General features: G+C 43.9%; 3 protein-coding genes across 8 annotated transcripts; 1 reads left to right on the top strand and 2 right to left on the bottom strand.

The window, feature by feature from the left end:
• Nucleotides 1-32,486: 32,486 nt before the first annotated feature.
• FAS (Fas cell surface death receptor) lies at nt 32,487-51,760 on the bottom strand. Of its 2 annotated transcripts, XM_050959631.1 has the most exons (9): nt 51,595-51,759; nt 43,978-44,140; nt 42,947-43,078; nt 39,465-39,576; nt 37,132-37,190; nt 36,516-36,590; nt 36,291-36,364; nt 34,606-34,630; nt 32,487-33,610 (listed from the first exon to the last, which is right to left on the bottom strand). In XM_050959631.1, the coding sequence occupies exons 1-9, from the start codon at nt 51,628-51,630 to the stop codon at nt 33,252-33,254; spliced, it is 1,035 nt and encodes a 344-aa protein (XP_050815588.1). In that variant the 5' UTR covers nt 51,631-51,759; the 3' UTR covers nt 32,487-33,251. The 2 variants fall into 2 exon arrangements, with proteins under 2 accessions (XP_050815588.1, XP_050815589.1); XM_050959632.1 differs by lacking the exon at nt 36,516-36,590 and having other exon boundaries at nt 51,595-51,760.
• A 19,827-nt stretch (nt 51,761-71,587) lies between these two features.
• On the top strand, nt 71,588-86,270 carry ACTA2 (actin alpha 2, smooth muscle). Its single transcript, XM_050959600.1, has 9 exons — nt 71,588-71,669; nt 74,330-74,500; nt 76,246-76,374; nt 78,106-78,216; nt 79,471-79,555; nt 79,658-79,819; nt 80,076-80,267; nt 83,643-83,824; nt 85,975-86,270. Exons 2-9 carry the CDS (start codon nt 74,372-74,374, stop codon nt 86,116-86,118), a joined length of 1,134 nt encoding a protein of 377 aa, XP_050815557.1. The 5' UTR covers nt 71,588-71,669; nt 74,330-74,371; the 3' UTR covers nt 86,119-86,270.
• A 3,404-nt stretch (nt 86,271-89,674) lies between these two features.
• On the bottom strand, nt 89,675-130,603 carry STAMBPL1 (STAM binding protein like 1). 5 transcript variants are annotated; one of them, XM_050959538.1, is made up of 12 exons: nt 130,493-130,601; nt 112,474-112,557; nt 111,010-111,227; nt 109,761-109,836; nt 108,092-108,187; nt 101,798-102,152; nt 101,115-101,239; nt 99,803-99,940; nt 97,572-97,684; nt 94,443-94,542; nt 92,721-92,800; nt 89,675-89,971 (listed from the first exon to the last, which is right to left on the bottom strand). In XM_050959538.1, the coding sequence occupies exons 2-11, from the start codon at nt 112,555-112,557 to the stop codon at nt 92,753-92,755; spliced, it is 1,353 nt and encodes a 450-aa protein (XP_050815495.1). In that variant the 5' UTR covers nt 130,493-130,601; the 3' UTR covers nt 89,675-89,971; nt 92,721-92,752. The 5 variants fall into 5 exon arrangements, 3 of the variants coding, with proteins under 3 accessions (XP_050815495.1, XP_050815496.1, XP_050815493.1); XM_050959539.1 differs by lacking the exon at nt 92,721-92,800 and having other exon boundaries at nt 101,157-101,239; nt 130,493-130,600; XM_050959536.1 differs by lacking the exon at nt 92,721-92,800 and having other exon boundaries at nt 130,493-130,599.
• Nucleotides 130,604-144,179: the final 13,576 nt, after the last annotated feature.

Here is a 144,179-nt window from a genome sequence, read left to right as displayed (position 1 = left end):
CATTATTTGTAAAACCTGAAAAATAAAACAAAACAAAGAAATAAAAACCAACCAAATAAACAAAAACCTGAATCCACAAAGGTCATCAGTTATTAAAGTGACTAGATAGATAAATAAGTGAGAACAGAAGAGTATCGGGGACTAATATATACTAAACTTTATGCAATAGTTTCATGTGTTACCAGACTTCCTCATGTTTTTTCCAAGAGTTTCTATTAAACAGTCATTTTTTCCATTAATGCAGTAGTAGAGAGCTCACTAAGCCAGTCTGTATATGAGGCAACAGTTGAAGATTTCCATTTTCTCAATATAACTCATTTGGTCACTAAAATAAGTACTCCAAATTTCTTAATGCTAACTCAATGCATCTGGCACCCCTAAAATGTACACATTTGGCAAAGGAAAAATAGCAACACAAAGTTTTTGAGAGAGCACCGAATATGATGATCCAGAACATGTGCATTTTTGACAGGTATAGAGGATGTGTGAAAGGCTGGAAGGGGCTGTTTGCATGTCCAACAGTCACTGTGTGTTGCTAATCTAGCTTTAAAGTTAAACAAACTTTCTGGAGTCTAGTAATAGCTGTTTAATAGCTTGTTCTGGTAGAATCACAATATTAAGCCACAAAAACAACAAGTCCAGTGTTGCTTTAAGACTAACAGATTTATTTGGGCATGAAAGCTTATGCCCAAATAAATTTGTTAGTCTTTAAGATGCCACTGGACTCCTTGTTGTTTTTGAGAAGAGAATTAGTAAGATCAGATGCTGTAATCATCTTAAAGTGTTGGAGGACCCCCATGTAGATGCAAAGATTGGATTTTTCCTTAAGGGTGTGGACAGCCTTTTAGGGTACATAAAAGAAGAAAGGGAACCAAATGGCATAGCGATGACTCCAACTAGGGGTGGTGTGTATATAGATCCATTAAATCATGATTTAAAGACTTTAGTAGCAGAGCCAGAGGTTATGGGTCTATTACAGGAGTGGGTGGGCACTATTTTTATCCCAATTGAATTATAAGTCTATTTATTTGAGCAAAGGAGAAACCTTGAAATGCAATAGGCCAATGATATATACATCATTCCTGGGCAGATATTCATTTGGTTCTCCCCAGTAAGGACAGAGGGAAGAGATGCCACCTCTCTATAACTTTGGGAATTTTTTTTAAATATATAGTCCGTATTTATAGAAACAATTTCGAATGTATTAGGACAAACCTTAAGACCTACATAAGTTATTCCCTTGCATATTTGAAATGGAAAATGCTGAAACTGAACAGCATCTGGTCTTTTGGATACATTCATTGCTCGTGATTATTCCAATTAATGCGAAAACCAGAGATCTTTCCAAAAATATCAACTTCATTCAATAATGATAGGATTGATGAGGATGGATTCTTCAATAGTTCAAAAATAGTAGCATATAAATAAATTTGCATTCCTTCCTGTTTATAGTCACACCTTCAATGGCTGAATGCTAATGCATGTGCATTGCTAGTGGTTCAAGAGTGAATTAAAAAGGAGAGGTGAGATGGGACAGCAAGATGGGTTTTCTGTGTAATGTTTCTGTTCAAAAGAAATGATACTTTGTTTTAAGGGGTCAGTCTGGTCACTGATTACCATTGTTTTTGGTCCAGAGGGAACAAAATTGTAGAGTCTGGATGGACATAAGTCAGATTTGCTCAGAGATCCTGGTTGATACACAAGAGACTACCAGCACCTCACCTGACAGTGGGAGAATTGCGTGATTCCATCATGAAACAGGTGATGGCTTGAGAGCTAGAGGTGGTCACCAGGAGATACCAAGAGGCGGTGTCTGAGGTGCAATCAGTTAACTGTGACACTATTTGTTTTTCTTTATTGTTTTTTAACTGCAAAATACATGACCGAATGCCTGCAGCTGCTCCTAGGCTGAGACCTAGTTAAATTGTTTATCACAGAGATTTTATCTCCAATCTTGTGAGGCCAGTGGCTGCAGCTGTCTAAATAGAATGTAGAAAATCCTGAATTCAGTTTTTTAATCAGCTATCAACTGAAATGTAAGTAAAATATTTCAGACATCAGGAAAGCTGAATATTGGAATTTGTTCCATATAAACCACTGTGTTGACTTAAAACGCTTTCCATGAAATTATGCAAGTTCAATATGACTAAGTATTGCTATAATTACTGCATATTTATAATATTGCTACTACACTTCTGCCTGTATACTAGTTCCCAGACAGTTTCTCTGCTCTGACTTAGCTTGACTCAATGTCCCCTCATCCGCAGTGCTTCCTATTTCCCACACATCCCAACTCCAATTTTTTATTACAGTCGGTATTTTTATTTTTTTTTTCACAGATTTGAAAACCAAGGTCCCAATCCTGAAAAAAACTGACAAATGCCATTGAAGTCAATGGACACTATGGGCCTGATCCAAATCCAATGGAAAGACTAACTTCCAAGTTTATGGTCAGAAGGGTATAAACAGGTTTGCCAAGATTCTCCTCTCACCCTGACATAAATCAGAAGTAATTCTGTTAGTCAATGGAGATACATCAGTGTAAAACCGATCTAAGTGAGAGGGGATTCAGGCCCATTGATTTCCATGGGAGTGGTCACATTGGTAAGCATTATATGTCTGATCCAGCACCTGTTGAAAACAACGTGAGTTCCATAGGTTCTATGCCCAGCATAATGTGTCTGACAAATCTAGGCTTATTTTGGATGATGATAGACATAGTCCACCATAATTCTAATGTGCCAGTTCTCTGTACGTTTATCAAACTTCATATATGTTTGTGAACAAATGTTGGCTGTCCTCTGGCATCCGTCCCACCTCCATCTTTTCCACTGCTGAAGCACATGCCATATTCTTTAATTAGGGCTGTGTTTTGGAATCAGTTATATACTTTCCTGAGTTTCTCCCACCCTCCAACTTCACTCTAAAACAGTGCGGTTGAATGAGACTATAAGATGGAATGTCAAAGGAACCACAGCCCAAAGTTAATCACAACACTTTCTTCATTGTTGGTCAGCTTAGTATTGACAGGGTCTTAGAAGTCAAGTTGCCTAAGTGAGGAATTTTTCCTTGCTGACTAGGTCCAATCCCTGAGGTCAGCAAGGAAACGTGAATAAAGTGTTATGCAGAACCCAAAGACTTACCAGAAACAAGTGGTCATTAAGAACATTTGACAGCAGCTGCTAGTTCTCCTCCACTTTAACTTTCCAGGGGAGTGATTGTGAATTCAAAAACAAATTAAGTATTTTAGTTCTGGAGGATATTGTCTATTTGATCTGATTAGCCTTTGGTTTTGATAAAAATCTAGAGCGTCTGATAGTATTGCTAAAATTCTTAATGCATTTCTCTGGATTTTCTATAGTGTTATAGAATGCAAACTGGTTACATGGGATGATGCCTCTCTAAGCCTGACAGCAAACTATAGATTCCTAAAACTCAACGGGTATAATGTATTAACTTTTGAAGTGTTGCTTCATGTGCCTGGTATATGGTGCAAAGCACATCAGGTGCTACCCCATGAATCATCAGGAAGGCACCTTTCTTCTTCGAGGGCTGTCCCTATAGGTCTCCACTTCAGATGACAGTGCATTCTGGTGCTGTTGATCAGAATTTTTGAAAGCAGTGCCTGGTTGGGCTATGCGTGCACTGTAGCTGTCTTGTGGCACCATTGGATTCTTGTTCAGCATGCGCATGGCCCGATCCCATCAGTTCCTTCTCAAGGGTCCTTGGCTGAAGATGGAGCTTGGGTCAGTGCGACAACTTCTCCCCTTAGAAATAACAAAAATAGATGGTTGATAGTTAGTTTGTAGGTGTTTATTTTAAAAAAGAGCATTTTAGTTTCTTCCTTCCCCGCGTCCTGGCTCCCTTCAGAGCACTAACTGCAAAAGTTCTCTGTCCACCTGAGACATTAGCTTGATCATGCCAGGCTCTCTGGCTTCAAAAGATGAGGCTCCTGCAGGGAGGCCATCCCACAGTATGACAGGCACTCTCTCTGCATGAGATACCTCAGAGAGATGCACGTACCATCCAAGTGTGGCCATTGCAACAACTTGAAGGCAAGAGCCAGGCGTAACTGGGATCTCTGCCTCAAAATTATCCTTATGGAAAAACTGCTCCAACTAGGATCAGAAAAGGACACCCCAAAGCTTTCTCCCAAGTGCTCACCAATTCGGTCTGAACCAACCAAGAGCACGGATCCATCCTCTCAAGAAAAAAGGAAGTGAGCCTCAACCACTCTGCAAAGGGAACCACACAGAAAGAAACAGTGCCCTGTAAGGTCATTACCATTGGTGCCAATGACCCTGAGAGTCAGTACGTATGAATTCCCCAGCACCAGCCACGTCATACATAAGAGCAAGGAGTCGAGACACGAACTATGCCATGTCTCCTCCTCGGCACCAACCATACTGACAACTGCATCGGATAGAGCACTGAGCATGCAACCTCCGCTGGTGCCAATTATGACTGTGACACCTCTGCCGTGCTTAGCGCCAACAGACAGCACTGCAATGGGCCCACCGACCCCAACAACAATGAAAAAGAAGCTGACTAAACACCTGACTGACACAGATAAAACATCACGTCACATCCACCAACATCACAACAATTTTTAACTCAGAAAGACATCACTGTTGCATCTGTGCCCCAATCACCTCTCCTCGACACAAAAGGACCACCAGTCCTCACACAACCGACATCACCTACAGCACCATCAGTGCTGAGTGACAGTGACAAAGGACCAAGAGGATGGAGTTGCTCTCCCACACCTCAACATAAATCTACTGGGGAGACACTGCGACCTAAAGACTATCAGGCACAACCTCACTACTCATGGTACAGCCCATCATGGATGGGTCTTCCCATGGCATTCCCCATACAGTGGCCACCATGGGACCCATGGGCAGCATACAAAACCCGTTACAATCAAACATTCTTGCCACCTAGAGGAGAGCTCTGATCCCCTCCTGTATCTCCAGTTCCTATGACATTAGTAGCCATGGAGGAGATGGTCAAGAAACCAGAGGAAAAAACGGGTCCTGAGGAAGTGTGCACTGCACACAATTCTTCTTCCTCTCCTGATGAAGCCATCATGTCACTTCCATCCATACTGGCTGATTACTTTAGACAATTCCAGGAGTTATTCAAATGCGTAGCAATTAGTCAGGACATTCCCCTAGAAGAGGTCCAAGAAAATCAGCACAAGCTGTTAAAAATCTTGCAACTATTCTCTTAATCGAAAATTGCTCTACTCATAAATGATTCCATCCTTGACCCTGCAGAAATAGTTGGGCAGACTCCCACCACCACCCTTCCAACATGAGCAGATGGAAAATATTATGTGACAGCCAAAGGAATGGACTTCCTGTTTTCCCACTCTCAACCGAATTCTCTAGTGGTTGAAGCAGCTAACCACTGAGCCAAACAAACTCAACACCGCTCTACACCTCGAGACAAAGACCACAAGTGCCTGAACCTCTTGTGTGGCAAAGTCTATACATCCTCAATGTTACAATTCTGGATTGCCAACTATAGTGCTCTCCTAGCTAAATATGATTGCAACAATTATGGAAAACTCTTTTTGAGTTTACCTTGGATCTCCTTGAGGACAAGAGACTACAAATCAAATCTGTGCTCATCAAAGGACAATTTGTCACCAGGGTGGCCCTACAGGCCTCCCTGGAAGTTGCTGATACTGTTTTGAAGGCTTGGTCAAGGCCTCCCCTTTACACCAGCACCTCCCTGCCCATTTGGTCACCGCCTGCATCACTTTTAACAGGCATGACAGCGCATTACACAAGACCACTGGGTCTTAGAAATACTACGATCAGGCTATCCCCTCCTCTTCACTTCTTGACCCCCTACCCTACCTCACCCCTCCCCTGTCCCTCTTCAGGTACCCTTCTCATGAGCACCTTTAAAGACTCAAAATAGATCACATGTGGCACCAGTACCAACACAATACAGAGGGAAGGGTTTTTATTCCCATTATTTCCTGATCCAGAAGAAAAGTGGTGGATGGTGCCCGATACAAGACCTACAAAAACGTAAGTTCATATGCTCCCAAAAATTCAAGTTTGTCACTTTAGGCACAATTATCCCCATGCTGGAATGAGGGGGCTGGTTTTCAGCCCTTGATTTACAAGATGCATATTTCTGCATTACTATACATCCTGCTCACAGACGATTCCTCAGATTCACAGTGGGACACTGCCATTTTCAATTTAAAGTACTTCCATTCGGTCTGTCTACTGCACTGAGAGTATTCTCCAAAACCCTTGCAGTAATTGCAGCTCACCTGCGCAAACAAGGGGTCATATTTTTTCGATACCTAGAGGATTGCCTTCTCAAAGGACACACACATACAGAGACAGAAACAATCACACAACTGACCATCTCCAAAAACTGTGGTTGCAACTGAACATCTAGAAGTCAACATTGGTACCCACACAACAACTAGACTTTGTTGGAGCACACGTGGACTCAGTTCAAGCCAGAGCATTTCTACCTCAGGCCAGTTCAGGCCATAAAACGTCTCATAGATACCATCTCCATCTGCCCACAAATCTTGGCAAGGACCTGTCTACAACTACTGGGACACATGGCCATCACTGCATTTGTGGTAAAGCGTGCCAAATTACACATGCAGTGTCTACAGGGCTGGCTGAATTCAGTATACAAGCCAACCAAACACAGCCTCCACATAATGGTAACACCAAAGGTTCTAGCATCCCTACAGTGGTGAGCAAGACCCAAAAAAACTCTGTGAAGGGATCACCTTTCACCAAAGACCACTCTCAATCATGATCACATCAGATGCCTCCCTACTGGGCTGGGGGCACGCCTAGATCTCCACACAATATAAGGCAGGTGGTCACCATCAGAGAGAGACCTCCACATGCTAGAATTCAGAGCAGTAAGGAATGCCTGCCTCCACTTCCTACCACTCATAAGGAACGAATCAATAGGGGTGCTGACAGACAATGTCATGTGCATGTTTTATATCAACAGACAAGGAAGTGCCTGATCCCACTCCCTATATACAGAGGCCATGAGGCTATAGAATTTGTATACCCATCACCACATTAACATTTCAGCTTCCTACCTTCCAGGATGCCAAAACACCACTGCCGACACACGAAGTAGAAGGTTCTCACAGGAGCATGAGTGGGAAATGAATCCTGCTGTGCTACAACAGATATTCCATCAATGGGGGTTTCCCTCAATTGATTTATTCGCCACAGCGCAGAACCACCCTGTTCTGTTCCAGGGTGGGATTAGGACCCTGATCTTTGGGGGATGCCTTCCTAATCACATGGGAGAGGACACTCATGTATATATTTCCCCAAATCCCACTACTACACAGGATTCTATGCAAGATCCAGGAAGACAAGGCCAAGATCATCATGATTGCTCCAGCATGGCCCAGACAGACCTAGTACCACTACCTGCTGCATATGTCTGTTCACGCCTCATGAACTCTCCCAATGAGAGCAGATCTTCTTTCATAAGCCAACAGTCAGATCCTACACCCGACTTGGAGAAACTCCACCTGAAAATGTGGCTCCTCCATGGTTCCATTTACACGAGTTAACCTGTTCAGAACAAGTCAAACGTGTTATTGAACAGCAGGCGTGAATTCACACGCAATACTTACCTGCAAAAATGGAAACGGATTTCCACATGGAGCCTACCCAAACAGCGTCACCCCCAGCTCACACCTCTACCTATGGTGTTAGAGTACCTTTTAGAGCTGAAGAACTCAGGTCTGTCCTTAAGCTCTATCAAGGTACATCTCGTGGTGATCAACACTTTCCATGAGAAGATCGGCAGATTCTCAGTATTGACACATCCAACTACAAAACACTTTCTAGCTGGCCTACAGAATCTCCACCCTGATGTACACTTACCCATTCCCACGTGGGACCTAAACCTTGTCCTCAAGGAACTCATGAGACCTCTTTTTTAGCCTCTGGGTACCTGCTCCTTACTACACATGTCCATGAAGCTAGCATTCCTGTGGCTATCACATCTGCGAGAAGGGTTAGCGAGATAAACGCACTAATGGCAAATCCCCATACATGATCTTCAGAGAAAAGGTCACACTGTGACCTCACCTGAAATTCCTTCCCAAAGTGGCAACCTTCCACATTAACCAACTTATTCATCTCCCTACATTCCATCCTAAACCTCACAAAAATTCACAGGAAGCAGCATTACGCACCCTGGACATTAGGCAAGTAATAGCCTTCTACCTAGACAGAATGAACCCTTTCCGTAAATCCCCCAGGCTCTTTACACCTAGATGACGGAATGGTCCAAAGGGGCTGCCATATCCAAACAGAGGCTTTTTAAGTGGATATTGAGCTGCATTCGTGTTACCAAACAAAGAAGATGGAACCCCCGATAGGCATAGGTGGCAAGTTATATGGGCCCATGGTGCCCATGCTCCACCAATATTCAGGAACATGGGCCCAGCTCCACCAATGTTTGGGGCTCTATTGCCAGCCAGGCCCGGTCCCCTGCCCGCACACATCCCCAGCTCTGGCCCCAGCCTCAGCCCCCTTACCTCTGTCCACCTAGCCCCTCCTAGAGACATGGCCTTGCTCCCATGTGTGGGGTGAGTCTTGGACCCGTTCTGGGCACCAGCAAAAATTATAGAAACCTGGCACCCATGCCGATAGGGATCAGATCCCACTCTACACAGGCCATGGCAACATCCATTGCATTCCTGTACAATGTATCTATTTAGGAAATTTAAAGGCTGCCACATGGGTATCAGAACATACTTTCACCAATCACTATGCGATCACACAGGATTCCACAGCTGATGCCGTACTAGGCCTTAGGGCCCTCTCCTCTTCCACTATGCATACAACTCCAAAGTCCCCCCAGCTGTAAAGGGCACTGCTCTACATTCACCTGAACTGGAGCACCCACAGGGACAGCACTTGAAGATAGGGCTACTCACCTTATGCAGTAACTGTGGTTCTTCGAGATATGTGGCCATATGGGTGCTCCACTACCCACCCTCCTCCCCCTACTTTGGAGTTCGATACTAGGACTCTATGGTAGAGAAGGAACTGAGGGGGTCGGGCTCTGTGCATGCTGAACAAGACTCCAACAGCGCTGTGAGACTGCTTTGGTGCATGTGCAGCCCGACCAGCAGGGCCGGCTCTACAGTTTTCGACGCCCCAACCAGCGTGCAGAATTTCTGTGGCAGGCGGGTGGTGGAGGCAGTCCATGTGCCCTTAGGGTGGCAGGCGCGTTTCCACGGCGGCCGCAATTCGGCAGCAGCTTCTATGTTTAGCTGAAGCCGCCCTGGACAGCCAATCATAGAAGCTGCCGCCGAATTGCCCTCACCACGGAAACGCACCTGCCGCCCTAAGGGCACACGGACTGCCCCCGCTGTCCACAGCAGCAATTCGGCGCGCTGCTTGAGGGCAAAACAACAGGGACTGCTGCCCCTTTCAGATTGCCGCCCCAAGCAGCAGCTTGGAATGCTGGTGCCTGGAGCCGGCCCTGCTGACCAGGCACTACTACCAAAAATCTCCGATCAACAGCGCTGGGACGCACTGTCACCTGATCACCACAAGGACACTCATCTCAAAGAACCTCAGTTACTGCCCAAGGTGAGTAACCCTCTCTTATGTTCCACCAGAATGTACAAACTGCAGCGAAGCATTGCTGCAACCCACTGCAATACAGAAGCTACAATAAACACAGAAGTAAAGGGCCCTGGTGGAAAAGAAGCACAAGTTCAAGGACACTTCCAGGAAAAATGTTTGGTTTGGGCAAAAGATTCCAGCCAGGGCACTCAACTTGAATAACTCTTCTGGTTATATGCTCTGAGTATATTTGATAGCTAAATGCCATGAAACTAATTGAGAATGTCAAATCTTTCAGTGGTGGGGTCAGAAGGAAATTGTTGCTAATTTAATTACAAGAATTGCAGACAATATTTTTCTTTATGTAATTACAAAACTTTTCAGTAGCAGAATGAGTAAGGCCACTTAACAAGACAGTAAATCTGCTCAGTGCAAAAATAATGAGGGTTTTTTTTCCTCCAAAAGGGACCTAAAATGTTAGTGTTAGTAGTGCAGTAACAGAGCAGCAGTCAGTAGGGGAAAAAAATAGAACTCAAACAAATTGTGGTGGGTTTACCCTGCTCCTGCCCTGAAGGGCTTAAAACAGCTCAGGAGAGGGCTGTGGCTGGGGCAAGGCGCCTGGGCTGATTGGGGAAAGTAGGTTCAGCTGTGGCCATGCCCCAGTCAGGCCCAGCTGGCCCCTGTAAGAGGCTGTGAGCCAGAAGCCCAGACAGTCTCTCTCTAGTTGTAGATGGACCTGGCTGCAGGGACCCAACCAGGTATCTGGAGTGGAGCAGGGCTGGGGAAAGGCCAAGGGAGCCAGGGAGCTCTGGCCTAGGAAAGTCCCAGGCTGCAGGCCTTGTAAGGCCTATTCGATACTGGGTTGCAGGGGCAGCCAGTGGGTAGCCAGAGACAGCAGGTCCAAACCGCTTTGTCTGTGATGAGTGGCTTATACTGCAGTCTGCCCCAGTGAACAGGGGCTAGATGGAGACTGGGCAGTAGCCAAGACTGAGGTGAAGTGGGGACAGTGGGTGGGGGTTACCCTGGGAAGGGAGACTCAGAACTGTGGGGGTACTACCGGGGGCAGCACCCAGTTAAAGGGGCACCAGGGGTCCTGGGAGGGACATGGGGGGCCAAGCTGTGGCAGATCACCAGCCTGCAGAAGGTGCTCTGGGCTGGACATTGAGCTAATTCCCTGAGAGACTAGCAGGCATCACCGCAGGGGTGAGTCTGCCCCCTTACACAAATCATTAGGGTGACTGCAAATTAAAGGGGAAAAGTACAAGCAATTATTTAAGATCACAAATCTATACAACACAAATGCAGCTACTACCTCTGGATACAGAAACTTCCCCAGAAATGGAGCAACTACAGCATGTTATTTGATTCATTGGTACATTGCTTGACCCAAAAGGGCCTATGTCACTTTTGAAAGTGGGACTTGGACTCCTAAGTCACTTCTGTTTTTGAAAATGTTATTTCTAATCCTCAGTGAACTTCTTTTGAAGTCACCTGCCAAGGACTGTATTGCTTTTAAATAAGAAGGAACCGAAGCTGTAGCTATGCAGTCCAAAATCAGATTAAGTAAGCCTTTGCATGCACCTGAGTTGAATTCAACATAACAGATTTATTAGAAAAAAATAAAGGTGTGGAGGTGAAATGTGGAAAAAGCTTCCTGAATTGGAAAGGATGCGAAAAAGAATGTCACATATGCTTAAGCTCCCTTATCTCTTGGTATGTTATTGAACATGACTTGGACTAATTAGCAAGCTTCAGAAATATACAGCTAAAGAACAAAATAGAATTTACTGGAAGGATAGCAGGATTAGCACATTCAAGCTAACTGATAACTTTTTGAGGAAGAGACTGTCTGCCTGTGCCTTAAAGAAGACAGACTTTACAACTCTTTCCTCTTGTCTAGATGCTATCTTTAGCATTCTTTGTTCCTAGACTTTCTACTCTTTGTTATCATATAGAAATCTCTGATTTCCCTTTAATCAGAAGGCCTTATTTCCTATTTGATATCATACACAATGTTGCACTGCAAAGAAAGAACAGTTAGTTCATTAGGAACGAAACAGGGTTTGGTGAGCTAGGAAATTCAAAATCCCTATGGTGTAATAACTACTTTACAGTAAGTAATTTGTTTTTGCTGCCCTCTGCAACCCCACTTAAGTCAATTAGGCTCAGATCATTCGATGGGAGATTGGCACCCAAATACCTTTGAGGATCTGGGCCTTACTCCTTCTGTGACAGATGGCTTGGTGGTTAAGAGGCAAGACCTAAATTCTGGCCTTGGCCTTCTGCTAGGCCACAGCCCGGGGCTTTCCAGGCTAGAGCTCTCCAGCCCTGCTTCACTCAGGTACTTTGTCTCTAGCTCTCTGCAGCCAGGCTCATCTCCCTCTACAAACAAAGAGAGACTTGTGAGCTCCTGGCTCCCTGCCTCTTTATGCAGGCCAGCTGTGGCCTGATTGGGGCGTGGCCCAGCTGCAGCCACTTCCCAATCAGCCCAGCTTAGTAGCTCCCAGCCACAACTTTCCCCTAGGGCTGTTTTAAGCCCTTCAGGGCAGGAGCAGGGTAAGCATTCCGCTACACCGGCTTTTCAATGAAGAATGATCCTATCAAGCTTTTTGCCAAGTGAACTGCTTCATGGTGAAGGGAGTACAGCCATATTTTGGTGAATCTCTGTTGTGAGGCCATTAAGACTGTGGACTTCAGCAAAAGCACCAGAAATGACATATAGCTAAAAAGCTGGCAGCTCTGTGTGAGATTTTTCCAGACAGATGACCAGTGCAGGGAGGATATTAAAAAGTTGAAGAGTTGAGTGCTGGAAGACTAGGGACAAGAACCATATCTCAGGCAACTTGCCAATACCAGGCCCATTTTATGTTGGCTTTGACCAGGTTCTGGGCACTGCACCCAGCACAGAGCCAATTATGCTTCATGACATCCTGGTCAGCCGGGATGGTGCTGTGTTGGCCCCTGAATCCAGTATGGGGACTGGTGGGAGCCAGCAGCAGGCTCCTAGAGCGAAGTTTGAAGTGTCTTTTTAACCAGTCCCAGAGTAGGCTGTAGATCAGGATCAACAGCAAATTCTCCGTCCCTATTTGGAGGAGTGTTTGATTTTTCTCCTCTTTCCTCCCCTCCCCTGGAACATCTTGTTACCGAGCCAGCAGCACACCCACTGGAGCCAGAAGCTTCCCCAAAGTCTGGTAAGTGTATGACTCAAATGTACAGTTTATTATCACAGGAACGGGAAGGATTTCTGCTCTAAGAAAACTGATGAGCCTCAGCTACCAGTATGTGGCCACTAATGGCAGATTGCATCACAGTACCTTGACCTCCCCCATTCCCCTCCCCATCACCACATGGAGTTCAAAATGGTGACCGGGAATTTCAAACAACCCTTACAGCTGTTTATGAATATCTTAACTGTTAAATCACAGAAGTCCTTTCAGTAATAAGAAATTTGAATTCTGGCTCTATGGTGCTGCCTGTAAACAGTGAACTGAGTGGGAAGCAGTATTCTGTTTCCAAATCTAGTCCATTTCAGCTAGCAGGGCTGGTGCAACCATTTAGGCAACCTAGGCAGTCGCCTAAGGCGCTAGGATTTGGGGGGGTGGCATTTTCTTCGGCAGCGACCGTGGCGGCTGGATCTTCGGTTGCCCTGGTCGCTGCAGGCATTTAGGCGGAGGGAGCTGGGGCAGGGGAGCGCAGGGAGGGCTGCCTGCAGCAAGTAAGGGGGGGAGGGCAAGCAGGGGAACTCCCCCCCACAGCTCATCCCTGCCCCACCTCCTCCCCAAGCGTGCCATGGCTGCTTCACTTCTCCCATCTGACTGGCGCCGCAAGCCAGGGAGGCGGGAGAAGTGAAGCAGCAACAGCGTGCTCGGGGTGGGGGCAGAGCAGAGATGAGTTGGGGTGGGGGGGTGCCTCAGGGCACAGTGTGGGTGGGTGGGGAGCTGCCACAAGGGAGTGCCCCAGGGCGGAGGGCGTGAGCTGCCGCAGGGGGGTGCCCCACCGCGGGGGCTCGGGGACTGGGGAGGGCGCAAGGTGGAAGTTTCACCTAGGGCATGAAACATCCTTGTGCCCGTCCTGTCAGCTAGCGAGAGTCCATGCGGTCTGTGGGGCACAAAATCATTTCTCCAAAGTATAAGTGGGGTCTCAGTTTTTCCCCAGACCTGTGCTGGATGTGGGGTGGAGAAAAGCTGTAGATTTCAGCATGTTTGCATACAGCAATAACTGGGCAAGCCATCTGTGAGCTAATACAGCATTATGTTGATTTTCCCCATGGATTCTGACTCAATCCTGGCAGCTGATAGCTGCAAGCATTTCCTGAAGCAGGAGCTCCAAATAGCTAGTTATACAGTGTGAGGAAAGGTGTATTTTCCAGGCCCCTTCTATAGCTGACTAATCCACTCCACTCACAAATGTGCTGTCTAAATGTGTTAGTTGCATACGCTGCAGGTTTCCTTCCAACAGCTTGGAATAACATTCCTCTCTGGCAATAGGGCATCAGAACAGTTATGCCTTCTGTAAGCAAGACTCGCCGGGGCTTGACCCTCCCGGATGAGGAGGAGAGCCACACCGGCCTCGACTTGTCGTCTGCGGGTCTCGGTTCTCGGGACTGTTGCCCACCGCCTGGGTAGTCGGTCCCTGTGGATAGGACCGGGCTGTGGCACAGTCAACAGGGGCCGAGCCCTTGGTTCGGGTGGGCACCAACACACAGTCAATCAGGAGCTCAGGCCGCCTGCTGCAAGGATGAGCAACAATATACAGTCAGTTCGGGGCTCAGACCCTCTGCTGCGGGGCTGAGTAACAATACACAGTTATCCTAGCTCCAGCCCTTTGGTTCAGGGCAGGCTGGCAGGAGTGCGGGTGGCTCGGGCCCTTTGGGACAGGGCCGAGCAGTGGCACAGGCAAAGGGGGCCCAGCCCTTGGTTCGGGCAGGGCACCAGTTACACAGTTGTAACAGCTCTGGCCCTTTGGAGCAGGGCAGAGCAGTGGCAAAGTCAGAGGGGGCCCAGCCCTTGGTTTGGGCGGGCACCAAACACAGTTATCCCAGCTCCGGCCCTTTGGTTCAGGGGTGGGCTGGCAGGAGTGTGGGTTGCTCGGGCCCTTTGGGACAGGGCCGAGCAGTGGCACAGTCAAAGGGGGCCCAGCCCTTGGTTCGGGCGGGGCACCAGTTACACAGTTATAGGGGCTCAGATCCTCTTGAGTCAGGGTTGAGCAAACACACGGTAGGCCTAATGGCCTCCCCAAGGCCAGGGGGAGGGGGATTCTGCCACCCGGCTATGGGTGGCAGGGGGAACGCAGGCCCACCCACGCCTCTGCATTCCAGCCCGGGGCCCTAGTAGCGGTGATCACCGCTGCAGGTGGTCAGTGGGGATCCTGACCGCAACACACTGCCATGGGTATCGGGAGGTCTGCAGCCTGACTCGGGTCGGCTGCCCCCGAGCTACTTCCAGTATCCCCCTCCAAGCTTACCTGGTTCGTGGGATCAGCTTCAGGGACGTCCCACCACATCGGCTCCTCCTGGCCAGGGCTGGGCAGCAAGTCCGGCAGCTCTTCTGGGAAGTCCAGCCAGGCCTGTTCCGGGGGGCCCTCGGGGCTGCAACAGGGGCGGGGCGGCTCCGGCAGCTCCTTGTCGTAGCGGGCGCGGGGCAGCTCCTCGTCGTAGCGGGCGCGGGGCAGCTCCTCGTCGTAGCGGGCGCGGGGCAGCTCCTCGTCGTAGCGGGCGCGGGGCAGCTCCTCGTCGTAGCGGGCGCGGGGCGGCTCCGGCAGCTCCTCGTCGTAGCGGGCGCGGGGCGGCTCCGGCAGCTCCTCGTCGTAGCGGGCGCGGGGCGGCTCCGGCAGCTCCTCGTCGTAGCGGGGAGGTTCTGGCCAGTCCGGACACCGGCCTGCGGCCTCAGCAGCTTCCCAGTCAGGAGCTCCCGCGGACAGGTCTGCTCCTGACAGTGGCTGGGCTCCAACTGAGGGCCGAGGGCCGGCTTTTATTCTTCTGGGTCGCCGCTTGACCCTCTGGGGGACGGGACTTCTGCTTGGAGGCCCTGCCCCTAGGGATGATTGACAGGGCTTGACCCTCCCGGATGAGGAGGGGAGCCACACCGCCTCGTTACACCTTCCAAAATGTGAAAGACCTAAAATAACAGAAAAACCTTTTGCAGACAGGACACTACACACGTCTCCCTCACCCTCCATCCCCCATATGGCAATTAGTTATGAAATTTCTATGAAACAGAACAAAGGTTATAATTTTAAATGTGCCATTGTCTCTACATTTCTGTAGCTACAATTAACAAGGCCATATCCAGAGATAGTATGAGGTGTGAAACGCCCCTTCACAATATATGTTGGTTCACTTTGGAAACGTTACATTTTATGTCCTTGAGATTCCACAATAGTTAGTTCTGTGCTCCTCCTATGGGCTAGTTTAGACAGTAGCCTTCTGTTTCTTGGCCTGTTTCAGGCCCCTCAGCCTGCTGTTCTTCAGGAACTCAATCTCTATGCCAACGTACCGTCACCGAATGTTCCAAAATGAAGCGTTTCTGTGATGAAGTTCTGAGAGGGCAGACCAGCAAGTCCAGTACCAGAAGAAGAGGGACAACAGACTGCAATAACAGCATGCTGACAGACAGGAGGAAAGACTAAGGCACGCTGCCGCGGTGGAGGACAGGGTTTCAACGAGGGAGCAGGCACTTGCAAAGCAGTTCCTAAGTGGCTAAGGAAGGAGAACAGATTTCAACAGAGAGAACTGTTCCAGCAGCTCCGGTCCGTAGTGGCTCCTGCTGCCCCCTGAACACCATGATATGATGATCACCCTGCAATGTACCCTCAGTCCAGCAGTAGCTTGGACAACTCCATTTCAGGGCAGCCCATGCATTCATGACTCATGAGCAGCTGGGCCAAGGTAACTAAACCCCACGCAGCCTTCCCACTTCACCCCCTCTGGTGGAACCTCTGCTGCCAAGTGAGGGGAAAATGTGTAAAGCAGGGAAAGGAGAATGTGGGGCCAGGAGACATGCAGCTGTAAGGGGATTGTGTCATTATTTACTATTTCCTGCCCTTTTTTGTGTCTGGTTTTGTAATGGCAGCTGGACTGGTTTACTATTTTAAGACATATTTATAAATAACGCTTATGTTTTCAGGAAAGTTTATTGCTATCATTGCATCACGTCATACAATCATGATTTGAGATGATAAAGCTACAAACATGTTCAGGAGCAATTAAGCATTAGTAAGCAAACAGTATTCCTCCATTTAGCTAGGTACAGCAATTCACATTTCTATGCATTGTCAATACACTCATTCTACCCCTCCTACCCCCTATCCCGCACACATTCACTATTCATCATGTTATTCAGTCTTGCATTGCATGGCAATCAAGCCCACCCGCCTCCCAAGCACAGCCCTCCCACTCCCAAAAAATGGACCCACTTTTCCCCACAAGCAGATTTGTATAGATATTATTCCTCCCTCTTCTACTGGGCCAGGCAAGTCCATAAGTTGAGAACACAAAGGTGCCTTGGTGAAACCAGCTCCCGCAGAGGTAGGTGCACTTTCTGGCTGAGCATACCAACCCAGCATCCCCTCACTGTCATAGGTCTATTCAGGAAGGTTGTGAAGAGTACAGCAAGCCACAGTAATGTTCACAGCATTGGTGACTGGAGTCCAAACAGGCCTGTAGACACCTCCAAGGGGATTTTAATCTGCCAAAAGCGCATTCAACAACCATTCTGCACCTGCTGAAAGTGGAATGAAACCTTCTTTTGCCAGGGCATCTGAGATAAGGGTATGGTTTCATAAGCCAAGGCAAAAGTGGGTACTCAGGGGTCCCTCAGAATAACAGTGAGGACAGTAACCTTATTTATGTCAATTGGTAGGAGTAGCCTCCCAGCCTGTCCATGGATATAAACTTCTGAGCAGCTGAAAACTGTGGCATCATGAACTTTTCCAGTACAGCCCACATTAACATGCATAAATGTGCTTCTCTGGTCCACTAGTGCCTGTATAATAATAGAATAGTATTCTTTGTGGTTTTTGTATTTGTGCTCCTTGAGGAGGGCAAACTATGGGAGTGTGAGTCCCATCAATGGCCCTGGCACAGGCAGGAATCTCCATTCTCTCAAAGCCAGAAATTACCACTGAAATATCTTTAATGTCTGCCACCTTTGGGGTAAGCCACATGCCTGATTGCCTCAATTACTGTGCCACAACTTTACCCACAGTCGACTTTCCAACCCCAAACTGGTTGGCAACGGATCTGTGGCAATCTGGTGTACCCAGCTACCAGACGTCTATAGTAACTCACTTCTGGATTGGCAAGGGTGGCCTGAGTTGTCTCATTATGCTGGGGTGAGGTGGGGGCAAGCTGTTCACAAAACTCCAGAAATGTGGCTTTCTTCATGCAAAAGTGCTGGATTCACTGCTGGCCATCCCAGGGATGTGGATGATGTGGTCTATGTAGAGGGCTGCAGTCGCTATGCCAATTATACTGAGTAGCATCTGCCAGTGTGAGTCTGCGATGCCAGGGAACTCCTCCTCCTCCTACAGTTCCATCAGAGTGGGACAGAAAATGCCACCAACCTGTTCACCAGTGCCTTGCAGATGCTCTGCCAGTTTCCTGACACAGGAGTGAAAGTGCAAGCAAGAGAAGTCCATCAAAAGGCTCCTCTTCCATGTTGCTGATTCCTGTGGCTAGAAGCACACAGACCCAAAGGACTGCTTGGCAGGCTGTGTTGACAGGCTGGTCAAACTTCCTGTAACATGCAGAGCCGGCAGTCAAGCTTTCCTGCAGTGCACCACTGTCCTAGGTTTAGAGCAGCCACATTTCAGGGGCGAGGGATTCTGGAATAGAGTTACTTTGACTCAGGTCTCTGTGTTGCAGTGTGAATGCCAAAGCCCCAGGTTTCAAGCACAGACTAGAAAGTCTTAACGGAGGGTTAGTGAGACAAGGTAGCTGAGGTAATACCTTTTTTTTGAACCCGCTTCTGTTGGTGAGAGAGACAAGCTTTCAAGCTTATTCAGAGATCTTCAGGTCTGGGAAACTTAGGAAGTAGATGTTGCTCTTGAGTTTTACTTCCTTTTTCTTCATATTATGGCTTAAAAAACAATGTAGATGCTCAAGACCAGGGTTCCCTTACATGGCTCAACTGTCAAGTCCCACTAACCTAGGGCTTATACTGCAGTGTAGACATGCCCTCAAGGAGCAGCATGGCACATTGTAAACAGTTAGAAGCTGTTGGAAAATACAGAACTGACAGTAACTTTTAATCACAGTGAAACTTTTGGAAGGAAAAATGGCATAATGTGGACAGTGTTGCACTGTCTGAAGTGGTTCCAGCTCCTTATAATCCACTTTTTCCTTCCTTGAACAATCTGGATTCTAAAGCCCTTGGCGCTATGGAGCCTATAATCATGTCCACAGTCCAAAACAATCAGGGTGGCGGTACCTGGGCAGATGTGAAGGTTAAAAACTTTTGCCCAGAGGAGAGCTCAGCCATAATGAAAGAAATAGGTCATTGGCTCCAAAGCAGGGGCATAGAGGAAGTTCTAAAGTGGCTTGTGAAAACTGGGGAGCAGTTGAATTTTGTGATCTTATTAGAGGAGATTGAGAGAGAATTTTGCAAAGGGGCATCAGCTCTGGGGTTGGGCAGCGTATTCCACAGGGCTATGGAGCTTAGAGACAGTGGCAGTTCCTGTGGTCAGAGCTTATCTGACTTTTATTCAGGTCTGTTGTGGCAATCATCATTGTTGGTGCAGTTAAGCAGAAACGGAACAAGCCCTGGGTAGAATATGAAGAGTGACTTTTTTTTTTTTTTTTGCTTATTCTCTGATCGTGAATAATTCAGTTTGTGATGGTCCAAGCTACCCACAAGTTGTTATAGATGGGCAACTTCCAGAGGTGAGAGAGGCAGCTAAAATGGAGTTTGACAGGGGTTGTACTTACATTCAGATGTTGGTTGAAAAAGTGCATAATGTGCTTGTCGATGTACCGAAGAGGGTAAGGCTCAGGACCCAGGGGGTGAGAGGAATCCAATTCTGAGGGGGACACAGGAACACCTGGGTATTGGAAAGGATGTGGCCAAGGAAAAGAAGTGGCCATGAGATCCCTTGGATCACCTTTTATGAGGTGCAGAGGCATAGTTAGGAACTGGAGGAAGAGGTGAAGAAGCTTTAGGAGCTGACCTTGGGGACAGGGCACAGTCCACCAGTTGGAACTGTTTCCTCCACCCCCCACTAGGGATACTGCACCTCCTCCCAGTCATCGAGGATTTACTCACATTGTTTTGGATGAGTGAGGATGCCTCAATGTGTTATCAGTTATGTGAAGCATTTGTAGGCAAACTGTATTTGATAGTGGAAGGCCTGTCTCTTTAACATCTAGAATTCAGGCAGGAGATGTCTCATAACAGAGTATTACCACGACCAGAGTGCCAGGGCAAGGAGCCACTGTCTGGCTTACTGAACCCTTAGATGTCACTGTTTTCTGTTACTCATAGCTGTGTGGATGATTATTCTACAGAGATATTAGGAGCAGATTGGATGAACGCTGGGGGTTGTATGATGCATTTGCTGTGGAATATCTCTAAGGACAAAGAGAACATATCAATAGCTATGGCTCACACAGTCTTTACAGTTAAGGAGGTTCATTCTTTAAATTGGCAGAAGCATGTGAGGGATGCTGAGGTTTTGGAGCTGTGCATGCCACTTGTTGAATTTTTTGCTGAAGAGGACTGTGGGAGGATAGATATATGTTCCAGGTTTGGGGACAGGATTTTCCCTCCCCAGAAATAGTATCGGTACCTTAGAGAGGCAGTGGACTCTATCCATGTGATTATTTACAGCCTGAGACAACAGAAAACAGCCATCCTTAAAGGACTGTGTGTGGGAGTACAGTTTTGCAGACAGAGATGCAAAGTGTGCTAAGTTGTAAAATGAATACAGAAGGCACAGAGGTAAGCTTGAATCTGCCAGAAACACTGGCTGAAAACTGGATCATGCTGGGTGAAAAGATAGAAAGTTTACAATCCCAGATTCAGTAGCCAACAAGGCCTTGGGAAACGTTTTACTTGACAATGAAAAACTGATGCTGACAGGACCGGCTCTACAGTTTTCGCCGCCCCAAGTAGCGCACCGAATTGCCGTCGCCGACAGCGGGGGCCGTCCGTGTGCCCTTAGGGTGGCAGGCGCGTTTCTGCAGCGGGGGCAATTCGGCGGCAGCTTCTATGTTTAGCTGAAGCCGCTGTGGACAGCTAAACATAGAAGCTGCCGCCGAATTGCCCTCACCGTGGAAACGTGCCTGCCGCCCTAAGGGCACACGGATGGCCCCCGCTGTTGGCGGCGGCAATTCGGTGCGCTGCTTGGGGGCAAAACAACAGGGACTGCTGCCCTTGCAGAATGCCGCCCCAAGCACCAATTTGGAATGCTGGTGCCTGGAACCGGCCCTGGATGCTGAGTGATTTCAGGAAATGTGAAGTTAAAAGATGTTTTGCACAGACTCTCAGAACACTGCAGAGCTCAGAGGAGAATAGACAGCCGGGGCAGTGCAAGTGTGAAAGTGTTAGAAGGGAAGTGCAAGTCTTTAAAAGGATGTCTATAATTCAACAACAACAATAAAAACAAAGAGAAGGGGGAAATACCTAGTAAGTGAAGAAGAAAAAATGAATAACACAACAGCTACCATCGCCTGTCAGAGAAAGAATAGTCAAAAATGTAGCAGCAGAACTACTGAAATCTATGTTGGCTGAGCCTCAGAAAAGAACAGAGAAATCAAAGTGTCAGCAAAATGTAATGTTGCTAAAATATAGCAATTAACAGAGCCCATAAAGGATGAAAAGGGGTGGTGAATCAATGAGTTGCATGTAACGCAGATGAAACCATACAAGGGGAAGGATAGGAGGGAAGGTACTGATGTAAAAAAGAGGGAAGTGAGAATAGTTGTTTTCTCTCGGGTTTTGATCATCTTGTGAGGCATAATATGCACTACGTTAGAGTCTGTGCAATTTGGGATACAGCACAGAAACAAAGCCGTGACAATGCATGAGAGGTAGAATGCCACTCTAGCCTTACGGTTCCCAAGTAATCGTGCAGGAAAGCCTACAGTGTTCCGGTACAGACTGGACTGCAGCCAACATGAAGGATCCTGCAGCCCAAGCAAATCTCAGGATCAGGGACTTGGACTGGGGGACCTACAAAGGGTGATGTGTTAAGGGCCGACTCCAGGCTTTTTGCCACCCCAAGCGGCAGAAGAGGAAAAAAAGAAGTCGCGATCGGCGGTACTTCGGAGGCAGCTCCACCGCGCTGCTTTCTTCTTCAGCGGCAGGTCCTTCCCTCTGAGAAGGACCGAAGGCTCTTCTGCCGAATTGCCACCGAAGAGCCCGACGTGCCACCCCTTCCCTTTGGTGCCCCAAGCACCTGCTTGCTGAGCTGGTGCCTGGAGCCGGCCCTGGATGTGTTTAAATGGAATGATAATGACTAAGGTGGCTATTCACAGCATGCAGTTAGTACACTCAGGAAATATTACAGTTACTTGAGCAGATCACTGAACTATTGCCCAGGAATCCACCCACTATGCAAAGAAAGTGAAAGTGACTGAGACTTTGACTGGCTCTGGGAATGTCACTAAGGACTGGCAGAGTACCACTACCCCTCCTGAATATACTGGAGTAAGAACATCTCCTAGTCCAGAACTGAACCAAGATGATGAACCATGCCCCAAAAGAGAGGCAGGACCTGACAATGGACTAGTGATAAATTGTGAACATCAGATTATGTGTAATGTACAGTACCAAATGAGCCTGTAGTACTGAATATAACCAATTTTATATTACCACAGCAGCTCAATCATGCAAGATATGAACACTTCTGTATGCAAATGATAGCAAAAATGGTACAAAATTTTAGACAATCTGTGAATAGGGTAGCATTGTAGGAAATTTGGTGGCCTGAAAAGGGAAAGAGACGGGGAGAAAGATGTAAAAAAGATATAGGAACAGTACTAGGAGTTGGGGCATTGGCAACATCACCATGGAATCATATGTATATCACAATGTTGTGGGAGGAAAATCAGAAAGTGAGAGTTCAATTGCAAAACTTGTTAAAGTTAAATAAATGACAGAATCAGGATATAAGGAGGATTTAAAGGATGTTCAGTGTGCTAGAATAACAGGACAGCTGTTCTAGGGAAGTGGAAGCAGTCATCCATTAAATGGGAAAAATCATGAACTAATGTATTGAAGGCAATCACCTGTTTTTGGTATGGCAGCTTCCTAATACAGAACTACAGGTAAGACTAAAGGAAACTCAAGGTGTGGAAGTGCCAGGTTCATAACAAATAAGATGTTGGAATAATGGACAGAAATAAAAGAAGTGTATAGTATCCCATCCATAAGGATGTTGGAACCTACTATAGCAGGTAACACATCAAAGGAATATGTCACTTGTCCTCAGGTACAGCTAAGGATGGGAGGGGCATATGGGAAGCCCCAGATACCTTATGTTGTTTCAAGAGGCATGGTACTTGGCTACGTCATTGTGATGTACTGCAAAGTGCATTGCCGGTGTTTGAGTTCATCTTGGATAAAGAAACCCAAAATTGCACAATATGGTTGACACAATAGGGAGAAGGTCAAGCCAAGGTTCCAAAGGCTGGAGAAGGCAAATATTGTGCAATCTCATGTGTCAGACACTTTCAATATGGGACACAAGTTTGGTGTTATGATTGGTCAATTGTCAGCTTAGGTCCAAGGAAGGTTACCCGAATAGGGGACAAGGTAATTTTTCCAATTCCCCAACATGAGATCCACAGTCTGTCAGTTGATGCTCTTCTGATTGGTGTTGCCCAGGTACTGTTAAGTCAAATGAAACCACCATTACATTTAATGTGCAGGCCTTAATGAGTCAACTTTCAGAACATTTGTTGGGAGAGCCAAAATATTCAGAGACATAGATATGCTGGGAAATGGTCCATTGTGGAGGTTAGTATACAGCATTGGGGAACATTCAAGGCTATGCATTATATAAATCGGCTTTGTAACTGCAAGCCATAATACTAGTGGTGATAATTGCATTGATTTGGAAGGTTAGGAGCGTGGTGAGGCTGTTAGGAAAGAGAAGAGATGTATATGAAAGATAGGCTTGATGAAGCCATAGAATGGATTCTATGGCTTCACAATAGGGAGTGTTGGAAGTGAAGCCATATTTAGGTGTGATTAGAAGCCTCCTGTTATTTAAGAGTCTGTTCTGATAATGTTTAACAGCATATGCATAAGTGAACTGTATGTATAACAAATTGTAGAGTAATCATGTATAGTGTTGCACAGGTGTAAGAAAGATGCAGAGTAATCATGTTTGTAAGGAAAATAAAAGAGAAAGCTACAAGAAACTGGCTTGAACTAACACTAAACCTGTATTGACAGGGGAGGAGGGTTAACCTGCAAATGAGAGACTAATACGTGTATATGCAATAACTCCTCACTTAACGTCATCTCAGCTAACATTTGTTTCGTTGTTACATTGCTGATCAATTAGGGAATATGCTCACTTAAAGTTGCCCAATGCTCCCTTATAACATTGTTTGGCAGCCGCCTGCTTTGTCCACTGCTTGCAGGAAGAGCAGCCCATTGGAGCTAGATGGTGGGGGCTTGGAACCAGGGTGGACCGGCAGCCCCCCATCAGTTCCCCGCTCCCCTAAATTTCCCTGTACATCAGCCGCCCAGCAGGCTATCAGTTGTCGGCAGTTCAGCTGTCCCTCTCCCCACTGCCATGTTCTGTGCCTGCTCTCTGCTTGTAGCTGCTCTTGGGAGCCTTCTGCTTGCTGTGCAGGGGAGGGGGGAAGAGGAGGGCTAATGTCAGAGTGTCCCCCTCCCCACTACTCCTGCCCCCTGCTTACACCTTCTCCATATAGAGCAGAGTGGGGACAGGACAGGGCTCAGGATGGGGAGAGCTTGCTGGCCGCAACTGCTATCTCAACTTCCTGATCTTTTTAAAGGCAATGTACTTAGAATGGTGTCCGCATACTTTAAGGGGCAATGCGCGTCTCTCTCTCTCTCCGACACACACAGGGTGTGTGTCTCTGTCTGCCATGCTGTCTCCCCTCCCTCCATTCATGCTGCCTTGTAGAGTGAGGCTACATTAACAACAATCTGTTAACCCTTGAGGGCTCAGCCGAGTGCTAGTTCATCATTTAGCAGCAAGGCATTCCCTGGGAAATATCCCTCCCTCTTCCACCCTCTAACTTCACCACCTCAATGACGCTTCGCAATCATCATTGCTGTGAACAGTACTAACTTGTTTGTTTAAAACTTATACTGTGTGTGTGTATATATATAAAAATAAAATATAGTTTTTTATCTGGTGAAAAAAATGTTCCCTGGAACCTAACCCCCTCATTTACATTAATTCTTTTGGGGAAATTGGATTCGCTTAACATCATTTCGCTTAAAGTTGCATTTTTCAGCAACATAACTACAACGTTAAGTGGGGAGTTACTGTACAAGAAAAGATAACAGAAAGTTATCAATAAGTCTGTGCAACAAACGGAGATTGAAGCTGTATTGTCCATTGCTGGAGGTGACTGTGATGTGGTTTCCACTTGTATCTGATCATTACTTTCTGAGTGGTTTGCCTTAATCAAGGTTTGCTAGACTCGCCTGCTGAGTAAGTGAATCTCAGTCCAGCAGTTTTAATACTGGTGTGTATAAAGGTGTGCGCTCAAGGAAATTGAGCTTTGCAAGAGTCTCCTGCACTGAGTCCTCATTGTCTTCCTCCTTTGCGTAGGACAGAACCTTCCAACCCTGATGTCTAACCAAATAATTCCTGATTATAGTACTTTGCTTCTATCTGGTTTCATTGAAAAACAGGAGAACCTAGGAAACTATATCTTAAAAAACAGTAGTTGAGACCATTACATTTACATGGTTAATCAATGAAGAGATGAGAAATAACACAACTAAGTGAGCATACACAAACTTAAATGCTGCCTTGTTACATGGGTTAAGACCACAATTCAGTAAAATATTTCAGCACTTGTTTGTGCTATCACAAAAGCACACAGGCATATACTGAAATGCTTTCCAGGATAATACCTAGCTGTTCTATAGCACTTTTCATCAGCAGATCTCAAAGCACTTCACAAAGGAAGTCAGTAGTATCATTATCTCCATTTTACAGATGGGGAAACTGAGGCACAGTGACTTGCCCAAAGTCACCCAGCAGGGCAGTGGCCAATCTAGGAACAGAACCAAAGTAAGTCTCCTGAGTCCTAGTTCTGACCATATCAACTAGGCCATGCTGCCTCCCCTGAATTGCTTTCCTGAATTTGGGCCTAAGAGTGTCTAATTACATGCTTTTATACTAATTCTTAAGTAATATAACTAATTTCCTCCCTTCCCCAACAGTCCTGTAGGATGCTCACTCCAGCTTCCCTGAAGTGAATTTTGTTGCCTACAGTGGGAGTTGGATTAGGCCCCAATCAAGGGACAGTTGTTCAGTAAAGGCTAGTTTGATAAACTTCTTGGGTAGTGTAAGGCCTTGTCTACACTACAAAGTTCTGTCGGCAAAAGCTGCTTTTTGCCAACAAAAGGGGGGAGGTGTCCATGCCACAAAGCTACTTTTGGTGGCAAAACTCTGCTGTTCTGCCGACAAAACCAAACCACCTCAACAAGAGGCATGCAGCTTTTTGCGGCTAAGTTAAGTGACAAAGCGTCAGGGTAGAGACTGCTGTTTGTTTTGTCGACGTAACTGGCTTGGCTCCCTTGGTACCTTTGAGGAGCAGTGGGCGCTGTCTGGGATTCTCTGCTTGGTGTCCCTGTCAGGTTCCCTTCATTTAGCCCTGTGATCTCACTCCCGTTCCTGTTATATCTTTAGTTGTACCCTGCAATCATTTGGAATCCCGGACCTGTGGATCCTTCCCTTAGGCTGGGGGGAGGTCCTTTAGCTTCCACCCATCCCACTTCCTGGATCCCAACAGGACCAGTATCCTGCAATGCTTGCCATGACATCTCTGCTCACTGTTTTAATCTCTGCTGCCCTGCAGCATGTGCCCCTCTCCTTTCAAAGCTTCGGGAAGTATCTGACAGCTGAGCATGCTGCTCTGCTCCAGGAACTAACCATTAACGTGGAATGCGCCTGTTCTGCCCTGCACAAAGAATAGCCAGAAGCAGCCTGCTGTCACAAGGAGCAGGGATGGGTGGGGAACTGCTGTGCTGCTTTGACATTCCTCAGCAGGGAGAGCTCACAGAGCTGCTGCTCCCAGCAACTGAGACAGGCAGTGGAAGGGGAGAACTCAAGGGAATCACAGAACCATAGGCAGGCTGGCAGGCACAGCAGGCTGCTTCGGGAGAGACCAATGTGCAGAGCAGAGCTGGGGGCTGATGATGGGGTGGGGGGTTGGGGAGAGGGGATGTTTCCTTCCCCCACTTCAGGATAGGTTGGTCAGCCTGCTGTCTTCCCAACCCCAGACACACTGCTCTCCTCTCCCCCACCCTACTTCAGTTGAAAAGTGGCTGACAATCTACTCGGATGCCCCTGGAATGATGGAATTGAGAAACTTGCATCATGTGATGCTATACCTGCCCTATGAGGCATTGCAAACCCTTCCCAAAGCACGTATGGCCAGTTGCACAGTGGGATAGCTACCCATAGTGCACTGCTCTCTCCATCGATGCAAGGACTGTTAGTGTGGATGCACTCTGCTGACACAAGGAGCTAGTGTAGACATGCAACAGCGGTTTTAATTAACGCACTTTGATTAAAGCAGCATAACTTTTGCCAACAAAACTTTGTAGTGTAGACAAAGCTTAATCTGTGCATGAAATTGGCTATTAACCAGCTGCTTGCTGAGGCTACATGAATGGAGAACATGACAGGAGCCAGGTGCACTGGTTAAGTTGTAAAATTTGACTTTTTCTGTCAAGTACCAAATATCCTCAAATACGCTTGATTTGTTTTAATTTTCTAGTGGACACACCAGTGCAATGTTTTATTCTTTTGTTTACAAAAAAGAACTGTTGCCAACAAGCAACCCGCACTGTGGTTATTATTACAAATATTTCTACAACTGTACCAGAAGTAATATGTTTAACAATGTTTGAAGTTCTATACTTCGAGATAATATGTAAGCAGAATCAAGACTCAGCTGTTAATACAAGGATGTTGTGGAAATTGATGTATTTATTCACCCGCCAAGTCAGTTGGAGCTGTCACATTTCCAAGAAAATAAGGGATTATTTATTAACTAAACACATTTACTGTGCCTTCCACTTCATTCAATCCCCAGTAAATTTAATTTTTGTTTCAATTTGATAACCTCTGGCACCTCACTACTGTGTATTTAAAATTGTAACAATAACAAAATCTCCATCCTTTCCAGATACATTTGGATCATTTTAAGCACACACTGTTGGGTAATTCAACCCTAGAGAGATGTACTTATTTAAGAAGGCCAAAATTCTGGATTGCCTACAGATTTTACCTGGACTTAATCTGAGTGGTGTTATTCAGACATCATGAAGCTCTGCTCTTTGCGAGGCACCTGGACTTGATTTTTTTTTATTTTCTTTTTTTAAAGAGGAAAATACTGCATTCTCCTTTCCGCTGGAGAGAGTCCAAACTATTTTTTTTAATGTAAGCACAGATGTTTTTATTGCTTATGTAAATGTGTATCAGGAGTCTATTATAATGCATGCATACAAGCAGGTACCCACTGCTCTGAGGTGAGGGCTGAGAAGGGTTGGTGTAGAGATGGCTATGTGCTCATGTGCATCAATGCAGTTGCGCCGATATAGCGTGGTAGTGAAGACAAGCCCTGAGGTTCTCAAACTGGAATGGAATGAAATTAAAAAGAAAACAAGCTGAATATCAGGAAAACTTCCTGACGGGGACTAATCCTTTCCTCTGAAGAAAAACTTGCAGGAAAAGTTCTACCATAATACCAGCATTGTGTGCTTGTGGAATTTCGCATGTCAGGAGCGAAAAGAGGCAAACAGTCTGAAGTCTTGTAATTGCAATGTCAGAGGATCAGGGGGAAATCTAGTATCAGTGGTATGGAAAATCTTGGTACACATTGCCATCTGGTGGGCAATTACATTTAAGAATAAAACAGTTAAGGAGACAAACCTAGCTGTCTGTGGGAAAAGATGGCATTTTGTTTCCACTGAACAAAAAAAACAAACAGAAAATTGCCTTTTTTCTGATGATATTTTAACTCAGTTTGATTTGGAAATCAAAATAGTTTGCAGAGTGGTACGAACAACTACAAAAACTGGAAGAAAAACAAGCATAAGAGACTTGATTGAGACAGAGAAAATAATTGGTTAGTGAAAACTGATCCTTTTTACCTAGTCTTCCTTCAGAATATTGCACACCACTGTTGCGCTGTAGGGTACATCTCCACTGCATGCTTCTTTCGGCAGCATATAGTGCAGTGGTTCTCATCCAGTGATCTGGAGCTCACTAGGGGGCCGTGAGCAGGTTTCAGGGGAAACATCAAAATAAACCAGAGTGTAGGGCAGGTGTTAGACTCACTGGGGCTGAAGCTGAAGCCTGAGCTCCACTGCCTTGGGCTGAAGCCGAAGCTCAAACAACTTAGCTTTGCAGGTCCCCTGTGGCATGGGGCCCCAGGCAATTGCCCTGCTTGCTACCCCCTAATGCCAGCTGTGGCTTTTATTCTACTGGATATGCAGAAAAAGAGTTGTGGAACAGTTGGGCTGTGGAGCTTTGATAGCATGTTGGGGCTGCCTCAGAAAGAAAAACGTTGAGAACCCCTGATGCAGTGTACATACACGTAGACCTCCCTAGGGGTAACTAGCAGCATAGACTGAGAGACATGGGTTAGGCAAGTACAGACATGCCTGAAGGGTGTGACTATGTACCCAAGTACATACCCTACACGCCTCTCTATTCCCCACACATTGCCTTCCTGTCTCCACTGCTGTTTTTAGCACTGTAGTGTCCTGCTGCCTCCCCACTGCTGAACACCAGCAGCAGGGACAGGTTCTGGCAGGGTGTGGACAGTGGGGAGAGGCTGAACCTTCCTTTGCTGCCTACCCCCTGCCAGAGTCTTTCATTCCCACAGTGAAAGGCTCCAGCAGTGGGGAGGATTTTGGAAATACTGATTTCTCCAGGAAAGCATTTGAACAAGATTCAACCCTGATTTTTTTTTAAAATAAGGGTTTGCAGAGTTTGTCTCCTCACAACAGTTTCCTTTCATAATTTGTCTGCACACGTTGAGTCACTTTATGCATGTACAGTTTCAGTTTCTCCTTCCTATCTGCTTTCCTTTAGCTTGAACACATTCGGTTCTCTAAGCTTTCCATACATAGTAGGTTTCATTTCCCAAACATTCTGTGCTTCCTGTTGCTCTCCTTTAACTCTTTCCAGTCTGGTTCTAACTGAGGCTTACCCAATGCTCAGAAGAGAGGCATTTTGAATGTCTGTCTTTGTGCATGATATAGCCATTATCCTTTGGAGTGAAAGGTGTCTTAAGGTGTAACTAGAATTGTTACAAACCCCACCACCGCTCTGCTAGTATAGTCACTCTATCTGTGGCAGCATCATGTTGCAGTTTGAAAAGTGAAAGAGTAATGACTACCAGGCTTAACAGTATTCTGGGTTCAGATCTGCAGAGGGAAAATATGACTCACTCCTCGGGGGCTTTTTGTTTTAAACAGTCCTTCTGACAGTGCTTTTTTTGGGAAATTCCAATGTATCTATACACAATTTCACACTAGAGTTCACTATTACAAATGTAAGAAGTTCATTAAGGACCCTTTGTTCCAAACTGGACAAGCTGTGTGACCCACTTGGTCCTTAAGAAATGAGCACTCATAACTTGCATTGGTCAATAAAAAGGAGCATAGCCTGTGCTGCACCTCTTCATAAGCGAAGCCAGAATGAGCGCCCAGGAGGAGATGAGATATAGATGTGCCTTTAAGCCACTTCCTTTACTTCTCTAATTCTGGCCTGCTCTAGGAGTTGGCATGGCAGATAATAGAATGTTCCGGCCACACTCACTCCCTCCTCCTTGTCCTCCACCTACACTGGGACTACACAGGAATGTAGCATAGCACAGTCCATACTAGCCCTATGCTACCCCTGCATTGGGGAATTCCCAGGCGGTATTCCATCTCTTTTATGGCAGTGGAGTGTGAGATCTGTAAACAGACAAAGGCAAACAATCTTATTACTTATTATTCATATACTATCAGGGTGCTAGCACTATTGTTCAGCTCTAGCAACTCTTCTGATCATGTGCAACATACAGAACGCAGAAGTTAGATCACTTGTCTCTGAGCTATCATTGCAATTAGTACAAGCCTACTTGAGGTTCCTATAAAGGGAGGAAGATTGTGAGCATTTTGGCACTCTGTCTCGGACATCAGCTTGCTGATTGGCATTAATACATATGGGTTGGTCATTTTGAATGTATAAGCCTGTACTAGGTGTGAAGTCTTGCTTCACACATGTCAAGAGATGTTTCCAAAAGTGCAGCATGCATGTTCCATGTAAGAATTGAGGTGTAGTTTTGGATCCTAAACTAGGTGCAGGCTCTATAGCCATAAAAACTTCATGGGCAGAAGCATGAATAGCTCAACTTTCTCAAATCTACCTTATTGAGAGGATTGTCTCTCATTTTAAACTCAAATTTATCTGTTTCACAAAAACATTCAGGTCAATCTTTCCTTCACAGCCCTCCCAGGTCATGTAATCCTGGAAGATTTACTGTATTTCACTAGTAGCGTGATCATTAGCAGCAGACACCTAATACTGGTCTCAGCATTACACAGCTGCTCAAGCCTGCCCTGTAGTTGATTCACAGCACCTGATGCTCCTTTGCCATGCACTCTTGTAGTCGTTTACACTTAGGAAAAGTGCTACATTTCTGTTTACAACCACTTACTGTAGGTGTAAATGATTGCATGGGTGCAAAGGCACGAGGTGCAGACTGGGGAGAAACAGGCCCATACTCCTTGAGTAGCCAAAGAGCTGTTCGTAGCAATGTGGGTCATGGAAGCAGTCTTAGGCGGTGCACTGAGTGTGACTAATGGAGTTACTGCTGGAGGACTGAGAGGCAGTGAGTCAAAGAAAAAATAGTAAATGCATCATGTGACCGGAAAATCTCAGTCAGGAAGAAGAACAGCGTTCATCAGCCTAAAAATTCTAATGAGACTACCAATGAGCTGCACGGAATCAGTGAGTGGAGGAGAAAAGACAGTCCCCAGACTTCAGTGATGAGGTGGAGCTCTTCACAGGAGTCATGAGAGGTGGGAGACTTCCCTCCACAAACAGCCCAGGTAACTACTTTTCTTTTTAGCCAGCTGCACCTGGATGCAAGAAAATTAACATGATTGACAAATGATGTGATACAGTGTAGCAAATATTTTCACTTCACTTTCTTGTGGAGCTTTATAAGGGACCTAGGAAAGGGAGGGAGAAAAGGAAATAGGTCCAGCACAAGAAATTTTGGTTCATAGGAAGGACACTAACATAGGCTTACAGATTAATCTTTCCTTCCAGAGAGCAGCCCTGCAGTTCCCTAGACTCTTTTGGAGGCTGATAAACTATGTGGCAGCCCAGTCATGCTGAATAGATTGGTCTGGTGCACAGCTTTCTGGGCTTCATATGGTCCTGAGATGAATGGAGTTCTCAGTTTTCATTCCTGTGGTTTACTGATATAAGGAATCTGAAATCTTGAAACCGAGGTTATTATAGGCCAATTTATACAAATTAAAGGAAAGAACCATACACTTTTTCAAGCTTCTTTTATTGCTGCTTGTGTCTTACTTTAAATCTTTGCATTAGAAAAGCAAGTATCAAACATTTAGGCCTTGGATCACAGCTGGCATGACAGACCTTTAAAAATTGAGGACCCAGTTTTGTACTTCAGATATACAGGCACAGAACCCATTTCATTTCATGGATTTATTTTAAGACCAGAAAGGACCATCATGATTATTGTAGTAGGCAATATGAGGTTAGTTTGGGGCTCTTCATGAAATATGTATATTTCCATATGCTTTCACAACTGAAAGTACCATTCAAAGTAAACTATAAAAACAAGTATATTCATCTTGCAAATACTTACACAACTGAATAGCCCAACTGACTTTAAATGGGATTTCTCATGTGAGTAAATCTTTAACATGTTTACAGATTACATTAAAGTTAGTCTTTAAATATAAAATAAGAATTGAAATCCTTTTTTCCCTAAGTGCGTTTGCTGAAAATATTGTGAACATAACAGCAGAGTTTTCATTCTTTTACATAAGGAAATTAGTTATAAACCATAATTTCAGCATAACTAAATGCAAAGATCATCCATTGTCTCGGACCATAAATCCTTAAACTAAAGTTTCAATCCAAAACGTTGGCTGACTATTTTTGTGTGACACAGAAGCATTGTGAGTCCTCTGCATGAACTGCTATATTGTTGCTTTTTTAGTGACTGCTTCCCAGAGTCTCTGTTCCCAGTCCTTTTACAAAGAATAGGAAAATCTCAATCTTTGAAGTGCGCATCGATGCATTTCCAGAAGTTAGCCATGCTGTCTGTGCTTGTTCACTCGCCTCTTCTTTAATCATGTAGAAATGCTGAAGGGAACGGTCTTTGAAAACTTTGTTATTTACAATATAAAAATAATACTTACCAGTTTAGAAATATTTTCCTGCTGACTACACCTTATGTCCATCAGAAAGGGCACTGCTTTGCTCAGCAGTATTGACATTTGATCTTCCATTTTCCTGACTGCTGGAAGTAACCACGTTCAGTTTTTTCTCAATTTTATCAGCAACAGTACGCATACTAAATTTTCTAAGGCTGACGATCAAATTTCCATAAGCCCCCTTCATTCCATGATGTTGATACCAGATATGGAACAATTTGATTTTCTGCTCAGTTGAATCATTTAAATGGTCCTGGATTGTCTGCTCTATGGCAGGTTCTGGGATTTCATGCTTCCGAACAAAATTCTTGACCTGTGGTAGTGTCATCTCCTCCACAATAGCAGGAATGTGGGTGCTGAGGTCAATATCTGACAATACAAATAACATTTGAAAACACAAACTCATGGCAATAGTATTTTACTGATCTTTTTCATGTTTTAAATAGATGACACTTTTCCTATTCAAAACAGATGAGGTTTCAAGCCAAATGAGAGAGCAAGAGACAGTTTTTTACAGGCAAATTTATAGTAAGAATGGGTCGACATGCTAAACTCTCCTTTATGTTAGAAAATTCAAGCGTTCAGGCACGGACCCATATCCCCTTCTTGTGACTTCAAATAAGCCCTCAGATCTTTCTATAGGACCCTTTTTTCTTCCCTTCCTCCCATCACCAAATGTATGAACAGCATGTTAAGCAGGCAAGCACCTCTGGCATCCTCTTAGCTTGACCCTGAACCTCTCCATGATGATACTTCCATTGCTTGACTCATGCACTTGACAGTTCAGGGTCTAGAAACTTATCTTCTGGGCTTTGCACAGGACTACATTCCAATACTACATTATCTGTAATACAGTGTGAATGCCTTTGGCTTTGGAAGCTGCGGCATCCAGGAGATTAGAATATATGAATACCTGAGATCTGGCAACAAGCTTGCCAGTGGATCTACTGAACCAGTAGAGGGTTTCCTAGTTAGAGAGTCCTGTGGGACAAAGTCTTCAAAAATTTGCATATACTCACATTTTTTTAACAAGCAGGAAAACAGTTGGGTGCATTTTGCATTTTGGGTTTTTCAATAACTAATTCCTGCTAACATGTATCAAGTAACATAGGGTCTGCAGCCCTTACCAAGGCAAAACTTTCTTTGATTTAAAAACAATGAGAGTTGTCTTAGTCAGGACTGCAGGGCTGTTTCCATAACAGACATTTATTTAAGATGGAAAGTTATAAATCAGTGAGGAGTGACAGCTCTTCAAAACAGAGACTGACCTGGCATTAAACTGAAGAAAACATATATTCTTGCATATGGTTTCGAAACCATATTTCTCACCATTCCTACAGAGAAAGTAAAATGTTATTTCATACCTGGGTACATGAGACGTTCCATTTCCTGGAAACAGATAAAGAAAAAAGTGTAAAGGACGCCCTGCAGATTGTAGAGTCTCTGCCCTTCCCCCAAGTTTTTCTTTACTGTCAATTTTTATTTTTTGTTTTCTCATTTATTCCCATCTTCCCTTCTTCTTTCAGTGGCAAAGTCCCTTTTGTACCTTATTGGGGGGTGGGGTCGGACTCCCACTACAAATTATTTTTAAAACATCAAATTATGCAAAATGCTAAATTTCATGAAATTTGGAGTTTTCTCCCAGCTTTATCCACGACCCCTCTCTTTAATAGCCAGGCCATGTTTAGAACACAGTGCACTAGCCAATTTTAAACTGAGTAATAGAAATGAAGGTGGCCTCTATTTGGATCACCGGACTAGTACAAGAACTTCAGGTTCTTAGCTATTTGGAATGCTTAAGCAATGTATGGAGTATTCTTTAGGAGAGAAATGATCCTTTGTCTAAGTGAGGAGCGCCGTACTAGGCTGGAGAGAGATGCTGCTGCAAGAAGGGAGCTTCCCCCAGCACCACACCCTTCCTGTCTACACAGGGGCGGCTCTAGCCATTTCGCCGCCCCAAGCATGGCGGCACGCTGCGGGGGGCGCTCTGCCGGTCATCGGTCCCGCGGCTCCAGTGGACCTCCCGCAGATGTCCCTGCGGAGGGTCTGCTGGTCTGCGGCTCCTGTGGACCTCCCGCAGGCGTGCCTGCGGATGCTCCACCGAAGCCGCGGGACCAGCAGACCCTCTGCAGGGATGCCTGCGGGAGGTCCCCCGGAGCCACCTGCCACCCTCCCGGCGACCGGCAGAGCGCCCCCGCCCCCATGCCACCCCAAGCACGTGCTTGGCGTGCTGGGGCCTGGAGCCGCCCCTGTGTCTACAGCCCACAGATAAGCATGGGGGAGGGGGAGGGAGAAGAAATGATGCTCAACTCCTCCTCCTCCAGCAAACTTTGGGCCACTTTTTGCCTGTTTCTGTAACGATCTGACCCTAATGAGTCAGGCCAGCAAATATTTTACATTTCCCCCCAGGGTCCTCTGTAGAAAACTCTCACTCTGCTTCCTCATGGTCCCCTCAGTGTTGCAACTGTCCTTTGGCCACAGAGAACTGGATGAACTGAGCCCCTCAGTGCTGCTCACACATGGGCTGAGAGAATAGAGAGGGTCACAGCAGAATAACACAGTGTCCTCTCTTGTCCTCAGCTGCTGGGCACTCACTGCTAGCCCCTTCCATTCTAAGGAACAATGCATGTTTAAACATGGGACTATTTAGGGGATAAAATCTTCAACTTTATCTCAGGCAGAGAGAGAGTGGAACGATCCGAATAAAATCCCTGACTTCCTTCCTAGCTTGTGTGTGTAGCTGGTACAGGAGGGTTTGAAAACTTCCTCTTGTTCTCCATATATACATTGTACTATTAAAAACACTCTTTTTCAGAACAGCTTGTAGGAAGCACATGGACAAATCCTGTTATTTGCTTGACAAAAATAGTCTGGAACTCTCCTGCAAGTGTCTCTCTCTCTGTGGTGAAGTTTACTTCCCTCACATAAAGTCAGAGGGCAAAGGGAGGACAGGCCTCCACAATCTACACAGCCCCAGCGTGGATTTAAGTGGTGCAGAGGGCTTCATGCACCAAGCTGAATTTCAGCCATGCTAAGCAATGATACTTACAGGAGTGGGTGGTTTGTGGACAACCCAATGCCGCATCTGATTGTTCAAATCAAAATCCTTCCGTTTCTTCTTGTCTGAAACAAACCATGCCAAAGAATTTTAAAAACCAGCAGAGTATGTATCAGTGCTAAAATGGAGCACCTAAGAGAGGAGAATTACGATTAATTAAGCAGTAGAGTAGTCAATTCAGTATACAGTATAGATGAAGAAAAGAGACTAACTTACAATAGTATGCTGCTATGGCTAGTGATGCGATAGCAATTGCGATTCCAACCACTAGATAGATCCACCAGAAGTTCCCTGAAAATTTAGAGCATTGTAAAATGTACATAAAAGCAAAGCACAGAAAAACAGTGCAATACAACAACACACGTGGAACCCTTCACAGGATTATAAAGGCCAGACTGTGGAAGGCCCTTGTATAGATGTGTGCAGTGTGAGGAGACGACCAGTGAGGTGCAAGGAGTCTTCTCTCTTTGCTCCTTGCATCCCTGTGCCAGGGCAAGACACACAAATTATTCCTGTTCTCTCCTGCCAACAGGGACTGCTCCCCGTTACTGTTCCCAATGGAACAAGCCACTCTACAAGGGGCAAGCCCACCACACCAACCAGCAGAACTGACCAGTCATGGACTGAAGGCCATATTCCACCCTTGTGCAGCCGTGTGTACTCTCCCTGCATACCAGGTCTCCCCAGGAAGCATTTTATGTGGAGGTGCAGCACCACACTGCCTCAACCTGGGACTTAACACACGCAATCTGGCCTACACTGCATAGCTGATTCCACTGTATCCGACTGACTCTGCCAGTGGAGGTACCAAGATTAAGTAATTCACTCTCACTTTTGCATACGGTATTTGTGGTCGGGGTGCATTCTTTTTCAATTGCGCCATTTTCACACCTAGAGAAAATAGGAAAAATATGTATATATTTAATAGTAATTTAACGATAGAATAACAACACAATCTGTCATGGAAAGAAGACAAAGTTATCCATGCCCCCCCACCCTGTTACCAGTTGGCTTTTAATATAGTAAGAAAGTGGAGTTTTGAATTTAGTAGGCAGGAAGAAGTGTCTCTCTGGTCCTCCAAGGTTATATTTAGTCTCTAGGGATTCTTGTCCAGTTCCCTGTAAGTCATGAGTCATAATGTAAATGATGTTAATACCACTATTTACAGAGTGAATCCACACAGCCTTGTGAGCAGCTCAGGGTGCTGTACACCATGATAAAACCCAAAGAAACACAATAAAAACATAAAATATCCACAGGATAAAACAAAGGAAGGAGCCTAATAGAGAAAAAGGAAGTGAAGAGAAAGGCAATAAAGAAAGGACCAACAGCGCTCCTTCTAAAAGAACCCAAACACCTTTGGAATAAAGTTTTTACTTGCTTTTTAAATGTAAGGAGAGATTAGGACAGAGATGATTTTGGGGAGGCAGAAACAGTTCCACCCAATCCATCATTCCACAACCTCCTGACATGGAATAATTTTCTATCCACTCCAACAGAACACACAAAGACAAAGCTCAAAAAACGTGGAGTGGGAATTATTAAAAGTGGCCTCTAAATGAGTGTGTAGATTTGTGCATTCAAATGCATATTTGGACACAACTGTGGTAACTGTCCATGCAAATAGGGATCTATAAAATTTTAGGCCTTGTCCATTACAGTGCCCAATAACAAAAGCACAATTGCCTACACTCACTAATAGCTGAGGGGGGAGGGCACCCTTTGATAGAACTGAAAAGCATGCTGGCCTTATTCATAACAGAGCTGGTAATCAAACACCCATGCAGCAGGAAACAGAGGGTATGCCTACAGTACAATTAGACACTTGTGGCTGGCCTATGCCAGCTGACTCGGGCTAAAATAATCTGGCTAAGAGGTTATTGAACTGTGGTGTACACAGCAGAGCTGGAGCCTGGGTCTAGGACCCTGCAAGATGGGATGATCCCAGAAACTTAGCTGCAGCCTGAGCCCAAACTTCTACACTGCAATCAAACCTCTTTAGCCTCTTAGCCTGAATCAGCTGGCACAGGCCAGCTGTGGGTGTCTAACTGCAGTGTAGACATACAGAGAATTGCCTGCTGCACCAGGGTTACATGACTGTTTATGAACAGGAAACAAACACATCTCTCAGTCTGCCAAGGCCCCAGTGTGGGATGCAGTCAGTGTGACAAAAACCCAAAATCAGAGATTTAAAAAACTCATACCAGAAAACTAAAATGCTGAGGGATTCATTCCTTCAGCCAAAATTGATCTAAAATCTGTTTCATAATTTTAGATTTCTGATGAAAATTAATTTGTGCAGTAAATGAAGGAATACCAAATCTGTATGCACTATACTTGCTTTGTGACTAAAATGAGATGTATGCAGTGTTGTTGTAGCTGTGTTGGTCCCAGAATATTCAGTAGACAAGATGGGTTATGCAATATCCTTTATTGGACAAATATATTACCTCACCCATCTTGTCTCTCTAAAATGAGTGATGTCACTTCCTGGGGGGATTAGAGACGTATGGGTCCAAGGGAATTTGGCAGAAGATCCTATAAAAGGCACCTGCTGCTTTCCCTGAAGTTCTCTTCCTCTACAGACTGTCACCCTCTGGTATTCCCAGACCTTCCAACTCTTAATTCCTCTCCCATCCAATCCATCATTCCATAACCTCCTGACATGGAATAATTTTCTATCCACCCCAACAGAACACACAAAGACAAAGCTCAAAAAAACGTGGAGTGGGAATTATTAAAAGTGGCCTCTAAATGTGTGTGTAGATTTGTGCATTCAAATGCATATTTGGACACAACTGTGGTAACTGTCCATGCAAATAGGGATCTATAAAATTTTAGGCCTTGTCCAGACTAGGAAAAAATGTGCTTTTTTCCTCTAAATGAATGAGTTCAATAGAACTAGCTTAATTGAACTGAAAACCTCATTATGCTATAACTTGACCGCTAAAATGCAGCTAACAGGTGTTTAAGCGTGTCTACATTGATGTGGGATTTTCAATTGAGTTAAGTGAGTTAAATTGACTGAAAAATTAGTATCTTTCTTTCCTAATCTAAACAATGCCTTACAGGCCACATTGATATTGAAAAACTGGCTGAGTCTGGCTAATTCACATTAAATAACAAACCATTCGAATAGTTAAATAATAAAGACCTCAAACTTACTTGCTGCATGGGTCGCAATGATGACATGGGCCAGAAGAATTGCAAAAGTAGTGTTGTTTACACCTGCATTTTGTGTTCTGAGTGACGGTACAATGTTCTGCAACTTCCAAATCTAAAATAAATCCCAAGAGTTTTCTTCAATTCGAAGAAGAAGGTGGTATACTATTTTAGTGCACATTTAGCAAATGCTATGCTCAGGCCTAGTGCTGTAGCTCTATTAGCTCTATTGCTGTATGCATCAATGTGAGCTGGTCATAACAACAAGAATCACCATATTGTTTTCTACAAGCACCTTCTGATTGTGTAATACTGGGAAGAGGAGGGAAGGAAGGAGTCCTCTGCAATCAAACGTTGCAAAAAAAGAGCTGACAATAAGCACTTGCTTTGCTGGAAGGGGACTAGTATATAACATTACAAAATACTGGCAGTTTTTTTCTCATTCATCATTCTATGATACTTTATATAATGAATGGTCTAGTCTCCTGCATATTCAGTTGCCATTTCTGTAATGGTTCCCTGTGCATCTCCTGCATCATCCCCTGGTGCAGTTCCCTGATGTCCATCTACTTATTTGGACTGGACATTGGGTAAAACAGACAAGTTGGGCAGTGCCAAGTCACTCTGTTTGGCCTGGTTTGAACTAGTTTAGTTTTCTTCTAGTAAGATCTTGCTTTTTAAAGTCAGATTTTATCCACCATTGGCTAGTAAGATTGACATGACTGCAGGATCTTATAACAGCATGAGATACCCATACAGTACCAGTGACACACCTAGATCTGAAGGTGACTTTTAAAAAATATTTTCTGTAGCTGAATGAGTCCCAGGTGACGCAGGACTCAGATAGCGAGTGGGGACATTTGTCAGTACCTCCAGAGATATTAAAGGAAAGGACATGCTGCTGGAACTGAACCCCAGCCCACCCCTAAAAATGCCAATTTCAGCAGCCACCGAGGGTTGGGATGTGGCTGTAAGAGAAGGCTCCTTGTGCCCCATCCCACACTCTTGCACAGCCAGAGGGCCAGACACAATCAAGCACAAAACCCTGTAGGATGCTCAGGGTCCTGAGCCTCTAATAACTTTAAAATGAAGTTTAAATTTATTTAAAATTAATACAACAATTCCTTATTGGAAACTTTTTGTAAGCTAAGGATTTTCAACTCTTTGATGTGACTTGTGACCCCGCTCTCAGCCACCTGCAAACGGGTTTCCTCAAATGTCTCTTATAATACTATGCATAAATTTCTACTATGTCTTGCTTATGCAGCACCTCTGAGTTTGAGAAGCAGCTGCAAACCTGCTTCAGTGAGGACTAGAGTGGGAGCAGGTTTATGTTCTCCCAGATAGTTGCTTTGTGTCATGGGTGTGTGTGTCCATTGTAAAACACTCAAAACTGTGTCTGGGAAAATCAAGTTGTATCTCACATTGTCTAGTATGTGTGTGGATTTTTTATAATAAGGAACGATTCCAGGTAACTTCTGTAAGCAAGGTATTAAACAGAAACATTGGTTTTCGTGTACCTTTTGTTAACACCCTAAATGTTTGAATATATCTAAAATGTTTTCACTGTGGACCAGATTGTGAGCCAAGGTAAATGCTAAGACAAGGAACTCCAGGGGCATAAGGTGAGCGTGACCGACCGCACCCCTGTATTCTGACTCTACACATTATTGTAATAATCTTTCTACAAAATATGGCTTGTGAGGTATCATTTGAAAACTAATAACTCACTAGTCAATCATATCATAGTGAATGCATGAAATGACATTATATGTACAGTTATGAACATAAGATGAAGTTACAACTGAAATGTGTTTACCAGACAAGTTTGGGAAGTGGGTAACCAGTTTCCCAAAGACAAGCTGATGACTCTAACCAACTGTCATCAAAGTTGACTGGCCATCACCTGTCAAGTGGCCATACTTTGGCCACAAGGTGGGTGTCAGGAACAGATTGATTCACATTTTAACAAACAACATGGAACCTCTTTCACCACGTGACCCCAAGCCTCCACCATCACAGCTGGAAGGTAGTTGATCTAAGAGTAACCCTGAGGAAAATGCATTTCAAAGAATGGCTGGACTATAAAAGATCGGGGGCAAAAACACCCCAGGCAGTATCTCTCTCTCTCTCTCTCTCTCACTTTTTCATCTTAGAAGACAAAAGAATCAGTCTTTGGACTTTGGGGGGGGGGGGTTCTGACCTGAGACCTTGGTCATTTATGTTGCTAGAAACATTTGGTAAGAACCTTGAACCAAGTCTAGTTTGTTAACTTTTAGTTACTAGAAAGCATTTTATCTTTATTTCTCTTGTAGCCATTTCTGACTTTAATGCTTTATACTTGTACTCACTTAAGAATCTATCTCTTGGTAGTAAGTAAACTTGTTTTATTCTTTAATCACAATTAATCCAGTGTTGTGTTTAAACTGAATTGTTTGGTGACTCCAATTAAAGTAGCAAACTGTTGTAATAGTTTTCAAGTACGTAAAAGTTTGTTACAAGGAGGAGGGAGAAAAATGTTTTTTCTTAACCTCTGAGGATAGGACAAGAAGCAATGGGATTAAATTGCAGCAAGGGAGGTTTAGGTTGGACATTAGGAAAAACTTCCTGTCAGAGTGTTAAGCACTGGAATAAATTGCCTAGGGAAATTGTGGAATTTCCCATCACTGGAGATTTTTAAGAGCAGGTTAGACAAACACCTGTCACGGATGGTGTAGAAGATAATACTTAGTCCTGCCATGAGTGCAGGGGACTGGACTAGATGACCTCTCAAGGTCCCTTCCAGTCCTATGATTTGACTCCTTACAGAGGAAACAGATCTATAATACCTGAACTGTCCAGGAGAGGGCTGGACAGAGTAGAACACACATTTTGGGGGGGAAAATGTAGGACTGGGAATGTGTTGGGCCCATGCTGCAAGTGGTAACCAAGGCGAGTGGGAGCTGGAGTTTGACTGGAGTGTTGCTGGCAGGCTGCAGCTATAGACAGATATTCAGGATGTGACCTGCACACTGTTTGTGAGGGGCCCAGGTTGGGAGCTACAGCACCACAGCATTGTGAGGCACCCAACGTTGGGATGGCAGGTGGTGACACAACCCCTCACTAGTCTAGATTTCACCTTGGAATGTCATAGTGAACTACCCATATCACATGTCACACTGTGGGTGAAAGAGCCATCTTGAGGGACTTCTACTTGCCCTCCAACACAGGTGGGTGGGGAGTGGACAGAGCCTTAACTCTGTTCCCTCTCAAAGTGCCAACCAATGCACCTGAACAACTGCTCAGGAAAAGCACTGCCATGGCATGCTCCCTGCAGAGAAAAGGGGATCCAGGGACCAAACTGTAACTTTGTCACCATTTCCTCCCTGGTCTATTCCTGGGACATCATAACTATATGCTACCCTTTACTCAAAGCTTGTGGTAACTCCCCAGTTTTGTCCCACGGGAAGTTTTTTGTTGCTTGAGTTGCTATTTTACAGACCTACCAAGTTCAGAGTCACATGACTTGCACCTCATACACTCATCGAGAGAATTGTAATGATTCATGAATGATCCTTCTCTGCATCGTTCACAAGTTGTGTTTTTGTCCTTTGTGCAATCAACACTTTTAACTGAACCTGCAAAAAAAAATGCAAAAAGAAAAATGAAAGTTGTAGTATCTGTACCCAGAAGATGTCAGCTGGAAGATCTGCTTTAGATTTTCTATTTCTCTTCATCTCTTAAACTTTCTAATTTATGAATAATGACAAGATCAACATTTTCTAAATGCTACAGATAAATTATATGGGTTTCTATCCATACATGTATTTTGGTAATGTAGCGTATGTAGGGTTGGATTTAAGATTCTAATTATTAAGAACAAGAAGGAAAATTTACTAAACAAATGATCTGTTCAATGAAAATACCTATTCACAGGTATAAATGGGGAGCTGTGTGGGCAAAAGAGCATGAACGCATTTTTTACCTCCTTCAAAATTGTGCATGTAAATATCCCAGTGCTTTTGTATGAATGCCAAGTAGCTTACACAGACTTGTCTGAAATCCATGGGAAGTTATTGGCACAAACTTAGTAAATATTTGTGTGTTTTCTATGATTCTGCATTCTAGCTAGGCTTGGAACAGGTCATGTGAAAGTATTCGCATAGCATGGAATAATCATATACATCTTTAGGGAAACAGCTTAAAGACAAGAAGGTTAGAGACCAATCCATAGAATACAGTTTTCAGTGCCCAAGGGATTTCTAAAAATATGAAGCCAATGTAGTCCTGCCACTTGGGGGCCAGAGGAAGGCCCTATAACACTGTGTCCCAGTAGAAGCTACAGCATGTAGAGCAGGGGTAGTCAATTATTTTTATTTTCGGGGTCCATTCAAAAATGTCTGGCAGTCCAGATTTGGCCGACAGTCCACCTATTGACGCCCTCTGATGTAGAGTATTTATCAAGCAGTATGCAGTTCTGCCTGTGGCCATTTCCACTCACCTCTTTTTCAATAAATTATTTTAAAATGATACCTACCAGGTGGACACTTCTTACAGCAGATATTTTCTGCAGCATATTCTCCCTCTTTACATTTAAGTTCCCTTTTAGAAATATTCCTCTTTATAGACAGCTTATCATATACAGTGTGTGCAGCAGGTACATCACTGTCACACTGTGATCCAATAGTCCAAACACACACCTAGGAGAGAACAGGAAAATTATAGGTGTGGGAAAATTGCTCAAACTCTTCCTCCTACCCCAGCCTCCTGTTATTTGTAGAGTGGGCTACAGTAGCACTAGACCCTGAGAGAGGAGTGGATGAAGGCGTGGGAGCAGTACCCCACAGCAAGGGTTGGAGGAGAGGTGGGGAGGGAAAGCGGGGAAACAATGTCTCACGGTGTGTTCCATATCTCAGGGGGTCACCCTACACAAAGATGCCGTAGTGACAGCATCATTGCCTCCTTCCAGACCTGGGTGGAGATTGGCTCTGGGAGCCAAAAGTGCTCTGAGTGCTGTAAGAGCACTGCAGGGTGTGGGGCTGTGTCCATGTCCCCCAGCGCTTGCAGCAGCTCTGACTGACTGCTTTGCTAGGACCTACAGAAGGGTCTGGAAACCCACAGTCCATGGGGAAACCTGTAGGTTAACAGGTCTGACATTGTGAAGTGGACTACACACAGGCTCAAAGAAGTAAAATGGAGGCAGAATGCCCTTAATCCACCTACTTGGGCTATCCTGACCACAGGTGCAGTGCACAGGTGTAAATGGGACTACACTGTGAGTAGGCCTGAAGGAAATTATGATGCTGTCCACAAACAGGAGGGCTGTGACTCAGAGGGGTTTCTGAGTCAGTGCATCTCAGAGCAGCTCTTTGGGCATGTAGTCTAGCCATCATTCCTTGCTCAGGGCTGTGCCTAAAGTCACATTCTTGCTCTGAGAAACTGTTCATGTTCCAGAAATATTTATTCTCAGACACACTGGGCCGGATTTTCCTCTCCTTCACTCTTTTATACCAGTAACAGGTGCAGTTCCAGCAATTCAGAGGAGGTAATACTGATTGATACGAATGTGAGAGAGAGAGGGGAGAATCAGCGCCAGAATATCAAGTCAGCAGTTGTCATTTTGAAAAGGAGAATACAGTGTGGAACAGAAAGATAAACACAGGGAGAGTGTACGGTGGAGCAAGAATCAGTAGCCAAATGTAACGTGTTACTACAAATTCCATCTAGTGCTAGGGACAGAAGGTGAAGGAGCAAATACAAGATAAGCATGAAAAGAAAAAGGTGTAAAGAATTGGATAGAATGAGTTATTATAATAACTTTCTAAATGACAGACACGTGCAAAGCAAGTAACTGATAACTATGCAGAAACCACACTAACAAACCCTTCTAGCTTCTACTATGTGCATGCATGAACTCAGAACTCTCCTCCAAACCACCAAAACCACCCCACCTCTCCCCCTTGTTGACACAATAGGGAAAGACAGAAACATAATGCATAGTAACATATACAGAATCAATTTATTACCACAGATAATTCTGTACTTCCTAATACAATAAGTGTGGACTACTTCTCAGGAGCTTTCTTTCAAGTAGCATCACATAGGCACTGCACGCAGAAACTTTATACATTGCCCTACATTTGATAGTCTTCCTTTTTTGCTTCCCCTCATCCCCAAAGTGACATTCTAATTTTTCTTTTTTTTTTTTCATTCTTTTTCTTTTGATTCTCCTTGGAATTGCCACTCCCACATGATATGCAGTCCTCTGAAATTAAAATGTAATTACTAATAACAAAAGGAACACTAATGTTAACACAATTTGATGGTATGCTTGGGAAACCACTCGTGTCCTCAGTAGTACCCATATCACTCAGTGGCAATAACTGAAGGTACACGCATGCATTAAGGGGATGATAGGTGCTTTTTTATCTGTTTTCATACAAACAGATGTATACAATGTACATTTTTAGCCTAGAATGACGCATGGAGGCTTGTCTTTGTTCTTTTCCTAATCTAAAACAAATGCCATTTTTAAACTAAAAGTCTAAACATCCAGTAGGATCAAAATAAGTAGGGGCAACTAACCCCAGAAAAACCCTAAGAAATCACAGTTTGGGCCAGATTGTCAGTTCCAATTCCAATTGATCTGCTCAGGCATTAACCTTCTTTCAGAGCCCCTCTCTATATTGGGGAACCCATAGAAGTGCGTTCCAATGGCAGGCCCCAGTTGGGGAATCCTTGGCAGTGTGGCAATTGAGCCAAGCTACCTACAGAGCCACAACAGAGCCATTGAGGGCCTAGTGGCTCCTCCAGGATCCATGTGATTTGTGGACAATACCTCAGGTCTCTTATACAGGCAGAACACTTCCCACCAATGGAAGACTTCAGAGGAAACACTATGTAGCGGCATAACGATCTAACCCTACCATAGTCATAATACATACAATATTTGTACGTGAGACCCAGATAGTGGATGGGCAATTGCTTAAATAGTAAGTTTAAAAGAAATTATCTGCTTCCTCTCTGTCACCCATTCTCTTCTTTCATTGATTTCCCATCCCCACATGGAAGCGTGCTCCTGCATCTATTAATTTGGGGCCATAATTTTCAACCATTCAAAACCTCTCATCTGTTCTTGCATCAGTCACACAGCAGCAAGTGCATATAGCTCATTAGGGGTTCTTAAGAAATTTAAAAAGGGGGAGAGGAGATTTCCTTGCTTTGGCGTTGGATAGCAAGATGTGGGAAGCTTTGTTTATGTTCTGATGTTTGTCTGCTCTTGGTAGTTCTTTCACTAATGATGACTTTATGAACAGTTTAGCCCCCTTTTGCTATTTTAATGATTTTTTTTCTTTTGAAAATTCAAAAGCTTACATTAATCCTAGCAAGATAGAACTATCAAACAGGTGGTAATTTTATATTGTTTGGCAAATGGATCCTTTCCTTGTACTCTTTTAGATGAAGCAGACTTCTTACTATAGCAGTTGCTCTCTAGTCCAGACACGCCAAACCCACGGGAAAAAATTCAGAAATTGGGCTTGTTTTTGGCTTAATTGGCTTGTGAGTTGCTTGTTGGCTAGTTTTGGGCTTTTTGCTTCTGTTTTTTTATCAGCTCCCAGCAAGCAGGGGAAAGGAGGGAACAGAGTCAGGGGCGCACAGTGGGCCCACCACAGTCCTAGACCGCATGCCGAGGGGATCTAGTCACATAGAGTGTTGGGGTTCTTAGGGATTGGCTTGTTTTAGCCTTGTTTTTAAATAGGATTAGATTAATTTTTGGCTTACCGTGAAAGTCAGAGTGCTTATTTACCATGTGAAAGTTGGCAACTGTGCTCTGGTCCAGTTTCCAGTAGCACATTTTTCTCTTTCCACTCCCTACTCTTTTTGCTCTATTTCACCTATCCTTTTCTTTTTTCACATTAAGATGAAATGTACAGTTATCAGTGAACTGCACAGAAGCAACCACTCAAAGTGACAGTTCCTCATGTTCCAAAGTTTTCAGCGCACTTGAGACATGAGAACCAGTGGGCAAGAAAGAGGAATTGAGTTTAATTTTGTGAAGTCAACAGAGTTACAGTGGTGTAAAACCCCTAGAATTTGTGTATCTTTGGTGCTGAGGTTAATAGGATCTGGGTGTGTTCAGTGCCTCTGGAAATTAGACTTATTGGGGTCTAAACCCCCGTTTCCCCCAAACAAGATCAAATTTGAAAATGTTGGCATTAATGTCTTGTCTCAGTTTCCCCACCTGTACAGTGGGGGTAATAACACATCCTTGTACTGTATCACAGGAGTGTTCTGTGGATTTTTTGGAGTTCTTTCTCAATGCACATTTATTAATGATTACTGTCTATTGTTAAGACTTGCAGCAACACTAACAGCTTCTATCTCATTGTTGCTACTCTGTGGCCGGATGTCAAAATGGAAGATTCAAGGTAAGCTTATGATCTGTTTTTTTTCTTGTATACAACATATTGCAGTTCACTCTTCAGCGTTTCCTGGTTGTTCAGTGTCTTGCATCAAAGTAGAAGAAAACAGAAATTCATCTCAGCAGTAGAGTAGGTAAACATATTGTGCAAATACAGACCCAGTTATGCAAACACTTATGACAAGATTCACTTTACACGTGAATCATCCATTCGACTTGAATCTGACTATTTATGTGCATTCATTTTAAGCACATGTACAAATCTTTGCACTATCAGAGTCATAAGGGTGGAACAAACACTTTAGTGTGAGGGCCTTAACTTCTAAGAGGTCTTTTCTAAATTCTCAGAAATTGGCCACTTATTATATACACAACCTTACTATATGAACTAGAAAATTATTAGCTAGTATTTAGTTTGCTGTTTTCAAGGTACCCAAATGTGTTCCTATTAAATTTAGTTTTATATAGGTTCTGGTACCACATTCATCATTGCGCGAGTGTCCTCCAGCTGTTTTTCTCAAATGGTCTGTGTTTTGCTTTTTATATGAGGGCAGGTCTATGATTAATCTTTTGGTAAAATAGAAATAGTAAGAGCCTAAGGAGGGTCACCTGATCAAACATCACCTATGAAATTAACAGAAAGCAGAGGAAGTACTTTTTCATGCAACACACAACTAAGTGGTGGAACTCATTGTCATGGGATGTTGTGATAGCTAAAGTATCACTGGGTTCACAAAAGGACTGGATAACTTGAAGGAGAATAGGTCCATCAGTGGCTATTAGCCAAGATGCTGAGGGACACAGCCCCGTGCTTGGGACGACCCTAAACCTCCAACTACCAAAAGATGGGAGTGGAAAATAGGGGTGGATCACTCCATAATTACCCTGTTCTGTATGATCCCTCAGAAGCTCTGTTACAGGCCACTGGGTAAGATGGACCATGATCTTACATGCTTAAGGATCTGCTTCTGCAACTGATGTGCCATGAGTGCAAGGGTTTGCTTCTGTGAAATCATCTGCAGGATCAGGGCCTAATAAACCCAACTACTCTCATGTTCTGGTGTAACTAAATTAACCGACCAGACACATACTGCAGGGCTTTTTTGTTGTTGTTGTTGTTGTTGTTGTTAAGTGTGGTAAAATCATATGCTAGAAAAATCAGGGAAGAGGGAATAAAAGATTTGTGGGATAGCTACTTCCTCTCTGGCTAACGGGACTGGGATTTGACAGAGAGCCTGGTTTAGATGGAAACATCAGCATACTGTGTATATTAAAGGGACGAATGATGGGAAGAAGTTTTGTTTACACCACTATCAGTTTGACGTAAATTCAGAATATAGATGCATTTCTATTTTTGACTGTGATTATGTCTATGTAAGTGTGATATATTTGGAGTACGTCTCTGCAACTGGTGTGCTGTAGGCGTTTCTTCCCTTTTGACACACACGACCTATACTTCTGCTGTTTGGATGTTAAGCATCCTCTATACTATTTAATTTATATTTTGGTGTTTTGTGGAGTGGAACAGTTGTAAGGCTCCATAATATAAACTGAGTCACATAACTGCAATACCAAAATTAATATTGTACCCCTCAAGTGATGAATAAAATCTATTGTTAAAATTTTGCTACCAATCATCTCAATACTAGCCTCTGCTCCGCAAACAATCATTCAGTGCCAAACATAACCATGCTGCAGGGAGATCTTATGTGTGAAATTCAATACCATATCTCAGAGGGTTGACAGCAGTAACTGAGGGAGGATTCATATAGTTATGGTCCTCAGACAAAATGCTAGAAAACATCAGAAGGAGCAGGGGTTCTCAAACTGGGGGCTGGGACCCTGCAGGGTGTTGCAAGCTTATTCCATGGGGAGTCTCAAGGTGTCAGTCTCCACCCCAAACCCTGCCAGCATTTATAATGGTGTTATATATATTTTAAAGTGTTTTTAATTTATCGAGGGGAGGAGGTGTCACACTCAGAGGCTTGCTATGTGAAAGGGGTCACCAGTACAAAAGTTTGAGATCCACTGAGAAAGAGTCTTAGGTCCAGTGTATCTCCCTGGAGTGGAAGAAGGGAATGAAAAATCCCAGTCCTGCAAATACTTAAGCACATGATTAACTTTACTACCTTGAGCAGTCCCACTGATTTCAATAGGACTACTCATGGTAACAAAGTCAAGAATGCATTTGCAGGCTTGGGGCCATAATAAGTAAGTTTTTATAAACTGAGGATATCACATTTTCAGGGCCCAATCCTGCTCCCAACTGATATCAAGAGTAGTTTGTCCATTAATAATTTCATCTCAAATCTGCAGTTTGCATGGATCACCATTAAAGGATCAGTAATTGCCAATTGCTGGGACAGTTTTCTTACACTAGGAAATGGATGTGATAACTGTGCAGGGCCGGTGCAAGGATGTTTTGTGCCTAGGCAAAACTTTCACCTTGCGCCCTCCCCCGTCCCCAAGCCCCTGCCCTGAGGCGCTCCCCTGCCCCCGCAGCAGCTCCCCCCTTTGCCCTGAGGTGCCCCCTCGCAGCAGCTCCCCACACCCCACCCTCTGCCCTGAGGCGCCCCTCCCCAGCTCACCAATCAGCTTAGGCGCCGCAAGCCTGGGAGGTGGGAGAAGTGAAGCAGCCACAGCATGTTCGGGGAGGAGGCGGGGCAGGAGTGAGCTGGGGCGGGGAGTTCCCCTATGTGCCGCCCCCCACTTACTTGCTGCAGGTGGCCCTCCCCGTGCTCCCCTGCCCCAGCTCCCTCTGCCTAAATGCTGGCAGCGACCGGGGCGGCCGAAGATCCGGCCGCCATAGTCGCTGCCGAAGAAAATGCTGACCCCCCAAATCCTAGTGCCTTAGTCTACTGCCTAGGTCGCCTAAATGGTTGCACCAGCCCTGTAACTGTGTCATGTTGGCAAATGTCAATTTTCAAAAATAGAACAGCTCTCCAAAATTAGGAATTCACTTGTAAGCCAGCCAAAGGAGGGCCCTATACCAACTCTGCAGAACATTCAGTTTGTCCTTTATTGCATCACAGTTCTTTATAACTTAAGTACAAGTGAGGGATCGAAAGACTTTAGTTTTACTGCATCGCTTCACTCCACAGAAAGACCCAAAGTGACATACCTAGGGGTGAAAGGGGGAGTTCCCTTTACAGGCTACCTGGAGTCTCCCTTCACTAGTCTTTTTAAAACAGTCCCCAAATCAAAGCGCTTCTAGGAAAGAATATTTCCGAGCCACGTCTCCTTCACATGGGCTCCGAGTCAACTGGCCCCGATCTCAAGGAAGCAGGAATAGTTTCTGTTTAGTGCGGCTGTGTCACGCAGCAGGCAGGACTTTATCTCTACCTGATCTCACTTCTCAGAAACGAGTATTTGTTTATGGTCGAAGTCGAGCGAGGGATCGACCTTTCCCTGCGTTCCCTACGTGGGCAGCCCAGCCAAGCCCCCGGCTCCCGCTCGCTGAGGGCTGGGAGCTGGTTTGTGCCCCGCGCCGTGCACCCCAGCAGAGGGAGGGAAGTGACAAGTCCTGGCCATTGCCCCCCGAGCCCGGCAGCCGTCTGCGCCCCTGCCCCAGCACTGACTGAGAGCGACACCGGCTCAAACAGGCGGCAGGAGATTCCCCGTGAGGTTGGCTCCGCTAGAGGCGCAGCCCTGGGGAGACGGACAAGCGGCCGCCCGGCCTCGGCCCCCTCCCCGGACAGCCCGGCGGCGAGGCACGGGCGAGACGGGACTTACTAGGACGAGGCGGAGGAAGAGGAGCCCTGCGCTCATGCTGCTGCCGGCCGGCGCGCTGCCCGGGCAAGCCCTCCAAAGCGAAAGTGAGTCGCGCCGCCAGGGAACTGCCCTCGCCGCCGTCACCCCGGGTGTGCATCGAGCTCTGGTGCCCAGCGGCAGCACCTGCCCCGCCCCGAGCTGTGCCGGCCAGGGGCAGGCTCCTCCCCCGGGGCTGGCCGGAGCCCGTTCCGCTCCCGTGCCCAGCGCAGGGCAGGGGGCCGGGATCCCCGCAAAGGGCGTAGTGTAGGGAGCGCCTGGAGCACCAGGGGGGCGCGTGGCGCGAAGAAGCTGCGTGGAGCCGCAGCTGGGACTGGGAGGCTCCTTCTCCCAACAGACACCAAGTGTTGTTGCTACAGTTTTGCATGGTGCAATGTGGGCTCACGCCAGCAGCAGCCTCGTGGACAAGCGGCAAAACAATTGTATTGATCTCAACGTTAGGCGTGAGATTCCGCTGGATTCCTTTCATCCTGCTCCTGGACAGGGCCCGGCTGTGGGTGTATCTGGCCGCCTTATTTGGGAAAGAGTCCCAGGTGTCTCTTGCCACATGCTTAGGGTTGCCAACCCTCTAGGATTGGCCTGGGGTTTCCTGGAATCCCCACTGATCTCCCCAGGTGGCCATTGAAAGCAGTCTAGGAGATTTTAATAGGAAATTTTAAGAAAATGACATTACCTCATTGGGAGGGGTATCTCCTGGAATTGCATCAGAGTTGGCACCCCATGGACTTTGAGATGCCTGAGTCCAGAACAGTCTTGTGCTCAGGTGTATCTGAGTGGCAGTTCTGTGGTGACCTATGGGGTGGTAATAAATTGTACTCCTATAGCACCTTTTCTACAATGATTTAGGTGTTTTAAAATGAATCCATTAAAGCTAACAATACTCCTGTGATGTAGATTTACAGAGGAAGGGCGTTGCAGTGGCTAGTCTGCTAGGCTGGGCTTCAAGAGCTGGGTCAGTTTTGTTCTCTACTGCAGACTTCCTGTGTGACCCTTGGAAAGTGACTTAAAGCTGGGTTATTACACATAGGTACTAGGTACGTAATGATTGCAGATAGCTGCCTAGTGGGATTTTCAAAATGCCTAGGTGTCTAACTCCCATTGCTTTCAGTAGGCATTTTCAAAAATCCCATGAGGTGCCTGTGTGTATCTTTAGGTGTCTAAATACCTTTAAAATCTGTTCTTTGTCTGTCTCAATCCCCATCTGCAAAATGGGGAATAGTATTTTCCAGCCTTGCAGGGGTGTTATGAGGATAAATAAATATTTAAAGGCTCTGTGGTGTTCAGATATTATGGTAATGGGAGCTGCAAACGTACCTAAGATAGATAGTATTAAGCCGCTTGTTAAAGTTTACACAGCAAATAGAGATGTATCCAGGAATAGCTCTCGTGTCTCCCCACTTCAACCACTATCTGAGTCTCTCATCTTGGGGGGTGACTGCACTGCCTTTGTTTTGTGTGTGGGTGTAGGGGCAAGGGAACCCCGATAGCATAGAAGTGAGTGGAAATATGAAAAAGGCTGAGAGACACTGAAATAAACAAGGCTGCCTTCCACTGTCTTGCCTGAAGGGGCGCTGACAAGGCCGGTAATGTAACCTATCATCTGTGGTGTTTCAGTCTTTCACATTCACATAATGTAACAGTTGTCTCTCTTGTGCTTGCGTTCAATGAATCCTTGGTCTTCCAAGCTCTACCTACAGTGTCTGTTGAAGGTAATATGACAGTCTCAATCAGGTATCAGTTACTGAAATAGTTAACCATGTTCCAGTTTATGCCATGATAGTATTGTGTTTGTGAGACTGTGGTTGCATTTGAGCTGGTATTTCCATTTTAAAGCCCATTTTTCAGGGGTTTATGACTCACCCTTGTATTTGCAAGCACAGAAGCAGCTGTGCTTTGAGAAATGTTGCTAAACCAGTTAAGCTATGTTCAGAAACATTAAAAAATAACTTCTCTTTCAGACATTTTAACCACTTCCGCCTAAAACAAAACTCTTCATCTAGAACTGCTGATGCTTTGAGATGCTCCATCTTTGGGGTAGATATTAATGGCAAACTCCCCTATCTCCCAAAATGAATTGAGATGGCTAAGAAGTATGTGAAATGTGGGCACTGTATATACACCATAGTTTCAGTTCACAACGGGCCCAAATCCCAAAGTGCTTACTCAGTTCACACTCCGGGCTATTGATTTTAATAGGAGCTAGTCTGAGTAAACACTGAGTACAAATTAAGTGCTAGATTGTCCTCACTTGCTGGACGGGCTCTGCAAGATTACAGAGCTATTGCCAAATTCATCAATCAAGGGAGCAGGGTTCACCTTAAAAACAACACACACACACCCCAAAAACCCGATCCAATAGGATTGGTCCCTTGATATGCATCATTAAAAAAAAAATCCAGATTCTGTTCTATACCCCCCCATCACCACAGTCTCTGAGTGCCTTCCAGCAGTGCATTACTAAATGACATGACTAACATCTCTCACATGTCAGTTGGTCTTTCTGTCGTCATCTCCCCAGGAGAAGAGTTGTGCGTGCAGTGTAGTGTGTTTTGTTTTGGTAGGTGTAGTGTATACAAACTGGATAGGACCCCTTTTCAATAGCTTGAGACTTCTAGTGATTCTTACTGGCTTCTAGGTTTCTGAAGCCTCCAGAAGCCTGCAGAGCAGCCATTTATTTATGTAGCTAGGCCTTGCATGTGGTATATAGTTAGTAAACATGGTTGTTATTTAGACCTCACTGTGTATGTATAGTTCCTTTAATTACCTTTGTAGTATAAAGAGCAAAAGACACAACAGTAGGATTTTTTGGAAGGGAGAGGGGAGTATTGTTTTTGTTTTTTAAAAATGACAGTCCAATAACATTTCTAATCTACTCTGGTGAAAGTGTTTGGTTTGTACACTGCTACCGGGACTGTAGCAGCTTCTTTGATTGGAGGGCATGGCCGCTGTGACTCTGAATTTCTTTTCTTCCCCATTCCCCCTCTGTTTAAAGACTTGTCTACACTTAAAATACTACACTGGCACAACTATGCCACTGCAGCAATGCCATTGCAGCACTTCAGTATAGACACTAGCTATGTACCCCTATACTAGCTTTAGCATTTATTTTATTTAGCAGTAATGCAAGAATCCTACAGGCCTTTATCCTGTATGACATTGGCTTCAGCAGTTAGCATGCGGGCTGAGGCCTATGAACTTTGGCACAGATAATGGCCCAATGGTCACCCCTAAGTTTTGGGGAACTGGGAACAGAGTGTTTAAGGGGGAAGTTTGTCCATAATGACACCAGCCAACCACAGGAATATGAGCTAACAGCAACTTTTGGATATTTTAGGATGGGAACATCTGCAGATGTCTGACCACAAGAGTACCATGGCTGCAAATTGACATATATAATAATAAGTTGAGGTCGTTAATATACTAACCAATAGGAGAATGGCACCCTAACGTTAATAGAGTGAGGAAATACAAATAAGAAAGAAAGGAGAAACCCCTACTGAATATGCATTAGACGGAATAGTGTCACTGTAACATATTATAAAAGTTGTATCCCAGCCTGTGTGCAGGAGGAGGGAAAGATGTAGCCTTGGGAGATGCCAGGATGACGGCCATTGGCTATAGAGATGAGGAAGATAATGGCTAACATTTCAGGCTGTTCTGTAAGGGGTGGTGTAAGCATATGGATGTTCAAATGTACATTCTGCATTATCTCTCTCCGCCTTGCTGTGATAGAGTTTTTGTGACTTTGCGAAGTGTATTAATATAACTATTACAAATACAGATAGGTTGCTAAAGTGTGAGTGTTGCACCCATGCACATCAGGGCTACCAACTGAGCAGTAATTTTAATAATACAATCCATATATCAGGCAACACATATGCTGACAGGAGGTGTTCTCCCATCGGGGTAGATAATCCATCTCTCTGAGAAGTGGTAGCTAGGTTGATGGAAGAATTCTGCAGTCGACTTAGTGCTGTCTACACAGGGACTTATGTTCTTATGACTTAGATCATCTCAACAGCGCCGCTCAGGGATGTGGATTTTTCGCACCTCTGACCGACATTGTTAAACCAACCTAATTTTCTAGTATAGACCAGGCCTAATTCTTAATGTGAACCTGGATTGTACTGTTTCAAGTTAGAAAAATGTAACCTCTGGCCTTGACTATACTCTTTTGCCACTAGATGTCCTCATAGCTCTCACCACAGAATAGTTATAAAACATTGGGAGTTGTGCCTCCTGCTACAGTTAATGCACAGGATCCTGAACTTTTCATCAGGTCATTCAGTCTTTGAAAATGTATGCTGTTACAGTGAACACATCCGTTCATAGCTGAATCTTCTCTCCACACTAGTTTGATTGACAGTAGCCTTTATTTTGCACCCATGATGATGGCCTAATCATCACAGAGTAGACTGGAGAGTCAACAGAAAATCAAAGGAGTAAAACTTCAGCTTTAAAACACATGACTGTAGTGCTCTGCTAATAAGAATCATGATGTTTTAATTTATATTTATGCTTGAGTTGGTGTCAAGCATATTTATGCTTGAGTTGGTCTCTTTTCCCTAAAGGTGATCTGGCACTTGGGAAAATGGTACCCAACAGGCACTATTGCTTCTTGGACTGACTATTAGTATAGTCTTCTCAAAAACTGCCTCTATAGGGGAAGAGAATCAGGACATGGTGGGATAAATCAAGACCATAAGCCTGTGATCAATAAGAGGGATACAGCATAGAGCCTAGGGCCCCCAAACCATAGTGAGTTGTTTTCTACATTTTGAATAGTTTTACCTTTTAGAAGAGAGAGAACCAGATAAAGAAAGAATGAATCTTGGCTATTATAATGCAGTTTTTTTATTTTTTAAAACATACTGAATGTCTGAAAATGTTAGGTTTACTTTTGAGATGCTTTCACGTGTGTGTGTGTGTGTCTTTCACCAACAGAAGATGGTCCAATAAAAGATATTACGTCACCCACCTTGTCTTTCTCATATCCTGGAACCAACACAGCTACAACAACACTTCACACAATATTACAGTGACAGTCATTCTGCATTAATATATGCTGTTATTAGGTTAAATTGTACTACACTAACTCACACAAATAGTCCCATTGACTTAAATTAGGCCTTGGCCCAGGGTTCATTTTAGGATTGTTGCCCAAAGGAATGATGGTTGTCTTGATGCTAAATTATTAAGACAAGATTGGTATTTTGTACCTGAATAGCAGCTGTTAGGTTGAGTGGCTGATAAGAGATGTAGGCTAGAGGCTAGGTTCCTTTTCAAGTTGGAAGAATTAACTAGGTACCTAGCTGGCTTTTACTGCATCTTAATTTTTCTTTGTTCATATGCCTTAATCTATAACTTTATTTTTTACACAAATATTCGATTTTTTTTCAAAGTTGCTAACGAATCAGAATAATGTATGGATCAGACAATCGTTACTTCAATGTGATATGGCTTAGTTCTAACAGACTTTATATTTCCACTTATCTATTTCAGTTTCTAAGTTTGTATTTTTATTTCTAATCATACAGGCAGGAAAATGAATGCAAGGATCTCAATATATCACATCATCCAGTCATAAAAGATTACAGAGGCCCAAATGTACCTCTTCCTTTGTGAGTGGAGGAGAGCTGACATAGAAGTATGTGGGCAGAAAGGTAATGCATGGGTGGAGAGCTGTGGCAATGGCACATGTTCCACCCTTGCCTCTGATCACCCTTTGCATGATCACCAAATGGTGGCGGAACCATAAGTTTTGGCTAGCGGGGGTGTATCAGATCCGAAGGGGATGCATGTGGGGAACATCAGTTGTATGCAACATGCTCCCATTGGAAGAAGGCTTAAAGTCTGCAGCAATTTGATGGTCAGGCTGTAAAATTAACTTTATGGAAGATATTGTAATGTGCATCCATGGGGGAAGTATTGCCCAAAAGCCAGCCATGCTGCCAGAGACAGGATCTTGGAGGACACATGAAAGATAGGTTTTTTTTCTTCATGAGTCCAGTCAGGGTCTGAGGGTTGGGACTACATTTAACAACAGATCTCTAGGCTGTACAACCCCACAATCGCACCTACTTTCCCTTTTCTGAGGCCACTGTCCTTGGTATCTGTGGGGCTGATATGATTGAGGTATTGCAGCAGGAACCTCTCCATCCATAGTAAGTAAGCTTCCCCTCCTGCAGTTTTTTCATTGGAGGGGATGGTTCATCCATAAAGATCAGTGATTTGGAATAGTCTCCGTCATTCTTGAGGGAAGCTAAATTATATGTATGTCCTATCTATTACAATCCAGCTTGTTGTTACAGCCATAAGCCCCATGTTTTTATTAAACAGAACCAAGTTTGACAAGGTCAATGAATTTTTCGCAGCAGAAAAAAAAATTCAAACCAACTGAGCATTTTCTTAGACTGGAAGAGTGAACTGGCTGGGTGCCTGGTGACTCTCACAGCCAATCACTGTAACGTTACCATAAATGTAGATATGTTCCATTTCAGAGTTGACTATCTCACTTTGTTATTTTAACCATGTGTTATAACACTCTAATGTATGTTCTATCAATGAATGCTGAGTTTTGTACTGATCCCTTCTGACACTGTATCATTAAGCAGTCATTTCTCATCTCTAGGTACTCTTTATAAAATGTTACTTTGGTTGCTTGATTAAGGGAACTGTAAATGCAGCTACTTATTGTAAGCATTGAGATCTCTATATCTCTTCAGATTTTTAGCAGCATCAGACAGTTTCAATACCTGGCCTGCTGTCCATTTTTAAAGTTTAGCTCCCATCAGTCATTCCCCTGGAAGTAATAGTACTAAGATTATGCTTTACACATGTAAAGCTTGGTACAAACATGGAACAGCTGTGAAAGCTGCACAGGAAGTGTGATGGGAATCAAGATCCCATCCAGAGATTGTCAAGGAAAAGTTTAATTCTTTCCCTCCAACTAGAGAAAGCGCACACATGTCTGTATAGGATAGCAAGGCTGAGTCAGTCTGAAGAATTTATTAATCCTCTCCAGCATGTGCCGCATTGAATGCGGGTCTGAAGCTGGCAGTGAAACTAGGGAGAAAAGACCTGTAAAGGGGAATGGGAAATATGGCTGAAGTGAGCCACATTTTAGACTTTTGCTTTGGATGTGGCTGTACCAGGCCAAAACATATACCTTTTATTTAGGCTTTGGTTAAGGGAAGCCCTATCTTTCACTCAACTAGGCACAAGGTTACTTTTCTCCATACTCTGTCTAAGCAGCAGAATCCTTTCTTGCTCTGTCTGACCAGCTAGTCACAAAAAAATTAGGAAAGTGCGGCACTAACTTTTTGATAAGCTTTACTAGCCTTAGGAACTATGGGCAAGTTAGTGTAAAATGTAGTGTAAAGTCTGGGTAAAATGTTTCATTATCCATTTATTTTTAAAGAGCTATTTTAGAGCACCAAATGTGTGAAAAGGTATTAAAACGTTTGTGGTTTTTGGATTGGTTTTGGACTTATTGGTTTGATGAATCTCAAAGCCCATTTGTCATCATCCCATCTCTGGGTGCTTTACTGAAGTGAAAATAACATACCTAGAAAAAATGTTGCTTAGGGGGTGAGTCTCCCCTCCAAGTTCTCCTCCCTCTTACTCTTTCTACCTACCTCATGCATCCTGACTTTAAAAAAAAGAATGTAACAGAGCTACTCCCTCAGTCTCTCTGTGTCAGTCTCCTGTGACGTCTAACTGTCTCTTTCAGAACGAGAACAGGATGCAGTGATCTCCATCTGAATGTTAGCTTAGAGGTTAGCAGCATCATTCCTTCTCTAGTATCAGAGGGGTAGCCATGTTAGTGTGTATCCACAAAAATAATGAGGAGTGGTGTGGCACCTTTAAGGTGCCACCGGACTCCTCATTATTCCTTCTCTATTAGCCAAAGGTTAAAATTCCTACTCAGTCAGTGGCATGCATTTTAACTAGGGTTGCCATATTAGGTGTATAATGAAGAACACGGCTCTTAGACAAATAGCTGTTAACACCGGAGATAATGCTTGTGTGGTTTGATGTCTAAAGCTGAATTTGGCCTGCTTTATGCCAGCTCAGATGTGCCAGCTGGTGCTTTGGGGATGGGGAGAGTGGTGTGGCTTTGCCCATATCCCGCTTTTCCTCCCTTCCCTCGTCCCCCGCATACTTGCTTCCTCCTGCACACCCAGACCCAGACTCAAAGTCTAGGCAGGGCATGTGCATGGTGAAAGGGGGTCTTACTCCCCCATGTCACCTCTTCAGAGCATGGCCCAATGGGTGATTAAGCTGTATGTAATTATAAATAAAATGAAATTACTAGAAAATGAGAACTAATTATTTTTGCCTTGAATAACTTACCAGGGAACTATTATTGTCTACCTACGGTTCTTATCACCGGAGCATCTGTTCTGGAGATGGGGGGACTGGATTTCTCTAGGGACTGATGCTGATGAGTAGGGATGCAGTGAAGTTTAGTTTTAAAAAAGTATATCACTACATTCCAGCCAAAATGTTGATATTCAAATTCAGCCAATAATTTTTCAAATACCTCTTTGAAGCCAAATATTTCAGAAGAGGCATCCTTCCCTCTCTGTGGTATGAACAGCAGTTTGGCTGCTGCATCTCACCTCTTCTTTATAGCCAGTTCTGATGGTGTCTCACCAAGGCTCAAAGTGTCTGTGTTGGAGATAAGGTGAAAGAGTTAGAAGGGGGTGAGTAGAATGCTGCTTCTGATTCCTTCTAGCAGCATCATATGCATCTCCCATTATACTTCTGACTAGTTCAATCTATTGCTTAAATTATCCTTTGTGCCAGAAGACTGAAGAATAGCTAATGTAACACTGATTTTTCAAAGAAGACTCCAGAGGTGATCCAGGCAATTACAGATAAGTAAGCCTAACTTCAGTACCAGGCAAACTGGGTGAAACTATAGTAAAGAACAGAATTATCAGACACATAGACTAATAAGATTTGTTGGGGAACAGTCAACAAGCCGGAAATCATGTCTCACCAATATATTCAAAATTTTTGAGAGGGATTAACAAGCATGTAGATAATGGTGATCCAATGGATATAGTATATGTGAACTTTGAGAAATCCTTTGACAAGGTTTTACACCAAAGACTCTTAAGCAAAGTAAGCAATCATGGGATAAGAGGGAAGGTCCTCTCCTGGATCAGTAACTGATTAAAAAAATAGGAAACAAAGGACAGGAATAAATGGTCAGTTTTCACAATGAAGAGAGGTAGATAGCTCAGTCCCCTAAGGATCTATACTGGGACCTGTGCTCTTCAACATATTCATAAATGATCTGGAAAAAGGGGTAGGCAGTGAGGTGGCAAAGTTTGTAAATGATGCAAAATTACTCAAAATAATTAGGTCCAATGCTGACTGAAGAGTTCTAAAGGGATCTCACAAAACTGGGTGACTGGCCAACAAAATGGCAGGTGAAATTCAATGTTGATAAGTGCAAAACACACTGGAAAACATAATCCCATCATAATCCCCCAAAATTATGGGGTCTAAAATTAGCTGTTACCACTGAAGAAAGTGATCTTGAAGTCACTATAGATCTCTAAAACGTCTGTTCAATGTGCAGAAGCAGTTAAAAAAGAACACCACCACAATGTTAGGAATCATTAGGAAAGATGTAGATAAGAAGATAGAAAAGATCATAATGCCACTCTATAAATCCATGGTACATCCACACCTTGAATACTGCATGCAGTTCTGGTTGCCCCATCTCAAAAAAAGATATATTAGAATTCGAAAAGGTACGGAAAAGGGCAACTCAAAGGATTAGGGGTATGGAATGGTAAGGGGGGATATGATAAAGATCTATAAAATCATGAATGGTGTGTAAAAAGTGAATAAGGATGTGTTATTTACCCCTCCACATAACACAAGAACCAGGGTTCACCCAATAAAATTAATAGGCATCAGATTTAAAACAAAAGGAAGTACTACTTCTCACAATACACAGTCAACCTGTAGAACTTGTTGCCAGGAGATATTGTGAAGGCCAAAACTATACTGGGGTTCAAAAAAACTAGATAAGTTCATGGAAGATAGGTCCATCAATGGCAACTACTGAAGATGGTCAGGTATGCAATCCATAGTCCAGGTGTTCCTAATCCTCTGACTCTCAGAAGCTGGGACTGGATGACAGGCAGTGGATCACTAGATAAATTGCCCTGTTCTATTCATTCTCTCTGAAGTATCTGGGACTGGGCACTGTCAGAAGACTGGATGCTGGGCTAGATGGACCATTGGTCTGACCCACTATGGCTGTTCTTATCCTCTTACATCCTTAATTTGTCATTCATTTTCTCTATATCACCCCATGTCAGAGTCCTCCCCTGCTCATGAGGATGCTCAGGAACACCGCAGATTTTAAGTAGTCAAGGGGTTCATTGCTTCATTACTCACTTTTGTGTGAGAACCAAGATGGGGCTCTCATCCTTTAACTATAATGACAGGTGCAGTGAAAGTCTCTTACCCCTATAAGAGTTCTCAGCCCTTCTTAGCTCACATTGTACCACTCCAGTGGGGCTGGGATTTCACCCCTGAAATCAGTGGGAATTTTGCCATTGAATGTAGCCAGGATTTTGCCCTAGGTGCACAAAGGAGACATAAAGCTGCTTTAAGGCAGTAACTGGGGAATTCTTCTATTGTTTTGGAATTGTTCTGGGGTGCAGGGCTGGTGGCCATCCCCTGTTAGCCCTCACTGTAGGGGCATTAAATGCTGCTATAAATTATGCAGGGGGCCAAATTTGCCCTTGGAACATCCCAGAGTTTTGGTGGTAGAAAAGGTGTCCCAAAGCCACCTCTGTTGGCTATAACCTGAGAGGCCCAGAGGTGAATCTGACCCCACTGATTTTTGTTCTGAAGTACCTAGGTGAAGAATAGGATCTGACAGAAAGCTCTATACACAAGTAGCTCCACTGCAGGGCTACACATCATTAAAATATTTTCTCATGGGGGCAAATCAACCTAAGAAGGAAAATATAGCTCTAGTAGAAACAGTAGCTTGTATTGGATACTTGTTAAGCCTTAAAAAGCCTATCACCACCACACAAATATTAGACTATTTCCTTGAATGTGATTCCTTTCCAGTGTTTTATGAGATGTCCAAAACTGTTTACAATCTCAGCGGCACTGAACTGCTTTAGGATGCCTATAATAAGCCTAAACTGTTTTAAATACACACTCTTCAGCAAGAGGGAAGTGTTTATACTTGAGCTGCTAATTGCATAATTTTCTCGTTTATTAAACAATGTGTTCACCCTGTAGAACACAGACTGATGAGTGCACAGCAAAGGTTTATGTTATACTAGAGAGGCTTGAGCATCTGACATCATAAATGGATTCCCAGAAACTGCTGAATTCCAGCATATAAATAACAGCGCTAACTGTGAGGATGAAAGTGAGAGACGGGCAAGGCTCTTGTAAGTACTATGGAAACTGAATTTAAGAAACTCAAACCTGACAGGAAGTTGGTTAGGCTGCTGTGTATTGTGCCAGAGAAACTAATGGATACCTGGTAGAGTATTTTCCTAAGCTGAATTTGCTAAATCAGAATCTTCAAAGGAAACCTGGACTATGTTCTTATAAATACTAAGAGAGAGCACACTGGACATGCCTACGTGTGATCACAGAAGCCATAGTCCCAAGACTGAAGGTATGTAGAAAGCATCGGATGCATTTTATTGTAATCTATTCTCTTATTTGTAAGAACAAGAAATAATTTTTAAACAGGGAGCCTTACAACTTCCTCTCTCCATATACCAGAGACCAGTGCTTAATTTGTAATGCAAGAGATGCCGGGGATCAAACAATTTTTTTTTACTTTCATAACCGATGTTGCAAGCCTGGAGGTGCTGGGGCTATGAACTGCCAAGCCTGGAGGTGCTGGGGCTAAGAACTGGCAAGCCTAGAGGTGTCATGGCTCAACCCTGGCAAGCCCTGTAATGAATTAAGCACTGCTTGAGACCCTCTCCAAACACTGAGACTGTCCCAGTGATGCCTGGTAATATATTTTCTCCTTACTCAAGTAGATGCATGAGAATGAGGTTTGTGTTTAGCAACAGACACTGCCAATCAACATAGACTATATATTTATATGTAAAATCACACAGACTAATATAAGTATTTGCAATTCAGACAAATGGAGAGACTCATGTTGACCTCAGTCGGCTTTGGCTCTAGCCCTGTGGGCAAATCCTGCTCTCCTTGATTTCAATGGGAGTTTTACCAATGTCTTCAATGGAAGAATAATTTAGCCATAAATGGCACCAAATGAAATAATTAAGAGCTTTGCAGAATCTTTCTCCTAAGATGAGAAAAAAATAATTTAACATCTCTCTGAAATTAGTGAGTGTAAGACTTTTCTTGTGTTAGTAGATGGAAAACTGAGCAAAACAATATTCTTTGGTCTAGATATATGAGAGGAAGTCCGAGCAAACAAACATCTGTGGGCATGAAAAATCTATCTTGGGGGAAGAGAAGGAACATTATTTGGCCATAAAACATGGACAAATGCTCAGAAAACCAAACCAGAAAAAGAGAACACATTTCTCCTATTACACACAGTTGTAATATAGCATTATGTACTGTACATTTCTAATCTATCTACAATTATCGGTTTGGGCCTGATCCAAAGCCTATTGCTATAAGAGTTTCTCCATTGACTTCATTGGGCTTTGGATCAGGCCCATTATGAGGATCTGAAAAAGTGAGATCACAAATGTTGTGTGTATATTGATTCCTAGACAGAGCATTTCTCTAAATCCATTATGCAGTCACAACTGATAATGGTATTTCAAACATAGACTATCAATTTGACTCCCCAGATCTTGCAAAAGAGGCTGTCGACACCAGATAGGACTGTTTGTGGAACTAGAATTGTCACTTCACTGGACGCAGAAAGAGTGTGTGTGTGTGTATTTAAACCAATAGGGAAAAATCATTACATAGGTCAAATCAATAAGGTTCATTTCAGAAGTTCTTCTTGGCCATCTCCCTAATCATTATGCATTGGCAGTTTCCTGTATGTGGGTCAGTAGAAACAGGCCTTAAAGGTTAATTTACGGAGAGTGTTCCATGAATAATGGGCAGCATAGAAGAAAGCATGAAGGTACTTTTGGCAGAAGCAGGCGAACGGAGTACGGAGTCTGGTGTCGCTGGGAGAGTGGAGGAGGCTGCGCATTACGTTTTCATTCCTTGCTGCACTCTCGTGAATAATACAAACTCTGAGCTTGTATGTTTCTATGCACATTCTTATCAACAACCAAAATAATTTTGGACAGGGTGAGGATGAGGAGTCTTTTTAACACATATTCAAGCTTCAAAGAGGCCATATGTCATGGCCAGCATCCTAATGAGAGGGCTCCCTTCTGCACTAGACAGTGGCTGGCAGTGGCAAGGTCACGGTTATGCAACACAAAGCAATTGCTTCCCCTCAGCGCAGTGGTTCAACCACATCAAAAATCTGGGAGATTAGGAGTGAGAATGTTAGTCTAATGGTTGCACTGGGGTGGGGCGTAAGGAGGACAGTAAAGAATTCCAGTAAGAAGATGCTTCCCTTGTCATCTCCAGCAGTGGTACCTATGCTTCAAGGGTTTTGTGCCCTGCTGGTGGAACCCTCCAAGCCCAAACAGCTAGAGAAGGGGACTGGAAATTGGTCTTCTGTACGGGAATGCCCACGTAGACACTGTAAATTCTGTTGAGGGGGACTGTCTGACTCGGCAGTTTTTACTGTCCAATTTACATATGCAAATAAGGCATATATAGCACCAGGGAGATCAGAAAGCAAGGTTTCACTCTTCCGCTTTCATAAAGGAACATGGTGACCTGCAGAAGGACTCTTCTTTCACTTCTGCATTTAAACAAGGAGATCAGAATGAGGTGAATATGTAACCATGACTCTTAAAGAGGAAACAGAAGTTAGAACTCTTTTGAAATGCAAAAAGCTGCTGGAACCCCGATGCCAAGAGTTTCTGAAACCCAGAATAAGACTATATAAAAACAGTAGAAATAAATGTTGGGCAATTCCCATACACTCACCCATGTATTATTATCAACCAAACAACAAATTGACAGTTGGCACAAGTGTAGGGATCATTAGAGCTGCTAAACCATTGATAGTGACCACCTAGAACAGTACAGTAAGTGAAGCAGTTCTGTGTAAACATTTAAATGGTCAAAGTTATGATTTATAAACAAACTTTTCTTCTTTGAAATTTTCATGACACTGAAATTGAAATTCAATTGAAAATGAAATTAATCTTCAGTGGTTCTGAAAATTTCCCCATCTTCAACTCTTGCCTAAAGTTTGATAAACAAAAACTGTACTTCATATGCCACCAACCAATAAATCTCAAGCAGAGAAGGGTGTAATACTGGTCATAGTGAGGTCATGAGGTACCCAACCCTGTGTGTATGTATATCATTTTTAAAAAGATTTTAAAAAAATATTCTCTAAGGACTGTTTTCCACAGCTGAATGACTTAGATAGGGAACTGTAATAGCTTGAAATAAGCACCAGGTTAATGCAGCTGTGCACAGAAGTAGACATATTGCACCTATATACATGCATCTTTGATTGACTACTATATAATGGAAAAATGAGTGGAGAGTGAATGGCTCTGGAGCTGCTGATGCCTACTTGTAAATGTTAAATGGATATCAGATGGGAAGACTAATGTCCAGGCAAGTACAAACAAATGAAAACTTTGCGGAATCAGTCCTGATCAAATGGGCCTGATCATATTCTCACACTAGTGTGAATTAGGAGGGACTTCATTGAAGTTAATGGAATTATACCAAGGTAACATCAGTGTAAGTCAGAGTGTATAAATTGGAGCAGAAAAGAACTATTTACACATTTCAGCTGTGAATATGCCTCTTGGGTTTGGGACTAGAAGGATCTTTATTAGAGAGATCACAGAGCAATATGCCCTGACAGGAAGGTGGAAAGACAGGAGTGAATTAATAAACTAGAGTCTCCCTCATCCCCTACATGGCATGGCGCAGAGGGGAATAAATATTTCCTTAAAGCTCCCAGAGCTGTAAGGAGGGAGCAGAGCCACTAGGCCTTGGTTTAGATTTTCAAAAGTAACTTATGGTTTGAGGGGTGTCTCAGCTTTTGAGTGTCCAACGTGAGCCACCTCAAAGGCGACTTTAGAAAGAGTCGAGTACTTGTCCTCTGAAAACCAGGACCTTTTCAAATGTCTCAAGTTGGGTTCCAAAATGGGGAGGCACCCAAAATCACTAGTCACTTTTGAGAATTTAGGCCACAGTATCTCTCCCATTGCCCTGCTCCCAGTGCAAAGAGCCTCGTGAGGCTACTCAAACTTGTGTAAGTTGATTGCAGCTCCAACAGAGCCACTCCACCAATCAAAACTGCACTCTGGCCTCACCCTTTCCTGCCCCAAAATGCTCCCGTTACCGAGGCAGGGCTGGCATAGTGCTGGCTACATGGAACCTACAGCTATTGAGGAGTTGCCTACAATGAGATAATCCTCAAGTGCTGTCTTCAGGTAGCCTTTAAGTCCCCTTCAGGCAGCTGCAGCAGTGCAAACAGCACTTACAAGGGACTGAGGATCTGACCCAAAATATTTAGCTAGTATGCAGTACTGAACAGCCAACAATGGTTTATGGAAAATCCTAAGCAAGAAAGAAAGTCTATTCTTCCCCCACCCCATCCCATGTTCTGGACTTGCTTGAGGTCTTTGGGAAGCAGCCAGTGCCTCCTCAGAGAGGCCAATGTCAGTCTGAGAACACTGTATTAGAAAGTCTGTATACCTGACAGTTTATACTGGGTCTGACACTTCACAGATACATCAAACTGTATGACAGCGGCAGTAACTCAAGTTCTTAAAAGATCATTCTACTCCCTAAAGTTGTTTCTCTCTTTACTGAGAAGTGGAGAGAAATGCTTGAAGCCTATCAATGAGATACAGGACAGCACCTGCAGAAAGATTAACAAAAACATTTAGAGATTCTGCTATTACTAGCAACATGAAAGAAATCCCTAAATCAAAGGGAGTCAGAGACATTTTTAGCTGAGCCTTATTCCTGAGCAGCCAATTAAAACTAAGCAGAAAGATCTTTACAGAAACCAAAGAAGCTGCCTTCCCTTATAAAGTAAAGGCATGTAAGTATTTGGTCTACTATGTGTAGAGGGGTTACTTTATTCCCAGTTTTCTGCAGAAGTCAGGATAACTCTGCCGTTCCAGGCCTCCTTTATCAGAATACTATGACATCTACTAGTTAGTCCATGGAGTTCTGAGACAACATTCTCTAGGGAAGAACTGTACCAGCAGCCCAGTTCCCAGGCATATAAGCTGTACAATTACTGCTAGCATGGATTCCCAAGCACATTTTCTGTAAGTGTCACATCTCAAAAGCCACATGATAAATTAAGTCAATAACTTTAAAAAATAAAAGGAATCGGTAATTAACTTTGCCGTGGATGTCTTGAAAAATGCTTGAAGACAGTGAACCAGATCCTCGGTATACCAGAGCTTTGCTTGGTCCCATTGAGAAGAGATGGAAGGGGAGCAGGAAGAAGGGACCAGAGTGGCTTTAAGCCTCAAGTCTCATCATGCCCTTTCTCCTGACCATGCTTCTGTCATGCCACCTACGCTGAGAACTGCAATGGGGAATGGTATGGGCAAAAATGCAAAGTTTTGGACACACTCACACACTTTGCACACACATGTGGAGTTCTAGAGGCAGAGTTAGAAATTTGGCCTCTCACATGCTGTATTTAGATTCTGGTTCTCAGTAGCCTCATTCTTCTTTGCTATTCTGCTCTGTTCTATTTGGGGCCTCCTACTTGTCTGGCATCAAATAATAATAATAAAAATACTAAGTTGCCAAGATAGAATCCACTTGACTAGGTTGTTTTTTCTCCCATGCTAAGAGTATGTCTCCAATGTCCCTGTGACAACAATTCACAGTGAGATCCCTGAAAAGGACAAATATCCAAGATCTACTCTACCTTTCCTCTTCCTCAAGCTAGAGTGATGTTATTGCCTTGCTTCCCTGGCACCTAGCTTGAAGCAGGGATGTTAATGAGAGCGAGTTGTTTGAGCCTCAGTCTGGATACAACAGTCATGTTACTGATTGGCCATGACAGCAACTAGAGGATTTAGCAAGGATTTGGAACTGCTTTCTATTGGTAGAGTATGCTCATCCTAGGAGGTTCACTACCTTTGGCTACTTTGGGACCTGGTCTGATCTTGGATTCCCAGATAGCAGTGGTAGCTTGCAATATGTTTTAAAATCTGCTGTTACCTAACAGGTGACAGGCTTTCTTTAGTGCAGGACTCCCCTCCAGCCATTAATATCTGATGCCTCCAGATTCGACTCTTTCAATGCATTCCAATTGTGACTAATCTTGAAGACCACAAAGGAGCATCAGGTGGCATAAGGACTCACCTGCTTAGTGGACAAGATCAGCACGAACAAGTTACATCTGTCATTGCATGCATTGCACTGACTTGACTGCGCCCTGATCCAATTCAATGCATAAACCCACATGTATACACTGGGATTTGGTTGCCTTCAAAATTTCCTCCCTCTCTCTATATACCATTGCCACAGCTAAGATCAGTTGTAGTGCTGTGGCTGACGGTCTCTAGTTGGGCATAGTTGAGGATGGGAGGAAGGGGCCCTGATTTCCTTTTCATTTGCAGCAGTGTGAATCAGCATGTCAATGGAGTTACGCTGATGTAAAACTGGTGTGTATCAAAATCAGGCCCAGCTATCTTCAGGGGCAGCTCCTGGGATGTAAAACTCTCATGCTGTTGGTTTGAACATACTAATTTATAGAGAATCCTATAAAATACATCATTTTGGGCAATGATTTATTTGACTATTATTCTTTCCTGGGAAGATTTTATTTTTTTGATGGTGATGAGCTGGAGCAATACAAGGAAAAGTCTATTTATACTGACTATTGTGGGAAGTTCACGTTTTTATTTTATACCACATGCCCAGACACCCTTGTGATGGGTAAATGGAAATCGTTACATAAATAATTCTGCAGCCCATGCTCCAAAATTTCTGTTAGTTTCCTTCTCTGACCTTCAAAAGAAAATAAATTCCTTAAAAGTTCCTTTTGGTCCTCTATCCGTAATTCTTTCCATCTACTACCAATACTACTTGTCTAATACTTAAGTCTAGACTGAGCAAGGAGGTATGGCAAAACAACAAACTGACAGAACACACAGAGATCTGTGTGCATGTGTTATCAGCACACTTTTATATGAGAGTGAAACATGGACCTTATACTCTCATCAGGAAAAGAGACTCGACAGCTTTCATATGCATTACCTTTGTCAAATCTTTAGAATCTCCTGGAGTGACAGAGTCACCAACAGTGAGGTGCTCAAGCCTGCCAGTATACCCAATATTCCTCAAACAGAGATACCTCTGCTGGCTTTTGGTAACAAGAGCTTACTGGACATGGATGTGGACAAATGGGAAGATCACACTCAAGACCGTAGCCTTTGGAAACAAGAGCTTAACAAAGGTCTTTGGAGTTACGAGAGGATGCCATCCAACTTAGCAGAGGAGAAAAGAGCTTGTAGAAAGCAGAGCCCAAAGGGTCAAAACATCACCTTTAAATGTGACAGATGCTGCAGAGATTGTCCCTCTCAAGTGGATCTCTTCAGCCACATGCACAGCTGCCATAAAACCAATCCAGTAAATTCCTTACCTCTCAGGGACACATACCCATGGTCTCTTGAGACCGCACAATGCCTACTAATCCTTAAATCTTTCCACTGGGAAAACTCCTATTCAAGTCTTATGGAAATTTTCTTGCATTAGGGCTACAGGATTAGACACCAAACATCTTGTGGGCATGTGCAAACAGCCACACACATCCAGTTAAGAAAAAGCTCATAAAGCAGTGATCTCATCTGGAATGCTTGGGGCAGTTTGATTTTCATAATGGCTCAGCGATGCAAATGTTAGAATGTGGTTTTTGGTCTCTGGTTTTTACTACAAGCCTAATGGCAAAACAGTGTTATCCCATCCAAGAACTTCTCTACTAGAGTCTGCCTGTGTAGAGAACAGCTGGCTACAGCTGTAAAATCCTGCCATTCCCTGGGAATAACTTTTCAATATGTAAGTAGAAACCCTCATTTTGATCACTAAATGTAGCTGTAGGGTTAGCTGTGGGACATAATGCAGCAAACTATATCAGAAAACATGTCTAAGATGTAAATTTAATGGACCAAGTTTGTCCAGTGAGTTACACAAGGGAAGAATTGGACCTGGAATTTCCAGTGATTTAAAACTCACTTATGAGAAGAAAAAGAATTCCAGCCCATCAAGACTGTCTGTCTACAAGGGATTGTTGTTACAGTGCAGCTTTACAACCAGTGCAGAATTAAAGCATTTCTACTGTGCCTTTACATAACTATGTGCCCCAGAGAGCCAAATGAGAATGCCCTTCAGAACTCCTATTCCCATTAGCGCTATTGATCTACTGGAGTCATCTATTTATATGCCACTTTCAATAGCATTTGTGGCAAAGTACAGCAACTCGTGTGTTTATCACAATCATTGTTATTGCTTTTGCCAAATAATCTTTAGCTAATGTGAACATGAAGGCAAGGGTTTTCTAGAAACCTCCTTTCTATAACTGGCTGCTGCCTCCTTAGCTTTTTATGCTACTTTGTATGTTGCAGATGAGTGTCTCTGTCACTGGTACAGTGTCTCAGTGCATTTTAGCAGTTATCCTGAAGTTTTACCGTGTTTATCTTACACAGCTGAATTCTCCTCCTGTTTCAGGAGTAGTGCAGTGGAATGCAGTGGAAAAGACCCGTGGCCACCCAGATCAGAGGTTTTTGTGCTGAGGTCCCTATATGGTTCTGCTAGACTGAGAGATGGATTTGAAGTTTGTCTCTGCTCCTTGTTTGGGAAGCTAGTGGGAGGGGAACAGGCCAAGGGGCTATATAACCAGCAGTTTTCAGCTTCACAGTGTACTGTCCCAGAGCAGCTATCCCCAGCCAAGCACTCTCAGGGTAAGTGGCACTGAACCAACAGTTTGACAGATTGCAGGAGAACTTTTATAAACAAAGAAAAAGCAGAAAGTGTTCAGGAGGTTGTATTATTCTTCTGTAACTTGTCATGTATTTCATACTAAAATTGCACCAATAAACATTCCAATCATTTTATATTTTAGTGCCTTTTTTTTAAGATATTTTATAGTCTTGGAAAAAGTTTAGTTCTACCAAGTCATTTCACCTGTCTCATCAGCAGTAAAATAATATTAAGAGGTATATTTAAAATATTTACATGATTGGAATTATGACAGCATTCCTATTTAAGCACACTGGGCCAAATTCACCCCTGGTATATCTGCTTTGGATTCAGTGGATTAAATTAGCCCATTGGATGTAGCTATAGGATGGGATTCAGTTTATGATTTCTCATGGATGTGTCTTAGTGCTGTAGACTTACTGTACGTTGGTATGCCGGGTTAGAAAAGGTTATTGGAAACATGTTTTTAAATTAGATAAATATGTGAAAGATGGTGATATTGGTATCTAGCATGATATGATGATGGTGATGTCTATTTACACAGAAAACTACCCACAATGTAAAACACCAAGCATTCTATATAAGGAATGAATTACAGATAGAATGTTTCTTATGAGTTTGAAATCTTTTGTCAGTCTTGTGTGGGAGGGTTCTGGGATCAGGTTTTTCTCTCTCTCTCTCTCTCTCTGAACAGAAAGCATGCAGCAACAAGATGGGTAACAACTAAATCCATGTTTTAATCACCTGAGATGTATAGCGCATATTTACCTTATTCCACAATGTTGTGTTGATTGCTACTGTAGAATGTTACTGCCGCACTCGATGGCAGTCCTGAGCTGAAAATCAGTGTTTGGCAGCAGAGAGTACTGCCTGAAATCATTCAGTTTTGATTTCTTCAACTTTGGTGCTTTATTACTAAATATGGTTTTCATTTTGAGTTCACTAAGCTCAGAAATGTAGCATTTCCTTCTCCCTTCCCCCAAGTGATTTTTGGCACAGTACTAGTTTGCATTGGTCTGAGCAAACCCCTGACCTCGAACTCTGTTCCAAAAGCAGACTTTTGAGAATCTATTTCCTAATTAGGAAATGATTAGTTCTAAACCGGGCTGTTCATGCATGGTAGATAAGTCGTACTCCATTAAGTGAATGTTTAAACATAAATAGCTCTTGCCCCTAAGAAATGCATAATTGTGTACAACTGTAAAATTACTCCTTTTTTCCCCAATACATAAAACCTAGAACATTTCAAGTTAGCATTTATGTATCAACTTTTCTTCTGGCAGCCAGCATCTATGCAGCATTCAGTAGCTGAACTGGGCAGTGTCTCCTGGATTCCTTTTCTGCACAGTGGCAGCACAAATCGCATTTTGGGGAAATTTTCCATTGTTCGCTCTTTAGTCTGTTCTGCTATTGAGGGCCACCCAACTTAGACTCCACTTCACCTCAGCAATGCATCACTTCAACCGGACTCCACCCTTTCCTACATTTCTAACACTCCCGTTTCAGAATTTCTTAATGAACATGTGCAGTCAGCTGTGTCTCTTCCTGTCCCTGTCTCACTTAGCCCTCAACACATTTTTGAAACATTTAATTCCACATGTAGGCCTTTGCAAGCCAAACAGTGGGTCCAGAGCTATTCAGAGGATTCTCCCTAACAATATGAATTGCTGACAAACGTGTCTCTGCAGCTCTGCACAATGCTTGTTTCTCTCATTGATTTCATTCAAAATACTTCAAAGCATTTTATGTGTCACTTTCCTGACAACATGATGTTAGAAAGGGAACTAATTTCAGTGGTATTTACTCCATCTGGGAACCATGGCAAAATAAACATGGATAGTAGCAGAGAGTGATCTTCTGCACAACTTTGAAATGAGGCTGCAGTGTGTTTTGTGGCTGTTTTAAATGAAGATGCTGTCTATGATTTCCAATTTTAATTTCAAGGAAGGACATCTTCACTGAAGCACTAGAATACTGTTAGGAAAGTTAGGAAAGTATAATCACTTTCTCTTTTTAAACAAACAATTGTGTGTATGAAATGAGTTGTCCATCTTAGCCCTGTTTCTAGTCTCCACAACAAAAATGCCACTATTATAATGGTTCTCATCTGACAACATTGTTGGCAAACTCAAGGAAGCCCATGGCAAGCTACCCTCTCACCCTTAGAAGTGTTCATCCACAGCAGGGGGTTGACCTGGCGATGAGTAGCACTGGGAAACTTGCACTGCCCCTTCCTGTACTGTACCTTTTATCTCTAAAGCTGTCAGTCAAGCACCTTTTTTGAACACTGAATGTATACACTAAAATATAAATATATGAACCATCCTCAAGCCATTAAAACTCCATCTCTCCTAGATCAGACTTCCTGTCCTTCAGGGGGAATTCCATTGAATAACATTGAATTCCTGGGGGTTGTTTTGTTTTTGTTTTAAACACCTCCCCTTCCTGCAGGGCAGGTGGAATATGAGGCTCCTGCACTCTGAGATTAACACTCTCTTTTGAATCCTTACATTGTGTATTAATAATGTTCTTGTTCCTACTGGATGTCATGTGTATCCTGACTGTGGCAGGTCCACTTCATGCAGCAGCCCCTGCATTTTGCCTGCAGAATTGTTTCATTGTCTGTGTGTTGTTTTTGTAGAGCTCTTTTTGTCTGAAAGGCCTGCAGACATTGACACAGAAGATGTGTGAGGAAGAGGACAGCACTGCCCTGGTTTGTGACAATGGATCAGGACTTTGTAAGGCTGGCTTTGCTGGGGATGATGCTCCAAGAGCAGTTTTCCCTTCCATTGTGGGTCGTCCCAGGCACCAGGTGAATTATCAGTTCAATTATTCAAGCACAGCATGGGGGTTAAACAGAATGTATTAGAGATAGTAGTGACTCAGTTCCTTTTCCTGGAGCACCCAGCTCTTCCCTGAAAATACTCACCAGCCCCAGTCCTGATTAGTTTGATCTGTTGAGCCCACAGAGTCAGATATTGTAGCTGCAAGTCATTAATTTGTATGATATTTCCAGATATTTCCAGATAAAATAAGACCATGCAGGCCCTGTAGGTGTACATGCCTGAGTTAGCTCTGATCTTTTGTCTGGTGGAGAAGTCCTTTTCCCAAAAGTTTTCAATATCCCTTCCTTTTCTCATTAGCTCTGGATCATGTAGCCCATGATCTGACCTTGTAGCTGAAAGTGTTCACACTCTTCCGGGTCTCCTTTTGTTACTATGAAAGAAGCTAACAGCACATGGCATTTGAGATACGGCTGGTCTGTGTCTGAGACAGATTAGCTAGAGTAAAACGAAGTGGCATCTACTACCCGTTTTGACTCTTTTTGTGCTTATTATACTGGACAATTCATTGCATGTGTTGTTGGGTACCTTGTAATGGTTTAAGTGCCCAGTATCATGGAGAGGATGGGTGAGAAGCTCCAAAACGAAGTGCCGGAGACTTCCACAGCATGAGCAAGAGGATGCTGCTGTGCCATCCCTGGGAATTCCTTTTTTCCATTTTCTTTTTCTTTTCATTTTTAAGTCGAGGCTGCCTAGCGATCATGCAAATAGCGCATGGCATTGTAAGCTCTTTGTGAAAAGGACCCGATATACCTCTACATTTGCACAGCACTTAGAACAACAAGGCCCAGATCCTGCTTGAGACCTCTGGGCACTAGCATACTGCAAATAATAAATAGTAATTCAAATGCCATTTTCTTATCAGTGTACTGATCATATTCATTGCTCAAAAACAGATTAGTCATAATGAAAATAAGTGCTTGCATGCAATTGAATGCAGCTATTTAGAATCATCCACGTCCTGGATCAGCTCTCAGACTGTCTCACGGAGCTACAGACATCATAGAACACAAGATCAAAGTAATCAGTCTCCAAGATGGATCAGTCTGAAAAACAGAGGGGTTGGAGTATGTAATTATCAGGCTCTGACAAGAACACATTATAGTAAAGGCAGCCAACTGTGTTTACATTTTCAAAATTGCCAACATTTTTAATAGCTAGTGATAGCTGTTCTTCCACTCTGGAAAATACAGACAGGCCCTTGGGTAAATTTGAAAGATATACTGTTCATTATTTACCACTAAATGGCACTATGCAGAGTTTTTTCCCTCCAGATGTTGTATTTGGTTGAGTGATAGTTTCTTCCATGACTACTACTTATGAATTGAATTATTATTTAAAAGCCCATCTTTAATTTCTCTACATTGTATTGATGATTTTTATATTAGGCTAGTGTTGCTTACTCTACATACTTAATTATAATAAGAACATGAACTCCAGAGCTTTATAATATTGAAAGGCTATTTTAAAAAAGAGTAATAGCTTTTTTTCCATTCAAAATTCTGATCTCAGATATTTGAGGAAAATAAAATACTATTACAAGATGTAATTTTTGCATTAACGATAAAAGTAATACTCCCAAGATTAGTAGTCAATGAATGTTTTGTAAACTTGCCAGCAGTTAAAATAGCATACGTTTATTTCACAGTTAGTATTCTAATTGCTTCTTAGCATCTCTCACTGAGAGAGTCACATTCTTTATGTAATTTATTAGGGCGTGATGGTGGGTATGGGTCAAAAAGACAGCTACGTAGGGGATGAAGCTCAAAGCAAGAGAGGTATCCTGACCTTGAAATACCCCATAGAACATGGTATCATCACAAACTGGGACGACATGGAGAAGGTATTTAAACATTTTGTTTACTTATATCACCTGTAGATATAATTACCTGGGTGCAATAGCAAAAGATTACAAAGTAATTTGAAGGTTGAAGTGTCATGCTATCCATTAATATTGTATTTTATTTTTGAATATTGGAGCTGATCTAGTAATAATTGACATCTATGCACCACCCCAGAGCTAATCAGTGTTAGTTATTATTTTACTCTCCAAGATGATGTGTACACCTGGCTAGTTATTGCAAGGTATGTGAATATTATACCCATTTTGTAGATGGGGAAGCTGAGTCAGAGAGGTTGACTTGGGTAAAGCCATGTGTGTCCCAATCCTGCAAAGCATTTAAACTCACTCATGACTTTGAAGTCAGTAGGACTACTTATATGAGCAATGTTATGCATATGCTTAGCAGGACTGGGGCCCTAATGAGTCAATTGCAGAGCCACCATTCCAATCCAAGACTTAGTGCCTCTAGAACCAGATCTGTTGCCACAGACTGTTGAAACTTATCTATAAGATGTTGATGATGTAGCTATTTAAAGTAGTTCTACAGAACTAGAGCAGTTTAGAACTCTGCAAGCAGTACAACACATCATAAAAGTGCTCTGGCCTAGACAGAAGTTTTCCTATTGGCTTTAACAGCAGAAGGATCAGCGCTTTAGCAAGATAATGACACTTCCCCAATCCAAAGGCCCAAAGTGTAAACTGATCTGTGATCACCAATGCTTTGAAAACAATTTATATATATATTTAAAAAAAATCCTGTTAACTGAATCTGCTTGGAATAAAAGCAAATCGCTTGTGGGGCTAGTCACAAATTCTTAGGAAACAACTGATCTCAGAGAAATTCTACAAACAAGAACAGGATGTATTCACCCATGAAATCTAGTCTTCTCCATCTGGGAAATAGTTTTCAGTAGCCCTATTATCTACTGAACGGTATTACAGAGCCATGCAGATGTTATAGATAGAGGCCAACGCCAAAGACTCATTGAGGAATATTGGGAAACTGGATTTAATTGCAAGGCTATTTTAACTCCAATCTTTGCTGAAGGGCCAAATTCATTGGATCCTAAGGTGTGTCCTATTTTACCAATGTTGCTCATTAGAAAGAATCACGAAATTACTGGAACAAAGAACAGTGTGTAAACACAAAAACTGATCATTGTCTGTATGGATACCACTTTTATTATAGTTTATTCCTCCTACAAAGAGTCACATTGCAATCTCTAAGTTGCTCATGTAAATCTATTTTCATGGACCTTTTCCCTTGCCATCTGGAAGGAGAGGTTTTCTTTCCTTCTCTAAATGGACAGATGGCTAGTGTGAAAAAAATAATTAAGCCAAACAGAACTGTGATCCACATTGTTTCAGTGGATGCTGTTTCACTGTGTATTTTTCTCCAAACCAAAAACAATATAAAGGTCTTTATCTGCTTTTTGAAGCACAATGTATTTATTTTGTATTAACTTAGGAGTCCCAAAACTGATTTACAATAAGCAAAACATTATTAGTGGTAAAACTTGAAGTAGGTTGCAGGTGCTGCTCACTTAGTTTTCCACTATGAATTCAGTCATGTCCATCCAGGATAACTGAATGTCAGATATTGTTGGCCAATTTCTGGTGCTGGAAGCACTTGTAGCTGTGGGGCATGGTATGTGGCTGGAAGGAACTGTGATGCTTATGGATTGTTGGTTGCTGATGTTTCTTCATGTTGCCTTTTCTTACTGTCTCCAGATCTGGCATCATTCTTTCTACAATGAGCTGCGTGTTGCCCCTGAAGAGCACCCTACTCTACTTACTGAGGCTCCATTGAATCCAAAAGCTAACCGAGAGAAAATGACCCAGGTAAGCATACCAGTATCTGAATACAATATGATCATTACCGGCTATTTAGAAAGGTCAGTGCTTCTCTTCTATGCAAAGCAGGTGACAAATGGGGGTGCCAGGTAAATTAAGAGACAAGTAACAAAGGATACATTTTCATACCTAGAGAATCACATGAACAGAGATCACTTGCATCAAAACTTCCCAGTAAGTCAATTAAATTAATGAAATAATGTTTAACCTTATAGGAGCAAGAGCATTCAGAATGAAGGTATTACTGTGCTCATTATCTGCTGTGCTAAAACTCCAGTAAAACCTAGTCACTTTTGGGTTACTATGTACCACCGGTCATATAAATTTAGAAATTGTAGTTAGGTACTGAATATAAAGTAGCAGCCAGGGCTCTGAATTTCTATCCTTTGCCCTGGTTAGGTTAGATTTCCTAACCATATTTTTTTAAAGCTATAATATGGTGAAAGGACCAAAACCCAAACCCCTTTCTGACACTGTAATGGCATTGAGAAGCTTCCTCTGAAATCATTTCAATCTCTGTGGATTCTGTATGATTTTTATATGATCATTACAATTACTCACAACAATTGTACATCATATGTTATTGATATTCATTTTAATAAAATAGTTACGGAAGGGAGGGCACACAGAGTGATTAGTTGTCAAATTGTTGTTTGTACTATTGTTGAAACTGTGTTGGTCCCAGAATATTAGAGAGACGAGGTGGGTGAGGTAATGTCTTTTATTGGACCAGCTTCTGTTTGTAAAAGAACAAGCTTTTCAAACGCTTTCAAAAGCTTGTCTCTTTCACCAACGGAAGTTGGTCCAAAGAAAGTTGTCAAATTTACGTTTCTGTAGTTTAAACTTTTTTTATTAGGTCATTGAACTAGTGTATGCAAGTTGCTACATTTCAGCTTTTAAATCTTTTTTTTAATATGAAAGGCTATTTTAAAGAAGAGTAATGGCTTTTTTCCATTCAAAATTCTGATCTCAGCTACTTGATGAAAATAAAATACTGTAAGTGATGCTGTGTGTGTGTTTGTGTGTGTGAGAGAGAAAATGCACACATGAACAAATCCAGAATAGTTGGTGTTCTAGCCTACATGTATAGAATTTAGAGAGAATACTCCTTGATTTTCTCCCTACCACTGCTTGCCAATAATCTGTACTAAACTCCCTTTTCCCTTTTCTAACAAGTTACTTACTGTTTGTAATTTTAAAAAATGCCTATAGCTACAGTGATTTGCTATTGTTACATTTCAGATAATGTTTGAGACCTTCAATGTACCAGCCATGTATGTAGCTATTCAGGCTGTTCTGTCCCTCTATGCTTCTGGACGTACCACAGGTTTGTGACTTTGGGATTTTGGGGAAGGGAAAATGTGAAATTTAAACAGTTTTTAAAAAATGGAATCTGAGGTTAACTGACATCTGTACTCCTTTCTCAAAGGAATTGTACTAGACTCTGGTGATGGTGTCACCCACAATGTGCCAATCTATGAAGGCTACGCCCTGCCCCATGCCATCATGCGTCTGGACCTGGCTGGCCGAGACTTAACCGACTACCTCATGAAAATTCTCACTGAACGTGGCTATTCCTTTGTGACTACTGGTAAGGACAATAATAAATGAGAAGATTTGCTTAATGTGTAAAATTCCTGATAGCTTTAAAAGATCAGTGGTTGTTCTTAGAGCTGCAGCAGAAGCATAAAGAAATTGAGCAGAATATAAAATACCCACCCAGCATTACTGAGAGAGGATTTATTTTCACAAGTTGTTTGGAAGAGCTGGTAGGGTAAAGTGATGGACAATCTGTTAAAATGCATGACTCTTTAACTCCCATTCTAAAGTCTGAGTCCTGCCAACAGCTGAACGTGAAATTGTCCGTGACATCAAGGAGAAGCTGTGTTATGTGGCCCTGGACTTTGAAAATGAGATGGCCACTGCTGCTTCTTCCTCCTCTCTGGAGAAGAGCTATGAGTTGCCTGATGGGCAGGTGATCACCATAGGTAATGAGCGTTTCCGCTGCCCTGAGACCCTGTTCCAACCTTCCTTCATTGGTAAGTTAATTGATTTCTTCTCTTGGTAAATTATGTTAATAGCTCATCCCTGTGCGCCTTTAATTCCTATCCATACCCTGCTCCACATTCATTTACTTAGAGTATAGCATACGGTGCCTATAGATGCATATGTTCTACTATATATTTTGAGTTAATATGTGTCTAAGACTCTATATTATAACAGCACTATTCATGTAAAGGAGTTTAAGTAAAGGCACAGTTCATCAGCTAAGTAATAAACACTTTCAAAATAAAAACAAAAAATACTCATTCCTGTTCTCCTAGATAGAGATGAACATCATTTCATATATTGCACAGTCAGCTACTGTGCTTTAATAGCCTTGGACCAACAAGTCACTCCCCAGCCCATTAGTAACTAATGCTTTTAAAAAAACATTGAAGGGTCTAATTCAGATCTGGCTTAAGTGGGTGAAACTATCACTGGGGTCCTAGCCACCACAGCAGCTCAGAACTTGGCCTGAAGATTTTATTTCTGCTTTGTCAGGATCACTGTTCATTGATCATTGCTTCCCTGGGACCCCTGCCACTTCCTATAAAACCATAGACACAACTGGAAATTCAAATTTCACTTCTGTTTTCCTTCTGAATCATAGGACTATTACATGGAAGCTGTCAATACCTGCACTTCTGACCCTTCCTGGTCTCTCCAAATGTCAGGTTTAAATCTCTCTTGGGGTGGAATCATGGGATTCTTCCACTCTCAGAACAGGCTCTGGGCTGTGCTCCCCAGTGGTCAGCTGTGATTACCTTAGCAGATGTGAGTTATGTTCAGCACTGCTAGTCTGCTTTCTCCAGGAGCAATGACCATGGTACCCAGTAACCAAGCAGCCCCCTTAAAGCAAAGTAGTATTTATTTAGAACAAAACCATTTAAGAAAAACTAGTCTTTCAGCAGTAGTCAGACTTGATGAATATCTTGCTTACCAGGTGTCTATCCATCTTCCAAATGGGGATCCTGGTCTTAGCTTGCTATAAACCCCCTAAGGCCCATAGGAGCTGGATTACATAGTCTGTTCCCTTTACTCACAAAAAAAATTTCACTCCCCTTTGCTTCAAGGAGAATCTATCTAAAAGCTATTCATTCTTTTGATTACCCTCCTTCCCAGAGAACAAGCTATTTAATTGTTTGTAGAGCTTTGATATATATGTTCCTCCACACTGGCAAAATTGGTGTGTAACTTTGGGTTGGAGACAGGAGGCAGGTCCATTGCATTGTAATTTCCCTCCAAGTGTTTGCTAGGAAATGGTAAGTTGTGTATATTGTGTTGCTTCCCTGCTTCTTTTTCTCAGAGCCCTCTATTAAGGTAGATCAATACATTAATGCAGGAAAGTCTTATAATCCAATATACAATAACTTCACCTCACTGATCAGGTCATACAGTGTTAAGAAAATTATTACATCTCCATATTCTTTCATCATCTTAGATTGTAAACTCTTTGGGCAGGGACCGTCTTGCACCTATTTTTACAGCACCTTGCACAATGGGTCCTGATCCTTACCATGGCCTCTAGATGCTACTGTAATATAAATACTGACCGATCATAATTTGCTTTGACTGTATTTGCCCCTTTTTGTGTTTGCTTTCCATAACTACCATAGGACAATTAGTTTATTGGCAAGAGGTTTATGCACAGAGCAGATTTTAAGCAAAATTGGAGACTGCTCTTGGAAAGTGAGTATTGGATTTGTAAATACAAGGTTTTACACAGGAAACCTGGTGCTAAGAATTACTCATCCCATCAGGAAACAGAAACAGTAAAGTAATATAACCATGTATTTAAAAAATAGCCAAGGAAGGCTGTACTTCCTCTCAGAGGTGTTCTTTAACTAGGAAGTGTCGCTATTGTACTTTCAATGTGCTAATAGATGAAAGAAAATATCACTTTAATTCTTATGTACACTGTCTAAACTGGAGTATATTTGGTGTTGTGCCTTAGAAAAGAGGCATTAGCACAATGTCATGCTAGTGAACAGACTTGAGTATAGGTTGCCACAAAACCAAATGGAATCACCTGTAAGTCTTGTGAGAGGGCAGGATTCCCAACCAGCAATAATAGTGTTACACATCTAATGTTCCTAGGACATACATAGAGTTTTTTTAAAACAAACAATTCTGGTAAAGCTGTAAGGAATTCTTATAGTCTGTTTGAAATTGGATGGAAAACTCTAATGGAGACTCTACTCTTCTTTCATTGCATACCCTTTGGTTTCTTGTTTGAAACAATTATACAAGCAGCCTGTGCTCCAAATAACTTCTGACTTATGGCCTGGTCTATACCTAAAAATTAGATCAGCCTATCTACATCACTCAGGGCTGTGAAAAATTTCACACTCTGTGTGACCTAGGCAGGTTGACCTAACCCCAACTGTAGATGCAGCTGGCTTAACAGAAGAATTCTTCTGTCAACCTAGCTACCACCTCAGAAAGGTGGATTAACTACATCAGTGGACAAATCCCTTCCATTCACATGAGAAGTGTCTACATTACGGCACCAGAGCTTCAACACTGTAGCTGTGCTGCTATAGCATAGCCATATTCTAAGGGCTTGGCTACACTTGCAAGTTACAGCACAATAAAGGAGCCCTGGGTGCCGTAGCTCACTACCCGTCCACACTGGCAAGGCATATAGAGCACTCTGACTCCACGGCTACAGCACTCCTGGTACTCCACCTTGGTGAGTGGAATAACGTTTGCTGCGCCCCCGCTGGAGCGCCGTGGCACCACTGTGGATGAGGTGTTGCATTACTGCGCTCTGATCGGCCTCTGGAAACGTCCCATAATCCCCTTAAATCAAGTGGCCATTCTTGTCATTGTTTTGAATCACTGTAGGAATGCAGATATGCCCTTTGAAGGTTCCATTTCTGACAGCCGTGAATGCTGTGTGAGAGAGAGAGACTTACAAGACAGCATGCTGGCATACTCTCAGCCCCACAAAAACCCACTCTCTTCCCCCCCTACACACACAACACACTCCCTGTCACATTCCACCCCCACCCCTGCATTTGAAAAGCACATTGCAGTCACTTGCATGCTGGGATAGCTGCCCATAATGCACCACTCCCAATGCCGCTGTAAGTGCCGCAAATGCGGCCACACCAGTGTGCAAGCAGCTGTCAGTGTGGACAGACTGCAGCGCTTTCCCTACTGAGCTCTCCGAAGGCAGGTTTAACTCACAGCGCTCTACATCTGCAAGTGTAGCCATGCCTTGTAGTTTAGCTAGCAGCAGAATGTCTCTGCACAAGCCTTGGAGACTGGTGCCTTCTAAACAGCAGCTTCTATTCATTTTACTTAATAGTTTTAAGACTATTTACTTACTTATTGCTTATTCTAAACCTTCTGCTATTTTTTCACAGGCATGGAGTCTGCTGGCATTCATGAAACTACTTACAACAGCATCATGAAGTGTGATATTGATATCAGAAAGGACCTTTATGCAAATAACGTCCTGTCTGGTGGTACTACAATGTACCCGGGTATTGCTGACCGGATGCAAAAGGAAATCACTGCTCTAGCTCCCAGCACTATGAAAATCAAGGTACAGCACAATTATCTGTGGGCAGATTTTTGCAAAGATGTGCGGGGGCGGGGGGCAGAGGAGTTCAGCTCTTTCATGTGCATATTTTCTCACGTAATCACTAATACATACCCTGCTTGCTAGCAAAAGGCGAGTTTTGCCACCCTGATTCATGATGAGCTGTACCTTACTCTGGGCTAGACTGTAACTGTATAATCTGCCCTGAATAAGGGGTGGGAGGTAACTGCATTGCCCCAGAAGAAGAGCAGAGAATGAATTGTGACTGAATCCCAGTTCCTCCCTTATTCCCAGCATGGAGTAAGTTACAACAGCCCTTTGTGTGTAGGAGCTTACTCCCCCTGTGTGCCTGGCCAGTGACTGTCACATACCAGATTGGGCTCTGCACAAAGTACAGCCTGAGGATGTGGAGCTGCCCTTTAAAGCCAATAAATAACCTGGTGGTTAGAACACTTCCTCAGGATGTGGGAGATCTAGGTTCAAATCCTCCTGCCTGATGTAGAGTCAGGATTTGAAGCCAGGTCTTCCACCTCTCAAGTGAGAACCCCAACCACTGCACGATGGGATGTTCTGGGGTGAGTCTCTCTATCTCACCAGTTGAAGACATTCCAATGGCTAGTTAAGGATTTTATACCCAGTGGAGAAGGGGCTGGAGCTGGGGTCTCCCACATCCCAGTGAGTGCTCTAAGCACCAGACTATCGAATCAATCTTGCTCTCTCGTCCAGTGGATATTTAAGTATTTTATACAAAGTGGGGCAGCTTCCACGGTGGGATTGAGACCTACCCAGCACACTCAATAGACCAGTAGGTAGAGCACTCATCCAGGTGCAAGCCCCTGCTCTACAGAGTGGGGATTTAAAGCCAAGCCGCCCACATCCTAGGTGACTGCTCTAACCACAGGGCTAGTGGGAGGAGGGGCGAAAGCACCAGCTTTTTTATCCTCCTCTGTTTTTCTTACAAAAGGACTGGCCTGGCTCAGGCACCTGACTCCAGAAAGGGGTTCACAGCTGAGAATCCTGACTGGAGGGAGGTGCTGCCCTCCTGTACAGAGTTAGGCACCTAATCCTTTTGAGAGGCAGGGCTTAGGCGACACCCAGCTCGCAGCATTTCTCACTGGCTAGCCTAGGCTGTTCATTTTTCACATGCTGGATTCTATGAATCTCTTTGTTAGGGGACGAACGCGCCCGCTGCAATGTACAGGGAGCCTGGGTGCCTAAGCCAGGGTTGTGAATTCCCATGGCGGCAGGGCACCTAACAGTTAGGTGCTGAAGTGATGAGCCTAAGTCCTCCTTATGAATCCCACTCTCAGGAACTTTAGGAAATTTTACCCTAAGTTAACATATTTCCCACTGATGCCAGGAGTCTAAAGACTCAAAGACACAGCTATTGCTTTTCCTGCGCTTTGATCAGGCCCCTACTCAGGAGTGCCGGAAGTGTTCTAGAAGTGTGGGCCAAGGCCACTGGTGCCCCAACTGTGGCCCTGCCCCCATTTCTTCCCTTCCCCCCAAGGCTCCACTCCACACTATCTCTTCCCTGAGGCCCTGCCCCCTGCTCATGCCTCTCCACCTCCTCCCCCCGTCGCTCGCCCTTAAGGCAGGTAAAAAGTGATGGGACCATGGCCTCCTTTTCCCCCTCTCCTCCCATTCTGGTGCCCCTGTCCCTACCAACCTTTTCTTTCAACTGATCACTTTCTTTACAAAAAAAAAAAAAAAAAAAAAAAAAAAGAGTTTCTCTCCTGGCACCACAATCCCTCCATTCCTTGGCTCTTGAAATATCATATTCTCCATGGCATCAGGAAAGAGCTCCACAGACCACAGTGTGAGATCCACTGTCCATCCCTCTACACTTTCAGGATTGTCCCTTGATATATTTCCAATCCATTAACCAGTTTGGTGTTAAATGTTTCAAGGGTTGTAGCTTCCCCTGCTTTGCTTGCAGTCACTGGCACTGCTTTGACTGGGAGGGCGCTCAAATTCTCAGTCTCAGCTAGGGTCAGACTATATACTGAGTGACTATGAAATATTGGCCCATAACTCACGTCAGGGACGCCCCTTTTCCAGAGGGGTTCCATCAACATCAGTATCACTGCTTAAGTCGCTTTGTCACCAAATATGTTTACCCCATAACACAAGGTGGTGTTTTTCCTTAACAGATCATTGCTCCTCCTGAGCGTAAGTACTCCGTCTGGATTGGTGGCTCTATTCTTGCCTCCCTGTCCACCTTCCAACAGATGTGGATCAGCAAACAGGAGTATGATGAAGCTGGCCCATCCATTGTTCACCGCAAATGCTTTTAATCTGCTTATCTGTATATGTATTTTTCAGCACATTGCTGTGAATGTATTCAGGAATAAATACATTCTTATAATTTCATTCCAAAATCTTTCATAATAATGGTTCTGATTGGATATGATGTATTTTTTTTGAATAAATAGTAAATATGTGTCTAGTAACTTATTTTATTTTACAAAAGGGTGTGGGCTCTCTTGGAGGCTTCTGAATGGGTTTCGTCTTCATTCAAGTGGTAATGTCACAATACACTTAAGTACCTGTTCCAGGCTTTTTCACATTTAGGCACCTAAACAGAAGACCTGATTTGCAGAGATATTGAGTAGCCCCAAGTAGAGCCATCAATTTGATGTCACCACAACAAGTTGTAGTCTCCTTCTGGTCCCCCACCACACTGTAGCTGTTAGTATTATTGATTAATACACACAGGCTTTGTATGGGGCTGACCTATTCTTTTAGCATCTTTGGTGCGTGTGTGTGTCAGCCAAAGCAGGGGCATTGCTCAGAAAGGTACTGTCAAGGTACTGCCTTCTCTACAGGAACTAAGCAGCTTATTTCTGAAGTGTCTAAGCCAGGGGTCGGCAACCTTTCAGAAGTGCTGTGCTAAGTCTTCATTTATTCACTTTAATTAAGGTTTTGTGAGCCAAAAATATATTTTAACCTTTTTAGAAGATCTCATTCTATAAGGCTATAATATATAACTAAACTATTGTTGTATGTAAAGTAAATAAGATTTCAGAATGTTTAAGAAGCTTCATTTAAAATTAAATTAAAATGCAGAGTCCCTGGACCAGTGGCCAGGACCCAGGCAATGTGAGTGCCACTAAAAGTCAGCTCGCCTGCTGCCTTCGGCACCCGTGCCATAGGTTGCCTACCTGTGGTCTAAGCTGTGGCAATCAGGGTGAACTGGGGCTTCAATTCAGACCAGGTCACTAGGTGGCTGGACTGACTACAGCAATATTATTTTAGTGCTGTGATTTTTTTGTCTATCTCTAGAACAAGCAATATAGGTTAATCACATAACATTTCCTTGGAATCACAATCTGAACAGCTAAAATGATTGATAGTTCTCGGTTTCCTTTTGGTGAATTTTATTTGCAGCTGATTTTTGACTATTGGTTTAGATGAAATAAATGTTGAAAAATTTTATGCTCACTGGATCTGAGAAAGCTCAAGCCTGAGTCAATGACGCTGTCAGGAAAGTGCATATGCAGTGGTATTACAGCTCTGTCGGTCCCAGGCTATTAGTAAGATAAGGTGGGTGAAGTGTGGCTTTTATTGGCCCACCTTCTGTTGGGGAGCGAGAGAACCTTCTAAACTTACGCAGAGCTTGTCTGCAGGTCAGTCCTCTGTAAGCTCAAAAGCATCTCACCAACACAAGTTGGGCCAATAAAAGACAGTACCGCCACAACCTTGTCTCTGGAGAGTACATACAGAGTTTGTCAGCTATTGGTGAATACATTTCTCAGCAATTTCCAGGGAGCCGCTATAACTGTGCCTTACAACGAAGTTGGGAATAATAACTACATAACACACATCCCATCAAGGGCACGTCTTTTTTTTTTTTTTTTTTTTGTGTGCGAAGACCATCATTAGCTGAACAGATCTGAGGCATGCACTGAGTGACTAACTCTCTCTCTCTCTCTTTCATGGATTCAGATTACATTTTATTTTTGCTACCCTGCATGCCCCCTCCCTCACCCGACCCACTTGTTAGTCTCTGCCAGCTGTTAGGCTACAATCTCAAAATCAAGCCCTAGCTGGGACAGGGGCTGTCACTATGTCTGTACAGCACTTAGCACAATGGGCTCTATCATAAGGCAGGCCATGCTGGATTCCCCCTTGGTGGTTAGGTGTGACACCACAGACAAGCACTGCCTTGATTTCTCCGCACACGGGGTAGAAAGACCTTTAAATAACATGAATGCCCTTTTGTAGGGTCTCACTGATTAATAGCGAGTCTACTTTACACCGTTGCTGGGAGACTGTGGCTGTCTTAATTCTGTCTGTCACATGAGTCCATTGCACTCCTCTCTCCAGGTGCCTCTTGACTCAAGCCTTTTCCCCAGGAGGAAGGTCTGCACATGGGTAGAGGCCTTCTTTGGAGTCAGGCATCTGCGGTGGACTGTCAATATCTGCTGTTCCCTGCGGCAGCATCTCTAAGCTTCCTGACCCTGTCTAGGGGATGTCCCTGGGCTGACAACTTCAGCTCTGCCTCTAGGAGACTCCCTTCTCTACAAGCAGCTTTTCCAGTTGCCCCAGGCCAGGGATGGCTAAGCTGCAAAAATACCACCCACAGCTGGCCATATCAGCTGATGTGATTTCATGGGGCTGGGTGTGCAGGGCTGTAACCGGAGTGTACGTTTTTCAGGCTCAGGGTGGAGCCTGGGTTCTGAGACCCTACAATGGGGGAGAGCCCCAGAGCCAAGTCTCCAGCATGAGCCCATCTACCTTGAAATTTTACACTCCCAGCACAAATCAGCTGCAATGGGTCAGCCCCAGGTTGTTTATGGCAGTGTAGCCACATCCTCCGCCAACAGGAACTCACTCTCTATGCTCCCGGCTCTGCCCTCATAAGAGCTCCTCTTCACAGGAGGCTCTTGTTTCCTTGAGAATCGCCTTCTAACGGAGCTTAGGTAACCTTTATTAGATCCAGGTGCTTGTTTTCTAATAATTAACCCTTACTCAGAAAACCGGGGTAGTCAGTGACTCCCAGATGTCAGCAAAAGGCAGTCACAGGCAGACCGGGCCATGATTGCCCCGAAAGGGACCAATTTTCCCATGATAGGCTCCAACGTGTTTGGCCTCTATATGGTACTGGAATATAAATGTTAGTAGGAGGCATGGTGGAAGGGGCAGGGCCATCTCGATTCTCAGAACAGCTTCTGAGTAGGACTCTAAAAGGAGCAGATTATTCTGAGTAGGACTCTGAGACAGGGCCGGCGCTACCATTTAGACAGCCTAGGCAATCACCTAGGGTGCCAGAATAAATGGTGGGCGCTGTTTTGCCGGAGGGGGCGGCAGGCAGCTCCGGTGGACCAGCCGCAGTGGTGCCTGCAGAGGGTCCGTTGCTCCGCGGCTCCAGTGGACCTGCCGCAGTGGTGCCTGCGGACGGTCAGCTGCTCGCGCGGCTCCAGTGGACCGCCCGCAGGCACGACTGTGGCAGCTCCACCAGAGCCACGGGGCGGCGAAATTGCCGTGTGCCTAGGGCGCTCAAACCCCTAGCGCTGGTCCTGCTCTTGAGAGGAGCACATTATTTTGTATTCTTCTTCCTAACTTCAACCCCCAGACCCATCTCTCAGCTGTCTCAAAAGTCAGCTTGGGATGCTCAACAGGCCCAGATGACTATGCTTTGTCAACTACTGGAGTACATCTGACCTAGTCAACCCCTAGACCACAGGAGTTGCATACATCAGCTGAATGTGTTTGTCAGACTGCCTGTGAAAGGCCAGGGTTATAGAACACCATGGTTGAAAAACTGTTGCACAGAAAATAGCTGATCACAAGGACCTTGATCTCAGCAGCACTGTACATGTTTTACCAGTGTTGTTGTTTGAAGCTCATTTTATTGTTGTATCATATTATTCAAATACATGTACAGCTTTTGTTTTAATTCACTATGAACTCTGTCTTGACAGAACAACAAAACTCGAAAAATGGCAAGAGCAATAAATATCAAACCATTAAATCTAAAATGTATAAATATAATACATCAGTAATTGCTGAAAAACATCATTGGAAAATCCGGTAGCCATTTTTCTACTTGGGGCATCTGTCTGGTAGGCCATTTGTCTTCCATCAGCAACACCTCAGATCCAGCACAATTATTTTTGTTTCTGTCCCAACTACATGTTTACAGGTCTGTAAAAGAAATCAACCCGTTATTCACTGACAGCAGCCAATGAAGGTAATATATCATTTGAATGTCAGACAAAATTGCATGAGCACCAGGTCCAGCCAAAACCAAACTAAACCATAAAAGAGCTATTCCATATACTGTATGTTCTTTCTGCTTTCTTCTCGGTGACTGCTACAAAAAAGTTATTTCAGTGGTCCCAGTACTTTCTAAGGTGCTGAGTAACAGCCTGGATATCAACACTCTCCATTTAGCAATAGAACAGTAAACCACTGGCAGTGGCACTGCAAGTTCTTTCATATGGTTCTGCCAATGTGCCTCACACCTGACCAGCTTTACCACCATGGCAAAATGGGTAGTTCTGACGTTATTTGTATTCACATCATGATGTCTTTGCTGAGACTGCTAATAAGAATGTCAACCAGTGTTGTCAGTATGGTTTTGGAGGCTTGCTGTAGCCACAGACCTAAAACCCACAAACTATTTCATACAGGCCACAAGCACCCATTAGATGGCAGCGACTTTTGTACATTACCAAACTGGGCTGGACTCCAATGAAATATGTGGTTTGGGGCTTCCTCTTAAGTTTCGAGCCTGTTTTATATAGGCACAAGTTTCTTTGGCTCCCAGGTTTGCCTGTTAACATGTACAGGGTTAACTTTGCAAGCATGGACTGAAAGTTTAACAGAAAAGTGACTACAGCTGCAAAAGGGGCCATGTGTTCTTTAACGGGAATAGTGCTGAAGGGTTAGATTTTTTACACAGGCTATCACTCTTGTGCTCTCAGTTATGTATCTGACTAGGCTGCCTGTAGTTTGGCTGGATATGCAGGGAAAAGGGGGAGCTGGGTGCCCACTATTCCTCATCTAGGACAAGTTGGCAGAGTCTATACTCCTGCCCCAGTAATGCACCAGCCAGTCAAACTGAGCTAGTTTAAGATGTGTCAGAATTTTCAGCTGATATAAGGTCAGCTGCCATTTGCTACTCCGATGGGGGAAGCAGAGCCGGACCTGTGCCTTTCGGGGGTATTTGAGGCAAAATGCCTCTGGAGTTTCCTCTTACCCCCTCCGGTTCAGTCATGATTGTGCTTAAAGATGTAATATAGCCCTAAATGACTGAATATGTTTGGAAACAGCCAAACACTGCTAGCCATAAACTGGCTTCAAAACATTACCATTATGTTCTGGTTCACGATAATGTGACGCTGGCAGACTAGGTGCCAGCTCATGCCAGGGCCCCACAGGTCTCACTGACCACTGACAAATGCATAGCAGGAAAGCAGTCTTGCTCACCCATGTGTTAGTATTGTTAAAATGTGTAGATTTTTTTAAAAATGTGTTAGGCTCTATGAAATGCTCATAAGTTGCTGCCTGCATTCATCTCAAACAATATCTGTAGTCCATGTTTAAGGTAATATTTAAATGTTTGCTTTGTAACTATAGAAGCAATTGCAATGGAACTTCAAATCCCCATAGGCAGAAAAGAAGCATGAACAAGTGTCAAATACTAGTTCGTCACAAGAGATATCATCTTCTGTCCCGCAAAAGGCGGCCCCATAGACACCAGCTGATCCATTGTGCAACATTGGTGGACAAGAGATTGTGGATTGCTCCGCTCCACGCACATGAACAGGAGGCTTGCATGAGCACAGCCCATCAGCTTGAATTCCTGGGAAGGGGAATAAAACCCCTGTCAAGAAGAAATTATCTTGATTCTGCTTGAACTATAAAAAACTTTGCCCTTCAATGTAAGCAAAAGTGGCCCAGTGGTTGGCCTGGATTAGCCCTAAAGGACATTGCTTACAGCAGCTTTTCATATCCTTCTGGAACCTAAGACTAACTCATTTATGTGTGTATGTTTACCTGCTTTAACCTTGTAAAAAACATTTCTTTTTCCTAGTTAATAAGTGTTTGGTTAATTTATTATAGGATTGGCTACACGCATTGTCTTTGGTATAGGATCATTAGTGCAGTTGACTTGGGGTAACCTGAATGTTATTTTTGGTGTAAGAGACTATCTCTCACAAAGGAAAGCTTACCGGAGTGGCAGGATAGATTGGAGTACCCAAAGGGACTGTCTGTGACTCCACGTTAAGGCCTGAAGCATTCACACTTGATCTTTGGCTGGTGAAATCTAAGTATAGAACTCACAACCGATTTCTGATGTGTGGCTTCTTAACAGTTTGTCCTGGGGTTGGTACTCATGCTCCTGAACCACTCCAGGCAGCTTGACAGGAGGATTTGATAATGTTATACATCAGCTTTAATACTTGTGTGTCAAAAGAGAAGGCTAAGGTGTCAGCAGACACACCCACAATGGAAGACAGAGATTTGAAACATAGGACAGACTTGTAACACTGAAAGACAATTTATAAGATGACAGGGTGAGCTACACTGGTCTCTGATGGGAACTGTAATAGCTCCATGCTTTGTGATAGCAGTTGTGTACTTGGTGCCTTATACAGAGAAGGTAGTGAGCTATGTACCCTGGGATTGCCTCTTCAAAACATGGTTGTAATGTTCAGTAGCAAGAGCCAGTGTAACAAGTGCCAAAACAACCTAGGGTGGGATTTTCAAAAGTGTTCAGCATTCGCCCAACTTTGGTCTCATGGGAATTAATGGGAAAACTGCCATTAACGTCAACAGGGGCAGAGTTAAACTCATGCTCAACTTTGAAAATCCCACCCCAAAGGAAACTAGGGCTTGGGTTCCAGCGTTTGTATTCCACTTCCACTCCCCAAGGGAGAGGCTGTACCTATAGGTGCAGTAAGTCTGTGTTCTTATTTATCAATTCTGGTTAACACTCCAGTAGCCCTGTTTCCATATTTGGGAACTCTGCCAAGAGAAGGAATATTGCCTTTATTTCAAACAACAGAATGACATTTCTGATAATCATTAATGACTATTTAACTGTTCAGGCACAGATTCTCATTATAAAACTCTTTAGCCATGTAAAGAGCATACTAGAACCTTTGACCACCCAACTAACTGGAGAACTACTTTGTGGTGATTGGAATGGCTTCTGAGAGGCTGGTGGAAAGGGTGAATGGAAGCAGAGGTTCAATAGAGAAAATTATCCTTCATGGTGGCTGTTAGCTCTGCAGGCTTATTGGACTTCACAGCTGGGGAAGCCAGTTGTGATTCTTTGTTAGGAAAAAAATCTCTTTAAGTGGTCATGGAAAACTTCTGTGGGAATTCTCTGGCCCTTTCCTCTTGGCACGGGACTACTGCCCAGCTGTTAAGAAGGACAACAGGAGTATATTTTCCATGCTTAGGGAGCACTCAAGACATCCTAATGTGGGAAAGCTTCTTTTCTGGCTCATATTATATTTCTCAAGTTAGTCAGAGAGCTGTTCGTAACATTTACTGGTTACTGCTTCTCAAGTAGTGATAAGAAGTGTAAACTTTGTTTTACATTTTACATAGACGTAATCTCAATAACCAAATTAATTTCTTTAGGTTTGGCTCTCTGCTGTGGTTTACAGATAAATTAGTTTAGTGGGGAACTGTGAGTCATAGAATGAAAGACTTTATTTAAAATAGAATAGTTGGTTAAAGCAAACAGGAATTACGATGAAACTATACGCTGCAGTTATATTCACATTCCAAGATGAAAGAGTTCATCCAGAGGCGATCAGTCCATGGATAAGAAGAATGGGTGTCTAACCCTTCCATTAACCATACCATGATGGTAAATGAGTGCGCTAGTTTAAAAGTCAGTGTGCTACCCTTTTTTATAATCACTTAATTAATTAGCATTAAATCTGCTTTTTACCATATCTATATTTCTACTATCATTATTAAAATACCTTCTATTCTCTCATGGGCTATTTAATATGAAACAGTATCTTTAATTAACATCTGCATAAATGCCATTCCAATACCTATCACTGTAGATAATATGCTTCCAAAACATTCACATTACATCTAAAACTTTTGTTAAAATCAGTTAGAACCAAACATGTTTACAACATGACCCGTGGTTATGTCTTAAGTTACCTCTGAGCTATATCACTTTATTTCACCCGCAATTTACCAGGCCTCGTTATCTTCAAGACTAAATTTAAGTTCTCTACTTACATTTTAGTACAATTCTATTTAACATAAACAAACATCACTTTTACAGGTGACAGAAGCAAATGTCAGGCATGAACGTCTCTTAGGAGGAGGCATCAGGAATGCACCTGTCTGTTAGGAAAGGACCATGAATTACACATGGCCAAAGATATCAAAGGGAAAATATAGAGAAACCCAACCTAATGCTGGTATAACGTCTGCTTGCAGCACAGGCACTGGTGAGAATTTGAAGGGACTGATATTTTTCTAGAAGACAAGCTCTGGTTCAAACAGGAATCAATTGTGTGGGAAGTGCTATGGCCTATATTACACAGGAAGCCAGACTAGATGATTACAACGATCACATCTTTGATTATTTTTTTGGAATATGTTAAGAAAATTTTTAAAGTAATATACCTACATTAAATAGTCTAGGCTCCTTAGTATGTGGGTGAAACCCCTTCTTTTTACAAGCAGAAACTTCAAGCATGCCAGCATCAGTAAGTCTGAAGATCCCAGTGCTGGAAAGCAAAGAACAAAACTGACTTAAGGTTTGTAGCATTAAAAGAACTTGGTTCAAACAAGCATTAGTCAGTCAATCAAACACAAGCTACTGGGTTCAATAAAGAGTAAGTGGGTGAAACTTAACGGTTTCTGATGCACAGGAAATCAGATAAGATAATAAAATGGTCCTTTCTGCCATTAAAAGCTATGAGTCTATGACGTAGAAAATATCCTGCCAGATACAGCTGATCTATACTCTGCTTTGAGTCTTTATTACTAGTAAAAAAGAAATTCTACAACAGAACAAAGAGCCGCCAGACTACAAATCAATTCACTTTGATTAATGTTCCTAAAACTGCATAAAAAATAGAACATCAGAAATACAAGTGGAGGGGCTGGTCCTATATAAACTCTTACTCAATGATTAGTTCCTACCTCACATGAGTGGGTACATTGTTACACAAGGCTTTGGGCCCATCGTTTCCCATTTGATGTACACACTTCGCTGAAGGCTATTACTTTTGTTAGTCTGAGGAGAATAATGAAAGACCAATTCTTATCCCCTGCCCAAAGCCCATGCAGATCGGCCCTACTACATATACTGGAGGGGCAGGGAAAGGGGGAGAAACAGAATCCTGCCTACCCTCCACTACCCAGGTCATGGCACAGCCATGTTCCAGGTTGTTACTGCCACTTCTAGACCGCAGGAGCCATCACAGCCAGCAATGCTTTTTGTACGGGGCAATTTTGCACAGGGGTTCCAGAGAGCTATCCCTTTGCCACACATAGAGGGTATGTGGAGACAGAATGTGTATGCTGCTTGTATTACTTTAGCCACGATGAGTAAAGATAACATGCAGCTCCTGGCTAAAACTGCATTGCTAGTGATTACATACATGTGTATTTTTTTAATCATGGTCACACTTTAAGATTCTATATATAAACTGTTTATAAAGGGTTAATAACAGATTAATCAATGTTACAGACATGAGTAAGACATGCAATAGATGTTAAAGCATAGCAGTAGAAGGTATTATAGATGTTTAAAAGCCATGATTACTAGTAATTTATTGACCTGCTCCATATGGCCATTTTTAAAAGCATGTAGGCATTGCTCCATCCAGCATTTCCTAAGGGTTAGATTCACAAGGGGGACATATGTGCCTATAGAGGAAGTTAAGTACCTAAGTTCAACATTTAGGTGCCACTGTCATTCACAAAACCACCACTGACTTGAAGGCACCTTCATTTCTGTTGGTAGGCACATGCCAAGCCTCCTACATCCTGAAGCCACTCACAAGCTGCTCATGCATGAGCCCTGGCTGGCGGGATTCTCAAACTAGGTGTCCTCCTGCCTCTCTCACTTGCAGGGCCCGATTCAGTAGGTGTACTACAATATACTCAACCTGCACAAAAGACAGCCAGGAATTTTCAGGGTTTGCTGGCGTACACGGGTGCCCCAGAATGCCCCATAGCCCAGAGGTTAGGTTACTCCCCTGGGATGTGGGAGACCCAGGTTGCAATCCCCACTCTGCCTGATTTGGAGCAGGAACTTGAACCCAGCTCTACCACCTCAGAAGTGAGGGCCCTAAACATCACGTTATTCTGAGGCAAGTATCACTCAATGGCTCCTGTTGGAGCGGTTACACTTTGTCTAAATAATTACATGTTTATTGGAGCAGGGACTTGAAATTTACTGACCAAAATCCCAGGTGTGTGCCCTATCATTGGGATATATAGTCTCAGTCTCTTGCACTCATGCTGCCTCTAAAGGAGACCTGGAATACCAAATAACTTGGTTAGGACATGCACTTGGAACATAGGAGACCTACAGGCATCAGGCAGAGCAGGGATTAGAAAACAGGTCTCCCACTTTCCAAGTGAATGCTGGGTATGAACCATCATCAGCGAGGGAAGGAAGGTTCATTACTCTTGGGCATCTAACTCTAGGAGAGGGGTCAAGCCTGTGAAGCTGGAGCACAGACAGGAGCCTCTGGCACCCAAGAGCACATATACTCTGCAATTAGTCACTTGTGGCTGGCCTGTGCCAGCTGACTCAGGCTCCTGGAGCTTGGGCTAAGGGGCTGTTTAATTGTAGTGTAGAAGTTTGGGCTCAGGCTACAGCCCAGGCTCTAGTAACCTGTGAGGTAGGAGAGTCCCAGAGCCTGGGCTGAAGCCTGAGCTCAAACATCTACACTGTACTTAAACAGCATCTTAGCCCAAGCCCTGTCGGCCCAGGCCAGCTGCAGGTGGATCTGGGCCCTGAGCCCTGCCCTTTCTTTTGTATTTCACTCCTGGGTGTCTTAGGTGGCTCCCAGTTCAGTTTTCTGGCTTCTGAGATTCCCTTTCTTAATGCCTAATTTTCCCCCCGAGGAGCCTGGATATCCAACTTGGGTGTGTGAATTCCACTAGGGGGTCAGGTACCATGGAGTTACACGTTGCAACACTCAGCATTGCAATGCCTAAGCCCCATGTGAATCCAGACCTTAGGCCTTGTAACGCCGAGAGAAGCAATGCTAACATACCTTTACAAATTTGGCCTGTAAAAAATGTACTTTAAACAGCTTTGAGTAATTTATTTGTACTTTATAAACCATTGGTAAAACTGAACCTTAATATAAAGTGTGACTTATCTCTAACCTCCCATTGCTTCAGTGTTTTTCATTAACAAGCTAAAAAACCTACACCATCCACCTTCTTCACTAAGGAGAGTGCAGTTTGGATTCTGTGAGACACCTGACAAGCAGATCCATGAAGTCTAGAACTACCACAGTCAAATGCAGTCACATCTACCAAGTGGAGTGGAGCATCAACATTTACAGAATTTTAAAATTAAATAGGAGATAAAGTGAAATCAAATAACATTGCACACACAGGCTCACTGGAATGCAAGCCTAGCTCAATTTAGAACACAAGGGAAAAAACCACAACCTTTTTATCTCCTTCACCTTAGCTGACATTCAGATGCTGTTTTGCAGGTGATCTGATTTTGAGATAGCAGGCTGGGAGAGACAGCTAAACATTACTTAGAAAAAAGAGAACTCACTCATTATGTTTTGGTGAACAAACAATTGCAATAGCCTCTGGTAACATTAGCTGATAAGAACAATGAGTATGAAGATCAACACTGGATAAGAATGCTGTTTGTGTTGGATGCGTCTACAAAAAGAAAGGGAAAGCTCTGCATAGTGAAAGTATTTCTTAGTCAAGTCAAGGTCAAAAATCCATTCAAGAAGAAACAGGATTTTGTAACAAAAGAAAGTGTTAGCATTTCCCCTAGATTAAGTTTTTATTATTTGCTACTAATCCTTAAATTTTCCATGGCACAACACACCTCTGAGAATAACTTTCATGAATGATTCAGCAATCCAAAGCTAAATGCTACAGTGTCAGGAGTAAATCTCTAATACTATGTGTATGAAGGCGTACAAAAACAATTTAAAACTCTTCTGATTATCAGACTAATGTTCTTATTAAAAGGAAACAAATCTAGATTGAAAAGGCATATGTGACTATAACAAGATGGCAGACAGAGAGCAAAGGACTTAAATTAATTGTCCAAAATCCCTATAAGTGGGATCATACACCAACCACATCAAGTAGAAAGTAAAAATTAGAACATAATTGAAAGTAACTCTCATTAGAAGGTAAAAAGTGAATTAACACCTATAAGAAAATGGAAGCATGAAGCAGGTTGAAATTTTACATGGTGTTCACATTACATCACTGTCTCTGGTTCCAATGCAAACATGGATTTAATATGAAATTAACAGAGCTGGGTGGCCTCAGTAAACCATTTTCATGTCCCATGAAAATTTTCAAGTTAAAAAAAACAGAAAAAAATCCTGACCCAAATCAGGACCAAAAATTGAAATCTCAAAAATGTTTAAGACCTGAAACTCATTAAAATTATTCAGTTCAATTCAATTGAAATATTTTGTTTTAATATTTCAAAATGTTTTGTTTCCATTTAACAATTTTACACTATAAATAAAAGATTTGAAACAAAAAGTTACTCCAAAAGGAAAATTTGAACTTTTCTTAGAAAAAGTCAAAGTGCGATGTTTCAAAAAACTTCATAAAACTTTGATTTAAATTTTTTTTCAAAATTGGAAATTCATCAGAACTGACCATTCTCCAAGAAGTTTCAGTTTTGACAATTCAGCATTTTCCAATAACAACAAAAGTATAGTCAAAAAATTCCAGAGCAGATATACAAATTGGTGATTTATACATCTGGGGTGCACTTCTGATCTCAGATGCTCTGGCTTTCAGAGGAGCTATTCCTGATTTACAGTGGTATAGGTGAGATCAGAATCAGGCCCCTGAACTCCAAAGAGGTCAGGCATTACATCACCATTTATGATCTTAGTCATTAATGTACTAAGTCTTGGAAGTTCACTTTTGAGTTGATTTACTCATTTCCACAGATATTTATGCTTAATGTTTCATTTTATATTTCATGGACTACAAGATTAGCCAAATTTGCAATAGAAAAAAAAAATCTAAGAGATATTCTAACAAAACAGAGCCTCAAGTTTCTTTTGCATGCAGGTTTCTTTTTGTCATGTTTGCTATCTTAAAAAAAATCTTCTTCACTACTAATTTTTAAAAAAAATTATGTAACATACTGTCAAGTACTCTGCTTCTTAATATTTATTTCACAACTCTTCTTCTCACGATGCCTGGAATAAACTCACAATGCTCAAAACTACTTGATCCAAACTCTGCAGTTTGAAAACCTGCAAGTAATGGTTTTAGTAACAGGGTGTCTCTAACACAAATGGGCCAAATTCTGCACTGAATTCTAACTTGTACACATTAGGATTTTAAATGGCTGTCCGTCACTGTAGCAGCTGAGTGAATTCCGTATAAAATCAATAGCAAAGTCCTCGTGGACTTTATGAAGTCTCTGTCTATTTTCCTTTTGCGGATACATGTCAGACATGTAAATGGTATTGAATGAGGTGTACGTAAGACAGAATTTTGGGACAAATTCTGCCAATAGACAGACAGCTCCTATTGTCTTAAATAGAAGTTACACAGGCAAAACTGGGCCCACTGTATCAAAGAAGCACTTTACAGTTTCCTAGAAATAAAGAACAGCTTGTATCAGTGGATGACATTTATGTCAAATCATGTCACCAGCACAAAAACTGAGAGAGAAAATTAGCTTAAATCATGCAAATTATTTCTTTAAACTGGGGTTTCCAGTGCTGGTTCTGTATATCCTATCTAGCCAATACAGAGAAGTCAACATCCACAAGGCATACATACATGGATCCACCCCAAAGTGAGGAGATTGTGTTGATCCTGAATGCTGAATAATTCTTCCACATTCTCCATGTCGCAATAATCCGGTCCTGCAGACTGCTTTGGCACTATTACATGGGTAATAGTAAATTCATTATGTGTCTGTAAAACACATGGTAGGAAGATGACTTGAATTAATGGTCTTCTAATGAACAAATGCCAAACATGAATCAAAGGAGAAAAAGGGTCAGATCCTCAGCTGCTATAAGTTGCAGTAGCTCCACTGAGTTTAATTAAACTATGCCAGTTTACACCAGCTAAGGATCTGGCCAGCATTTCATCACAGCAATAGACAGAGAAGCAACAAACATATTTGAAATGTGTATACACAGAAAAATGTTAAAAGGAGAGATGATGTCTGTTAAGAATGAAAGCAAGAGAGTTAAAAATACGATTACTTCCTTTGAAGCTTGGAAACCCAACATGCTTCCCTGTTTTTAATATTCTTGGGTTTTATGTGTGTCTAATGCACTTTGAACTTCTTTGTACTTGCCTGTCTGTGCGTCAGCATCAGTGGTGCTATCCCCCCTGCTCTGGGAGCAATCTGATAATTAAGTACTGCTGCAAAGTTAGCTAATTGACCACTAAACGTTATCCAAGATATCGGCAAAAACAAACAGCAGTGATTTTTGTTTTATTTGCCAACAGTGGTGGATCTTTTTTTAAGAATTTGATAACACCCACTAACATTTTTAATATCCAGTTTTCTTGTAACTAAACCTCATGTTGTTTGACGAATACCAGGGAATGTTCTTGAAAAATCCTGTAGTGGAGATTAATTTTACATCTTACCTACAGTAGATGACCACAATAACTATAGAAACTTAAGATCAAGTAGGTTTGTAATAATGCAAACAGCAGACCACAATTCAATAAAATAATCTTATGGATTTGTACGATTATTTTATAAAGGTAATTACATTACACACAGAGGGCTTGTCTCTACTACTGCTTAAGCCAATGTATGTTATGTCACTCAGGAGTTTGAAAAAAGCCACCCATCTGAGTGACACTCTCCTACCAACACAGATTCCACCTCTCGTTGAGGGGGAGTAATTATGCCGATGGGAGAGCGCTCTCCCGTTGACACAATGTATCTTCACCAGACGTGCTTAAGCAGTGCAGTTGCATCAATGCAGCTTTGCCAATGTAGCACGGTAGTGTAGACTACCCCTTGCACTTCAGATCTGCGTTTGCTTTGGTATCAGTTCATTACAGGAAAAGAAAGTACTATCAAAAGTGCCTTCCCCATACAAATGTGAAGGTTCAACTGTACCAGTTTTCCACAGAGAATTCCACATGTCTCTATTCCTCTTACTGTATTTGCCTCCGCTAGCAGCAGAAATTTGTGACAAAGATCTGTGGGTAAAACTACATCTCGGAGTGCTTCAGCCACTTGATCTAATAAACAAGGAGAAAGGGCATTTATAATTTAGTCTTCAGTGCAAAATTTTCTAAGGTAACAGGTTTACACAGTTAAAGAACAACTGAACTGACTTACATAGGGAGTGCCATACCTGCCACAAAGAAATTTCGGTTCAGAATAATATAGAACTTTACAGAGCATGGCCTTTCTTCTATTAGATGTACATCAAAGAATACAAAATGTTAACTGGCTTGCATTCACTAAGGCAGTGAACTAGCACTACTTCCTGGTCCAAATTTTCAGAAGAACTCTAAAAATGCAACCACAGTGGACCTGGTCCTGCTCCTACAGTAATTGGGCCTGATGTCTGCAGGCCTAGCTATTTGAACTTGTAGGTGTGAAATGGGTAATCTCAGATGTACGTATCCATTTTAGGTGAGAAAACAAAGGGTAATGCACAGACACACACATATTCCAGGAACATTTGGTCCTCCATGTCAGAGAAAGCTACAATGAAATAAATACCTGCAGGTCGATATCATATAGTATGTTAGGAGAGGAAGAGGAGCATTACAGCCCAACTGAACACTTACTCTGAATAGTGCTTAAAGTGGCTGCTGGCTTTAAGGCCTGGTTTACTGGAGGAGACTGTCCAGCAGAAACAGAGGCATCACTTTTACTGGCTTTCTCAGAAAATGCAGTAGATAAGGAGTTATTCTGATGCATAGAAATGCAAGACAACACACTTCCATCAATCTGCTCAGACATAACCATATTCTCTCTAATTTTCTGATCTCGGGCTAGTTCTTGCTTCTTAAGCTGATTTTCAAAGAACTGAAACTGCTCTGTTTCCAGCTGCTGTTGTCGCATCTGTGCAATTCTCTTCTTTTCTGCTTCTATCAACCTCTGCTGCTCCAGTTTCTTTAAGAATTCAGCTTTACATTTGTTCTGCAATGTATGTAAATAAAGTGGTCAGGTCCTTCTGACAATGTTAAAAGTGTCACAAAATGGTGAGGGGAAAGCAAACTGATTAACTAGTTATTATCAGACAATAATGACACTGTTTGGAATACGTTAGCCACACAGCTCAATACAGTTGTGCCCACAGAAGAGCTCTAAAATAATAAACATGATGTACTTAGGGATAGAGGCCAGAGATCTCCCACTTTTCACACCTCTGATACATTATGCATTTACCTCAGTATTAACAGTATTTGCCATTGACCTACTTACATTTTAGCAGAAATAATTAGTCTAAAAAAAGTCAGTTTTGAATGGGGGGGAGTAAAGGGAGGAGGCACAAACAAGCCTTTATCATCAAGGACACATTTATCTTCAGGTGGATTTCACAGCACAGTTCTCTCCCTGGCACCTTCTCCTGCCCTTTTCCATTCTTTACTTCAATTTCCCTTGGGCTGCTTCCATGAAACCTAGGGTATGACTACACTTAGACCACTGCACAGACCCTCACTACAATGAAAGGAGGATTCTCCCATCACTGAAGTTAATCCACCTCCCCAAGAGGCAGTTGCTATGTTGAAGGATGAATTCTTCCACTGACTAGTACTGTCTACACCAGGTGATAAGTCGTCATAGCTATGCCTCTCGGGGGTGTGGAGCTATGCCAACATAAGTTTTCAATGGAGATCAACCCTTAACCTTGCATTGTATGGATTTTTCCACACTACTTATTGTTCTGTCTCGGTCACGCAGGTCCTCACTGCACTCGCATCTGCCCCCAGCTCCCCAACACCAACTGTTATTCCACAAACTGCAGGGAACCTTCATGTTCCAACATTCCTTCCCCACTTCTGTTAAAGAGACAGCAACACAAACTTTCAGAAGCAAGTTAAAATATAGATACTTAATCAATAACCAACAAACAAAACAAAATAAAACCTCACAAACAAATCATAAATGGGAACTTGGATTCTTGTTCCAAATTCCAGGAGAAACATTATAGGAGAAAGAACAGTGTTCCTTACTTCCTCTACCTCTTTCCATTACAAGATTTTGAACTACAAATCCTACTCTCAGGTACGTCTACACTACAGGATTATTCCGATTTTACATAAACCGATTTTGTAAAACAGATTGTATAAAGTTGAGTGCACGCGGCCACACAAAGCACATTTATTCGGCGGTGTGCGTCCATGTACCGAGGCTAGCATCGATTTCCGGAGCGTTGCACTGTGGGTAGCTATCTGGTAGCTATCCCACAGTTCCCGCAGTCTCCCCCGCCCCTTGGAATTCTGGGTTGAGATCCCAGTGCCTGATGGGGCAAAAAACATTGTCGCGGGGGGTTCTGGGTACAGCCTCACCCCTCCCTCCTTGAAAGCAGCAGACAACCGTTTCGTGCCTTTTTTCCTGGGTGAACTGTGCAAACACCATAGCACAGCAAGCATGGACCCTGCTCAGATCAAGACCGCAATTGTGGACGTTGTAAACACGTCACACATTCTCGTGCAGTCTATGCTGAACAAAGACCTGCAAAGCCAGGCGAGAAGGCGGCGGCTACGGCACAGTGGTGACGAGAGTGATGAGGATATTGGACACAGAATTCTCTCAAACCGTGGGCCCCTGCGCTTTGGAGATCCTGGTGGTAATGGGGCAGGTTCTAGCCATTGAACGCTGATTTTGGGCCCAGGAAACAAGCACAGACTGGTGGGACTGCATAGTTTTGCAGGTTTGGGACGATTTGCAGTGGCTGCAAAACTTTTGCGTGCATAAGGGCACTTTCATGGAACTTTGTGACTTGCTTTCCCCTGCCCTGAAATGCCATAATACCAAGATGAGAGCAGCCCTTACAGTTGAGAAGCGAGTGGCAATAGCCCTCTGGAAGCTTGCAAAGCCAGACAGCTACTGGTCAGTCGGGAATCAATTTGGAGTGGGAAAATCTACTGTGGGGGCTGCTGTGATGCAAGCAGCCAAAGTAATCATTAAGCTGCTGCTAAGAAAGGTTGTGACTCTGGGAAACGTGCAGGTCATAGTGGATGGCTTTGCTGCAATGGGATTCCTTAACTGTGGGGGGGGGTGACAGATGGAACCCATATCCCTATCTTGGCACCGGAGCAGCAGGGCACCCACTACGTAAACCGCAAGGGGTACTTTTCAATGGTGCTGCAAGCACTGGTGGATCACAAGGGACGTTTCACCAACATCCACGTGGGATGGCCAGGAACGGTTCATGATGCTCGCGTCTTCAGGAACACTACTCTGTTTAAATGGCTGCAGCAAGGGAATTACTTCCCAGACCAGAAAATAACAGTTGGGGATGTTGAAATGCCTGTAGTTATCCTGGGTGACCCAGCCTATCCCTTGATGCCATGGCTCATGAAGCCATACACAGGCAGCCTGGACAGTAGTCAGGAGCTGTTCAACTACAGGCTGAGCAAGTGCAGGACGGTGGTAGAATGTGCATTTGGCGGTTTAAAGGCGCGCTGGCATACATTACTGACTCGCTCAGACTTCAGCCAAACCAATGTCCCCATTGTTATTGCTGCTTGCTGTGTGCTCCACAATCTCTGTGAGAGTAAGGGGGTGACCTTTATGGCGGGGTGGGAGGCTGAGGCAAATCACCTGGCCACTGATTACGCGCAGCCAGACACCAGGGGGATTAGAAGAGCACACCAGGAAGCGGTGCGCATCAGAGAAGCTTTGAAAACGAGTTTCATCATGGGCCAGGGTACGGTGTGACTGTTGTGTTTTTTTCCCCTTGACAAACCCCCCCCCGATTGACTCATTCCCTGCAAGCAACCCACCCTCCCCCTTCGATTACAGCTTGCTTAAGGAGATAGAGTCACTATCGTTTAAAAATCATGTATTCTTTATTAAAAAGTCATTATAAAAAGAGGGAGAGAACTGACAAGGTATCCCAGGTGTGGTCTGGGAGGAGGACAGGAGGGAAGGAAAAGGCCACTAAAAATATTTCAAAGTAATGACAGCCTTTTGGTTGGGCTGTCCACGGGGATAGAGTGGGCGGGTGCACGAAGCCTTCCCCCACGCGTTCTTACACATCTGGGTGAGGAAGGTATGGAACATGGTGAGTGGTGAGGGTGGTTACACAGGGGCTGCAGCGGCACTCTGTGACCCTGCTGCTCTTCCTGAAGCTCCACCAGACGTCAGAGGATGTTAGTTTGACCACGCAGCAGCCCCAGCGTTGCATCCCGTCACCGCTGATCTTCCTGCCTACACCTCTGATCTTCTTGCCGCCTCACGTCCCTCCTCTCCTCACGTTCACTGGCATCTTTCCTGTACTTTGCTACCATGTCCTTCCACTCCTTCAGATGAGCTCTTTCATTGCAGGTTACTTCCATGATTTCCGAGAACATTTCATCTCACGTCTTTTTTTTCCTCCACCTTATCTGAGACAGCCTTCGGGATGGAGCAGGGAGGCTTGAAAAATTTGCAGCTGCATGAGGGAGGGAAAAAAGGGAGAGAAGTATTTAAAAAGATACATTTTACAGAACAATGGTTATACTCTTTCACAGTGAACAACACTAATCACCTTACATAGCACATGTGATTTCACTACAAGGTCGCATTTTGCATCTTAATATTGAGTGCCTGCGGTTCTGGTGTTACAGATCTCACAGACGCAGGTCCGGGCAGCAGAATTCAGTTTGCATGCAGCCATGGTAAGCCATTGTCTTTCGGCTTCTGCAGTCTTCATATACACAGTGCCCTCCTTTCCCAAATACCAAATAAATCCCGTTCAGTGCGGCTTCCTTCCTGTTAACATGCAGCAGCAGAAACCACCCCCCAATCCAATCCTCTGGGATGATCGCTTTACCCCTCCCCCCACTGCGTGGCTGGTATCATGGAAGATCCCTGCTAGCCAAACGCAAAAAAGCTCAGTGCCATTCCCCTCCCCCCCCATTTGGCTACCTGCAAGGAAGGATTTCTTTTAAGCAACAGGCAAACAGCTCAGTAGGAATGGCCATCTCTGTCCCCTTAATTAAATTCCTGAATTTCAATCAGGTTACCAGGAACGATATCACTCTCCTGAGGATAACACAGCGAGATAAAGAACGGATGTTGCTTGAATGCCAGCAATCACCGGGACCACACGCAGCTAGGCTTTGTCATGCGATGATACCAGACTACTTGCTACATGCATGGCGTGGTCAAGTGTCCTACCATGGTGGACGGAATAAGGCTGCTTTGCCCAGAAACCTTCTGCAAAGGCTTTTGGAGTACCTCCAGGAGAGCTTCATGGAGATGTCCCTGGAGGATTTCCGCTCCATCCCCAGACATGTTAACAAACTTTTCCAATAACTATACTGGCTGCGAATGCATCCCAAGTCCTCAGGGCAAATCAATCATTAAAAAATGCTTGCTTTTAAACTATGTTTTATATTTACAAAGGTACACTCACCAGAGGTCACTTCCATGGCTTCATTGTCTGGGATAGTGGCTTGGGAGGGCTGGGAGGGAAATTCCGTCTGGGTGAGAAAAAGCTCCTGGCTGTTGGGGAGAACGGAGTGCTGTGTGCTCTCTGCAAGTTTGTCCTCCTCCTCATCTTCCCTGTCCGCAGAATCCTCAGGCATGGCTGAGATTACCACTCCCACCTCGGAATCCACGGACAGGCGTGGGGTAGTGGTGGCGGACCCCCCCTAGAATTGCATGCAGCTCAGCGTAGAAGTGGCATGTTTTCGGCCCTGTCCTGGACCTTCCGTCTGCTTCTTTGGTTTTCTGGTAGGCTTTTCTGAGCTTCTTAACTTTCACTCTTCACAGCACTGAGTCCCTCGTGTGGCCTTTCTCCATCATGGCCTTGGAAATTTTTTCAAATGTTTTTTCATTTCGTCTTTTGGAACGGAGTTCTGTTAGCACAGAATCCTCTCCCTGTATAGCGATCAGATCCAGTACCTCCTGTGCGGTCCATGCGGAGCTCTTTTTTGATTCTCAGGAGACTGCATTGTTACCTGTGCTGATGAGCTCTGCGTGGTCACCTGTGCTGGTGAGCTCTCCATGCTGGCCAAACAGGAAATGAAATTCAAAAGTTCACGGGGCTTTTCCTGTCTATCTGGCCACTGCATCCGAGTTCAGATTGCTGTCCAGAGCGGTCACAGTGGTGCACTGTGGGATACCACCCGGAGGCCAATACCGTCGATTTGCGGCCACAGTAACCCTAATCCGATATGGTAATACCGATTTCAGCGCTACTCCTCTCGTCAGGGAGGAGTACAGAAACCGGTTTAAAGAGCCCTTTATATCGATATAAAGGGCCTCCTTGTGTGAACGGGTGCAGTGTTAAATCGGTTTAACTCTGCTAAAATCAGTATAAACGCATAGTCTAGACCAGGCCTCAGTGACTTTATTACACAAAGTGGGAATATGACTATCAGCCCTTAATAGTTACTTAAACACACTCACGAGTCGACCAGAACCTAGCCTACCTTTGTACCTTTCATAATGCCTAGATGGATGTCAGAGTTCATGGGAATACTAGTTGTGTTGTGGTCTAATTTTGCTTTTTCTTCAGGGAAAAGGAGCTGATTCAAATACTCATTAGTACAGTATCTGACTTTATCAAATAAAATAGTATTAACCAAACTGTACCAAACTGCAATAGAGGCTTTTTCTACAATAGATAAAGACAGCCAGACATTAAGCATTTCTATTAAGTAAATACTAAAATATTTATATATTTATTTCTAAATAACCACACATATACATCACTTATTTTCAAATAAACTGCTTTATTAGACGTTCAAAAGACGTAGTTTCTAATAGTGCATAAACAATTGTAAAATTTTGAGGTTTTGCTCATACAACTGCTTTATTTGAATTTTGATTACATAATATTTATAACTACCTGATTAAATAAGCAAATATTCATATGAATAATGCTTTAAAAATTAAATGTGAATTCAGATAAGACTTACTTTGTCTTGCATATATTCTTGGTATTCTGCATTATATTTCTTCAAAAGATCCTCCTTCAATTCATCTGTCCTTGGAAACGCAACCTCTTTCAGTTTCTTTTGGGTTTGGGGATAGGGGGAAAGGGGAGGAGAAATAAAAAAAAAAAAATTAAAATGATTTCCTGCCTTCGAAACAAAAACAAAGAATTAGCTGGGAAGGAAAACCAGCTGGAAGGCAGATTTAAAAAGTCAATCATTTCAAAACAAAGTTAAAAATACTAATTACAGGCATATCAAACATATAAGGCCATGTTCGTACCTGTTATCAATTGGCACAGCCCATTGAAGCTATGCCAGTTTACACCAACTGAGATCTGGCCAACAGATTTCTTATAGAAAAGGAAAAGCACTTTTCCAACCAGTCTGAGGCACAAGTGATATTTGACAAATGGCATTACTGGCTCAGGTGAAATTTGTTTCTAGGTTTCAGATCAGCTTTGGCCCAGATCCTGCAACGAGCTGTCTGGGATGAGCCTAGATGGGACTCTACTCAGATATAGGGTTCTGCTTGTGGAGAGTTCACCACAGGAATGGGGTCTTTGATATTATGTTTCAAGACCTTAATTTAAAGTACTTAAGAATGTACTTAATCCCATGATTAACAGAATTGAAGCACATGCTTGGTCACCTCTCCTGAATGCTTTTCTGACTCAAGGCCCAAGGCAGAATAAGAATTGGAAGAAAATTATGTGAACCAAGCCTCAAAAGGTACCTTATTAAATGTATTAAACTTACAAAGATAGACCTCAATCACATGGCACTTTATATACACTTGCTTAGTTTTACTCACATAAGTACTTCTATTGAGTTCAATAGCTTGGGCCCATAATTACTGAGGTGTTTAATAATTCAAACAAACTGGAAAATTTAACATCAGTGCAGCATTTTGCCAGATGAATCTGAGTATATACAAATCAGTGCATTGCCCCCTTCTGGAATCACTTGGAATGCACTGCGGAATGGCAGCATGAGGCACAAGGTTCTGCTACAAGAGACAGTTTTCCATATTTCAGTGAATATTAATGGATAATTTCAGGTGTTTTAAATTAAGGAGGGAACTAATTAAAAAATCCATCCATTAATTAAAGCAATGATGAAACCAATATAGTACTGTGGAGATTGGGGAAAAAATTAAAAGGAAACGGAGTACATATTTTAGTGTTAAAGAAAGCAGAAAATACTTTGGCTTATCAGCATGTTAAGCAGACAATATACAGTTCACTGATAATTCCAAATGTCCCTCCGGCATTCAGAGGTCAAGCTAGTTTCTACTGAAGTCAAGGGTCATTCACTTAAATGGAAGCAGGATGGGATCCTAAATGCTTTTAAATTAAGGTATTTAAAATATATGTATCCTTTAGAAATGGATTTAACAAAGTGTCAAACAATCCGTATACTATTGGCTCTGTTCAGTGCTACCAATTAATTCACATTTTAGGAGTTGCAATTAGAATCCCAGCAATGACCAGGTGACTAAACTGAAATGAAACTTTGTTGCTAATGGAGCTATTTACAAGAATTTAGTCTTGGTAGGCTGAGTTGGTTCCGAATGTATCTGTTAGTTCTGGGGAAAGAACAATTCAGCTACTGAGAGAGCAATTTGAGAAATGCCAGGAAAAAGCAAACCTACCTTCATGATATCCTGTTTTTCTGGTACTGCACATTGCTGATAGTCTCGGTGACCGGGAAGCTTTTCTACAAATAAACTAGAAAATTAAACATACACATTTTCCCCCCTTATTAGCCAAAGGATGATCCACAACAGCTTTTATGTTGGGAGGAAAACAAGTTTTGCATATCACAGATGTTGAACATTGCATTCCAATTTGATTTATAGCAGTTTTCTATGCTTTCACAGGTTTAAACCATGTCACTGAAATTACAGCACAAATCTTAACCCCCACTATATTATTTTCTGTAGCTGGATGCACCTCTCCTTGTTCTTTAGTAGCAATGGGTAATAACAGGACTACCTAACACATGGCACCAGAAATCACCATGCTGGGCACTAGTTAGCCTTTGTAATCAGATCTTATCAGCATCACTCTTGTCTTTCCATCCCCCTTTCACTCTGAACACACTTGTTAGGTCTTATTTAAGATCTTCAGGCTAGTGAATGTCATTTATTCTATGTTTATTCATGGACTGGAGCGTCCACGAGCTACTGCAATGCAAATAATAATAATGATAACATGGCAAAGGTGTAGGAGAGAAGGCTGCCAACAGAGGAAGTCTCGGTAGAGTCTTCATGTGAAGTCATGCATGTCATACTGACATGCACTACTGCAGCTCACTTTTAACCAGACCAACCTGTGCTATAAGGTGAAACAAATTATTATATAGCACAGACAGAATCAATCACTATTGTGCATGTAGGATGCACACTGGATACCCCTGTTTACAGCCACCCATAGCTTTCTGAAAAGTTCACCTTCCAGACTAGAAATTTCCTGGCCCTCTCTGTTCCCAAAAGTTGCATGAACAAACAAACAGGATACCAAACTGAGGGAAATTCCTCATTATTATATATATATATATTTTTTAAAGCTCTACAGCCTAAGTGGCTGCATAGAAAGTTTAAATCTGGTGTGGACTTAGCTATCAGTTAGTAAGTAACTGAGTGTTCTAGTGAAATCTGCTTTTGATTTGATGGAGTTATGACCTTTTGGAAAAAAAATCACATGCTAAGTATGCACAGGACACTTTGCAACGGCTTATCCATTCAGGGACAGATTCTGTCTAGTCTTAGTGGGAAGAATAGTAGAATGAGGGAGTAAAAAGCCACTCTTTTTGTGTCTATTTGATGGCTGGGCAAAATTACCAAATCAATCTATCCATCAGAATCATTAAGGTAAAAAAACCTACAGATTATTCCTTACGTTATAAATTTATTATAAAGAACAAAAGCATTCTCCAGGTTTCCTTCCTCCAGATATACAGATGCCATGCGCTCCATCTCTACTCCAGATCTAAAGTAACGATGTGGCGTAATATCCTCATTGATTGTGATGTTACATGCAAGCTTGCTTAAGGCACGTACTCGCTCCTCTGGGCTCACTGAAACATCTGTGTGGTCAGGCATAGCTGCTAACTTTTTCTGAAAAACAAGCAACACATCACAGGTTACATTTCATCTTGCACAGCTGACCCCATTCATACATGACCTTCTTCAAGACACTGTGGGAAATTTAAATTTAAATCAATAAATTAATTAAATCAAATCAAATTAATAAATAACCACGAATGTTCGTAAGAATGAAAAAACTTTATCATGCTTCTTAAATAGCATTAAAAACAATGAATAAATTATATTAAAAGCACACAAGTTGTGAAACAAGATAAAGATAAAATTAAATTAACCAGAGTGAAACAAATAAAAGAATAAGCCTGATTTAGCAGTTTCCTAGATTTCCCAAGATATGAATTCCCATAAAGTGTCCCATTTTTATAGACATTTAAAGTATTCTACCTAGGCCTGATCTACACTTGGAACTTACACAGGCACAGCTACATCTCCTAAGGGTATGAAAAATCCACAAATTGGAGAGATGTAGCTATGCCATCACCCCCCTTCTCCTCCTCTTTTGTTGACCTAGCTACCACCTCTCGGGGACATGCAGTACCTCCAGCAAGGGGAGAAGCCCTCCTGTTGGCAGAGGTTGTGTCTACGCTGGAAATGCTACAGCAGCGCTGTAGCTGTAGAATTTCAAGTGCAGGCACCACTGGATATAATGTTTACTTTTGGGTGTAGCCTAACTGATGACAGCAGTCAGAATTTGCAGGATCACACGAGAAGTTCATTTCAGTGTTAACTTTACAGATTAAAGCATTCATTGACAGTTGAATAACCTAAAGCTATTTAACAGGACAGGAAGAGAAGCCAGCAAGAATAGCCATGAACTCATGTTCTAAAAGGTTTAATACATTTTCTCTTTCATACCGTTACTTAAAACAATTTTGATTACATTACTGAATGAAACTGCTGCTGAGAAACTGCTTCATCTTATTATATTTTAAAGGCTTCAGTCTTTCAATTCAGAATATGTATACAAACACACACCCAGGGGAAGTACACAGTAACTAAAAGAGGGAGAAACTCAACAAATCAAATGCATTCAATATAATATTTTAGAAAAATATTTAAATTCCAGCGTGCTACACTCCATACGAAGGGGCAGCTGGGCAAAGAATAAGGGTGGTAGCAGGAAAGATGGTTAGAACCTTGGAAAAACCCTTGAGCTGGCGGTCAGCAAAACTAAACTAGTGTGGGTGGTGTCAGATAGTTCGCTGCTTTTTTGAAACTCTGGATGCCAAAGCATTAAATATCAAAATGTAATACATACCAATGAACTAACAGTGAATGGCTGTTCCATGTTGCCCATGGTCTGCAAACCAAGAAGATTACTATTTCTTTTCAATCTCTCCATCTGGTCACAAAGAACAAAATGGGGGGGGGGGGGGTGCAGGGGAGGAGGGCAGAAAAAAAATCAATGTAATGTTCAGTGCTAGCAGTTAATTACCTCCCCCTGCCTCCCAGCCCATGAGTCATGGTTTAATGGGCAAAGAGGAACTTCAGTACAAATATTCTGATTGTCGCCATGTGCTAACATGAAATATGACAATGAAGTCATTTTAACTGGAAATATCTTCAAACATCTTGTTCTTACGCCATGCCAAGTACCGTAACAGTTTAAAATCGAACACAACACAAACAAGTCAAATTGTGCATTTTAATAAACATGTTACTACAAGTGGCCTCAGTATATAATAGTATATTAAGTAGTTTTAAAATAAATTGATTTTATATTTTGTTAAGTTGTAATTTAAATGATAAACTAGTACTTTTCAAACACTAAGTGGGGGGCGGGGGGGGGGGCAGAAAGAGTCCAAATCAAAAGTTCAGAGACTAATAAGTGCATTTGTTTTTCCATCTGCATATGCCATGGTAAATGTATCTACGTACAGTGTGAATTTGAGCACGTTTTTCTAGTAGGTCTATAATTATAAATTAAATCAGGCAACTGTCCTACCTTAATATGGAAACTACATGTTTAGTAACTAAAAGTATATGAAATCTTTCTAGCACTATTTGAACCATCTAGCACTGGTTAATTGCAAGAAGTGATCGAAAACTGCACTCAGCATGTAAGAGATATGAGTTAACACAACCCGCCAGTAAAGGCAAATAGTAACAAGTAAAGGCAAATATTTAAAAGTGCTGTGGCCATCAACAAAAACTGCTTCTGACAAGGAAATGATTCATTAAATTATACTTTAATACGAATCTGAAGCTGGTAAGGTGGGCATTCTAATTCCTAACACTTCAGTGCTCAAGCTAGAAGATTGGTCTTGAATGTCAAAGGTTTTGTGCAATACAGAAAATGCACATTACAAACGTCTAAAGGCTAGACTGGTTCATCACAGAAGCCCCAGACTCAGAAGAGTTGCAGCAAAGACTTAATGTGGACTTCTCCCTCTCTGGAGGCTAGTCTGAACCCTGGCAGAAATTAGAGCAGCTCCTAGGGCTGTTTTTCTGTGCCTTTTTACAAAGAAATAATTAGTTATGTTTTCTGTGACTCCATTACTTCCTGTCTTTGCCTTCCAAAGGCTAATCATATCTATTAGGTCAGCCTTTAGTTTTAACCATTATCTTAACCATCTTAGAGTCAACAATTTCACCCCAGTTATTAACTGGCCAGTTTTCTTTTTTGTTTTGTTTCCTCTTCGATTTATTTGTAAATTCCTTTACTAATCTACTTATTCCCTTTGATTAGATAACTAATTCTACATTGTTGCAGTCATTATAATTACCTAATAAGTCTTACTGACTATATATTCTTGCTTGGGTCCATCCCCACTTTTTCCACTGCCAGCCCTGGTTCTCTTTACAATCATTGCTAAGTGTACTATGAGTCTGTGAATTGGATTTTAAGGCCTAAATTTTCAAGCAGATGTGTGCATAATACTTGCAAGTTTTTGCAATGCTACTTTGAAAGCTGGATCCAAAATGTAAATTTGGTTCACTCGCATTTACTGTTGTATGTACACCCCAAAATGGTTCTACTCTAGAGACTCTAAACTTCAGCCAAATTAAAATTCTCAGGACAGGACGTTAGAAACACGATGACGAAACCTGATTGTACTATGATGCTTCCTGTTTCATGTGAGACTCTTCTATTATATGTAACAGTGAAAATGTGCTCCATATACTAACATGGAATACTATAAGCAGTGAAATTTCTTTTCAAGAATAAACCATGTTCCTGTAATGAGTTAGGTATGATTGTTACATGAAGTGTTTGCATCCAAATGGCTACATTAAAAAAATCTACCAAATTTTATAAAGCAAGAAGTTTTGCTACATGTTGCAAAGAGGGACCTTTTCTTTTACACAACCTAGATATAAAATGCAGAAGTCAATTTATTCAGGGGAAATTCTGAATTCTGTTAAAAAAGATCACCTTAACATGAACAGATTTTACACAAGGGAATTTAATCATCTTCCAATCAATCACAATAGCCCTCAGCTAAGTGAGAGGTTTTTCTATTTGCTTTGTAACTCTAGTGACAAGCCACTAAGGTCTCCAGATTTATTCTTCAAAGTGTTATTTTGTCATGTTTCCTGGCTCAGTCTTTACCACTGCTAGTACTGTTCAAGAAACTGTACTGTGACTTCAGTACACAGTTCTGTAATCAAATTTTTTTAAAAAAAGAAATCCACGGTAGCTGCTGGGTGATGGCGCACACGCGCGCGCGCACACACACACACCCTTTGGGAGAGAGAGAATGCCAGAACACTGCCTACTCCTGCTTTGTACAACAGACCCTTGAGGCCACAGCAGCTGGGCACAACAGGCTACTTGCTCTAACACAGGGGTCAGCAACCTTTCAGAAGTGGTGTGCCAAATCTTCATTTATTCACTCTGATTTAAGGTTTCACATGTCAGTAATACATTTTAACATTTTTAGAAGGTCTCTTTCTGTAAGTCTATAATATATAACTAAACTATTGTTGTATGTAAAGTAAATAAGGTTTTTAAATTGTTTAAGAAGCTTCATTTACAATTAAATTAAAATGCAGAGCCCCCTCCCCGACCTATGGCCAGAACCCAGGCAGTGTGAGTGCCACTGAAAATCAGCTCACGTGCCGCCTTCGGCACATGTGCCATAAGCTGCCTACCCCTGCTCTAACATATACCAAGGGCTAAAGGGGCCCTTGGCCAGCTCCATGCAGACCCACTCAGCTAAGCCACACTATTGGAACTACAGTACTGTAGACAGTGTCAAGAATCAGGAAGAAAATAATGGGAGGCAAGGAGCTCATTTTCATAAGCTTTTCTACCCCTGCAGCCCCACAGATTCCCTTTGTGGAGATGGAGAAGTATTTTTTGATCTTCAGCATGAAAGACAGAATCCAGTCTTCTCTGATTTATGTGGCACAGAAAACAAATGCCTCTGAAGGATCAAAACTTATTACAATATATATTCATGTTAAAATAAAGAGTATGAAATCATTCCCTCCTTCACTTACTTGTCAAGTCCCAAGCTCAATATTTTGTGTTTTCTGTGTATCTGCAGATTCAATCTATAAAATGTGATCAAATCCTGAACCCAATAGTCCTTACTTATGAAATCCCTCACTGGAGACAACAGACATTTTACCTGTGCAAGGACGTCAGTGTCTCATCTATTATGCAGGAACTAATCATTAATTTTAAGTCTACCCCTGCTACATTTCTATTATTTTTCAAAAGCATTACTGTTCACTCTTTAAGGAACTGAGGAAGTATGAGGGGGAAGGTGGGAAAGAAACTGATCAGGATAGATATCAGAAATGAGCATTTACCTTGGATCAAAAATAGTATTTCCCATCCCACACAACCAACCTTAAACAAGAAGTGAAACACTCCAATAAGTCTGTTAAACAAACAAAAACAAAAAAACTTTGCATGAGCATGTGTCTGAGATAAAATATGCATTACAATGACCTGCCTGAGGGATAAAGTAGATCAAATTTCATTTTAAAAACATCTTTCTCCTTATAAAATGTAGAAGTTCATTAAAGAAGTTGCCAGTTCAGGAGAAGGACAATCTTTTCATAACTAGGTTACTGGTCTGACTCCAACATGGGTCAGTGGTGACAATGTATCACCACGGCTTTAACGCTTTCCTCCACTACTACTAGCCAGGCTGAAGCACACTTGTACCCTGAGCCACACCCCCTACTGCCCCATCTCCCATTCCTTTCGCCCAAAGCTCCCAGTCTCCTGATGGCTGAACACTGAGCCAACCACAATGCCAACCACCACTAAATGAATCAATCGGTGCTGCTCTGCTCCCACCCAATAAATCATTTTATGTTGGCTTCACATGTGGAACCCTCTGCTGAAGAACGGAGGTTCCCCTCCTCCTGGATCACATCACAGTTCATTCTCAAAGAGGAAGCAGTCAGCTGTGGAGCAGGAAGACCACCAATGATGGGCTCTTTGTCTGCCACCATCCCAGAAGAGGTTTCTGTTGGGACAGGGTTCCCCCATACAAACAAATTCCTCCTTCGGGGAGGCACAAACACTCATCAAGGAATTCCCCTTCCTCCTCCACCTCCCCTCCAGCCCCAACCTTCCCAGCATGCCTTAACACTAACAGTACAAAAGTTTACATCTGCCTCATTAATTTCTTTAAAATAAAGACGTGTTAATAGGAAATAAAGAACAATTACAAATTCAGGCATATTAAGAGGAGACATCTGGTGGCAGCAGAAACTCACACTTCCTCAAATGATACACTGGTGTTTGTGAAAGCCTTGAAGAGAAAACTCCTGCATGTACGCACACCGTGCCAAGACACAGCAAAAGAGGTTAGCAGAAAAATCAGGACAAATAGCGAAGCACTTGATTTAAAAAAAAAAATCCCTCGTGGATTCCAACATAGAAGGCAATTTGGGTTGGGGAACAATATTTAAAATTGATACAATAAATACAGTGCTAGGAAAAAATTGACGTTTTTGTAAAAAAATACTGTAAAATGATACAAATGTTATGCCTAATACCACATACAGCACAAATAAAAAAAATATGGCTACAAAAGCACTGGCATGTTTTATAAGGATTCTAATATGCTTTCTGACCAGTGTATCCAAGTTTAACGAATAATGAGAAGACTACTATTATATAGAAGATTAAGACTCTCTTAAAAAAAAAAAAGACATCATTGGCCAGCTTTGTTTGCATTTGCACATGAACATGTTCTATGTTTGTACAGTGCACAGCAAAAGAAATATCCTTATCCTGACTAGGGCCTCTAAGTGTTATTGAAATATAAGTTAATAATAAGAGTAATGAAGTACTCTATAGATCAAGGAGAAATTCAAACGTGTAATCCCTTTGAGTGAAATGGAGTGCAGTTTTATTCATTTTTCAGATACAGAAAACAATTATGCTAATACGTAAAACCAGGGTGGATAAAAATCAATGATTTTTCTTTAAAAAATATTTTTTTTTATTTAAATAGGATTTTTTTGATAAAATGCTTTTTGAGGAAAACACCTATCTAAAGATAGTTTTAATTAAGATACACTATAGCTCAAAGATATCTCACCGTGGAATAGGGATTATAAATTCTAATTCTATAGTATGAGACAATATATTCATGTAATATATTTAAGAAAAGTTTTGTAAATGAGTTCCAATAGTTCATGGATTAGAGACCCAATTTTATGGGGTTCCAGGGGCTTCTGTATAGATTATTTAGGTTACTCTTTCTATCTACCCAATGGGACTCAGTGCTCAATCTAGAAGATACCATCAGAAATGCTTAGTTTTGCAGTTCTCAAACTGTGGATTTGTGTCTCGAGAGATAACATGCTTGTTAACAGCAAAAATGGTTTGTTATTTGAAGATTTTTTTTATAATTTTTCATTTAACTAATTAAGGTAAAAACAATTTTAACAAAAACAAACCTGATTTTAAAAAACTTGAACGTTTAACTTATTTCAAAAATTCATATGCTTGTCTTGTTAAAATATGTTTGGTGTTGAAGAGGAAAAATCCAGAATACATAACGTTGTTGTTTTAGTTAAATAAAACAATTTACATGACTGTCTGGTGATAGTCTCCTCCTAATACAGCCTGGCAAGAAAATCCTTCAAATATTAATGATTATTCTGTTGAATTGGAGATCACTTCCCAATGACTTCATAAATATCTGCTTCAATTACCTTTGGTAAATGAAATAACCAAACAATCATTCATTTTCTGACATAGCTGTAAAACTAATCTGAAAAGTTCTCAAAATAAATCACTTAAAAATGTATAGCGTGTACCTTCTAAAAATGAAACCTACATCTATCTCTGAGTTGTGAAGAATATGTATTAATGTTATAACAACCAACAAGAATGGACTTTTATGTAGAAATCCATGATTAAATAGAGTCTTCCTCACTAGTGATTTAAATCATGATTTAAATCAAATCCACCCTGTGTAAAACCCCCAGTGCAGGGGATATGAGCCATTTTACTAACTGGGAACCATCTCAGCCAGTTAGTGTTGGAATGCTATAGAGCTATTGGCATACTTCTCACTTATCCAATCCTGGGCATTTCAATTGGCTGAGAGTAAATCAGATCTGCATAAGATCTGATTATTAAGAAATAACTGTGTACAGTTATTTCTTAATAATCAGACAGTGTGCAAGTCCATGTAACGATTACTTAAATGCCCTGAGAAAAATGGAATACAAGATTACATAATCACAGAATGGCTATTTCTTCATATATGTACAATGATTAAGCAAATTCTCCCAGTCCGACTGGTAGCTAGATACAGAACATCAACTTGCTCACAAAGAACATGATACCTACAATTTCTACCCTGCACTTATCCCATCATACCACAATTTTATTACAAACGTTACAGTGACCATGATGTATCAAAAATGCAGATTTTCTTCTAGTGTAAAAGTGTGCATCTAGGAAAAGAATTCGGTCACTACTGAAGTCATCAATTTAATGAGGAAAAATACAAAAACACAAGAAACTTTGAAACTCCTAATTACAGGCCCAAAGTGTCTCAACAACTTTTAAATAAGACCATGATTACCATAGCTGGTAATCTTAAAAATTAGTGGCCTGGCATTGCCCTACATTTTTAAAATCCACTGTATCAAACCCAAGAGTAAAAATAGTTTGTACAGAAAGTACAGGCTGGCTGAGCTTTTCAAAGGAGCCGAAGGAAGTTAAGTGCCCATCTTCCACTGCATTTCAATAGGAGGTAGGCACCTAAATAACGTAGGCTTCTTTGAAAATTTAAGTCATGGGACAGAAACTCTGTATTTATAGATTACTTGAAGATAATAGAAACAGCAACAGCTGCCTTCTAATAGTTCAGTCTGTACAGAAGATGGCTGTCTATAAATAAACATGGGCTTTTGGAATAAGTGTTCACTACCAGAATGATTCAGTTAGCATAAAGAGAGCAACAGCCTGTTTCAGACAAAGATGTGAGAAAGAGATAGAAAGACTAAATTAATTTAACCAAAGAGGTCTACTGATACTGTATTAAGATCATGCCTGAGGCAGGCGAAACCAGAAATTAGACCTAATTGGTGGACAAAATAATGAGGCATGAGCTGTTCCATCTTCACCCCTTTTGGGGCTCTTTAAAAGAGATTTTTTGGGGGATGGGGGGAACACAACTACCAACACTATAACAGCCACTGTGAAGAGATTTTTCATTATAATGCCCAGAAAGTGGCACACTCCTAACCATAGCTGCTGCATCAGTGAGGGTCCCAACATGATACAGATGAGATCCTACTCAGTCTTCCCTTCCTTCGTGTGCCTCTTTTTGCACAGCCCATCTCCCCTCCAACTCTGCCCCCTGCCCATGCTATCTTCCACCTGTCCTCTCTCTGCTTTTCACCTGATCCTGAAATTAACCGCATGGCAGCATCATGGCGAGAGGAGACAGCCTATCCAGTTCTGCTCAGTCAGAGAAGGACCAGTGAAGGAGAAGGACCTGATCAGACCAACCAAATTATGTCTCTGCCCAGCGAGGCAAGTCAGGATCCAGAGCAATAGCTGTTGTGGCTGACCAACTGTCGGAAAGCATCTGTCCATGAGTCACGACTGATTAATTTTCTAGTGTGTTTGCCATGGTATTAAGCAGGCTGAAGTCTTCATGTATCAAAGTGTTTAAAAATGGACAGTAGCTGGCACCTTTAACTCTTTTGGCCCATGCTGGCAGTGTTCTGTTAATTTAGATGGAAGATAAGTCTGGATGATCCCCAGAAATCCATGCCATCCATTTAGAGAACCTTGCCTCCATGCAGGCTCCGCACTCAGTGCTTCTAATCAGCAGCACATCACCATTTGAACTGACTAGCAGAGTCTCCCTTGAGCCCTGGTAGTCTCTATGACCACCTCAACTGGAAAGCTGGAGAGCAAGACAAGAGACATTGTAGTGGACAAGGTTATATTCTTTTCACATAATTTCCATGAACCAGAAGAGGGATGAAGTGCTCCATCCCAGCCTCCACCCATATCTGCCCAGTCTTTGCCATCTCCTCTGTGCATAACCTGTATAGGGTTGCCAGGTGTCTGGTTTTCAACCGGAACGCTCTGTCAAAAAGAGACACTGGCAGCTCCAGTCAGCCCGGCTAACAGGGCCATTAAAAGTCCTATTACAACAGGGCTAAGGAAGCTTTCCTGCCTGCTGCGGCTCTGCACGGCTCCTGGAAGAAGCAGCATGTCCCTGCTTCAGATACTATGTGTAGGGGCAGCCAGGGGGCTCTGAACACTGCAACCGCCGCAAGCATCAGCTCTGCAGCTCCCATTGCCCAGGAACCGCAGCCAATGGGAGCTGCGGGGGTGATGCCTGCGGACGGGGCAGCACACAGAGCCACCTGGTCAAGCCTCCGCATAGGAGCCAGAGAGGGAACATGCTGCTCCTTCTGGGAGCTGCTTCAGGTAAGTGCCACCTGGAGCCTCCAGTGCCTCAACCTCCTGCCACAGCCCTGATCCCCCTAGCGACTCTCTGAATCCCTTGGTCCCAGCCTGGAGCACCCTCTTATACCCTAAATCCCTCATCCCCAGCCCCACCCCAAAGTCTGTATCCCCAGCTGGAGCCCTCCCGCACTACAACCCCCTACCCCAGCCCAGAGCCCCCTCTCACACTCTGAACCCCATGGCCCCAGCCTGGAGCACCTTCCTACACCACCCAAGCCCCTCATCTCTGGCCCCATCCCAGAGCACACGCCCCCAGCCAGAGCTCTCTCCCCTTCCCACACGCCAACCTCCTGAGCCAGCCTGGTGAAAATGAGTGCATGAGTGAGGGTAGGGAGAGTGAGAGACAGAGGGAGGTTGAATGGAATGAGGGGGTGGGGCCTTAGATAAGGGGTGGGGCCGAGGCAGGGCCTCAGAGAAGGGGCGGGGTAGGACAAAGGTGTTTGGTTTTGTGTGAGTAGAAGGTTGGCAACCCTTTAGCAAGGCTTCCCTGCCGGCTTAGTGGCAGAGGGGTATAGTTCTGCAATGGCAAATTAGCACAAAGGGGGAGATCCTACCTGGAGAGGACCCTATGTGCAGTGCTAGGGGGCATAAGCCTGGCACCATTTGTCCAAGTGATTAAACCTCTGTGTGGTACTCTTTACAGTCACACAATTCAACCTCACTTCTATAAGAAAATGTGAGTGAAATTAAAATAGATTTTTCCTTAAAAGCAGCCGAAAAGGTATAATAAGCCTTCCAAGCCTTATACTTTAAAGTTAGTCTGCAATTCTTCAGAATAAGAAAGCTACTAAAGTTCAATTTTTGGTGCAAGATCATCTATTTTACTTGTTTTCTAACGACAGGTTTCTTTCTGGAACAGATTCACTTTTTACATGGGGGGAGGGATAGCTCAGTGGTTTGAGCACTGGCCTGCTAAACCCAGCATTGTGAGTTCAGTCCTTGAGGGGGGCCACTTACAGATCTGGGGCAAAATCAGTACTTGGTCCTGCTAATGAAGGCACGGAGCTGGACTCAATGACCTTTCAAGGCCCCTTCCAGTTCTATGAGATAGGTATATCTCCATATATTATATTAAAAAATACCACTGTTACCACTTTAAGGTTGACTCTGAAACAGAGATACTTCAGCAATACAATGAGAGAGATGTTACAGTGTGTCCAAGGGCTCAGATATCCAGGTGCAATACTGCTAATAGCACACAAATCAAGTTATCAGCAATCTAGAGATTGACAACACAATTTTTACTCAGCTGTATTGTGTCCATGATAATAAAACTAGTTTCTCATTAACTACTGATTTTCTCATTTCCACTCAATGTAAATCACAGACTATTCATTTGCTATACTGGGCACTAACAACAACATATTAAAGTTATCTTTATATTCCTAGATTATTCAGCGCATTCTTAACTTTATGAGGCCTGTATTGTTTCAGTTTTTTCCTGCCTTGTGGCATCTACATGCTCAATTCATCGATCACTAGACCAACCCGCTGAGATCAATTGTTAACAAACGCAGATAGATGAAATGGAAAAATTCTGGACACAAGTTTACAATTCAGCATATTGATACAGTTGATATGCCAAATGGCTTCATAGGCAAAAGAAAAATTACAACTGCTAAGAAAACAGAAATTCCAGTCATTGTAAAGTGAAATTTGAATTCAGTGACAAAGATACTAGTAAACCTCATTCAACATAGCTTTAAAGTGTAAAGCAGGATTCTAATCTTCATCTATTTTATGCATAATACTGTGAAGCTCAGCTCTAATAATACATCACATATAAAGTTTCTAAAGACTACAACACTTTTTAAACCCTGCCTGTTCCCCCACCCCCGAATATGATTACAGGTCCTGATTAAAATGAAGAATTAAAACACAATGACGTGTAGATGTAGTCATGTCTCCATCCAGAAGTGGAGGGGAAGCTGCTGTGGGGTGGGGAGAACAAAGCTGAGAAGTATGGCCCAGAAAGCAAGCAGAGCCCAGTCTGGCACAGGTACAGCGCCAAGATTCCTGACACTCCATGAACACAAAAAGCACAAGAGTACTTGTGGCACCTTAGAGACTAACAAATTTATTTCAGCATGAGCATTCGTGAGCCACAGCTCACTTCTTCAGATGCACAGAATGGAACACACAGACAGGAGATATTTATACATACAGAGAACATGAAAAGATGGAAGTATGCATACCAACAGGAAGAGTCTAATCAATTGAGATGAGCTATCGTCAGCAGGGGAAAAAATTTTTTTGAAGTGATAATTAAGATGACCCGTAGAAGGCGTGAGGAGAACTTAACATAGGGAAACAGATTCATGAACACAGACAACAGCCAGACAAGTAGTCAACTTTTTATTTCTGGTTTCAAGACATCTGCTGTGCAGTTCTTGCCAAGATTGCACCTACAGAGAGATCTTATCATTAATTAAAGATGCCCTTCCTTGATGGCATCCCCAGTGACACCACGCACCCTCCAGCACAGATGACCCTACTAGAATAGGAGGTTGGAACCTTGTGGGGTCACAGCCAAACCAACTGAAACAAAATTCTCTATCTTACAGCCAAATACTGCCCTCAAATACTTATTTACTTCAGTTGGAGTTGGGAACAAGACTGTGACTTCCAGAACAGCGATTTGGCTATCCAAATCTTAGTATTTTAATTGGCATTTCAAACAAATCACATATTTTTTAATAATTATCCTACATTCTTTATGTGCACATAGTTTCTAATGAAGACAGCTGGGAACTTGTATATAAATAACTGCATATTAGTACACATGGTCTCCACCTTTATATTGACGCTACTGAAGAAGCAAATTATCATAAACTAGTTCACTAAAGGGCCAAATTCTGAAGGCAAAAAAGGCATCCTCTGGGGGAAGTATGCAGCCAGTAATCCATTGAGAAATTCATGTCTCATCACACCCTGGATGAACGAAGGGCCCTGAGGCTGTAGTAGTGGCTGTGGCATGATCCAGAAGTTTAGTGAGGGAGGAGAATGGATGCTTTCCCAGAAACTATGGAAAATCCTCACAATGCCTGTTCATTTGAGCTTTCTGAACCAATCGTGACTGGGTTCAAATTTATTAAGATACTCTGTAATAGTTTCTTCATGGGAGGCAAGCAGCTGGTCATTTCTAAGGGAAAGTTTTCAGAATGCTAACTGCTGGCCACTAACATGTAAGTTATTAAGAGAATTCTTCTTTTCTTGACTTGTAGTGTCAAACTAAAAGTTGTATTTTTTTCCTCAGATAACATTGCACAAAGATCTCAAAAGACAAGCAGAAAAGGATTTTTTACTACATTGATAAAATATCATCAGTGCCAAAATTTCATGAAGCAGCTATTCCTTTAGAAGTAACAACATTCTGAACTAACCATTCATATATTTACATTACATGCCTCATTACACCATCTTTCCAGTGGTCCACCAAAATTATGTCTGTAAAATCCCACAGTCAAAATCCCCAAAGGAAAACAAAAAGGCACAGAGTAGCCAATAAAACCCCAAAATCAAAGAAAATGGGCTAGAGTAGAAGTGTCAGCTAAAATTCATCAGCCTCCTTCCCTTCAGAGACTTGCTAAAGTCCATCCCCAAGACCACTGCACAGATAGGTCATCACAGCTTGGGGGGTTGGGGGGATGTCGGGCCAGAGAGTGGGGGAAGCCAAAGAAACAGTCATTTTCACATGACAAACTCCTTGACTAAGCAGCAGAAATACCACCAGAAATGGTGCCACCAGCATCAACCAAGTTAACATACTACTTGCAAAATTAATCTTCATACTGTGTCTTGTAACCTACTAAGGGTGGAAGACCTGCATTTCAAAGGTAAATGAGAAAGCGGCAAAGGGCAGCATGGAGGGACTGGTACACTTCATAGACTGCTAGGACCTGCTGTGTTGGAAGCAGCATTCCTTGCAGATTTGTTGGTTGCATAGTTTCAAGGCAGTATCCCTGTCCTCTTCGGGGAGAATGCCTTAGCACAGTAAGGTTATGGTCTATGAATACCTAGGCAGGGTGGATAAAAACAATTATTTTTTAAAAAATGGATTTTTTTTAATTTAAATCTGATTTTTTTTTATAAAATGCTTTTTGAGGAAAACACCTATCTAAAGACAGTTTTAATTAAGATTCATTATAGCTCAAAGACATCTCATCATGGAACAGAGATTATAAATTCTAATTCTATAGTATGAGACAATATATTCATGTAATGTTTAAGAAATGTTTTGTAAATGAGTTCCAATAGTTCTTGGATTAGGGACATTTTATGCGGTTCCAGGGGCTTCTGTATAGATTATTTAGGTTAATCTTTCTATCTACCCAATGGGACTCAGTGCTCAGTCTAGACCAGGAGTTCCCAAACTTGGTTCACAACTTGTTCAGATTAAGCCCCTGGCACGCCGGGAGATGTTTGTTTACCTGAGCGTCCGCAGGTACGACCGCGTGGACCTCCCAATGGCCGCAGTTAGCCGTTCCCATTCTAAAATATTAAGTTTTCTACAACAATAAACTAGATCAGTGGTTCTCAAACTTTTTTTTCCATAGACCACCTGAAAATTGCAGAGGGTCTCAAGGGACCACTTAATTAGATTATCAAATGTCGTTTGTACCATTAGCTAACTATTGTAAAGTGATTTGGATAAAAGCGTGATCTAAAAAACACATAATAATAATAAACTTTTTTTTCTAGAGATAGAAGCACACAACTCATTTTCATATCAGTAGTTTTACCCTTCTAATGCGATGGATGTGCCCTCTCTCCCTTGCTGCGGCAGCCCCTGAACTGGTGCTGGGAAGGAGGGCTGTCTCTTCCCAGCAGCCGCAGCCCCCAGGCTGGGGCTGGGAAGAAGGGGGGGGTCTCTCCCTGACAGCCAAAGCCCCCAAGCTGGGGAAAGCCATCTCTTTGTCTGGCCACCGCAACCCTGTACATCCCAAATTCTCCCCACCCCCAATTCTGACCCCACTGCATCCTATCTACCCCCTATTGCCCCCAAGGCCACCACCTCACCTTACATATGCGTCTTCTCCAGGGTCCAGGCACCTAATTAGTGGAGCCATGCCTGTCCTTCATTCTTTCATGTGCAGCCGCCCAGGCGCACACCTTAGAGGGAACTATCCACAGACCACCTGAATGGAACTCACGGACCACTGGTGGTCCACGGATCACAGTTTGAGAACCTCTGACCTAAATGATTTGTCCTAGATGATCCAGAATATTTCATGTTTATAAGCATACTGAAAATCATGTACAGAAGAATTTAGAGTGCTTTAACTAGTACCATTTTTCTTACAAAAAAAAAATTTGCCAGATACTTGTAACACTTAATTTTTTATATATTTGCTGAGGGTGTGAATTCTGGCCACAACTCTGCAAATAGTAACGTATGTGCTTAACTTTAAACACATCAGTAGTCTCTTTGACTTCAGGCACTTTGATTAGTGGATAATTCATTTTATATACATGTAGAATAAACATGTACTTTTTAAAAAATGGAAGCAAAGTACATCCTTTTAAATTTGGCTTGTGAATAGTGTTTTTAAGGCACTTGTGACTGGATTATACTTCTAGACTACTTAACAGAGCCAGGCAAATAATTTAAAAAAATATTCACTATGTATCATATTTGTCAAATAATTTTTTTTAACAAACATTATTCAGCCAGTTCCGTGGGAAACTAGACATTTGTGTCAATGGGTAGTAATGGCACAATTAACTTTTCTTTCCTAAGACAAAGGTGTTCTACTTCAGTAATAGCCATTTTGAACATTTCCTCTGACCTGATAATCAGAGCTACAGAAGAATCTACAATTTACAGAGAACTGAAAAAAAAAATAATGTAACTACTCATAAATGTAAGCTATTATTCTGTATAGTGTTGCATTCATATAGGACATATAATCAATATTGGTTTCCTCTTGCAGTCACTAATAAATAAAATAAATAAATAAGATTGGGGTATTGTGATAATCCCTCCCTTCACCACCATCAACTTGGAGATTTAATTGGTAGCTACTGTTTATTGGAGAATTAGGGATACAGCTCCTATACTAGCAGCAAAGAGTCCTGTGGCACCTTATAGACTAACAGACGTTTTGGAGCATGAGCTTTCGTGGGTGAATACCCACTTCTTCAGATGCATTAACACTGGAAATTGTGACCAGAAAATTTTTCTTAAAGATTAATATATATCTATTTATTAAAAATAAAGAAAAATACATTAATTAGTAAGTAACACACAATATCAATATAATATTTGACAAGGAAATAACATCTGAGTCAGACAAGTACAAAGAAACCTGTTTGTTTAAATGTTAAAGAAAACAAAGGCTCAGTATTTATTTTTATCAAACTTTTTTACAGTTTTTTTTAACAAAATTTGCCTTGTCATTCCCTCAGCAGCCCAGGATTTAATTATATCTTTTCACCTTGGGCTATCAATTTTCCCTAAGATGGCAATCAATTTCCAGGAAATGCTTTAGGACCTGATGTTGTGCATATTTTATGCATGTAAGTTAACTCACATGAGAGGTCTTATTATACTACTCACTTCAGTAAAGTTACTCATATGTATGTTTACAGGATTAAGCCATTACATCCCATTATTTATTTCATTATCACAATATTTTAAAATAAAAATCTCATGTTTACAATTATTTTAATTGGCACAATATTATCTGTGATATGTTCAGTAAAATTTGTGCTATTATAATTAAGCAGTATCTACAAGAAACATTTTCTAACATCTCAAGTTGGCTATGAGACCACAGGGGCCGGCTTCTAATTTTCCCCAGGAGCGCTCCGCTGCAAGCTTCACCACCACTCCACCCCATCCCCGCCCCCCCCTCGCCACCTCTTCCTGTCCCCACTCCATCCCTTGCCCCACCCCGCACCCCCCACAGAGCACCCCATCCACGCTCCTCCTTCCCAGCGCCTCCTGAACACAGCAGAATAGCTGATCTGTGGTGGGCAGGAGGTGCTAGGAGGGAGGGGGAAGAGTTGATTGGCAGGGCAGGAGTGCGGGTGTGGGAGGGGAGCTTGGCTGCCAGTGGGTGCTAAGTACCTGCTAATTTTTTTCCGCGGGTGCTCCAGCCGTGCAACACTCAGCAACATAGGCTACCATAAAAGCTAAAACCTGTTCTCCATTCCCTATTCTGACTTCTCATAGAATACTGAATCATGTTCAAGGTCTTAGCCTTTAGGTTCAAGTGCTCTATGACCTGGGCCCAGGATATCTAGAAGATCCACTTAAGCTTCAGGATGCATACCAGAGGTGCTGAAACAGGGGGAGCCAAGGGGCCAAGGCCCCATCATTTTTTACCAGCCATAAGGACGAGCGATGGGGGTGGGGGGCAAAGAGGAGAGATGGGAGGGGCCTCCAGGAAAGAGGCTCAATGGGTGCTCAGGGAGAAGGGGCAACATCAAAGCTTGGGGAAACAGTTTGGGTGCTGGTGGCCCCTCCTCACTTTTAGGGACCTTCCGTTGCCCCCGATACATACCATGGTCAACAACTGCACTCCACTAAAACCATGGAACTCATATTAATGGTAAAGCTCATCCTTGCAGGAGACAAAGCTTTTTGGGGGACCAAAGACTTTGGAATGAACTCCCCTAAGAAATAAGAACCATCACGAACCTTCCATTTCAAGTGCGAGGCACATTTCTTTGGTCATGCCTTCTCTGACAAACCCACAGCAACATGTGACTATTTAAATAAATATATTTAAATAAATTCCAAAACAAAACACTCTACTACACACTTTTCCCCCTTGGGACTGCATGAGAGAACAAATACATGACAGATGTTAGTCACAGTGCTTAATGCAAGCCTGGAAGGCACTTAGACACTAAGGTGATGGACCACAGTACAAGAACCTGCATACTTTAAAAGTCTCAGGTTTCCAGACACTACAATTAAATATTGCTTCTATTTCATTCTTTTTATCCTCTTCTTCCATTTTCCAAACTGATCATGTTCTTTGCGTGATTGTGTGTACAATTTTTTAAAATCTATTATCATGATGCTACTGTTTTTTGCCTGACTGCATACATAGGGCCTGGCCCACACTTAAAATTTAGATTGAACTAACAACATTGCTCAGGGGTGTAAAAAAATTTACATTCCTGAGTGCCACAGTTAAACTAATCTAACCTCCAATGTAGATGAAGCTGGGTTGAATTGAAGAATTCCTCCATCAATTTAGCTACTGCTTCCTGAAAAACTGGACTATCTGCATTGACCAAAAAACCCCTTCTATGTAAAAAGCATCTATGCTAAGATGCTACAGCATCAGAGCTTTTCAGTTATACCACTGTAGTGCCCAGACCATATATAGGACCTAAGAATGTGTGCAATTAAAAAAAAAATCTATTACCATGATATTTTTTAAAAACTAAAGAATACTGGATCAAACTTTGCTCCTCGATTTACACTAGAGGGCAGTGAGGGAAGAATTTGGCCCATTCCTATTAGCCCTGCAAAATGTAGCGTCAAGGTTATGACACCATGTCAGAGCCAGCCATGCCCCAGGCACATCAAGAGCTAACACGGATGTTGACCCCTTTTCTGCCCGAGGGTTATGCTATTCAGAGTTTTTCCAGGTGCATACTATCAGTGTCATCTTACAGTTGTTGTTTTCCACAGGGCACAGGTGCTGGAACTGGGGGTCCTGGAGGTGCTGCCTCTCCCCATGGCTTCAAGCAGTTTCCATTACACAGGATTTACAATATCTCTCAGCACCCCCACTGTACAAATTGTTCCAGTGCCTCTGCGACAGGGCCACTGGTCAAGGCACTCTGATGACCCAGAATTGGCTATGGTACAACAGGACGCCATCGCTAATGGATCGGGGACATTCCTGGTTGTGGTTGCCTACGGCGGCCAAGGGTGCTGGAACAATTTGTACAGTGGGGCTGCTGATGCTGAAAGCCATTGATCCAAACTGTAAACCCTGGATATAATGGAAACCACTGCAAGCCAGGGGGTGTGGCAGCACCCTAGTTCCAGCACCTATGACAGGGGCTGCACCCCTGGCTACCCAAAGTGCCATCACTACACGTGCAGCCAATAACAATAGGCGCACAAGGAAAGGGGGTGGGGGATGCCGCCCCCTACAGCTCCTGACCCTTTAAGTCGAAGATTTCTGTCTTACCCTCCCCCCCACCCTTACCAGCAACCCCCACATGCGGCAGGTTTCGTTTCCTCCCAACGCACCCCACGCCGGCTCCGAGCGCATCTGCGCCCTTGCAGCCAGCGGCGGCGCCCCAGTCCCTACGCTGCGCGCCCCAGAGCCGCTGCAGCGCCCCGCTGGAGGGAGGGGCAGATGCGCGCGCGGGGGGAGGCTCTTACCAGGAAGCCAGGCTGGTCCCCCGGCGCAGGCTGCTGGGGCTCGCATCCGCGGCACGGCGGGCGGGGGCTGCGAGCAGCAGGCGCGTCGCACCTGGACGCGATGCGAGGGGCCAAGCCTGAGGCGGGCGGCTCCTGGCGGTCAGCAGCCGGCTCCCGGGGCAGGGGGATGCCCTGCCCTGCCCTGCCGCCTGCGTCCCCCCCGGGCGCTCTAGCGAGCTCAGCGCGCAGGCAGGGCGTCCCGTCCCCCTCGGCAGCAGCGGGGCCGGGCAGCCCCACGCCCAAGGCGGTGCGGGGCACAGGCGCCCCCGGCCCCTGCGGCTGAGCGGAGCTGGTTCGGCGGCTAACAACGCGAGCCCGCCGCAGTGAGCCGAGCCGCGGCCCCAGGCACGGGGAGGAGGAGGAGCTCCGCAGCCCGCCCTGCCACTCAGGAAGCAGCATGGCAGGAACAGCCTCCCCCTCCCCGCTGCCGGTCCGGCTGCAGGGAGCGAGCCTGGAAACGCCGCCTGGGAGTCACGGGGCACCGTCCTCCGGGCTGGAGCCAGCGTCAGAACAGGGGATCCTAGCATCCCCCAAAGCGCGGGGTCGGACTGCCCCCGCCGCGGGAGCGTCCCCCAAAGCGCGGGGTCGGGCTCACCCCTAGCCCCCGCCGCGCGAGCCATAGGACAGGTATGTGGCAAGGCAAAGCCCCCGCCTCGTACCGAGTTCCCATCTCCTTGCTTGGCCGCATCGTACCAAACCTTCTGTGGATGAACCGTCCTGATAAGGACCTCATAAGGCAGCAGACACTTGCACCGTGAATAACTTCGCCCAGGAGGGGTTCGGGGGAACTCGCCTGATCAGAACTATTCAGGTTTGCAAGTATTTGCAGGTTTCAGAGTAGCACTCATTTGAGTCTGTACCCGCAAAAAGAACAGAATACTTGTGGCACCTTAAAGACTAACAAATTTATTTGAGCATAAGCTTTTGTGGGCTACAGCCCACTTCATCGGATGCATAGAATGGAACATATAGTGAACACACCCACCCCGGCTGCTGGGGGGGGGGCACTAGCTCTACATAGTGTGTCTCATATGTTCCATTCACCACCTTTGGATTCATTGTGCTAATTTAGTTAGCCAAAGATTTAATAAAATGTATTTATGAGTTGGCATGGTATGTGTTTTGTCTGCAAAATGTATTTTTTTTTAAAGGACAGTATATGAACTAAAGAAATAACATGTTGAGAAATACCGTAGGAGAAAAGGCAACACCTGGGAGGCAGTTTAATGAAAATAAACATCCAGCAAGAAGATTAGCTTCAGAGGAGTGAGAAAGGGAGGGACTTCACTCTCTTTCTCTGGTAATAAATTTTAAGAACCCAGATTAGACAGATTGGGTAGCTGATAAAGTGTAGGTGTCCTGTGCTGTCACAGTAGCCCTACCGTAATGTTCTCTCAATTTTTCTGGTTTACACTCTTGGCACATACTTCTCAGTGTGCAACAGCAGTCAAAAACGCTAACAATGTTAGGAACTAGTAGGAAAGGGATAAATGAATACTGCAGGCAGTTCTGGTCACCCCCCTTGCAAAGTACAGAATTGGAAAAGGTACAGATGAGGGCAACACACATGATTAAGGATATGAAACAGTTTCCATATGAGGCGAGATTAACAAGACCTGGACCTTTCACCTTGAAAAAAAGACAAATAAGAGGAGATTATGATAGCAGTCTATAAAATTGTGATTTCCTTCACATAACACAAGAACCAGAGGTCACCCAATTAAATAGGTAGGTAGCATGTTTAAAACAATGCACAGTCAACCTGTAGAACTTGTTGCTAGGGGATATTGTGAAGGGTTTAAAAAAAGCTAGATAAATTCATGGAGGATAGGTCCATCAGTGGCAATTAGCAAAGATAGCCTCTGACTGCCAGAAGCTGGGAATGGATGACGGGATAGATCAGTCACTGAGTGCCTGTTCTGTTCATTCCCTTTGTAGCACCTTGCATTTGCCACTATTGGAAAACAGGATACGGGGCTAGATATTCCATTGGTCTGGCCAAGTATAGCCATTCTTATGTACTGTACAAACAAATATGCTGTCCTTAGAAACCCTCTGTGTCTGCAGTGCTAACAGTAAAACAGAACCACTTATTATAATATCTCATGTTGATATTATTTAGTTAATGCCCAATATGTGCAAAGTGCTTTGCTGATGTATCAGCTGACTATAGAGTTTTCAATCTAAGGACCTGATCCTGCAAAGAATTATATGTGTGTTTAAAACCTTATGCATTGTGAACAGACCTGTTGAAGTCAATGGGACTACTCAGTGCACAAAGTTAAGCACATGTATAAATCTGAGAGATTGGGCCCTCTGCAGGCTTTAGACCCTGATTCTGCAAATTGCTCCATGCGTGGACTTCAGGGGAACAAGAAGCAACATCAAAGCAAAGTGACTAGAATAGCTAGTTCTAATTAGTTCAAGTGGAATAAAAAAAAAATTCATTCTTCTTCAGTGGTGGATTTAGAGTTAGTGGGGCCCTGTGTGCAGCTTCTTTTTCAGGGCCCCCCTGGGAACCTAGCCAAGAAAAAGAACATTCTCTTATCTCTCCCCCCCTTTTCATTCTTTTTTTCTTCATCCTCCTCCTATATTATAAGTAATAGAAAGTAGATGAAAATGAAGAGACGTACCTTGATTGGTGCAGGGGGTTGGGGTGCAGGAGGAGTTCAGGGGTTGGACTCTGGGAGGGAATTTGGGTGCTGGGTGTGAGCTCTGGGCTGGGGCAGGGTGTAGGAGGGGGTGAGGGCTTTGGGAGGAAGTTTGGGTGCAGAGTGTGGGCTCTGGCAGGAGATTGGGGTTTGGGAGGAGTTAGGGTACCTTGGGGGGCACGGCTCCCAAAGCAACTAGCACACCCCTCTGGCAGTGGCTCCTAGGCGGGGGGTGGCTCTGTGTGCTGCTGCCCACAGGTATCACCCCCGCAGCTCCCATTGGTCACAGTTCCCGGCCAATGGGAGCTGCAGAGTCAGAGCGGAGGCAACGGATGGACAGACGGACGCACACACACCCCTACCTACCTACCTTCCGGGAGCGATGCAGAGGGAGGGAGGCAACATGGACAGGGAGCCGTCTTAGCCCTGTTGCTGGCATGTCTCTGCGTGCCCCTTGTGGGGAGGGGAACAGCAGGTCTCAGGGTGCTGCCTGGTCCTGCATATTGGGGGCCCCGTGCCACTACACTGTTTGTTTCATGGTAAATCTGCCTCTGTCCTTCCTCTTTCCAGTGGCCTGCCCCTCCACACAGGTCAGAAGAGGAAGAATGGTCCAGTGGTTATGCACTAACCTGGGATCGAGGAGACTGCTGGTATGATCTTGGGCAAGTCAGTTAGTCTCTCTGTTTCTCAGCGGAAAAAAGTGGGAATAACAGGAATTTTGTAAGGGTGAATATTTAAAAAAGTGTTAGATGCTCGACTACTATGGTGAAGGGGAAAACCATATTTGTACATACAGTAGATACATAGGGTCCAGTTGTGGCTATGTTCCTAAATTGCAATTCTAAAACTATATGACAATTTAGGCTCTCAGTCCTGCTCCCATTGACTACACCGGAAACGGAATAGGACTCTAAGTTTAAAGATATGATTTTGTAACCAGATGTTTCAAGAGTAGTAACCGTAACCAAATGATAAACTTCTGCAAGAAATTCCTTATATGTATGTATCTGAAAGACTGACTTTTTATGGATATCAATTTTATTTTGCAAATCTTGAAAAGTAATCCAGTGGCCACATTTTCAAAAGGGTGGCTTATTTTTTTGTGGGTAGTTTGTACCTGCAAATCAGGGCTTGGCTACACTTGCGAGTTAGTGCGTAATAAAGGAGCCCCGTGCGCACTTGTTCACTCCCCAACCACACTGGCAAGGCACATAGAGCACTGACTCCTCGGCGAGTGGAATAACATTTGCTGCGCCTTGGCTAGAGCGCTGCGGCACCGGTGTGGACAACTTGTCCTATTAATGTGCTCTGATCAGCCTCCAGAAGCGTCCCACAATGCCTTTTCTAGCCACTCTGGTAATCACTTTGAACTCTACATCACTTTACCCTTAAGTGACCAACTGTCAGACCTGTCCTTTAAATTCTCTGGGAATTTTGAAAATCCCCTTCCTGTTTGCTCAGCCAGGTGTGGAGTGCTCTCAGCGAATCTTTCCAGGTGACCATGCCTCCATGGGCCAGGCGATCCCCCGTATGAAGCAATGGCGAGGTGCTGGACCTCATCAGTGTTTGCGGGGGAGGAAGCTGTCCAGTTCCAGCTGTGCTCCAGCCATAGGAATTACGATACCTTCAGGCAGATATCGAGGGACATGGACAGGGGCCATGACTGGGATCCGGTGCAGTGCAGGATTAAAGTGAAGGAGCTGCAGAATGCCTACCTCAAAGCCCGTGAGGCAAACAACTGCTCCGGTGCTGCCCCTGTGATCTGCCATTTCTCCAAAGAGCTGAATGTGATACTTGGGGGTGACCCTACCTCCACTCCGAGTACCACCATGGACACTTCAGAGCCCAGTTCAACAAGGAGGAGGAGGAAAGCAGGAGCGAGGGTGCTAAGGAGGAGGAAGACACCCTGGAATTCCTAGATGCATGCAGGCAGGAGCTGTTCTCAAGCCAGGAGGAAGGCAGCCAGGCACAGCAACTGGTACTTGGGAAAGGACAAACACCAGAGGAGGTTCCCGGTAAGCAGCTTTTATTTTGGGAAGGAAGTTATTCAGTGCAGGCTCTTGGGGCGAGGAGGATTAGGGCTGCATGGATGCCTAGACAGGCTGTTGATGTGCTTTCTCACATCGTGGTAATCGGCCTCAGTGATCTCTTCAAAGGTCTCATCCAGAACTTGGTCAATGTGTTTGCGCAGGTTTCTCAGGAGAGCCACTGTGGTCCTTTTCTCAGTAAGGCTAACTTGTCTGCACCACTGTTCCATGAGAGGTGGGGGGATCATTACTGCACACGGGCAAGGTGCATATGGGCTAGGGTGAAGCCACATTGCAGTAGAAGACCCTCCCTTGCTTTCCAGGTCACCCTCAGCAGCGAAATATCTTCCAGGACCAATTCCTGTGGAAAATGTGGGGACAATGTTCAGTATAGGTACCCCCTGCTGCTGTTGACTCTCCTGAAGGCACAGAAACCCAGAGGACAGTACAGCCATGAAACGATCAGTCACACTTGACCCCATGCTTACTCACCATTTTGGGGCTCCCGTGGGTTTATTTGCACTCGCTTTGGGACGGGCAAATTATGCTATTGTGTAGACGTGCTTGCCCTTAAGTACAGGGGAATCATTGCTCTGTCTGGTGTGAACAATGCTGCCTCTGTTAAGTGTTGCATTTTGCCTTTATAGATACAACCTTGAGATCTCAGCCATCCATGTTAGTTATCACCGGCTGAAAGACTCCAAAAAATCAGGAAGAGGCCATGTAGAAGCAAGGAAGACATGTTGCATGAAGTAATGCAGCATTCAAATAATGAAAATCAAAAAGTGCAGGAGTGATGGGAGAGTGAAAGGAAGATCCACCAGCAGAACAAGGAGCGCCAGCACAAAAGCATGGTGTTCCAGCAGAAAAGCACGGATCAGCTGATAAGCAAATGGAGCACCAAGCAGACTCTATCCAGGCGCTCAAAGCCAGGCAAGTGGAGCCCTATCGTGCCTGCCTCCCCCCTTTGCCCCAAAAGTCTTTCCCTTGTGCCACCATTTCACCTCAAACCCACTTTCTCCAACATGTAGGTTCTTACCGCCACCAGCTGCCTCCAACACCTGTAGCTTCACCACCCAGCCCTGAAAACTACGACCCTTACCCACAGCACTCGACACCCATCACCATGCAGTGTAGCCATCCTGAATTGCAGCACTCATTGCACAGCACTCCAGACAAGACATACACAAATCTATGATTGTATTGTTTCCCACCCCACTCCCTTGCCCTGTTTCCCAAGCAGTTGTGTTTCATTTCAATAAATTAATTTTTTGGCTTTGAAAACATATATTATTGCATTAAATAAAAGATACTTTAGCCCAGGAAAGAAACAGGCATTGCAAGTTAGCGTGGCAAACACAGATTCCTACTAACATTGGAACCACTGAACTTCACGCCCATGCAGGGCACGAGACATTACCAGTGGCTTTCAGTCTCAGATTGGCCCCTCAAGACATCCCTAATCCTTGCAGCCCTGTGCTGTACCCCTCTAATAGCCCTGCTCTCTGGCTGTTCAAATTCAGCCTCCAGGTGTTGAACCTCCAAGTTCCATGCCTGAGTGAATTGTTCACCCCCTTCACAAATGTTACGGAGAGTACAGCAGGTGAGTATAACCACGGGGATGCTGTCATCGGCCAGGTCCAGCTTCCCATACAGAGTGCACCAGCGGCCCTTTAAATGGCCAAAAGCACACTCCAGAGTCATTCTGTACCAGCTCAGCTTGTTGTTGAACTGCTCCTTGCTGCTGTAAAGGCTCCCTGTATAGGGTTTCATGAGCCATGGCATTAAAGGTTATGCGGGGTCTCCAAGGATCACAATGGGCATTTCAACTTCCCCTACGGTGATCTTCTGGTCTGGGAAAAAAGAGTCCCGGATTGCAGCTTCCTGAACAGGCCAGTGTTCCGAAAGAGGTGTGCGTCATGCACCTTTCCTGGCCAGCCTGCGTTAATGTCATGAAACGCCCGCAGTGATCCACAAGGGCTTGGAGAACCATTGAGAAATACGCCTTCGGATTAACGTACTCGGAGTCTAGGTGGGCTGGTTCCAGAATTGGATTATGTGTGTCATTTTTCACTCCTCTGCAGTTAGGAAAACCCATTTGTGCAAAGCCAGCCACAATGTCATGCACATTACCCAGAGTCACGGTTCTTCTGAGCAGGATGCAATTAATGGCCCTGCAAACTTGCATCAACATGATTCCAGTGGTCAACTTTCCCACTCCAAACTGGTTAGCAACCGATCAGTAGCTGTTTGGAGTTGCCAGCTTCCAGACTGCAATAGCCACCTGCTTCTCCTCCATCAGGGCAGCTCACACAGTCCCATGAATGTGCTTTTTTCATCCGAAAGTTCTGCATCATCCCAGTCTTGCATGGTAGTGTGATCCCACCACTCAGCCCAAAAGTGGCGTTCCACGGTGGTGAGCATGTCCATGAATGCTACAAGCAAACTCGTGTCATATGCATTACTTGAGTTGATATCATTGCCAGAGCCCTCACTGTCACTTTGGATCCTAAGGAATAACCCGACTGCCAAATGTGACATGCTGGCGAGTCTCGCCAGCATACTCCTCAGCAGTTCGGGCTCCATTCCCTTGGACCGAAAGGGAAGACAGAGCGCACAGTACAAAAAATGTTGAAAGATGGCGCCAATTGTAGACGGAAGCACAGAGAATGCTGGGATGTGAACCAATACATCATGGGGTGTTGGGACAGGACCCAGAATGCCCCATCCCCTTCCCACAAGCCACAGTGCCAGAATGGGAAGAGGTGCTGTGTGGGATAGCTGCCCATAATGCACCGCTCCCAATGCCACTGCAAGTGCCGCAAATGTGGCCACGCCAGTGATGAGCTCCTCTCAGTGTGGACAGACTGCAGCGCTTTCCCTACTGAGCTCTCTGAAGGTGGGTTTAACTCACAGCGCTCTACATCTGCAAGTGTAGCCATGCCCTCAGAGTTCCTGCACCTCCAAGTTCCTGATTAACAGCACAATTCAGGTAGTCTTAGGTACAAGGACTAAATTTGAGGCCATGAATTCCATGTGCAAAAAGGGAGGCTGGACCTCAGCTATTTGAACATATACCCTTCAACATACAGCCCATTTTGAAAAGTTAAGCATTTACTGCTGAAACCTGATATATGGATCACCATAACATTTTTACACTTTTCACAGGTTATTGCCTTTTACAGGTTTGTGTTTAAACAGGTTCTACACTCAAAAAACAACTTTGACTTTTGCATCCTTTACTAACTTGACATGCCTGCTCAGTGAATCCTTTATAAGCTTTCCATTCATACTTCAGAATGTACACATACCACTTTGTAAAGGTGCACCAGTCTTACAAATGACAAATCTCATTTTTGTTCCCAAACTGCACACTAGGTGGTGCTGTTCATTTCTGTTCAACAGGACAATTAGCCAAAGCAACACTCAAGCAGAACCAAAGACTTGAAGTTGAAACAGAAATATTAATGACAACGGAGCTGTTATCAGCTTCTCTTAGGAACTGAAAACCAAATGCTGAACTAACTAAAGTAAAAAGTCCCTCCTGCCTCTCCTAGCCCCAGCCACTATGATTGTTTTCCTTTTAATTTCTTTCTGAGAAGTTACTGAAGACTTCTGCAATCTGGAAATGACTGGTGCAGAAAAGGGGCTATTTTATTAGATATTTAACACTAGAAGGCACCATTATGGTTCTCTAGTCTTACCTCCTGCATAACACATGCCACAGAATTTCATCAAGTGATTCCTCCATCAAGCCCATCTTCTAGCTCAGCTATATCATATCTTTTAGAAAGACATCTAGTTTTGATTTCAACACTTCAAGTAATGGAGAATCCATCACATCCCTAGATGTTTTTCAGTGGTTAATTACCCTCTCAGTTAAAAAGCTGCACCACATTTCCAATATGAATTGGTCATTGTAACGAGGCAGTGGCTCCCCTCCTCCTCAGGGAGGGTCGAGCCCCGCAAGATGCCAGAGGGGGCGGGGCCACAGGGCTCTGGACCCGCCCCTCAGAGGGTCAGGAGGCGACCCGGAAGTATAAAAGCCGACCGGTGGCGCTCAGTTGAGGCCCAGCCGCCGTCAGGAGCAGACCTGCCAGAGGGTGCTCGCGACTGGGAGGCTGCCGAGACCCCGGGTGGTTGCCTGGACTGGCCGGAACTTCCCCGCGCCCACTACGATGAGGAGCTGCCGGAGCTTCCCTGCGCCCGCTACGACGAGGAGCTGCCGGAGCTTCCCCGCGCCCGCTACGACGAGGAGCTGCCGGAGCTTCCCTGCGCCCGCTACGACGAGGAGCTGCCAGAGCTTCCCTGCGCCCGCTACGACGAGGAGCTGCCGGAGCCGCTCTGTCCCTGCTGTTACCCTGAGGAACCCCGGGAGCAGGCCTGGCCGGACTTCCCAGAGGTACTGCCGGATCTACCGCCCAGCCCCAGCCGGGAGGGGCCTATGCTACTGGACTTCCCAGAGGCTGACGCCACCGATCAGGTAGGCCCAGAGGGGGAGACTGGAACTGGCCTAGGGGCAGCCGACCTTAGTCAGGCTGCAAGTGTACTGGAACCTATGTCAGTGTGTTTTGGTCAGGATCCCCACTGACCGTCAGCGGTGTTAGCCACTACTAGGGCCCGGGGCTGGAATGCAGTGGAGTGGGAGGGCCTGCGTTCCCCCTGCCGGTGGCAGACTCCCCCTCCCCCTGGCCTGAGGGGGCCACTCAGATTAGAGTGTGTTTGGTGCCCGGCCCGACTCGGGCTGGGCCCCGTTTAACTGTGCCACTGCTCGGTCCTGCCCCAAAAGGACTGGAGCAACCTGAACTGTTGCATGCTCGGCCCTGAGCCAAGAGGGCCTGAGCCTCTATAACTAAGTGTTTGGCGCCCTGCCCGACCCAAGGGCTGGGTCCCCCTCAAACTCTGCCACTGCTCGGTCCTGGCCTAAAGGACCTGAGCAGCCCAAGCTGTTTGCTCAGGCCCGAGCTGACTTTCTGTTCACTCTGCCCTGTACAGAAGGCCGGAGTCCCCGGGCGACTGTGCAGTATTGCTTAGCCCTGACGAGAGGGGCAGACTCGGACAGCGTAGCGAGGCTGGTGTGGCTCCCCTCCTCCTCAGGGAGGGTCGATCCCCAGCCGGGCACCTTTACAAGTGGCACCTGACCAGGGACTTTAACCCTGGCCCCTGTGAGAAGGGGCCGGTCGGAGGGTGGTAGATTACACCCCCTCCCAGCCAGGGAACATGGATATGGAGTGGCTATTCCAGCTGCTGGCAGAGAGCCGGGAACAACAGCAGGCAGCCCAACTGCTGCAGCAACAGCAGCATGCTGCCCAACTAGAGCAGCAGCAGCAGCGAGATGCCTCTCACCTCCAACAGCAACAGCAGCAGCACGTGGCTCAGCTGGAGCACCAGCAGCGACTGATGGAGCAACTGGGGAGCCAGCTGCAGCAACTTATTGGGCCCGTGCCCCTCCCCGTTGACTGGACTCCGGGAGAAGGCACCGGGGGTTCACCTCTGCCTGCCCCCCTGCGCCTGACCAAGATGGGCCCTCGTCGCAGGATGGGCCCGAGATCAATGACCCACTCTTTTGGCCCCGTATTTGACCAGATCGCCTATCGTGGCCTGGCGGCAGAGGAGGCCAGGGACTATGACCGGGTGAAGGCTGCAGTTCTGGATGCCTTGGACATTAGCCCTGAAACCTTCAGGCAACGATTCCGGGGCCAGACGTACCCGACCGGCACCCGTCCTCTGCTGGTAGCCCAGACCCTGAAGGAGGCGTGCCGCCGGTGGCTACAGCCAGAAGCCCGGACGGCCGAGGAAGTAACTGAACAGGTGGTCTTGGAGCAATTTGTCCATATTCTGCCCGCCCTGGGGAGGGCTTAGGTACTCCGCCATTGGCCGGCGACACTGGCGGCCGCTGTCTCTCTAATGGAGGGCTTCCTGGCCATGGAAGCCTCCACGGGGCCTGCCTTTCGACCACGCACACCGGGGTCCAAGCACCCCCGTGGTGAGAAAAAGGCAACCACCCCATCTGGACCACGATACCCGAGCCGTGGATTGGGAGTCCGACCAGCGTCCTGGACCCTGTGCCTGGACGTGGCCTCGCAGCTTGCACCGCTGGCCTCCACTTCAGGGCTCCCGAGGGCCCGCCGGAGCCCACCCCGAAGTCCCAGAGCGGTCGTCTCCCGGAGTGGACGCCCAGAGGTTGGACCCTGCTTCAGGTGCGGGAAAGCGGGACACCTCCAACGGGACTGCCCCGAAATGGAGTGTAGCTTCAGGCAGGTCTGTGCAGGGGAAGGCCGGGCCCGACGGCCACAGCCCCCCAAACTCACGGTCCCGGTGGTCGTCGGGACCCAAGCCATGCGGGCCCTTATTGACTCTGGCTGTGGCCAAACGTTGATTCGCCAGGCCCTGGGGCCTCCGGCCGACCACTGCCTGGTGCCAATTCATCTGCAGTGTATCCACGGAGACGTCTGACCCTACCCAAGTGCTCGGGTCCGGCTAACTGTGAACGGCATCACCCGACAGTTAGTAGTCAGCTTGGCCCCCCGGCTAGCCTACCCAGTGATTCTGGGGCGGGACTGGCCCACCTTCGAGGAGATCCTCGGGGCCACGCTGGCCTTAGAAGCCAAACCCCAGGAACTCCCGTCGGAGGCCACAGAGGGTCTCAAGGAGGATGAGGCAGAAGACCCAGAAGCCGATGGCCCGCAGGAGGAGCCCCCCTCCGAACCCCGCTTCGACACTGATTTCTGCCGGGACCAGCGGGCAGACCCCACTCTCAAATGGGCCTACGAGCAACTCGCGGTGGTCGATGGGTCGGTTATCAACCCCCATCAGGCCACGCAGTGGCCCCACTTTGAGCTACGCCGAGACAGGCTCTATCAGGTCAATCGGGACCCCCGCACGTGGGAGCCACAGACACAACTGCTTGTGCCCCGCTGCCACCGCTGGGCCGTGATGAAACTGGCCCACGACGTGCCGGCCGCCAGACATCTAGGGCAGGAGAAGACCCTTGCCTGCATCCGGACCCAGTTCTACTGGCCGGGCCTCTACCAAGATGTGAAGCGGTACTGTAATTCCTGTCCGGAATGCTAGTTGGCTGCCCCGCCTCGAGTACCCAAGGCACCCTTGGTCCCTATGCCGCTGGTCGGGAACCTGTTCAAACGAGTCGCCATGGACCTGGTGGGTCCGCTCCCCAGAAGTGCGTCCGGTTTCCAGTACGTCTTAGTCCTCGTAGACTACGCCTCCCGTTTCCCGAAGGCAATTCCCCTTTGGAGCATCACGGCCCGGACCATCGCGGGCGAACTGGTAAAGATTTTTGCCCGCGTGGGGTTACCCAAAGAGATTCTAACAGACCAAGGCACCAATTTTACGTCCCGGCTGCTCAAACAGGTCTGCAAGCTCCTGAGGGTGAAACAGCTCCACACCTCCGTGTACCACCCACAGACAGACGGATTGGTGGAGTGGTTTAACTGCACCGTTAAGGATATGAGGAAATTTCCCTCAGAGGAGCTGCACCACTAGGACCAGTTCCTTCCTCCTCTGCTGCTGGCCATCCAGGAGGTCCCCCAGGCATCAACCCAGTTCTCTCTGTTCGAACTATTGTACGGGCGTAGGCCGCGGAGCCTTCTAGATTTAATGCGGGAGACCTGGGAGCAGTCGGCCGCCTCCACCCAAGGCTTCCTCATGTACGTCCTCCAGCTGCAGGAGTACCTTACTCAGGCAGGAACCTTGGCACGGGAGAACTTGCAGGTAGCTCAGGAGAAGCAGGAGTGAAGCTACAACGGGGGAGCGCAGGTCCGGGAGTTTGCCCCGGGGGATCGGGTCCTCCTGCTCCAGCCCTCCAGTGAGTCGAAGTTACTGGCCCGCTGGTAGGGTCCTTATGAGGTCACCTGGAAAGTAGGGCCCGTGACCTACGAGGTTCACCAACCCGATCGATGGAGGAAAACGCAGTTATATCACGTCAACCTGCTAAAGCCTTGGCGTGACCGGGAGGCTCTGCTGATTGATCCTTGTCCGCCCGAACCTGCGCTGGGCCCCGACATGGCCCAGACGGAGGACTTGGCAGAACCCCCGCTTGGCAGCTCGCTCACGGAGGAACAGCGCAAACAGGCCAAGTGTCTCCTGCAGGCATTCCGCGGAACCTTTACGGCAATACCGGGTTCCACGACCCTGGCCTGTCACACGATTCAGACCGAGCCAGGGAAGACGATACGTGAAACCACACGGCCGTTGCCGTATCGGATGCAGCAGGAGGTCGAGGAGGAGGTCCAGGCCATGTCAGCCCTGGGGGTCGTCGAACCATCCCGAAGAGAGTGGCGCAGCCTGGTAGTTTTGGTGCCCAAACTGGACGGCACCCGCCAGTTCTGTATAGATTTCCGAAAAGTCAACACTATCTCTCGCTTCGACGCGTACCCGATGCCCTGAGTGGACGAGCTGCTGGGCCACCTCGGGGACGCCCAGTTCATTACTACCCTTGACCTTAGCAAGGGCTATTGGCAGATCCCACTCGCTGAGGCCTCCAAAGAGAAGATCGCCTTTGCTACCCCGTCAGGTCTCTATCAGTTCACCCGAATGCCCTTCGGTCCCCATGGGGCCCCAGCGACCTTCCAGTGGCTCATGGATTGTCTCTTATGAGAGCATCATGACAATGCCGCCGCCTACCTCGACGACGTGGTGATTTATAGCCGCCACTGGGAAGACCATCTAAATTGGGTCGCCGCAGTCCTAAGACCCTTGCGGCAGGCGGGGTTAACGGCTAATTCAAAGAAATGCCGCATAGCCTGGCAGGAGACCACCTACCTCGGCTATACCGTGGGGGGTGGATGAATAAAACCCCTGGTGGGGAAGGTACAAGCCCTCGCAGACTGCCCAACACCGACGACAAAACGGCAGGTGCGGCAATTCCTGGGCCTCGCGGGGTACTACCGGCGGTTCATTCCATAGTTCATGTCTATTGCAGTGCCCCTAACCGGACTGCTAACCAAAAAT

This window comes from Gopherus flavomarginatus, chromosome 6, assembly GCF_025201925.1.
Source record: "Gopherus flavomarginatus isolate rGopFla2 chromosome 6, rGopFla2.mat.asm, whole genome shotgun sequence".
NCBI classification, from domain to species: domain Eukaryota; kingdom Metazoa; phylum Chordata; order Testudines; family Testudinidae; genus Gopherus; species Gopherus flavomarginatus.
Note: the sequence above shows the minus strand (reverse complement) of the source record. Positions and strands in the feature narration are given on the sequence as shown.

Coding starts and splice junctions, on each gene's coding strand:
- ACTA2 (XM_050959600.1), top strand. CDS start 74,372: ATGTGTGAGGAAGAGGACAGCACTGCCCTGGTTTGTGACAATGGATCA. Junction 78,217..79,470: donor ACCGAGAGAAAATGACCCAG/GTAAGCATACCA, acceptor GTTACATTTCAG/ATAATGTTTGAGACCTTCAA. Junction 79,556..79,657: donor TGCTTCTGGACGTACCACAG/GTTTGTGACTTT, acceptor CCTTTCTCAAAG/GAATTGTACTAGACTCTGGT.
- FAS (XM_050959631.1), bottom strand. CDS start 51,630: ATGAGCGCAGGGCTCCTCTTCCTCCGCCTCGTCCTA. Junction 36,365..36,515: donor AGCCATAGCAGCATACTATT/GTAAGTTAGTCT, acceptor GGTTTGTTTCAG/ACAAGAAGAAACGGAAGGAT. Junction 33,611..34,605: donor GGAACGTCTCATGTACCCAG/GTATGAAATAAC, acceptor TTGTATTGTCAG/ATATTGACCTCAGCACCCAC.
- STAMBPL1 (XM_050959536.1), bottom strand. CDS start 112,557: ATGGAGAGATTGAAAAGAAATAGTAATCTTCTTGGTTTGCAGACCATG. Junction 108,188..109,760: donor AAAAACAGGATATCATGAAG/GTAGGTTTGCTT, acceptor CAAACCCAAAAG/AAACTGAAAGAGGTTGCGTT. Junction 97,685..99,802: donor TCACTTTGGGGTGGATCCAT/GTATGTATGCCT, acceptor TTCTTTTTGTAG/ACGCATCCAACACAAACAGC.